The 121,896-nt window shown below is 34.1% G+C and overlaps 7 protein-coding genes and 2 long non-coding RNA genes across 14 annotated transcripts; 6 read left to right on the top strand and 3 right to left on the bottom strand.

Annotated features, from left to right (window-relative positions):
- Window positions 1–286: 286 nt before the first annotated feature.
- LOC126832477 (carbonic anhydrase 7) lies at window positions 287–46,716 on the bottom strand. Of its 2 annotated transcripts, none has more exons than XM_050563279.1 (9): window positions 46,627–46,716; window positions 5,648–5,935; window positions 5,317–5,340; window positions 4,748–4,909; window positions 3,669–3,817; window positions 3,252–3,344; window positions 2,519–2,588; window positions 1,683–1,834; window positions 287–985 (listed from the first exon to the last, which is right to left on the bottom strand). In XM_050563279.1, the coding sequence occupies exons 2-9, from the start codon at window positions 5,901–5,903 to the stop codon at window positions 845–847; spliced, it is 1,047 nt and encodes a 348-aa protein (XP_050419236.1). In that variant the 5' UTR covers window positions 5,904–5,935; window positions 46,627–46,716; the 3' UTR covers window positions 287–844. The 2 variants fall into 2 exon arrangements, with proteins under 2 accessions (XP_050419236.1, XP_050419235.1); XM_050563278.1 differs by lacking the exon at window positions 46,627–46,716 and adding an exon at window positions 14,861–14,951.
- On the top strand, window positions 12,287–38,392 carry LOC126832471 (integral membrane protein GPR155). Its single transcript, XM_050563260.2, has 10 exons — window positions 12,287–12,435; window positions 25,687–26,204; window positions 28,761–29,039; window positions 29,516–29,630; window positions 30,578–30,743; window positions 32,360–32,515; window positions 33,320–33,403; window positions 35,599–35,807; window positions 37,028–37,121; window positions 37,900–38,392. The coding sequence occupies exons 2-10, from the start codon at window positions 25,808–25,810 to the stop codon at window positions 37,975–37,977; spliced, it is 1,578 nt and encodes a 525-aa protein (XP_050419217.1). The 5' UTR covers window positions 12,287–12,435; window positions 25,687–25,807; the 3' UTR covers window positions 37,978–38,392.
- Window positions 39,281–55,372, top strand: LOC126832475 (integral membrane protein GPR155). The gene is made up of 6 exons (XM_050563274.2): window positions 39,281–42,289; window positions 42,745–43,064; window positions 43,644–43,739; window positions 44,451–44,515; window positions 51,127–51,267; window positions 51,679–55,372. Exons 1-6 carry the CDS (start codon window positions 42,058–42,060, stop codon window positions 51,896–51,898), a joined length of 1,074 nt encoding a protein of 357 aa, XP_050419231.1. The 5' UTR covers window positions 39,281–42,057; the 3' UTR covers window positions 51,899–55,372.
- Window positions 55,373–56,313: 941 nt separating this feature from the next.
- Window positions 56,314–64,270, top strand: LOC126832483 (uncharacterized). Of its 3 annotated transcripts, none has more exons than XR_007684729.2 (5): window positions 56,314–56,975; window positions 60,096–60,161; window positions 62,588–62,687; window positions 63,308–63,475; window positions 64,063–64,270. It is a non-coding gene; the product is annotated as an uncharacterized LOC126832483 (long non-coding RNA). The 3 variants fall into 3 exon arrangements; XR_007684726.2 differs by lacking the exon at window positions 56,314–56,975 and adding an exon at window positions 58,381–58,517; XR_007684727.1 differs by lacking the exon at window positions 56,314–56,975 and adding an exon at window positions 59,681–59,934.
- Window positions 64,271–66,436: 2,166 nt separating this feature from the next.
- LOC126832485 (uncharacterized) lies at window positions 66,437–69,160 on the top strand. Its single transcript, XR_007684732.2, has 4 exons — window positions 66,437–66,576; window positions 66,834–66,989; window positions 67,591–67,843; window positions 68,739–69,160. It is a non-coding gene; the product is annotated as an uncharacterized LOC126832485 (long non-coding RNA).
- A 3,878-nt stretch (window positions 69,161–73,038) lies between these two features.
- Window positions 73,039–92,380, bottom strand: LOC126832470 (GATOR complex protein MIOS-A). The gene is made up of 28 exons (XM_050563259.2): window positions 92,326–92,380; window positions 91,418–91,608; window positions 90,883–90,950; window positions 90,161–90,240; window positions 89,888–89,934; window positions 89,064–89,125; window positions 88,357–88,507; window positions 87,804–87,905; window positions 86,899–86,993; window positions 86,551–86,592; window positions 86,290–86,345; window positions 85,558–85,631; window positions 85,021–85,065; window positions 84,385–84,506; window positions 83,875–84,009; window positions 83,184–83,259; window positions 82,566–82,746; window positions 81,907–81,978; window positions 81,407–81,507; window positions 80,045–80,211; window positions 79,295–79,360; window positions 77,890–77,962; window positions 76,650–76,794; window positions 76,282–76,323; window positions 75,919–76,090; window positions 75,717–75,810; window positions 75,015–75,111; window positions 73,039–74,555 (listed from the first exon to the last, which is right to left on the bottom strand). The coding sequence occupies exons 2-28, from the start codon at window positions 91,548–91,550 to the stop codon at window positions 74,489–74,491; spliced, it is 2,565 nt and encodes an 854-aa protein (XP_050419216.1). The 5' UTR covers window positions 91,551–91,608; window positions 92,326–92,380; the 3' UTR covers window positions 73,039–74,488.
- Window positions 92,381–92,620: 240 nt separating this feature from the next.
- Window positions 92,621–102,131, top strand: LOC126832476 (coiled-coil domain-containing protein 89). The gene is made up of 7 exons (XM_050563275.2): window positions 92,621–92,768; window positions 93,528–94,000; window positions 94,580–94,710; window positions 95,565–95,701; window positions 96,971–97,053; window positions 98,002–98,095; window positions 99,335–102,131. The coding sequence occupies exons 1-7, from the start codon at window positions 92,709–92,711 to the stop codon at window positions 99,419–99,421; spliced, it is 1,065 nt and encodes a 354-aa protein (XP_050419232.1). The 5' UTR covers window positions 92,621–92,708; the 3' UTR covers window positions 99,422–102,131.
- Window positions 102,132–102,260: 129 nt separating this feature from the next.
- LOC126832478 (cobalamin trafficking protein CblD) lies at window positions 102,261–111,196 on the bottom strand. Of its 2 annotated transcripts, none has more exons than XM_050563280.2 (8): window positions 111,143–111,196; window positions 109,902–109,949; window positions 109,328–109,454; window positions 106,874–107,088; window positions 105,178–105,274; window positions 104,696–104,832; window positions 104,151–104,237; window positions 102,261–103,386 (listed from the first exon to the last, which is right to left on the bottom strand). In XM_050563280.2, exons 2-8 carry the CDS (start codon window positions 109,911–109,913, stop codon window positions 103,156–103,158), a joined length of 906 nt encoding a protein of 301 aa, XP_050419237.1. In that variant the 5' UTR covers window positions 109,914–109,949; window positions 111,143–111,196; the 3' UTR covers window positions 102,261–103,155. The 2 variants fall into 2 exon arrangements, with proteins under 2 accessions (XP_050419237.1, XP_050419239.1); XM_050563282.2 differs by lacking the exon at window positions 111,143–111,196 and adding an exon at window positions 111,025–111,099.
- Window positions 111,197–111,455: 259 nt separating this feature from the next.
- Window positions 111,456–113,009, top strand: LOC126832479 (mitochondrial protein C2orf69 homolog). 2 transcript variants are annotated; one of them, XM_050563283.2, is made up of 2 exons: window positions 111,456–111,625; window positions 112,224–113,009. In XM_050563283.2, the coding sequence occupies exons 1-2, from the start codon at window positions 111,479–111,481 to the stop codon at window positions 112,923–112,925; spliced, it is 849 nt and encodes a 282-aa protein (XP_050419240.1). In that variant the 5' UTR covers window positions 111,456–111,478; the 3' UTR covers window positions 112,926–113,009. The 2 variants fall into 2 exon arrangements, with proteins under 2 accessions (XP_050419240.1, XP_050419241.1); XM_050563284.2 differs by lacking the exon at window positions 111,456–111,625 and adding an exon at window positions 111,679–112,012.
- Window positions 113,010–121,896: the final 8,887 nt, after the last annotated feature.

Raw genomic sequence — 121,896 nt, 5'->3', positions numbered from 1 at the left:
CGTAAAATGCGGGAAAAGGGGGGAACAAAAATTAAGGGGAAAATTTGTCTGTTTGTAACTCACACTAGAAATAATCACTAGTCCTCGTCCGTTTATTCATGCTGGAGTTATATCCCTTTACCTTTATATTAAACATCGTCGACAACTAACAGTCAAAACGTAACGATTATTACAAAGGATAATTGGCAATGTATATTGTGGAAAAATAAATGACCCTAGATATAGATTTCATCTTTTTATTCCTTAATTGTAAAATTAGGAGCATGACTTTTGAAACATTTGCATGTTTTGGGGGGGGGGGGGCTCTATGATGCATTAGATCATAATGGGTATTGGGTGTTTTATGTTGAGAAAGTTATGCATACCCGAAAGATGGTCAGAATAAAATGCATAGTTTCAAAAATGGCAGTCAGGTTCTTTTGGTGGTCGTTTCGATATGGAGGAAAGTTGATTTTAAACGCGTCAGGTCGAATTTGTCTAAAATACATCCACTTTGATGGCGCGACAAAATTTGATTTAAGTATTTTTACTTGTCTCAGTCATGTGGCCAGTTTTACAATAAAAATCCTACAGATGAATAACTGGACCGTTATTAGGTAACTCAGCCATCCAGATTGCGTGATCCGAGATACTATTTTTTTTTCTTCTGATTCGCGCTGCTAGCTCTTGCCAATGCTCATTTCCATGTTCCGATATTGGCATATTTCCCACAATGAGTTCGACTCGTTACATGGACACCGGGGTATCAATATTTTTTTTATTCAAATTAGCTGCGAGTTAAACGTTTATCTGAGCTTTGAGCTAACATAGTTAAAAACTTGGATCAAGAAGTTAAGTACTAGAGTTAATATTCAGGTTTAACTGCTGTGTTTGATGTGATTCTCCGGCCATATAAACTTTGAACTGGGCGGTAATTGTCCACCAATAATAAATCTCTGCCACTCCAATCTTTTTCAGAAGAAACTACTTTTCGAAATTTTTCCATCTGAAAAAAGTGTATAAATAAATGCAATCTAAAATTGAACATTAAGCCTTATCTCTTGCCCCCAAAAAAGTCAATTACAATTTTTAAATTTGCTTTAAAAATTAGTCTGCTCTAGATCTGAAAAAATATAGAAAACGGGTCTATATATATATATATATGTTAGGAGAATCGTGCCCGAACGCATACCCTGTCTGCGATAAAACTAGTGTGGAAGTCAGTCAGATATCGTTTACAATCCCGCTCAACATCTTATCATTGGAACGTGCTTTCAATATTATTCTAGTTGTGGAATGAGCGATTACAGTGAAGGCAACATTTGCAACCATATTTCGGAGGGGGGGGGGGGTCATAAAATATTGATGGTTGAATCCAGGTTATAGACTGTCCTTATGAAAATATATTCTAGCTAATTGTAGTACAGTAGATTGGTACAATATGCAGGGATGGCGTTGATGTTCGAATTTAGGCGAACTACTATGATAATAAAGCTATGTCAGGCTTTTATCTGACTTCTCTAGATGTCAGTTTGAGGTCTTTCAAAGGTTGTGATGGGAGAAAATACGAAATGAGATAGAACAAGCGAACCAAATTAATTATCCTCCTACCCAAATGTTATTTGTATTGTGCTAATCTTGGAGCAGGTAAAGTAACTGAATTTTCAAAGTATAAAACAAAGTCATAAAGTAATAATACGTACCTGTTTTTCGGAAATGTAAATTCTGTCTGTTGAAACTGTCCATATAACCGTCTCAGAACATGGTGGTGTTGTTAAACTACCATGGTAACGATAGTAATTATCAAAACTTGGTAACAAACTAGCCAAAGATTTTAGGGTAAAGTTTGCTTTATCTGTAGAATTTAAATAAAACAACATAAGAACATCCGTCACAAATTAATTGATTAGGTTTCAAATTTTGGCTTAATAGTCTTCTTGATATATTTTTTTTTTTTGGGGGGGGGGGGGATTCTCGGGGAAACGATGAACTATGTAATTACCTAGAAACCTGATCAGGGATTCGTGGCTATCAAACGCTAAATTAAAATAACAGATACATCGAGCATGATATTTCTGATCGCTCTCTAGCCATTGCTGCACTTGGAGCCGAAACTTGGGTTTTTGACGGAGTGTCTCTATTTTTATCGTTTAAGTTCCATTCTTGGAAGTCGTAGTTTTAAACATCCAGTTAAAAACAAATGAAGTGAAAACAATCAGAACATCATTACATTTTTCAATCGACTGAAATTTAATTCAATCGTCTAAGTTAAGTCCGTAGACTATTGCATTTTAAAACTTTGCGATTGGTATGAACACCCCGGCCAGTGATTCAAAATATCATTTCTGAATCGGAATGTTCTTTAATTGATGCCAGTGGGAATAAAGGTTGTTATGAAAGATTAATATAATTCCAGTGAAAACCGGAACATTGCCAGAACAAATTATACGTACCGCTAACAGACAAAACGAAGCAACAATCAATATGCACATTACAATACACTAAATTTCAGAGCAAAAGAGGAAAAAAAGTTATTTACCTTTCGGATATCTTATATCTTCAATTTTATCAAGTAATTCAGAATAATTTCCATTATCTTGTGAGGATATCTGAATAAAGTATAAAATTAAGTCAAAGTTTTGTCAAAATTAAACCAGGTTTTTGCCAATACACTGTATATTGGTCAAGTAGTATCAAAGATACAATGATACAGTACACGTTATTGTGTGTGAAATATTGACACTCCTTCCAGTGGCTCAGTGAGTAAGACGCTAACCTAGCGGACCCGGGTTCAATTTATGGGATTATGGTGTGGTTTTTCCTTGTCTGTTGTAAAGGTCGGGGCTAGTCAAGAAACAACACCTAGTCAATAGGATGGGACGAAAACCCGAGGCCTCATATACACCTTGGCATCTATGTAAAAGAACCCTTGCCGTAGCGCCTCTATTCGGGCAAAATTTCCCCAATACAAACTGCATGACTATGCTCGTCTTCATTAGGGGACATGAAGCAGAAAAGTAGGACGTTAATAGGAGTTCCATTTCATTTCCTTGATAGTGCATGCGTATTAATAAGCTTGTGCTGCCAAGTATATGCATTTCTAAATTTTGGCAAATGAAATAGATTGGCTTAGCGGCATCTTACTTGTTTAACTCATGTGCAATGTTCTTTATCGGTGGGAATGGGAAGAAAACCACAGAACCTGGTGAGAATTTGCGAGGTCCGATGTTAGATTTTACTCTTTGTCGCGTACGATCATACAATAAACTAACCTCAAAGAAAGTGCCAAGAACAGCAACACCCCCTGGATGTAAAATAGCACTTGACAAACGTCCATACATTTGTTTGTAGAGAACCACATGCATCTGAAACAACAATAAAAAATATTATTAGCTATTTTTGTCAAATTCAATAGACTAATTAACAAATCTAAATTTAGCCAAATATAAATAGCTATAGTAAGTGCGGGGGGTGGGGGCGCCTTTACACAAGAAAAACATACGGACAGGACATAATATACACAGACACCTCAAGCAACAAACGTATATATCAGATCCAGTGAATGGATCCGAGGTCTAGCATTCGAACACCTCCACCCCATCCCACCCCACCCCGCACGCTTTAACTTAGAATCAGATCCCTTTTCACAACCAATATAGAATTGAACCTCTGTTTATATTTCACAATACCTCCATGGGAAATGCCCGGCCGTTGAGTGTATGTTCTGATCCTCTAGTGTCGTTACTTCCCCAGTGGAAGTGAAACTGTACAGCTTGATATGGTGCGTCGAGTCCGCCATTTTGTATCGTCATGGTATCATGCCGTATATTTACATAAACTGAAAAACAAATCTCAGTTCAAGAAAAGAATCCATACGCATTTACCTCTAAGATCTATTTGAACGTATAAATATTGGTTTCTTAATAATACAGTCGATAATTCACCAATATGTTTCGTGAGAGGTATTTATGAATTATGAGAACCCTTTAAATAAAACATTGCATCGTTTATAGAAACCGGAACTATATGTAGTTAAATGATACTAAATTTTGACTGAATTCTATTCCAGTCTAGTCCATTATAGTAAAAAGTCTACACCACATTGAATTTTATGGACTATTATCTGTTGGGGGTGGTGGGTGGTATTGTAACGACCGCTGTGGTGTTGAAATGAAATGAAATGAAATGAAATGGAGTTTAACGTCCTACTGTTCTGCTCCTAACCTGGGCTAATGAAGACGGGCATACGCCATACAGTGTGCTATGAGGGAAATTTTGCCCGGACAGCGGCACTACGGCCTACTCTTATATCGAATTTCAACTGCCAAGGGATCTTTTACGTGCACGCCAATGTGTACACGGGACCTCGGTTTTTCGTCCCATCCGAACGACTAGACAGCTTTTCTTGTCAGCCCCTCCGTTCTGCACCACTGACAAGGGAGAACCACGCCGGAAAATCTGGATGAACTTTCTCGGCCAATGCAGGGATCGAACACCCGACCTCCAGGCTAGCGAGCTAGCCTGTGGTGTTGACGTTATAACAAGACCAAGTAAAGACTAATCTTTAAGTGACATTTAGCGATTGGGGAACACATTAACTACATTGGATACATTATTTAAACACGGGAACAACATTATGCTTGATAACGATAAGAGGATAATTGTCAAATCTTCGTGCTTTTAGAATAAAACCAGTGATTGTTCTCTCATCAAAATAGTGTTCTGTTTAAATTAAATACTAATCGACATTGACTATAAAATACTTAACCAGAATGTCCGTTATTTTTTAATTCTACTTTTGCCTCTTTGTCGAAGCCAATCATCTGAATACCTCCTGTCCCCGTCGGTATAACCGCACTGCTTTGTATATTAATCGGTGATTGGTAGAAACCTCCACATGCAGCCGTATGAGTCGGCCATGAATAAGGCCCTGCAATAAAAAAAATGATATATAGACGCACTGCCTTGTTCTATTGGAGCAATATAATTGACATGGCGGCCAGAAAATCGTAACTTATTAGGTGTAGATACATTTGTTTGTGGATTAAAGATCGCCGCAGCCCGTAACGTTGCTGTTCGATAGAATGTAAGTTGTCATATTCATTTCAGTACGTCTAAACATCGACTAATGCAATATTAAGACACGAGAATTTTTAATTTAAAAGTTTTAACTCTTTAAACAAAATGAAGTTATATTTTCGAGAAGGTGACGTGGGTTTTAGAGCCAGTGCCAAGTACCATATATTAAACAGTAGTAACAAGACAGATACAGAAAATGAATTATAAAAAAATCGAGTAATAGTAACTAGATATTTACTTTCATAGCTAAATACTTACCATCATGTCCGTGATATCCCCAACCTAAAATAAACCAAGCACGCTATTATCATTCCATACTTAAATCGTTGTAATAATCAATGAATCAATAATCAATAGTCAATAAATAGATGCATGTACATGTTCCGCTTATGTGTGATTCATGCATCATTTGATCAAGCGAGGATCCATGAATAATACTTTACGATATTTAGGGGATCTCCCGATTTCCACTTAATAGTATGTCCAAAGAAAATAATAACTTAACGTCACTGGAGCAATAATATTGGTATTAACGTTTATACGACCGATGAGCAGACAGAGGTACTCATCGAACAAATGTCCTACTTACTTTCGTGACTCTTGCTTTCTCCATGTTCAGGACCTATATTATTATTGTTATTAATTATGCCCTGTCCAAGTTGACTGTTTACATTATCCATGAATGGTGGAGACAGTGTCGCTCTGGCAAACGTGTTCAGAATCAGGAAGACCACACTCAGTTCCATCTGCAGAGTATCCACGATGTCGTACTGTGTCATTTTTTGAAGTTCCTCCGCAGAAGGGATTGTCCTTAAACTGTTTAGATGATTAAGCTCCATGACCATGGTTTAGTTTTTACCACGTGGTCCACTATTGCCTGAAAGAAATTAGGTACTTGTTTCTTTTTGTTCTTTTGTATAAGCCCAGTGCTTCGCACTTTGATTATACCATTTATATAACACGTTTCATCTCTGGATCATGTAGCTGCTTCTTTTATGTCCATGCTTATCATGTCAGTGCAAAGTTTTTGTCATGGAAATGCAAAGGAGTTATATATATAAAAGATAAATATATGTTGAAATGAAATACTTGAATGATTTCCTTAACCACAAGATGTGCGTGTGCGTGCTTCAGATGAGATAAATTAATAAACGACGTAATCCTGAATGCAAAGCTTATATTAATTGTACGCCCCCATGTATGTAATTTATTGAGTCAACCCTATTTTATTGCAATTCCCCAGGGTGGTTTTGGACCAGGAATATGTCCCTGGGCGCTACTACTCATCTTGTTGTTATTGGGTGTTGCACTCATCGAAACACACCTACGGCTCCGCCAACTCACGTTCAATCATCGCGAAACTTGGCATCCTTGTATCTTGAACAATTGCGTATCGATTGACTGGCTTTGATTTTTGATATGATGTCACAATTGCAAGAGGCGGTGATGGCGTCATGCTGGCGTTATGTTTCATATTGTACTGTCGTATTTGTTTCACGAGCGTATCTTGATGGTTTCAACTTCAAGCTTGAGCTTTGAAAACTCATGAACTCTTGAAAACAGGGTGATTAACGGCAATTTTAAAATCCTGGCCACAATTTATTGAGTTGCCGATACATAACACTGTTCGAACTCTTAAAACGCTTGAATGCGCTACGAATATATCAGTGGCCATTTACCAAGGATAAAAGTTAACAGTACATACGCCTACCAGCAGCTTTGTATGTTACTCTTCCCCAGACGCTAGATATTACTTTAATATTGAATATCATCATTTTGATTAGATCTTATATTGCAGAGCGGCTAAGCAAAAAAAATCGTTCACTTCTTGCGTAAAGGATTGGGTTTTTTTTCTAAATGGGCCTCAAAATGTGGTCACCATCTTGACTTCCAAAGTTGTCGCCAAAATAACCTATTTGTGTTCAATTTCCAATTTCAGACACTATGTCATTGGATTTTCCGATGGTCCCCAAGTTTTAGATATTCATTTGTATTTCAAGAACCACAAATGCCAGAAAGGATCGTAAAGGATCGTTTTTTTCTAAATGGACCTCAAAATGTGGCCACCATCTTAAATTCCAAAATGGTCGCCAAAATAACCTATTTGTGTTCAATTTTCCATTTCAGACATTATGGCAATGGATTTCCTGATGGCCCCCACGTTTTAGATATGCATTTGTATTTCAAGAACCACAAATGCCAGAAACAGAATTCTAACGCTTACTGCGCCTAGTGAGTATATCCGACTGTTAAAATTCACTTACAACAGCCGCCATATTGGATTTCAAGATAGCCAACGGCCTTTATACATTCATTTTTATTTTAAAAGCTGTAAATGGTTGAAACAAAATTATGCCTACTACACTGTCAAAATTCTCTTACTGTAGTCGACATTTTGGAATTCATGGTGACCGACACTTCGTTTCCGATACTATATCGAGATTTAGATTAACCAACTCTTCATTATTTCATTTATGAATGTAATTGGACTAAAGATATTTGGATACACTTAATACGTTGATTTCACAGATAACCACGTCGTGCACTGCCCATGTTTGCACACATACTCATATACCAGCCAGGTACCCTCAGAAAGTCCAAACGTTCATGAATCATCCTTAGTGTATCATACTACTCCTGTACAAAGATTCAAACGTAGCTAAAATCGTTGAGATATACTGATGTGCTTGTTTTTAGCTACGAGTGGGTGCCTTTAGTTCCAAGTGGCAAACTCATTTTCTTTATTAATGCATGTAACATCTTAAAAATAAGATAATTTTATACTATTATGACTAATTAAACTTACAGAGGCCAATGTAGTGGCACAACTATCGCCTAACTCTAAATGTTCGCGTTTAAATTAATGAAGGGGATCACGTGGCTAAGTGGTAAGACGCTGGCTCGCTAGCCTGGAGGTCGGGTGTTCGGTCCCTGCATTGACCGAGAAAGTTCATCCGATTTTCCGGCGTGCCCCCCCCCCTTGTCAGTGATGCAGGACGGAGGGCCTGACAAGGACAGCTGTCTAGTCGTTCGGATGGGACGAAAAACCGAGGTCCCGTGTACACATTGGCGTGCACGTAAAAGATCCCTTGACAGTTGGAATTCGATATAAGAGTAGGCCGTAGTGCCGCTGTCAGGGCAAAATTTCCTTCATAGCACACTGTTTGGCGTATGCCCGTCTTCATTAGCCCAGTTCGGAGCAGAACAGTAGGACGTTAAACCCCATTTCATTTCATTTCATTTAAATTAATGAAGCGGGTTTTTTATCCGACATACACCGTCATACATCTCCCGTTTAAAAATGGCATTCCTAGTCTTAACGCTTCGATTTTAAATGCAATGATTTATACCCGTTTTAGGTAGGATTATATGCTTAATTGTAGTTGGATATGGCAGAAATATTATAAATAACAATAATCAATTGTCGTGTTGATGAAAAATATTGTATCTTATATCGAAACACGAAGGGGTGAGAGATGAGGTTTGTTATCAAGCTTCACTCAAGAATGAAACGATTCTAATGGAAATCACTCCTTTGCCGATCTACTATTATTTGTTTAGAGATGAGGTTTGTTATCAAGCTTCACTCAAGAATGAAACGATTCTAATGGAAATCACTCCTTTGCCGATCTACTATTATTTGTTTACTTTGGAAAATAATAAATGGTCATTGGCCCCCAGACTTCCCAGCTTTAGTTTCTTCTGTCAATAGTTCCTTCTAAGAAATCAAGAAACTATACCGATTCCTTTTTGTAGACCAAGTCTTAAAAAAAAAACATTTTTTTTCCTAAAACTCTTTCTGAATATAGTAAACTATTAACTGATAAACAAAAAAATGCCAATTCATATCTCAATTTCAAAAAATCTATTACAATTAAATTTCCAACACCATATTATAGAAACACTGGCATACGTAAACTAACCTTCATAATCGACTCTGCCATTTATCAAGTAGCCTTAATAATGACCTATTTCAATCAAACATTATTGGCACTCCTCGATGTTCTTGTAAAACGTCAGTAGAAAATATATACCATTACTTTTTTAGATGCCACTTCAATACCGTTCAAAGTGATGTGCTAATGTCCGGCGTGACAAGGAGTAGGGCCGCCTGTCCAACCTCGTGTGTTTTCTCCGGGTTCTCTGGTTCCCTCCCACTGCTAAAGACCTAAAGGCGCAAGCGATTTATTGAAATAAAATAGAACCATATGTTAGTCTCGAAATAACCTAGTTTTTCTTAGTCTCGAAATTACCTAGTTTGTGTCGAGTGGACTTTACTCTCTCTCTCTCTCTCTCTCTCTCTGGGATAATGTTCATAAATTCTATAAATTGTCCTCATCCATTTGTAAATTATTTGCAATAGAATATGGTTAAACCAGATCTACTAATATATACATAAGACAAGAAATGGAATGAAATGGAGATTAACGTCCTACTGTTCTGCTCCGACTGTGCTATGAGGGATCTTTTATGTGCACGCCTATGTATTCACGGAACCTCGGTTTTTCGTCCCACCCGAACGACTAGACAGCTGTCCTTGTCAGGCCCCCCATCCTGCACTATACATAAGACACTCTTAATTACATGTATTATCACATTTTGTCAACTAGATACTTTATTTTAATATTTTCTGACTTCAGATTATATGTTTTTTGTTTATAGAATATACAGTTGAAAGTATTATGCTGTGTCAAATTAGGGAAACGATGTCTTGGAATTTAAGCTGCTAGTTGGAATTTGAATTATTAGTGTACTGCTTACAGGGCCGGTTGTAGAAAATGTGGGGTTCAATTTGGGAGGTCAAAAGTTACTGGATATGAATACATTGAAGGATATGAATAACTTTAACTAGGCCTATATTAATTCATATTTAAGATCAATTATGTTTTCCTTCACACAATTAGTAATTGATTAATACAATTTTATAGTTCAAAATTTCGTTTTACTTGTCTTTACTACACTAGCGTGGGTCATCGAAAGTATTTAAAAAAAACGAAACGAAATATAGATCTGTATTTTAATCATTGCTTAATACATGAATGTCGCCACACCTGGCAGCCCTGTTGCCAGATTGCATGGAAATCTTTAAATTTGGTGAGCTTCGGAGCCCCTTCCAAGTGCGGGTCCTAATTGGGAGAAATTGGTCCAATGTGCCAAAAGCCGGCCATGACTGGTGATATCTCAAATAATTTAAATTTAAATAGACACATTCTTTCTCACAAAATACTATTATGTAAAAGTGGAAGATCTTGACCAAGGGTGATGGAAAATTTGACTTCTAAGGATACAATTACTATTACCAGCTTCTACCTTGCGTAGCCATGCAAACAATAACGTGGCTAGTGCGGGTCAAGGATGGCTGTGTGTCCCAATGGTACGTGTGCGGGAGGATTCGTTTTTATATTTACTGTCATTAAAATCCCTGTCGGAACAGTAGAAGGACGCAAGACCCCGGGCACAATTTCATTTTTCCATATGTATCGTGTTATGTTTGTCATGGGCGTAGGGTTGGGGGGGGGGGGGGTGTCTAGAGCATTTCTTGACTGAACAAACTCTGGCTACGTCACAGAATCAGGAAATGGAAACGACTTAATGTCAATACAGCTTTTTCTATATCATCTAAATTCATCTTGACATCATCATTGAAAATGGAAATGTTAAAATATCTATATCTGAATTAAATCCGATGATATGGAATGATAAAATAAAGAAAGAAAGACGTGCTGGTATTTAAGGTCAAACAAGAACGCGAACCTAAAGAACCATCTACAAAAATACTATAATTTGTGTATTATGTGTGATTGTATTATTCTTCGTTTCTGTTTACAAGTACAATTTTACTTTTCTGAAATAGTTTTCCGCTGTAGATTAAAATCTATAGATTTTATCTTAAAAGATATAAAATCGCTGACGGAACACACTTACCACATCATGCATTATATGTTTCTTTTAGGTATTTTCAGTCTTAAATTTGGTGGGTTTTAGGTCTCAGTATAATGTTCACTATTCCTAATATGGCGGATTAAGTAAGAAGGATTCTGTTCATCAACTTGATAATCATCCAAGAAAGAGATATTTTTCATAAATTTTGGATTCGTCTAGGAACCTGAATTTGATATTTGACAGAGAAAATGTAAGAAGAGATATTGAGATTTGGTCACATTAGTAAACCGAGAAAGCAATTGTGTTGGGACCTCTATCGTTGTCCAAGACTTTTCCAGTAGGTGGACATCTCAGTATGATTATGGAGCTTAGGTGTGACTATCTTTGGGTGAGAAGTACAAACATTTTTTGATTTTACGCCACTGTTATCAATAGTCATGGTCATATTTCCAGCCGATTTAACCCGTTAATCACCGACTAGGGTGAGGATGTACTGGACAAGGATACAACATTGAGATCATTTTGAATATTCGATAATCAATACGTGACAGTACATGCTGAAATCAAAGTCTACGACTTTTAGAAACAGACCCAGTTTAAACGAATAATTTTCCACAAGTACCCAAACATCATTTAGAGTATTTAGAAACTAATATGAAATGAAATTGGGTTTAACACCTAAACATAATATATCGACTATTTGGTGAATAACAATATACGAAAACCCCTTCCCGCCTAGCCCTCTTTTGATTCAAACGCATATCAATGAATGAACAATTCCCCCATTTCGTTATGTCCGATCAGTAGGCTTAGTAACTTTGTTGTTGAAATGTTACATTCTAGATTCGGACGAAAATATAAGCAAGTATTCGGAAGCTTCCTCTTGAAATAGGGCAGCTGGAGAGATTGTCGTCAAAGTTTGATTTTATTTATTATTAATTTTTTGTCGTACTCAAGTTGTACCAAATCTAAATAGATTTTATCATATTGTTATATTTTTCTCTTTATTTCCGGGTCAGTTTAACATCTTAACCAATCCTACAAGATGGACAGTTTTTAATAAACTCATTTAAAAATATATTAATGAAACACAACGTCGGAGTTTTCCGTACATTTCACTATTTATACATCTCCACCATTTATCATCAAAAAACATTCTATACTTGAACGAAATCGGTCACTTTTCCGCAATTCGTGATATTCTTATAGTTTCTTCTTAGTTGTCATTTCTTTCGACCTGTTGAACATGTTGTACACTCTTATTGGTCCGTGGCTTTTTATCAGTGACATTCATGTGATCTAGTACTTGTACACGTGCACTGGGCCATATATTAACCAACCAGACCAAGTTTGCTTTCTTAAGTGGTTTGAACATTGCATGTAGTGTTAGCTTTCTAAAGCACCTTATTTTGGAGTTGAGAAAGCCATATAGACGTGTAATCACCTATTAAGATGTATTGGTCCTATTGTCTTGGATTGTATTACGTTAAATAGGTAAGGATATTAGTCTTACTTTTAACTATAGCTCCCAATGTAGGTTTTATGAATTTGTGAATCCAGCTATTTGGATCCAGCTATTTCCATTCATTTTGACGTATCTCAGTCATTTCAATACATGCTGACAGCGAGATGAATTATTAGGGGTTGAGTGGGAAGGGGATTAATGCCTACTTTGGTCATTTTGAAAGTGTGTGTGTGTGTGTGTGTAGTTAAGGTCCACACGTTTTTTTTATACGCGTATTATGTCGTCACCCTGTCGGCCAGTCCTCGTCGTTCCGCCAACAATCGTGTGAACACGATAGATGCTACAGTATTTGACGGATTCTTTTCAAATTTGGTGTGAAGCATCATGAGAGGGCAAACCCTATGTTTCGCGACTTATGCCCCTTTTTCAACGTATTCTTTTCAAATTTGGCGTGGTTATGAGAGGACTAATCCTACCGATTGTTCTGCGACTTTCCGTTCGGGAGTTATCTCCCCTTTACTTTGCCGAAAACATTGTGAACGCAACAAAGGCTGCTGTTTTGGGCGGATTCTTTTTCAAATTTGGTGTAAAGCATTGGGTGATGAGCGGACCAACCTTATCAATATTCAGTGTTTACGAGATTCCCTTAGAGAGTAATACTCCCTTTGTCGAAAACATTGTTAACGCGATAGAGGCTGTAGTTTTCGGCAGATTTTTTCGGATTTGGTTGTACACATTGGGGTCTTGAGAGGATAAACCCTATCGATATTCGATGTTCTGTGACTTTCCATTCCAGTGTTATCCTCAATTGCCAAAAACCTTGTGAACCGGATAGATGTTTTACTTTTTAATGATTTCTTTTAAATTTGGGGGGGGGGGGAACATTGGGGTGACGAGAGACTTAATCCTATCGATATTAAGCAATCTGCGACTTTCTGTTCCGAGGTCATCACATTTTTTCAGCATCCAAGTTTTCCTCTCGGATAAGCTGCAGATGAGACAAAGCTTTCGTGTGGACGTATTCCACGCTTTGCGTGATTTTCTTTCTTATGTCTATAGTTACGTCTGCAATGCAGGGTGATTTTGTCCGAACAGCGTTGCCCCCCCCCCCCCCCTCTTAGTTGATTTTGCATGCACTACCAATTTCTATCCGAAACACTAAACACACTTTCGCAGAATACGTTATATAATATCTGACCATCTTCATTATTTCCCCCTTTTGGGGCTGGCAACGCCCCTTATACTTTTCAAAGTTTTATAAATACAAACACTATAGGAAATAACATCATAATATTACTATTACATTGTGCAGGAAATGATGCGAATAGCTTAGAGTGATACGAGTTTGCATCTGCACGCACATTGTATACTAAATTCACTTATTCGTGTTTTATCTTTTAACTTTATCAAGCTCGTAATTTACATAAGGTAAGATGAATATATTAAATGTAGTAAAATTTCAACAATAATGATGATGCTTTTGCAAAACATCTTCAGGGTGCCCTTGCGAGATCACTAAGCCTATAATAAATGACAGCATAAACTGGATTGTAAAAGGATGAAATGAAATGGGGTTTAACGTCCTACTGTTCTGTTCCCACTGGGCTAATTAAGACGGGCATACGCCATACAGTGTGCAATGGGGATAATTTAGCCCGGGCAGTGGCACTATGGCCTACTCTTGTATCAAATTCCAACTTCCAAGGGATCTTTTACGTGCACGCCAATGTATACATAGGGCCTCGGTTTTTCGTCCTATCCGAACGACTAGACAGCTGTCCTTGTCAGGCCCCCCGTCCTGCATCACTGACAAGGCTAGCTACCTTCAGGCTAGCGAGCCAGCGTCTTACCCACTCAGCCACGAAAAAGGCTGAACAATATCCTAGGACTTCAAACTACTTTTACGTATAGGTCCGTCTTTAATTAAATTCAAGCAAAGAACATAGTTTCACAGACGCCAACAATTAAATCTAAAGTACATTCACGTTTGTATCTGATAATATGGTGGAAAGAGAAATATAAATAACGTCCAAAATAATAGGGTGAAGATCAACATATTTCATAATTTCCTCTAGCCTTTTTTGCATACACTACACGTTTTGACTTCCTCAATAATTCGGTCTTTGTTTGCTGATTTTAACTTGATATTGACTGCGGTGGGAGTCCCCAGTAGACGGAAAATGTGGTATGTCACAGCCGTCAAAGATATGATATGTTCATAAAATAATCTCTTCTCAGAAATAATCTCTTCTGGTCTTCTACTGTTTCGATTCTAAAGTGAGACCTGGGCTCAATTGTGACAATCTTATATCCCGAGAACAAAATACTTCTAAGTAAAAAAAAAGTCCCACCACTAGACTTCTAAACAAACTGGACATCATTTTTGTGGGTTTGCTGTTTGAAAGCCTTTGGGCTATTTTTAAGTAAAAAAATAAAAACAATTTCATTACTTACGTGGATTCCTTGTTAAAATGTTTTAGAATCGTGTCTTGCTCTGGGACAGTTTAGGGATAAATGTTTATGGTTTAGTCGGTATTAAGATACCCTGCCCGGAACATACGTGAAAAAATATAAGAACAATTAAAAGCCATAAAAGTCTGTGGTCTATATATTTATTTATGGCTACATATTGTATAAGGGTTTTGAAATGCTAGCAAATAATTGTTTTCAAGCTGTTTTTATTGTACAGGATCGTGTTTAATTTGCAAAAAGACACTCCGTTAAGGTTCATTTCGTTATATATATTTTTTTTTACATCATTATGTAGTTTTAATTTTAATAATGTCTATGAATGGGACCAGTGAGACAGAAATTGGATTTAGCGTCCACTCAATATGCGCAATAGGTCATTTTGACAATAAATAGCCTAAATAGTCTAGATCTTCTGGCGCCATTGATACGAAAATAAACGAAGTCTAGATTTTTCGGTTAAACTTATAACGAAGACATGACGGATAATGTCTAATCCGCTTAATATGTCAGCCATCCGATGTCCGAGTAGGTTGATTGTGGGCCTGTCAAGTGAATAAATGTCCAAAATGTGTTCGAAAAAAAGATTTAGCTCGTACGAAGCTACAGTTGCAGTTGTTATGTATATGATTCATTTAATGATTGTACAGGGGTGTTCCCGGAATGCCGATAGACTTTGATATGATATTTTGCCGCTTATCCAGAGGTAATCTGAGAACAATAGTTTTATAAACTATACGTGAAGTTCATTTCTGTACCACATATAGCTTTTATTAAATAACATTAAATAATTTACACACAATATATGCGTTAGCTATATAGGATACAATACAATAATTTTCACATTATAACATTCTACAGCTCAACTAAATAGGGTATAATTTGTTCCATACCGATTAATACTTAAAGTCCCATTTAATAACTGTGGGTTTTTTGGGGGGTTTTTGTGTTCTTTTTTTTTCCAAATGGTCAATTTTTTAATCTAGCTGTCGTCGATATTTCTTTACTTGAGGCATTTTAGTACCATCGAATAATATCTGGGAGGTGGTGATTTCGACAAAGGGTTGTTCTCTAATGGCAAAACTTTGTTACAACCCAATAATTGATCTATCCATCTATTCTTTTAGGCTTAGAACTTTTCGGCCAGTCCTCGTATGGGAGCACAATCATTTTTGACTTAAATTTAGCATACCAGTCACATCTCAAGTTGTGCTAATATTGCACCAATAGATCTTCGCGTGATTATTATGTTAGTTGACCCTAAATAAACTTGATTGCTTTTGTATTATAGCCACCCCGGAAAATATTTCTTTATGCGTCCATTTTAACAATAGCGTCGCGTATTTGAACGAAGTAAAAAAAAAGTATATCCTTTAGTTCATTTGCGATGATAAAGACAATGGTGAAAAAAAAATTAAAGATAGAAAAACTAAACATGACAAAGCATAACATATTTAAATAATAAACTTTTATAGACTATGTGAAATAAATTAACTGTCAATAAGGGCCATGACAGTTCTTGTGGTAACACACGTCTTCCTGGAAGGGTATTACAGCAAGCTCCGTCGCAATACAGCCTGTACTACGCGTACTGGCCAATGTCGGGCGGTTACTAATTGATTAAGGCACCGATTTATCCATCAACGACAATCGGTTTCTGAAATAAAACAGTATAAATGAATTGATATTCCTATATAAATAAGAGGTGGTATGAGATATATCACAGAGCGGGTAGATATACTTTGTTATGTATACAGCATGAATTTTGATTTTAGATGCCATAGCTACTGGTTTAAGGTAAATCGAAGAGTGAGGTGGTCGAGTGTTCGTTACGGGTACGATTTAAATCATAAGACTTAGTGGTTTCGATTCCAACCTTGCACCTGGCAAGGAGTAGAGCTGACTTCCTAACCTTATCTGGTCCTCTTGTTTCCTGGCACTGCGTTCTGAAATGACGTAGTTTCTCTCTAGGAACGGTAACCTTTGGAGAGTAGTCAGAATCAATTTTGTTATTTTTTTATTTTTTTTAAATTTTCAATAAGGGGTATATACAGGGAGAACTATTGTCGTCAATATTATTCGATTATGAAACAGTGACATGAATCAGTGGAACACAGATTTAATCTGTTGGATAACTAAATTTAATTACTCTCTTTTTTACGAATTTTTGAAAATTATAAGAGTTAGGAATAAAGTAAACACATACTAGAGAATTAACCTTATTCAATGTGATTTTACTATTCGCTCCGTTAACATTTTGTAAAAATTCGGATGTGACGCAGGCTATCATGTGTTGAAAAGATAAAAAAATTAGTAAAAGTCATAGCCTCTTTTTTATCAAACATCTCACAAGACAGGTCAAGTCACTCGTGCTGGAAAGAAATAATTTGCTTTTTGCTTTGGAATATCTGGCATGGTATGGGCAACACATATGCTATTAACTGGACAAATTATTTTGCGTTAATTTATATAGGTTTCCAAAAGGTTATTAATTCATGATGTCGGGACGACATTTCCGCTTTCCGGATTTTTACTCAGCTTACTAATTTGACCCATTGTTTGAGTTCGTGACCTCGTCAATGATATGTACATCATCACGTGGGTGGTGTGACGATTACTAATATGAACGTTGGTAAACAGTGAACATGTTTGTTCATTGTGTCAGTCTTATATAGGCCATTAACAATTACACAAAAAAATCAGGACTTCAAACGTGCTTGAGGCAAATTAAAAACAATGCGAATTTACTATTGTCTTCAACATTTCAAAAAGAAAACTAAAAATGGAAACGTGATTTCATTTCTTACGATAATTTACCTATTGTCTCACAAATGATCCTACGCCCTAACTGGCTACAGCATGTTAATTACATTTTACTGTTATTTAATTAATTCGCCCTCATCGACAGAAGATTGTAAGTACATAATTATAAAATTAAATATATATAATTACTGTATTGCATATAACTATTTTGCTTATTTCAAAACTATTCCGACCTTTTCAGAGAATAATAGTATGGTTTATGAAATATATCTACAATCCAAAATAGCGCAACTTAACCAAATTACATATCTTACGGCTGCCCCAAAATTATTTGATTGGGATCAAATTGAAATGTTTTTGAGAGCGATAAAATAATATTATTTGTCTGTTGTTAATCAATTCCACCCATGATATGCATTCACTGAATGTATATTATATCTATCTTATTTTATAATAGGCATTGTTTACAACATGCATTATCTGAATGTTTATTGGTGTATATTACATGTATATACATGGGTGAAATAGGAAAGCCAACCAACTGTGTGAATATTTGTGACTTCCGTGTTTTGTATCATAGAATTGTTATAATATTATCTAATATTTGAAGCCGTTCCATCATTCAGGATAATGCATTATCTGAATACATAGTGTCATGAACAGTTTAGGGCACTAAAACGATTATTTTAAACTATTACGAAACCTGTCACAATGTGAAATATTTCACCGTGTCTTAAAGTATAATATTGGTGTCAGCCATTATCATATATGCCATAGAACTGGTTAAACACATTCCAAATATAATTTTAACTCAGAGATCATTACTACCATCGATGCGTAACGAAGATTTGAAGAAACGGAAGTGGCGCAATAAATGGAAAACAAGAGTTATCCTTCTATATAACTAACTGAAGTAATGAGCGATAATAGATACGCGGTCGAATTTTTCTTCACTGATAATTCCTTCAATAACGAAATGTTATATGTGACTGTGAGAGGATATCTGACAATTCATAAAAAAGAACTGACTGTCTCAAGATAAGAGAAAATGAAAATAATAGAAAAAGGTCCGTGCATTACCATGTTTTTATTAAGTATAGACTAAGGGAATGTACAGGGCTTCGTTTTCTCTTATCTAGTGACATTCAATTATTTTTTTCAGATGATTATATTTCATATTGTGGCAGTTTTCGTAATAGTTTTAGTGTCCTAATAATCGTTTTAGTGTCCTAAACTGTTCATGACACTATGTATTCAGATAATGCATTATCCTGAATGTAAATAAAAGGCTTCAAATATTAGATAATATTATAACAATTCTATGATACGAAACACGGAAACCATAAATGAGGACAGAGTAGTTTACCCCAGAAAAAAAACTGCCAACTTCCATTTTCAAAAACATATAATGTATAGATAAAATGAAATAAATTGTTTGAAACTGCTAAATATCAAGAAAAAGTAACACATCAATCTTTAGGCTCAGGTACTAAACGAAATCTCTGTAAAACTATGATCCTTGGTGTACACCCTCGACCCGAGCTCTCATTATTATTTGAATTTCTTGTCTCCAAATTTATTCAGTACAGGTCAACATCACAAATTTCGCCCGAAAGTGAACAACTAGTGCGACGATTTGGATTTGTAAAAGTATATCATTAAACTCTCCATCATATTCAGGGAAATACCTCCATCAGCTATTTATGGAATATATATTCGGAAAGCGTTTACTATAATGTTATGTTTTGTTTTGTTTTCTTATTTGTACGTGTGTGGGTAAGGGGGGTGGGGTCGTCTTGAAATATGTAACTTTACAAGAAACATAAACAAAATTATTTGTCAAATTTTTCTTTTTGCACAGACTTTACGGGTCAGCCTTCGGAAGTTCCAGGCTTGGCGTAACGCATCCTACATTTATTTTGGATGATTTTAATTTCATAATTTGAGTGGGGAAGAAGGCTTTGCCCGGACACAGGCGTTTCCTCCTATACACTCTTCTTACCCCCCCCCCCCCCACACACACACACACACATCCACCAGTAATCATTATAACCGCCTATTTTATCCTGTAGATCGAAATTTCGACAAATGCTAGCGAATTATTCAACAGCAAGGTTTGAGCATTAGTTAAATAAAAGAAAATTAGATGCATTAATTATAATTCATATATTTATATATTCATAAAGGTATACATACATGTAAGTTATAATCAGAAGATCGTCCACTCACTTCCAATCAGGTACAGAATTTAAAATAGATCATTACTGGAAATGTATATATATAAACTTATTTGATTCACGTGTAATTTTTAATTATTTAAATTTGATATTGTGTACAGGAATAATAGTTTACGTGGTCTTTTTATATTTTAATTGTCGTCCCAATATTGGAATTATTTTTTTCTTTTCTTTTTTTTCTTTTCCGCATTTAATATATAATTCCTCTTTATTTGGATTGCATTTGAAGTTTTTAAAACGTGCTATTGGCATGCTTCATATGGATGACCACACAATGTATGTATATAGATGTATGCTAAATATCTACATTATCATCAAGGAGATAATTTAAAAAGACAGATCAGATATTTTCAGATAAGAATAATACGAGTCACTATAATATAAATATGTGATTTAATAGTGTAGCTAAACAAGAAGATGACGACAATAATTTAATCATGACGTTGATTGAAAATGTTTAGCAGTTGGTCTAATATCACTGTAGGGAACTCATAAACAACGGAAGACGATGGATGGAATGTTTACGTCCAATACATTTATGGGCAGGTTGATTTAATTAAGAAATGAAATAGGGTAAAACGTCCTACTGTTCTGCTCCAACTGGGTTAATGAAGACGGGCATACGCCTACTCGTATATCGAATTCTATCTGCCAAGGGATCTTTTACGTGCACGCCAATATATGCATGGGACCTCGGGTTTTTGTTCCATCCGAACGACTAGACAGCTAACCTTGCCAGTCTCTCCGTGGTGCGGGCCAGTTTCTTACCCAAATAGTCACCGTGGCTGCCGATTTAATTTAGACTATTTACATGAAAGTTCTTGTTATAGAAATGTCAATAAAACCACGGGGTTAAAATTCGCTATCGTGAGAAGAGTGGGTGGGTCATCCAATTTTAAAACAGGAGGTCTAGCTGTTTGATGTTTGGTATTGTCAATGCGGATAAAATAAAACAAAACATTGGGGAGAAGAATCCGCTTGCTTTAGGGGTGCAGCTAACCGAAGTTCTCATAGTAAAAACTATATAGCTGGATCGATAAAGGGTGAGGGGAGGGGGGTGAGGGGAGGGGGAGGTTGCACGGGCACTTAAAGGAATTAAAATCAAGCAGTAGTAAGAAGTTTTAATACCTCAGGTGCCTGTGGGTTGGGACAGGTTATCTATATGGCTTAAGCGATGATTGTCATAGTAAGTACAGGAGGACCGCACTACATTAAACAAAATTAGCATGACAAACCTGCGGACAAGACACACCAACTACGCAGTCATTGCAAGCAATACACATCATCAGATCAAACGAGTGGGTGAAAGCGTTGGGAGGGGGGGGGGCAGCCCGAAGCGCCAACTGTAAATAATAATTCAAAACTGAACACCTTTATCAATGCTGTTGAATATTACAGAATTTGCAGAAAATTCTAGCACAATGCATTATGTATACTTTTTAAGAAAAAAATCGTCCGTGCCTACAAATCATTAAATAAACGGGTATATGCTTTATTTTTAGTAATTATAAATACACTAATGAATGGAAAGGAAACAATAGTTTTTTTCTAAAAGCCAACCCGTGAGAAGTTGAATAGGCTAAGCTATTGTTATTTGATGTTAATGAAAAACAGCTCATTATGGTTGCTATGATTAAAACATTCTCGGTCATTGTGCTTCAGTATTTTTAGGGTATAAAATCTGATATTAAAATACTTGAGGGCTGGGACTAGTTATTTTAATCTCACAATTTTCATTTAAGGCACGTTTTAGTAACAATTAAGTGCAGAAAATACATAATATCCTTTTTATAAAATAACTGTATTTTTGTCATAGTCTACACGTGGATGTTCGTAATAATGCATGAACAAGGAACTAAATCCCCATATTATTTTGTAGTTCTACATACATGTAATTATTGTGTACGTATAACAGACACAATAACAAATATTTCAATTTTGCTTTTGAATAAATTTCATTTGCACGAGACCTTGACACATAAGTTTGTCTTTAGTTAATTGCTTATCTTAACAACCAAATTGTAAACAACTCTGATTTGTCATAATAAAAAAGTTTCTAAAACATATTTTCATAGATTGTTAAAATTTTTCTTTTCGGCACCAATTAACTTTACGCTATTGTTTTGCAATCTGTGAGCCTGTGAGCAATTCGCTTTTATATGAATGTGTAATCACACTAATTTCAAACGTTGATTTGGGTTTCATATTAAATAATATTATATATGTTGGCCTTGTTTATGGAAGTAGGATAATTAATAATTCGGATAAAAGACTAACAAGGATACAGGTAGTATTATTACAGATTTAACACACCGGGAATTTGTTTTAAAAAAAAAGAAAATCATAAAAAAAAGCAACTGGAGACCAATTAAAATATGGTTACATAATATACATATGAGAAAAAGGCTGTAAATTAAATAGGCAATATAAGGTAAAGGTAATCATATACTGACTCGTGTACGACACTGCTCGACGGATGCATGGAAAAAGAAATTTTTCTTTTTTTAAATTCTGTCCACTTATATAATAACAAAACCACGACGCTATATTAATCACTGACCTTTGTGTAAATTGGTAATGTAATCATGGTATTTAATTGGTCAGAGTTTGCCCTATTTAGATTTTTGATATATCTAGATAACAGTGTGGTCAGTCAATAGTTTAAGTATATAGGGCGCATTACGTATGGTATAGACCCCTTCTAATTCCCTTGAGAATAGAAATAAATGTTCCCTCAGTCGGAAATACAGTTTTAGGTAAGTGTCGTATTATTTTTATAAATATATATTACTTCGCATATCTCCATATTATGTGATGCTGAAAAACGATCACATCATGAGATTGACCTGTTAATAGATTTATATTAATAGGTCTATTATGAGAATCATGGTCACGGGACGTGGTAAAATTATAAACAGAACGGCCGTGGGTGCTTCGGTTCAGTAGCGTTCATACAGTGACACCATTTCTTTTAAAACATTAAATCTTGGAAGAAGTGTAAAAAACATGTTGTGTTTAGTATGTATTCTGGCATAAGTGTTAATTTGGACAGGTATGTAAACAACGCGAATTTTTGACAGTTATATAAACAAAGCGAAACTAGTAAGCACGACGAGTGATTGGTTGACTTTTCCAGTGACCTTGACTTTTGTGTTCAGCATGGTGGAGATTATGATGAACATCAGAAATTGTGGAACGGAGAAAACCTTTAGAATATTTACCGTTCACGTTGAAAATGGTGAGCTATGATTTACCTAATCTGGTAATAGATGTTTCAAATTTTCGATTGCCGGTATTTTGATCAAGATCCATATTATACTGTGGTTAAAATTATCGAAAATATGTTGATCGAATTTTCAGGCTGTAGTTGTAGCCTATATTCAATATTGTATTTCATGAAATCATGCATTGTATAATGTTAAGGCGTTTTCAATGGCAATGGTATCAAACAAAGTATGGGTTTTACTTATTTTGATCAGAGGTATTATTGACTTCTATTGTACTAATTGGATCAATAATAAAAAGCTCAACACCCAAAATACATCGTGTTATCAGGCCATGACCGCATATTTTACGAACCCTGGAGGACACCTAGACGACCATGTATGATGTAGGCCTACCCAATGCCGAATGCGATCATCATAAGTCTGATAAGACCTATTGTTGATTTACTGATAATGATTAAATCTGCCTAAACTTGCCAATTCACCCTGAAACGTGTGTAATGGGAGGGGGAATTTTGCACGGACAACATCAATGTTCTACCTACTTTTCTTGGGTCTTTTTTTGCACTGCCCCTTATAGGCTATTCGGTAACAATTTACAAGTTTAAACAAGGCTACAGGGCCAAGTACACCCAATATTTTTCTTGTCTTTAAAGATACATTATAGGAGATTCGATAACGAATTGGCAGTTCTCAATATAATAGTTAAAAACTAGATAATGTAAAGGCAATTTGCTGAAAATTTCAGTCAAATTGATCCAACCGAGAAATAAACAATCAAAAGTTCCGCATAGCCTCGGTCATCATTACTAAAGTCGGTACAACAAAAATCATAGTATTGATTTTCCATTTAATCGTTAATCGAGAAGGAAAGTTACGCAGCAAATAGGATCTTAATCCAACAATTATCGCAGGCAAGCGTTGACATCGAGTGTTGATTATGGTCTGGATATGTTAATTAATGTCTAATTAATAGTTTATATAACATTTCATGCCTAAAGAAAGACCTACAATAGGCAGATTTAGCTCTTGCATAACGTACATGTATGTTTAAATCTTTGAGATTTTATACCAATCTATTCACACTGCGACAATTACTGATAAGGATGACATCGATGCGACTTAATGAGTCACAAAATATTAACTTTTTTCCTCCGACAAATTAAATTCTAAAAAAATTTTTTTATGTATTAGAAAAATAAATAAAGACGTTTGACGTATTTGTAGGTAAAAATTATTTCCTATTTAGTGTAAATGGGTATTAAAATGAGTAAAAGACTCCATTCCGCCCGAACTAGTAATGTCTTATGTAAACAATGCATGCACTATTGAGCCAATGATTGACGTCGCGTGATGCGACGTCACGTGTTGAAGGTAGTCATCTTTTACAGATTGCAATCTATTCTGATGAATTGTATAGGCTAATAATTCTTTGAGGCTGGCAAATCAATTTCAGTACAGTAACAGTGACAGCTTGAAAGTTAGTTTGATAACAATTTGCTGAAAATGATACCGTATCAAAAGAAGGGATGAATAAGCTTATTTTAAAATGTGACAAGATAATATTATCTCGTACATGTACATGTAGGCTATACAATTTCACATTGTTATAGAATTTTCTTAATGCACTACAAATTTCATACCATTTCTGTGAAACCTAGCTCCAAGCAGGGCTCCAAGTCTTCTATTATTGTACCGGTAAGGAAAAATGTACCAGTAGGGCCTACCTGATCATGACTAGCTGTACTTTTAAGTACAGGTGGTCAGGTACTGGTAAATTAAGATAATTAGTATTACCAGGTAAATTGGACACTCATTATCAAAATTAATCAATCAGCTTTAAACTGGACACAAGTACAAATTAGATGATTTTGGGTGGTTTTAAATGATTTGTACGAATTTTTAAACAAGGATTTGGTATGTCGAATGTGAAAGAAATTAGTGCTAAATACACAAGATTAAATAATACATTGGGTACAGTATATATTTTGATATGTCCAATGTTCGAAATAGCCTAATAATAAATGCCTGGTTGTAATGTTGAAAAAGATGCAATTTGTCGTGACATCAATCACTTCCAAATATTCGTGTTATAAATGACTTATGGCATGTGATCAAGCAACATTAAATTTCTATACTGTTTAATATACAGTATAAAATTGTTTGGTGCTAAATTACAAGGGGTATTTGCTGCAATACTGGCTAGTAAGAGTAAGCCTCAACATTAGAGAGTAATTTGTTCGTGTACAAGGTTGTTTTCATGACCATGCTGTGTAGTTACATGACATGTATGTTAGGCCTTTCCAGAGGGTAATGTGTTTTGATGTACATGCTGTGATAGACCTTTTAAAAGTGTCTTATTTACTGATATATTACTGAAAATGTCAAATGAAATGTTTTTGTGGGTGGTTGCTTCATATAAATCTTGAACGATTTTAATGATAGCTTGTTTCAAATATGTTAAAAGTTAGGGATAGTTGAGTTTACATTATAACAGTTTTTAGCGAATTCACTTTTCTTAGCCAGCTATCTTATTTGAAGAATTACTGAAAAAGTAAATATTAATTATTCAAATTTTCTTTTCCAGCATAGACAAATAGATCGAAAGAAATATTGAAAATTAGCAGACTTGAAATCTGAAGATAGATGTAAATAAACGGCAGAAAATCAACATAAAGAAACAAGACCAAAACAAATAAACAAACAAGATGTTGATGCCAAACCATTCAAGTAACAGTTCCAGCGTTACACCAAATGTCAACTTTGATAATCTTTATCCAGCCATTCTGCAATGTTTTGTTATTATATTATTTGGCTATGTGGCTGGACGAACAGGGATAATATCCATTACTCAAGGAAAGGGAATTGGAACCTTTGTCTCAAAATTCTGTTTACCAGCGCTGCTATTCCAGAGCATGTGCGAACTTAAGTTTTCTCAAGTGAACTGGATATTTCTGGGCAGTATTTTGATTGCTAAAACTGGTGTGTTCTTTGCGGTCTTCTGTGCCACCATTGTCGTCAAGCGACCTTTGAACCTTGGTTGTGCCGGGCTGTATGCAATATTCTGTACACAAAGCAATGATTTTGCTCTGGGTTACCCTATTTGTAAGTATTATAAATTTGCACTCTTTGGGTATTTCGCATTGTCACCCATCTGTATCCATCTCTAGGTGCCAAAGAATAGCAATTTGGCTCCTTTAAGCCACATCAAGTAGCTATGAAGTCTTTCAAAGTTCAAGTGCATAATTAGGGTCCCAGTTATGTACGCCTACATTTGAATGGTGAGCGCTGCCAGATTTTGGAGAACTGTCAATTGTCTTTGAAAATAACAATATAAACTTAAAGGAATAAGCATGATAATTTTCAAACAGAATTTCATTTGAGCTTTAATACTATCAATAGTATTTTGAAAAGTAGGATATTTTTTTTCATTTGTAAGATATAAAATAGTTTTAAAAAAGATTAAGTTTAACTATTTTCAATGAATCTGATTTAGTTTGGACAATCTCCTCACAGTATTTCGTTTGATAGACCTAATGTCATTCAACACTGCTGTAAGGAAAGCAAATTTCCGATCCAAATTATGACTGGTCAAAAGTCTGATTAACAAACAGTACCTAATTGCATAACAATATCATTCCGGTTTAATCCGAGCTCCAGATATAACGTTCCGTCATGACTCACAAAATTTATTACGCCCAATTAACCATCGCATAGCAGAAAAACTAATCGCGTGACAAACGAGGCTATCCAAACAGCTACAATGTAAATAATACTGCTTGGAGCCGAACAATACTTTGGCCGTTTTTAATACCTTAAATCACTGTCCAAAGTTTTAGGGAAGATCCCAGATTAAACGAAGGGCTGTCATTTTGCTGTACTTAGGAGAGATTTGACACACCTCCCCCAAAAGCTCAAGTATCAGAAGTCAATCCAGCAATGGCCAAACTTAAAGCAATGCTACTTGTATTATAGAATTATATAAGTATTTATTGATCTGCACGTCAATTAACTATTGGTTGTTGATTACAGGATAAAGTAAACATTAATTAAATAATTCTACATATAATCAATATATTTTACATGTATTATTATATGTGTATATATGAGTTAATAATTTAGTAGGTTGAAGTATATTAATACTGTTTTAATATTTATTTATTTGACAAGACATTGATTATTTTATGATGGAGGCAGATGTTCACTGAAAGACGTTATCTCCATTTATATATAATAAATGTTTGGTTATCAATAAGTAATGGTTGGATAAACATTCTGTATGTACATGTATGTAGTAGTATACTGTATATAACCTTATAGTTTGAACTTCAAAAAAATAAATAACTATTAAAATAAATATCAATTTTATTAATATTAGGTTAGGTAATTTATGAGTTTGAAGAGACATTTGTTTTGTGATATTCAAATTAATAATAAGCTTTATGAATACACATAGGTCTGTAAAAGCTAAATAAATATCAAATTAGGTAATACAAATAGATTACTTTTTTGTGAAGATGAAATTAATTACAACAATGTGATTTTATATAATTAATACCAGCATGATATTGTGCAGGCATCTGGATCAAACGTCTAGGTTTACATACAATAAGGGTATTAACTTTAGGTGTACCAGAGATATATTTTTATAAACTACACTAGATGAACCAGTATAGAGTAATATACACTAATTGACCAGAATAATTAATATTGTGATATTATGTAATATCGCAGGCCTGGCTTACACTGTGTTACTTCACCAAGGCTGATGTTTGATTCCAACTACTATCCACATTAATACACCCACATTTGACATGACCTATCTTGCATGCATATGTTGTTTTATAATTATATGACAGCAATATAGATAGACATCTAGAAATATGACTAGCATGACACATTTGTAAAACTAGTAGGCAACAGCTAATCTGTGACTGGCATTTAGTGATTGAGCACAATAACAAAGAGAGAGAGAGAGAAATGGGGTTTAACGTCCACTCGACACAAACTAGGTCATTTCGGGACTAACATATGGTTTTTAATTTTATTTCAATAATTCGCTTGCGCATAGGGGTCTTTAGCAGTAGGAGGAAACCGGAGGACCCAGAGAAAGCCCACGAGGTTGGACAGGCGACCCTACTCCTTGTCACGTACAACCTGGGATTCGAAACCGTGCCAGTCGACTCAATGACAGACTTTGTGATACAGCGCGCGCACGCTAACCATTCAGCTATCCACCCACCCACCCCCCCACACACACAATAACAAAACACAATACATGTATTTGTTAATATGATTCATGTCATATAATAGAGTAGAATATAATGTCTTGTGTCACTGAACAGTTTCAGTTTCAGGCACTGTTTATTTGATTATGCCAAATAGGTTAATACATAGCGTACATGTATGATTTGGTTAAAACTAATACCAGATGTACATGGAAATTTGAAATAAATTCACTTTAAATGCAGTCTTACATGCACAACATTAATATCATTGAAATTTCACTGAAATTTGTCAGTGTCTGGTGTCACATACGTGGCAGGGTACCACTTTTGATTATTTAATTGCTCATAGTGGATAAATTCCATCATTGGACTTTGTATTTTCACAACAGGTTAGAAATAAATACATACAAATTGTAATTATTATTTATTTCAGTACAAGCTCTGTATAATGACAGCCATCCTGAATACCTACAGTATATCTATCTTATAGCACCTATATCACTTGTGTTCTTAAATCCTATAGGATTCGTCTTTATGGAACTACACAAGAATAAACAACATCATAAACATTCCACAGGAGTGGTCTTTCTACATGTGTTCAAAGGAATTGTATCAAACCCTATTGTGTTTATGACAGCTATCGGTATTGCTGGAAATTTTATTTTTAAACAAACGGTTCCAAATGTTATTGGTGATATTTTAAAAGTTTTAGGTGAGACATTTGTTAAGTTTTTCATTTTTATTTGGTTTGAAAAAAAATGCTATTTTAGCTCAATCAACCATTCAGACTCTGGAAGCTGAGCATTTATTATTAACAGATTTTTGCTGCTTGCATCATCTGGGCTGTGTTTCCTTTACCGATTTACTAGAGCTTATAAAGTCTCTCATTGAAGGACATGCAAACTCCAGTGAAACTATATGTGGCTTGAAGAAATTTGGTTACTCGGCTCAAATGGCATAATATGCATAATTTTCGAAAGACGAGAGTCCTCAAATTTAATAAAATAAACCTTCCAGGTAAATTGATATTTGATAATTGACACAGTTGGCAAATACAATTTTTGGAGTTTAACATCTTCAAAACAGCATTACATTATGTTGTTTGATTAATTGGGTGTTTTTGTGGAGAAATAGTCCATAGAATATATTATTTGATAAAATGTTTATACATGAATTATCTCTTTCTAGGTAATGCCTTCAGTGCCACCGCTTTATTTTATTTGGGTTTAAATTTAGTGGGCAAGTTGAAAGGCCAACTTGGTATAGGTCTGGTTGTTCCTATTCTACTTATAGCCTCTAAATCGTAAGTACTCATCATATCCTTCATAGGAAACCATTTAATTGTTTCATACTTTAGGTCACACCTTTTTGAATGTTTGGTCTTTCAGAAAACTTTTTTTTTTCTTACACTTTTTCTCTTCTCAAATCTTTTAGTTCCATATTTTTTTTAATTTAACAAAACAAGTTGTTTATTGGACTCAAAGTCAAATTGTTATTTATTTAGCTAGTTACTCTAGTAACGAAAATATGAGAGTCCTAGTAACTGGCTAGGACTCTCATATTTTCGTTACTAAAGTAACTATTATTTAGCAAGACCCCAGAATAACTATAAAATAATTTAGTTTGGCCTTAGACTTTGTCGTCCTGTGTTGTACAATCATGAGATAATGACATGACTACAGAAAACTATAGCATACATGTACATATAGTCATTTTGTATTTTGACTTTTGACACAAAAATCATAATAAGCTTTTAGATCCATCAGAGTTTAATTCAAGCTACATGTACATGAATTGAAATACACTGCACATATGGATTACATTTTGGGCATGTACATTTAAAGTTGATCATTTGGATTATCAAGACAATAACTTAGTCCAAAATTCCTTAGAAATTATTCTTTTGTAACAGACTGAAATTTTAAGAGAGAAAAAAATGAGGTTACAATATCAATAGCAAATACTGGTAATGGGAACTTTTGATGGCTATAACTTACATTAAGATGTTTTAATAACATTGTTGGACCAATTTTTGATATGGATTGATTGAAACCCGATATTTGCCTTTAGCCTGGAATATTGTGTATGTGAATTCTTGCAAAAATGTACCTTGCAGGAGTTTTTATGGCACCAGGTATATTCAAATCTTATTATTCCTTTTATTGCAGAATATTACTGCCGCAAAGATGTACCTTGCAGGAGTTTTTATGGCACCAGGTTAATTCAAATCTATTATTCTTTTTATTTCAGAATATTACTGCCGTTATTTACTTGGGAAGTTATAGGCTGGTTAGAAACAGGTCAATCATTCAATCAAAGTGAATCTTTGGGAATGTATGGATTTTTATATGGTACTTTCCCTTCTGCACCTTCTGTATTTTTATATGCCAGTCAATATGGCATTGCTCAGGACACAGTAAGTATCAGAGTATACATGTACATACAAAAGAACAACCAGAATTTGATACATATGTAACTTTCATCAGGTGTTCCATAACTAGAAGCATTCTCTACACCATGCATGAAACTTGTCACTAACAATTATATTTTTAAGGCTTTATAAAATTAATTTGCTAAATACAGATTTTCGACAAATATAGAGACAACCAAAGAAATGATTTGAAATAAATTAAGTGTAGAACATATTATATTCTTTAGTAATTATTCAATATCAAATATACTACAGATAATGCTTGGTTTCTTTAAACATATCTTATGATTACCGTACTTTATTTAATGGAAAAATACAATTTTCAAATGCAAACATTTGTCACGATTAATGTCTAGATCCCACCCTATAAAACAACAATTATATAACAATTTTATAGAAAAAATAAAAATATCTTCAAGAAAGAAATAAAGAAAATACATTGTTTTGCAATTTATGAATTAGTCATGATAAACTTCATTTATACAGATAAGTCATGTAAGACTGACAGAACAAATAATGCATGATGAGTACAGTCCACAATGTCCTATTAAATGTGCCAAGTTGTGAACTCAGAATCCCAAGTCTCTACAGAGAAGACCTATCAAAATATCTTTTGTTTCCATGTAAATGTACGTTTCAGTTCCAAAACAATAAATATGAGTAGGAGCTACATTGTATATTTACGTTACAGAAAAGTTGTAATTAATATCTTAATGTATTCAGTTTTACATGTAGGCTTTTTAATCTCATGATATGTCTGGTTCATTTTGATGTTGTTGAAAACAAATATACAAAACAAACTATGATTCATAATTTGCAAATTGTTTAGGTTGATTTTACCTACAGAATCACACTGTGCAGTTAAATGTAGACCTAACCTTGAAAAAATTAAAGAGTTATTTCCTCAACTTTTTTTTATAGGAACAAGAAATGTTATTAGACCCCCCACTTTGATAATAATTAAAAATTTGAATATGGATTTTTATCGGTACACATTAAAGAGATATTGAATTATACTTAATTCAAGTACATGTACAACCACTCCAAAGGATCGGTACACTTTAAACAGATATTCAATCGTATTTGATTAAAGTACATGTATAACAAATCTGAAATGATCTGTATTTGCTAGATGACATGTTTTCACTCTAGTTATAACGATATCCTCATAAAAATAATTAGACTAACATTTTATTCTTGAAGTTACACAGTTGTCCACATTTTTTAATAAAAAAAACCCATGTTAGTTGCAAAATTGTAAGTTAAACCGTGGTCCGCTGTATTAGGACAATAACATGTTAGTCTCAAAATAAGTTACTTTGTAACCACATGTTAAGAAAACAAATATTACCATGTTAGTCTCAATTTGCTAAGTTACACTGTGGTCTTCCATATAAAAGGAAATAACATGTTACTCTCAAAGTTAGTAGTCCAGATTAGTTACACTGTGGTTACACTGTAGTAAATAACATACTATTCTCCAAATGACAAGTTACTTTGTGTTGTAAACATTAAGATAAAATTACCATCTAATCTTGGTCTCAAAATGGTAAGTTATACTGTGGGGTTACATTGTCTGGCAACCTATCTTTATATTTCAGATTGCTACAAGTATGGTTGCAGGAACGTTTATATCAGCTCCACTGATGTTTGTTTCTGCTAAAATGATGACAGTAGTTGTATCAAGTGAATTAGATTATAAATCTCTGTTATTAGATACATCATTTGATACTAGTATACTGGGTATTATCTGTTGTGTAAGTATAATCTCTATTAACATATACATCGATTGATACTAATTGGGTATTATATGTTTTGTGAACTCAGGGGCCCCGGGGATTACATGCATCATTTGATAGTGGTATGCTGGGGATTACATACATCATTTGATAGTGGTATACTGGGGATTACATACATCATTTGATAGTAGTATGCTGGGGATTACATACATAATTTGATAGTAGTATGCTGGGGATTACATACATAATTTGATAGTGGTATATGGGGGATTACATACATTATTTGATAGTAGTAGTTATACTGTGTATTAAATACATCATTTGATAGTGGTATACTGGAGATTACATTCATCATTTGATAGTAGTATACTGTGTATTAAATACATTATTTGATTGTATTATACTGGGTACTGAGTCTGATTTCCACTTAGATACTAGAGATAGTGGTATACTGGGGATTACATTTTTTATATCATTTGATAGTGTTATAGTGGGAATTACATACATTATTTGATAGTGTGGTATTCTGGAGATTACATACATCATTTGATAGGGGTATACTTGGGATTACATACACCATTTCATAGTGGTATACTGGGGATTACATTTGATAGTAGAATACTGTGTATTTTATCTACATCATTTGATAGTAGAATACTGTGTATTAGATACAGTATTTGATGGTAGTATACTGAATACCGAGTCTGATTTCTACCTAGATTGTCTGGTGTCCATTCTGGTTTCCTCCCACTGCTAAAGACTCCAGTTTGCGCAGGAATTTCTTATTAGATATTGCTATATTTTGGTGTGTATATTTTGTAGTTGTGGGTATTAGGTGTACTGGTAGCAAGTGGTAGATGGAAAGGTATACCACATCGATTTTTATTATGTCTGGTTATTTCACAGGTTAGTTTTTATAAATTTTAAATAACAGTTAATTTATATTAAACATTTATTATATTTATATCAGTTTCCTTATTATAACTACAAGGTAAATAACCTTCCTTTTTATTATTACATGAATAAATTAGTCTTTACAGCGTGATATTTTTAATTGAATGTGTTGTTAACTTTTTATATAAATTTTTCAATAATGTAAAGTATTATTTTTATTCATTTCTTTAATCAGGTGTATTAATTATTGTTTATTTATATCCATGTTAAATATAACCTATCAATTTTAAATGCATTGTATATAGTTGTGATTGACATTAAACCTCATCTCTCTCTCTCTCTCTCTCTCTCTCTCTCTCTCTGAATATATAGATTTAACTCAATGACCATTGAATACCACTCAGGTTATTCAATCGTTCAAGAAAGTGTATCCCTGCGCAAGTATTCCAAGAGGGATAGCGAGTGAAATGTGACAAGGATACACTCGAGTGTATTCGATGGTCATGGAGTTCTGTTTTTATTCTATAACTTCATGTAAATCTCAAAATACACTATACTATCCAGATCATCAAAAAAAAAATCACCAATAAAGTTAGAATTCATTATAGGTTCCACCCTTTTTTTCTTTCTTTTTTACAAAAATTGTGGTTGCTAGTGGTGACCTCATTACAGTTTGATGTAATTGTGAAAGTGATGTCATTCTGGAGTGCTGGACAATAGTAGTACATGTCCAAGCCATTGAATACAACCATAGGTTATTCAATGGCTGTATTCAATGATATTTGCTTGTATTTGCATGTAATTATAGAATAAATGATATTATTGCTATTGCTATATAGTGAGAGCATAAATGAGGCATGAAAATTTGAAATTATCCTGATTTGCTGCAGTGACTTCAGAAATTTATCATAAAATTATTTCATTCAGCTGTTGAATTAATATTAACCAGGAGACCACAAATCAGAAATTATAATTGGACATTAGCAAATGGCTTTATTGATATAATTAGTAAAGATAATATAATAAAATAAAATCAGCAGTATATTTATTTCTTTATTAGTAGTAGTACAATAAATCCTACCGTACATGAAATAACACCCTAGCCGTATGCCACCATTTTGGTTTAGCCAAAGTAAGATGGTGTACATTTTGATAGTTTGACTAAAGTAAAATGTAAGAATAAATATTGTAGATAAGGTGGTCATACATGCAATGTGTTCATGGCTCATAATAGTTGAATATATACTAGATATAGACTGCTAAGAGGTTATGAGAGGTCTATATCAGACATACAATTGAAGGGAGAATTAAGGCTGACCTTAAAAATATCTTTGTTTCGCCAAACCCGACCCACAATCGAGGAGAAGGGTCGGTAGGTCGGGTTTTTGACAGCTTGATAATTTTCTGGGGGGGAAACATTCGTCTTTTTTTATTGTCAAACAAATCAATGAGTATGACATCGGGATTTTTCGTGATGCACGACTCCGAGACTCGCACACGATTTGCCACGAACTCTAAGTGTGAAACCCCTTCAACACGTTTTTAACGATCGTGCGGGTTGTGCCTTCATTTTTCTCGAAAACGGATATTGAAAATATCTTCGTCATGTTTAAAACGACGCCCCACAGACATAGAGGCAGAATCATTTCGTGGGAATAGACGTGCTTTCGTCTTGATCAACCAGTTTCAATAATGAATCAAACTATAGCCATAGTAAAGGGAAATAACTCTCGTGATATATTTCAGGTTGACACACAAAATAAAATAAAAAGATCGCGGAAAAGTGCAATAAAATAATTTAAGTCGGGGGTGGTTTTAGTTAGTCGGTCGCGTTAGGCGAAACAAAGATATTTTTAAGGTCAGCCTAATAGCACAAAACTATTGCCTTCAATATGGATTGTGTTGTTAACAAAATATGTAGGTGCATATTACTTTTGGATATTTTAAACAGAACAATCAGATCATCTTCACAAATTGCTTAAAGAACATCTTTACTGGGGTGTGTCTTTATTACAGGGTTTATGTCACATATTTGCTTGACAGCTAAGAGTTAACTGATTCTGTAATAGGACAGCATACTAAACAATCTGAGCCTACATGTAGCAGTAATAAATTGTTTTATTGTGTATTTATTATTTTTCTTGCATGAGATATTGAATTATGCATGGAGGTAATATCACACCATGGTTTTCTATTTTATGTTACAGCTAGCAGCCTGTCTAGGAATGGTTATATACAGCAAATCTAGCTCACAAATGCTCTGGCAAAATTATGTTCAGTTTATTGTTCTGCTGTTTGGGGTATTTGGATCAAGATGTTGGACATCTATGATAGCTGTAGCACTGTGTATGCTCCACACCAGAAGTTTATGTTACGTTCTTAAAAATCAAGTATGGATGTTTTTTTATGGTTTTGGGTAAGTGTATTAAACAGATTCAAACATACAACATGGTTTCAGTCTGTATCATTTCATCCATATTATTTTTATATGGCCACATATAGTATTACATTACAACATTGACTAAGTTAGTGAATGGGAGTAAGTTGATGACTCGCTAACATTAAGGTCCTGTGTTTGATCCCAGTATTGGCAGCCAATAGTTTGTCAGGATTTTAAAGTTGTCAGTGGTGTAAGATGAAGGGTCTGGCAAGAGACAATGTATAGTCATTCAGATGGGATAAAAACCTCGATCCTGTGTACGATTGGTATAGGGGGGTTGGATGGCTGAATGGTTAGCGTGCGCGCGCTGTATCATAAAGTCTGTCATTAAGTCGACTGGCGTGGTTTCGAATCCCCGGTTGTACGTGGCAAGGAGTAGGGTCGCCTGTCCAACCTCGTGGGTTTTCTCCGGGTCCTCCGGTTTCCTCCCACTGCTAAAGACCCCTACGCGCAAGCGAATTATGTAAATAAAATTAAACCATATGTTAGTCCCGAAATGACCTAGTTTGTGTCGAGTGGACATTAAACCCCATTTCTCTCTCTCTCTTTCACACAATTGGTGTATATGCAAAAAAAAACTATGCCTGTCTTCATTAGTCCATTTTCTGCTTAGGTTAAAGGAGCTAAATCGCTAATATTTGGGACCTAGAAATTGACCCAAATGGGTCGAAACGCATATAATAATGTAATCTGATTGTATATAAACTGATTTACATTCAATTGTTTCCTTTTTGACTCTAATTTCAAATCAGTTATGTCCAGCGAAAAACAGCATGTGTCTCAACCCTATAGCAATTTTTAGCATCTGGTTATTCCAGTCTATTAAGCAGGCTCTCCAGTTGAATAATAACATGTCTAGCCTAGTTCTTTCTGGTCACTTGTTGCAAATGACACTAAAACGCACTAGGGTACACAATTCGTGTACCAATGGTAAAATGTTTATTTTGCTTTAATATTGGATATCAGAAGCCTGCCTTTTCCTGGTAAGATCAAAACATCAATGTTGATTTGAATTGACAAATAATTCGTATTTTCAACGTGTAAGACTTTGGATGATATTGACTTAGAGACTTAGCTACTTTAAGTACAGTGATAAGTGGTAATCAAAATTAAGATTGATATTGCTAAAAATGCCAAAACTTTTTACCTTATGAGAAAACAGAAATATAAAATATATGAACAATTATATACTTCAGGTTACCAGTGTTTTTAACAGGTTTCTTGTTTTTGATTGGTCGAAACAATCTGAGTACTGAGATAGATCCTTCATTTCACTATGGTTACCATCAGGTAAACAACTCTTCACATTCTTCAACTTTATAAACTTCACTCTAATAATAGCATATCATGTCTGAGAAAATTTGGTTATGATTAGTCAAAAAGAAAACAATCTGCAGTACTACTCTGTCTTACATTAAATATAAACACTAGCCATGTTTAGAATTTTTTATTTGTCGTTCCCCATCATTCGTAGAAATGGGTTTGTCAGTTGGCCTGTCCTTCCATCCGTCAGTCACTCATTTTTGGAATACAAAAACTCTGCTTCCAATTGATGTAAAATTGTTCAAATTTGGTGTAGATGTTCATAGAGTGAATGTCTTGACTGAAATGAGTTACTAGTTTATTGTGCTTAGGCTAAAAAGATGTCCGCCTATCTGTCAGATCTTTAAAATGCTGTAACTCTGAATCAAAATGTTCCCATTTGGTGAATGTTTGGAAAGAGAGCAACGATGAGTATTTTCTGCTTACAGCTAAGCAGGGATACACAGTTTGATTTGGCGATACTTTGAAATGCGATAATTTGGAATCAAATTGAATGATAGTGGTGAAACTTAGTGTATAGTTTCATTATATCTATACCTTGAATAAATATGATTAGGAGCATTTTCTACTCAGACTAGGCAGAGCACCAGAGTGATACACAATTTAATTTGTTGATACTTTGGAACACGATAATTTGTATCCAAATTGAATAAAGTGGTGAAACTCTGTATATAGTTTCATTACATTTTAGATTGATTGACAAACATTATTGTATCATAATTATTATGCAAAGATTTTTTTACAGAAATGGAAATATGTAGGTGATATTATCACATGCTATAAGTTTATTAGAGGCATTTGGTTTATGTCTGCGGATGATTGACGCACATCTAAATTTGAATGTAGCACATTTATTTTTATTTCACCCCTGTTCTCTATCTATTATTAAATTGATTCTTGCTTTAAAGGTCAAGTTTTGATACATTTTCTCCAGCTTTCTTTATAGAGTGAGGCTTCACTAGAAAGTGAGACATGTAAATTATCGGTAGAAAATTGAATATTTGTGAAAAAAAAATTTTTCGAACCAAAATCAGATTTTCATATAGGGCTGGCATTTGTTTGTGATGTTTCAAAAATTCTAGAACAATCTCTACCTGCAATTCTCTAGACATGCCTGGTGTTATTAGAACATCAAAACATGATGTACATAACAAATAATATATATTAATTTTTCAGTTGCTTTTTTTCTTCTTTAGTTATATTGATTTAAAGATCAGCTTTTATACTGTAACTGCAGAATATCTTTCTCAATATCAATATGTGTTCCTGATATTTTTATTTTAGACCTATGACGATATAATGTTTTTTATAACGGTATGTTTAGAGTGTTCAACCCATGTTTTGAAAGCTTCACATATTATGTTATGTGCTAGAATGTGTGCTGATATATTATACATGATAATGGCTTCTTTTTTAAAGAGAAGACAAGCCAATGCACATTTTTGATATTTTATTCCATATCTAGTAATTTGAAGTCCTTAGAGCAAATTGTTGCACATTGCAATTAATAAATTAACTTTGTTGTATGATGTCATAACAAGAACTGTCAGTGACTGTAAGTAAACCAACCGGCTACTGTTTGTAAACATGTGGCTGTAGGTGATTTTGCAGTACGAAAGTCAGTGGATTGAAGACTATTAAGAGCATGAACTGCTTTTTGTTTATTTCTTTCTGTGATATCTCTATTGTGGAAGCGGACGTTAAAAGATCAGTATGTTTATTTAAAGTTATGGACAGTTCCTCTCATCATGTTACATATACAGCATGATAATTTGTTAATTAAAGATGAAACATTTTTCTCTTTGGGTTAGGCATAATTAAATCTTTTTTTTTGATATAACAGAACACAGTTCTATGGAGAATACACACAACATTTCATCAACAAGATTTCAATAGTTGTTATCAAACATACGTAATTAAAAATGAGCATGCTTGATAAAAATTAGTGAAATCTTGTTGAAACGTTGTGAGTATGTAATAATAATAAAGTGATTGTTAGCCATATAACTGTATTGTTTAATTGCTAAATGCCATTCAAAGATTAACATTTTAATATACTAGATAATGAATAGAATATATAAATGGTTGTGGTTCTCCTTTAGATTATATAATGCTACAATGTATTATACTTTTTAGACCCTAGTTATTTAGCCCAGCTTAATACATATTCTACATTTACATAGGGTTCTCTTCAATGTATTGCTCTTTCATTTTGAAATCAGATAAGACCATCAGTGGCCTGGGTTATTTCAGGTTTTTCGGGTTAATACAGCCTATTATTAACTAGAAGCATTAAAGGGTAGTCTGAACAACTTAAGCCATTAATGTTCTTTTAACATTCAAATTATGCAGCAATACTAATATATATAAAAGTGTACATACATCTTGGTAATACATCTTGAATTCAACAAATCTTACTTACAACAAACTGCTGATTGTCATTTGCATTTATTGGACAATATCTAAATTGATGATTTAACATTTGATTAAGAAAACAAATACCAGAATGTCAATTATAGATGACCTCCCAGTTTAGATTCAATCAGATTTTAAAAAGGCCCATCAAAAGATTTTACTCAAACTTTTATAGGTGGGGTTGGTTTATTTATATTTCCTGATTAGGATGATAAACGATTTATGGACTGATATATTCTTTTCAAAGGATTTTAGTTTGCAAATAATTCAAAATCCCTAAAAAAAAAGTGATCCGAAGCTTTCAGTTAAAGATCTATAGATCCCAATGTATTTTATGCGATGATATCTGTAGTCATATTGACTGGTAGTCAATTTTAACCTGCTAACAAATTTACCTGTCAGTCTATTTACATGCAATCAGATAGTATTTGAACAAATTTAACCATAAAACACAATAAATTTTGTTAAATTTGTAGATTTATAATTCTTAAAAAAAATATTCCTTGCTAATTCAGAAATACAAAATACACTCAAAATTAAGTACGGTAGCAGAAATTAAAGCCCTTGTCAAATCGTCAAAGTTTTGGGTGAAATATACTGAGTAGAGAATAAATCGGCTATCAAATTAAAGTATAGCCAAGATGATGTACAACTATTTCAAATTCCCTACTATATAATAGTATGGCTTATTGCTAATACTTTAATATCCATGCATGTGTATGCAAGGAATACTCTCATAAATATAATTGGCAGTTGGCAATACTATTATCATTATTAGGCTGAAGGCTTAAATATTACTTACAGTATAATCCAAGTATTAGCTACTACTAATGGTTATGGTGATATAACAATATGTACATCGCTTTGTTTGAGTTTAATTACTGTTCTGTCCAATCAAGTTTAATTACTATTGTGTTATGCCCATATGAGTTTAATTACCAATATGTGCAAATGAGTTTTTAACTACTGTTATGTCCATAAAAGTTTTATTATGGCCTACATGTGCCTTGGTCTTTTACCATTCATAAGCAAAGTAATTGCTTGGTGCAGGCAATTAAAAGGGTCTAATTGTTCAGATAGTCTGTAAAACTGAGGACCCTTGTATACCAGTGACAGCATGTTAAAGATCCCCTGACAGTTAGAATTTGAAATAATAGACTATATGACATCTTCATTGGTTTGTTTGTGCAGAAAATGAAGATATTGAACCCCTTATTATTTCATAGGGGACATTTGGGTAGTCGTGTTTTAGATCCTAAGGTCTGCCATTGAGTCAAGTGGCATGGTTTCAATCAAGCTTGTACCTGCCATTGAGTAGATTTGCCTGTCTAACCCTGTGGGTTTTCTTCAGGTCCTCATTAGTTTTTAGGCACAATATTGACATTAATATAAATCTATGCATGAAGTATATTAACCATTGGTGATATGGATAACTTGTGGTATATCAGAATAGACTATCAAATTAGTAGAGAATATTTTGTATCAATTAAATACTACTAAATTATCTTTCTTTCATAATGAACTTAATGAGGACTATGGTTCTTTCATTAAAAACATATTTAGATTTCAATAATTTGGTTCTTATAATTTCTTTAAAAAAACTAACTAATTGATTTAATTTGGTTTCATCCATAAAATTTCATTTTGTTTAATAACATATTAAAAAGAATTTAATTAACTGCATGAAAAATGATGCTGTATGGTTCAGTAGAGTAGTCAACTAGTCATCCTCTTTAGACTCAACTTGAAGTTGAATCAGATTGGATTGAGTATGATGATCAGAAGTTGTCTTCTTGTATTTGTATTTACAAGTTCAATAAATGGAGAGAGACAGATCACTATAACTTGGGTATTGTTTAGTTGTGGTGTTTTAGCAGAGTTCTTGTATTTAATGTCTAGTTCCAAACCATTGTTAGTTGTTATAATTACTAAACACTCCTAGTGAAAGTAAACAGTTGTAAACCCAACAATCATTATCTAATCTAGACGGACCATTTTAAACTACACAACATTAAAAACCCAATATATTTTTTATGATTCTCTAGGATTTTGAACAATTTGCTAACAATGGTTTGAAACCAAACATTAAGGGGGTACTCGATTAAACGTTCCAGAATTGAATTCTCTCAATCCCAAAAATAATTACAATCGAGTAAGAAGGGGGATTTCGGGCTACAACGCATGCGTTGACTGAATAAGTAAATATCTCTACCAACCATGCAGCCGAAACATACCCTCCGGGACTGTCTGAACTGTGACAGGACTGAATTCTGCGTTACTCGATTGCAATTCTGTCAATTCAGGATGTCTGGACAATAAATCGAGCATTTCCTTAATACTGTAACTCTTGCTAAAACAGCACAAATACACAATATTAAAAAGGGAGATAACTCCTAATTTAATGAGTTTCTCCATTGTTAGTTATATGATATTCTAAAAAGAATTGATTCTTAACTGAACTATTTTTCAGACTCTCTTATCAGCCATTATGCTGTTTATCAACATAGTTATTGTGATCGTTGCCTTGACGATAAAACAACGTAATGATCAACTGGTTGGTGACTACGCAGCTCTCAGTCTATCATACGAAAAAAGTGATGAGATTGGTGATGAAAGTGAGAAAAAAGGGGCTAGTAATAAAGATGCAGATATTATTAATGAAGAACAACGTAGATCTCCTAATCAAAGATCCTATAATTCTTGTAACACCATTCCCAAGGGTTAGTATATAATAGTTATTATACCATCACATTCCATAACAGTGTTATTGCAATTAGTATATGGACTTTACAACTGTATCATCTCAAAGAAAGAGAGAAATGGGGTTTAACATCCACAAGCTATGTCATTTTGGAATTAACATGGAACAATAATTTCTTACACTTTCATCGTCTTTAGCTGTGGGAAGGAACTGGAGGACCAGCAGAAATTCCATGAGGTTGGACAGACGACCCTACACCTTGGGATTGAAGCCACCCCACTTGGCTCAAGAACAGACACTTTATGGTCTAAAGCACATGCATTAGCCCACTCGACCTCTACTATACCTCCATCCCCTTAATATCTTCGGGTGTAAATAATAAACATCAATCACATTGAAAATATATAGTAAATATTTTCATATTGCAAATTTCGCATTATATGTATTTTTCTTGTTTTACTTATATTTTCATAGTACCAAGTATTGAGGATATCTTACCGTTTCCTAAAAGTAACAGCACCAGTTCTATCACCGATGTTACATCTGATGAAAGTAACGATGAACATCCATTGTTTGATACACTCAACGAGAGAACTTGTCTAATACAGAAATGTGGACCAACACAACGAAGACAGTGTATAACTAATTTACGAAAATATATGGTGGCGTCGGCATCGGTAAATGACGATCCACAGGCAGAACCTTCATCGTCACCGAATGAAGCTCTGTTAAAAGAATACCAATCGTCACACCATTTTGTTTTAGTTTTATTATTATTGTTATCTATGTTAGTGGTAAGTAAAGTTAATCATTGTAGTTGTCAATCATTATGGATAGCTTCACCCAAGAATTGATCTCAGCTAGCATAATGCGATGGATAGGAAAAGGACAAAAATCGATTAAATGATGAGGACTTTACATTTTCATGCGAAAATTAACATTATCTATAGGAGTGGAAACCAGAATTGCAACAGAAATTGTTGATTAGGTGAACTCCTCAATGAGAAGTGATATCAAATATTCTAGAATAAGCACACCCTACATTGTACACAATACCCATGCCAATAATTGACTCTATACTTTAGACTTGAATTTTAGAGAGAACACACTCAAATATCTTTCCATCAATTTATTGTTATTTAAACACAAATAAGACAATGGGATTTTAGTCACTCATTTACCTCATCTAGTTTTTAACTACTACAGTGAGAACTGCCAGCTCTTTCTAATCTTCCATAATATATCTTTAATATCCTCCCTCATATAATTATGGATTAAATGTGTTTCTTGGAATTGTATTCATATAAGTGAAATTTTAATCAATCTTTAATAATATAATGGATATATTTGTTGTTTTATTTATTATTTTTCAGGGTTTATTTCTATGCGTATGGAAGTTGTTTAATACCCATCCAACTGGTATTTACATAGAGATAGAATTTTTAGATGGTGTCTTTAACTACGGACAGGTAATTATTTCATGTTTTGTTGTCAAAATACGAAAATAATAAAAAAATATCCATTTAGTTTTAGTCCAATAGGCCGTAAATACTGATGATTTTTGACACTGTTTATTTCTGACTTTCCCTTTTTGGTTATGACAACAGAATAGTTGTATCGATGAAAATTACCTTGTCAGTGGTTGTTTACAGGGTGACCCTCTATTAAAAAGCTTGAATAAATTTCCTTTTTGAGAGAAAAGCCAGTGGTACAGGATTGGAGGCCTGGCAAGGAATAGCATCTAGTTGGACGAAAATCTGAGGTCCTATATACACCTTGGCGTGGACATATATGAACCCTTGATAGTATGAATTTGACGAAAGTTAGTGGAAAGACTGTCTCATGGCATATTTCTGTCTTTAGTAGCCCAGTAGGTGCAGAAAAGTAGGACGTTAAAATCCACAATTTCATTTCACTTTGAGGGATGCATTTTGTTGATTATGAAATGTGCATAGGTTTTCTTCTGCTTGCACATTTTGCTGTGGAATTTGCATGGAAACCCAGGATTTTACGAGAACATGGCTGCTAATTTATTGTATAGTCTGGTATGCATATTTTTTGTAACATATGTTCACACTACTGATTTGTTCTATTGTATGGAAAGCTGACAAGAAAAGTCGTAATATTTTAATTTATTTTGATAATTGTTTTTATTAAATTTCAATAATTCTTTTTTGTAGGGTTTTATAACATTTGCTGTGTTTGGTTTTGATACCAGATTAATATTTTCAAAAGTTGTCAGAAGGTATTTATTGTTCTACTTTCATTTTTATATGCCGCTATATAATGTAGACATATAATGGCGTCCCTATCGTCCGTCACTCCTTCCTTTGTACTCAATTCTCTGTGAACACTCTAAAGGTCTGAGTTCTTGTAGGGAGCCACCTACTGAGTAATGTGCTTGCTCACTACAAGGAGGTCTTCAGATTGATTGCTGTGTTTGATGAAAATATTATTCAAGATTTACCAGCGTGGTTTACCCATGTCAGTGTCTAATCATTTGAGGCCCTGTGTAAAGGATGGCGTACAGGTCAAATGCTTTGATAGCCAATTTCAGAGTTATCTCCCCATTTATTTTCAAATTTAAGAAATCTTGTGAATAGATATAGGACAGAGTTCATAAGAGAAGTTTTTAAGACTTGGTGGCATTGTTCATTAGAATATAAGGAAGGACACTTATTAAATTTTCTATTTACTTTGGATTGTATAAATCCATTTCAGAATTATCTTTCCGTTTGTATTTTGAGAACGTGATTTCGACAAATTTGGTGAAATGGGTAATTTAGGCCTAAGCAGGGAAACCTATCGAAATTCAGAGTTTATCCATCAGGATTCAGTTATGAAATCTTATGAATGCAAAACAGTTATCTATAACTAATAATAGTTAGTTAATTATTTTAAAACTTGCTATATAGGATTTTCTAACAATGATTTTAGAGCTACACTAACAAGTCTGCTAGTAGGGCATATTAGGCAGTCTGTCTAGAACAAGCGCCTGTCTATTTTACTTATATATCTATTTCTACACCACACTATATCTAATTGTCCTTGCACACATCTCACCAAAATTTAACACAATATCTTAGATATGTTAAAGGATAAGTCTAGTCTATGTAGATTTTTTATATTTTGTCCATTATCTTGTACTCACATGATTCCACAATGAATCTGCCATGACTGGCCCTCTCCTTTAACTACAGTGTAATCTTAAATGTATATCTTTATTCTGTATTCTTGAGTTATCATTCCAAATAAGCACCTGAGTACATCCACTGCACCATGAGATTTTTAAACTAAAATCACGGTTATTTCTGCTTGCAACGGAAAAATGTTTGGACTTTATAATGTCGAAGAGAAGTCAAGGTAAATTAAGATCAAGAAAATATTATTTTTAGTGGTGCCATAAAACAGTGAGGGTGCACTCATCAGACTATGTGTGCTTATTTGAATGTTTTAAATCAGTTTGCAAAAGCCATTATCCATATAGAATGTATAGTATAATGCCACACCATTCAACATTTTGATATAGAATAGGATATGAAGAAACTAAATACATTTTATGAATAACTTTTAAGATGAATTACAGTGTTTTAAGTTAAGGGAAATTGAGCATTGTTTTATAAACAATATTATACTTATCCAGGGAATTAAATATTTGTGTTTTAATATTTTCTCTCTCTTGCACCTCTATTATTACTATTAATACAGTCCTTCAATAATTCTTGGATTATTTAACCAACTACACATTATCCTGTTGATTTCTATTTTCACTCACAAAAAATACTTACTAACAATTAATACAAAAATCTATATAATTTTAAAAACAAATACATGTATATATGTATATCATTAATAATATATTTCATAATGTCATAGCATCACTAAAAAGATCCATGCATCACTGTACTGTATGGTAATATTAATAGTTAAGTAATATGATTATAAAGTTTAGAAACATTGTGTCAACAAATACATTAAAGATAATCATTTAGACTCTAAAGTATTAGCAAGATTTAAGATAAACAAACTCTGAATAAGTTATATACTAATATTAGCTAAAGGATCAGTTAAGTACTAATTTTAAGTAAACATGACACAAGATGAACATACTATTGACACTTTTCCCCTTATAATATTTTCCTATCCAACCTCATATCTATATCTATTAATCATTTACATAGGCTAAACCTGCTTCCAACTCCCATCCAGAAAATATCAAATAGAATATTGTTTTAAATTAAAGAATTATGTAATTCATACTATTATGATTATTATTTGTTTAAAACATAGTTAATATTAAGAAACACCATTATTCGTCAAGTTTATGTTAAATATGTAAGTAAAATATTGACTCACCAAAGACAGAATTGTAGAAGTATAATCCACACAGAGCTCAAGTCGTATAATGACTTAAGGCTTAACACGTCTCAGGTATTTGTTCTTTTAAGCCGTTTGACTTGAGCTAAACTGTGTCCTTGTTTTATACAAATTAATGGCAATGTCGTGGAATTTTACCCTTTCAGATACGTATCCAAATATAAGTGGATTAATGTACAGTATGTTAGGTAAAGAACAAATACAAATTGTAAAATCATATTTATACATTATTTATGTCGTAATTGAATTTTTCTCCCGTTTAATGTTTGTATGCAAGCTTAATAATGTTTCATTTGTGTTCGACGTAATAAAATGTCCCAAAATCACTTTCAGTTATTTCTGGAAAGCTGATTTAAAAATTTTATTTTTAAAAGATAGTTTTAAAAACTTATATCATTATAAATGATATATTATTATATTCTTATTGTGCATTTCTTTTATAAAGTAACGATGCGCGACTTACATTTTTCGGAAAATATCAAATTTCTCACTGCTTAATCCACGCAGATTGATTGTTTAATATTTTATTAGAAAAATCAAAATACCAATGCTAGATAATCTCTGGGCTTGGATTCAGTCAGGTTTATCAATTTGGTCGGAGGAAATAAGAATAGGGAGCAGCACAGAATGATGTAATTTTCAACTTGTCACATCTATGTTAATACTGAACAGAATTGAACCATTTTTGGACAGATATTCCTTTTATAGATCAAACTTTCACAATATTATTGCTTGCAAGAGATTATAAAATCATGCATAGCATAGTTAAATGATCAGATTTTTGTATTATAATTTCATACTTGAACTTTTGTACTTTTACCCCACATTAGAATTTGTTAATTAGCTTTGTAGCATAGACAAAGCTTTTATATTGTTTAAGAGACAATAATATCAGTTAAATTATTAGATCATTACCAAGTTATTCAAATTATTTAATCTATGTTAGGTCCATTTCAAGCCCTGTTGTATGGAAGAGTTCAGAAGCAGGGCGATGGATACAAACAAATTTCCAAATTAATATTAAACGGGGGTTGTGTGGCCCCATCCTCCTTGCAAAAATGCTTTTGAGGAGTTGAATACCAACAAAACAGTATTACCTGCCTCCCTCCTCCACATCAATATGCCGTCCATTTGAAATTGAAAAACTATTTGGCTTGTTCAAGTCATTTATAGTTGTTTTGATCCAAAGCTAATTAGAAAATTTTTTTTGTGATGTCTTCATGTTGTTCTTATGTAGTTCCATTTGTTTGGTTTTTTTTCTGTATTGCACATGTGTTGTTTTGTTGTACATTGCTTGTTTACACTGATTAACCTTTGACCTTTATGAATGTGACCTTCAGTGATTTTAAAATCTTGACTTCACACCAAGGTCAAGAATTAAATTCTAACACAAAGACATTGTAAAAGCTTACACTAAGATGGATTAACTTTCTTACCTTCCTATTGTCTGTATTTTGTAAGATATTTGTACATTAGGTCTTTCCTAACCAGATATACACATCCCACTCATATTTATATGTTATTTACTAAACGTGGATATACGTGAATCAGAATCACATAATAATTATACTACACAGTATCCACTAAGTGACCCAGCTATGTACAAGTTGCTGAGCCTGTAATAAGGCTCCGATCTTGACACTTATTAGGTCATTTTGTGACTAACATACGCTAAATTTCTTTATTTTAATAATTCACATGCGTATGCGGTTCTTTTGAGGTGGGACAAAAACCTGAAGGATCCCATGAAAATCCATGACAGAACTAGGATTCAAAGCACACAATTTAGACCATCCAATCTCCATCTTAACTGATAAACACATAATGACTACAACTTTAATCAAATCAGCTCACCAGACAGATTTGCATGATTTGACCATTTATATATGGATGCTATGTTTATAAATCAAATATTTAATATTCATGATTCAATAAATTGATGGTAGTCCCTACCTTAAATAAGTTTATTCATTTTTAAAACAGACATTTACAGCTTTATTCACACTGTTATTCTACGTGAGATATACATATACATATATAATTTTTTTTGGTCTTCTTTTGTTATACATTTTATTTTATGAAAAGGTTTTAATGTCGCTGATCGTCATTTTCGGTTTCCGGACAATATCAAAATTTGTATGGCTGTGTCCATGTTAAAATGTACTCAGATTGTTTATAGAACATTTAATTTAGAAAACAAAAGATATCAACAGTAGACAATCTCCTGATGTGGATTCAATCGAATTAAAAAGTGGCCCATCAAACGATTTTAACAAAGGCTTTGGCTTGCTTTACCATATTCTGATGTTGATAAATTTTCAGTTCATCATGTATGAGTAACGTTTGAAATATTGTAGTTTGAAAGGGGGATTAGAAATCCTTTAAATGACGATCAGTAACTTTAATAATTGGTTAACAATATGACTGAGTGTTATTTTGAGAATAACAAATTGGTATTTTTTCTATGGTTTTATTTTATGATAAGTTTAATATGGTTGTTCTGTCTTCTATTCTTTTTGAACCGTTTTAATATACTTGATGATATAAACTTGTTCTTTGCCATCCCACACATCATTCGTGAAGTTACATCTGGTTACAAGACAAAGGACCAGAAATACAAAATAAACAAGGAGACATTGATCACATTATTTTATTATTAAAAAATTGGTGTTTTTACCTTGAGATACATGTGGCTTTGATTTCTTTTTTAAGGATTAAGGCTTTTGCAAAAATGTTATAAAGGTGAAATAGGGCTATAGAAAATGATTTTTCTTCTTTTTGGTCTGTTAGCATTTCAAACTGGTTGATTTGAGTTACTTTTCTTAAATGTTTTTTTCTGGTAGTGGTAATATGGTTCTTGGTCTTTGACAATCTCTCTCTCTCTCTCTCTCTCTCTCTCTCTTTGGTCTTTATTTCTTGCCTCTGATTGGGAAAATCTGCGGGAATTTGTTTATGAATAACCTGATTTCTGGTTTGAGTTTTCCTATTTTAATATTTTAATTAGTTTGTTAATTATTTTTGATAAATCATTATGTGAACTATATAATTTCCATAACCGAATATTATTGGGTGTTTTTTTTCCGACCCAGCAAAACTTGATGGTGTAGATTAGCAAGTGTCAAGTACAATTTATTTGTAGGAAATGATCAAGTAATTTGAGTTTCATGGTAGCCATAATTCTTAGTATTGAATATTTTATTTGTACTATTGTCAGTAGTCCCTGTATAAGTATAGTGGTTTACATGTTATATATTGAAACTTACAGATCATCTATCCTATGTAAAGGATATCTCACTAATATTTACATCAATTATACTCGGTGAGAACATCAGCATTTAAAATTTTCATTTTATTGTCACCAACAAGTTATTAATAATTCAATTATGAAATGAAATTAAATGAAATGGGGTTTAACGTCCTACTGTTCTGCTCCTATACTGGGCTAATGAAGACGGGCATACGCCGTACAGTGTGCTATGAGGGAAATTTTGCCCGGGCAGCGGCACTATCACCTACTCTTATATCGAATTCCAACTGCCAGGGGATCTTTTACGTGCATTCAAATATATACACAGGACCTTGGTTTTTCGTCTCATCCGAAGGACTAGACAGCTGTCCTTGTCAGGTCCGCCGTCCTGCATCACTGACAAGGGGGAACCATGCCGGAAAATCTGGATGAACTTTCTCGGCCAATGCAGGGATCAAACACCTGACCTCCAGGCTAGCGAGCCAGCGTCTTACCCACTTAGCCACGTGATCCCCAATAATTCAATTAAAGTCGCTGGTCATTTTCTGGATAATATGTAATTTTCCACACCTTGTAGTCAAATTGATTATTGTACTTTTAATTAAAGAAAAGATTCAGTTGGATTAAAAGAGGCCAATCGGTGGTACTGGATGCGAAATGTTGACATATTTTCAATTTATCATATCTTTGTAAATACTGAACAACCATTTTTTGACCGATATTCACAATATTGTAGATTTCATGGGATTAAAAATCCCTCAAATGATGATCAGTGGCTTTAATGAACATTTATAAAGATATATTACTTTATGGGTTTAATTTGGTTATTTATTGCATTTCACATCTCAAATGAAAGGGGAAATAAAATGGTAGGCAGATAGAACACACTATAAAAATAAAATACTGTAAGAGAACATCTTAGCCTGTCAATCAATAGATGAAGTATTGTTTATTTTTGTACTTGTATGCATTTATTTATTTTTAAAATATTCATTTGTAACCTTTATAAATCAATTATTAAATGAGTTTCACGAACTATCTCAATTAATAGTATATATTAATCCCTGTTATTCTTTTAGTTCGTACTACTACTCTATTTTATCCATCTTTTTAATTTTACTATAAGGTATTTCATCTTATTAATATACTAAAAACTTTATATGAAATGTTGTTTGATCTTGATTTTAAGTGAAATTAAATTTGTAAATAATTTGCAATCTGTTTTATTATAGAATACGTCGTTGGTTGTATGGTGTGGAAATGGTACAACTACCCGACATGTCCGACCTAGATGATGAAACTGTACAAATCTGTAAACAATTTACAGAATATCATCAAGAAAACTGTGCCAAGATGATTGTTAAAGATTTAAGGTAAATTAATATAGGTTTTTTTTTCATTTTGATATGTTTTGTATCCCTGGGGAATGTAGTAAAATTGCTATCTATAATCAAGTCTTATATCCTAGCAATGTTCAGATTGTTTTGTGACATACTAAGCAATAGTTCCTGAAGTAAAGAATCATGGGAGATAATGTAGTATTCTGGCTAGGTCAATACACTTGAGAATTTTGTATTCACAACATATCAAAATGCAATTTGATGTTGTGATTGTAATGATGTATTTAAACTCATTCGCAAATAAAATTATTGCTAATTTGGATCAATTGCCACCAAAAGATTGACATAAATAAGAAATGAACTTCACTTTTGTAAAAACAACATATTGATATATTTTCTAACATAACATCATTTCTTCATGTTTTATGATTTTTTTTATTCTAGGTATCGATTACGAATGTATAAAGATGTGTTCACTGGAAAAGCTTTATGTGATTGGTTGATAAATGTTGGACTTGCAAAAGATAGACTAGAAGCTATTGAATATGGCCGCCATTTGACTATGGGGCGTACCTTAGCTCATGTGACTGGTGAACATTTCTTCCATGATCTTCCTTACTTTTACAGATTTCTTTCAAATGAACCAAAATATTCTTCTTGTTAAAATTGTGTAAATCAAAAATAATATGTACACATCAAAGTAATCCTAATGATGTGGCCAATAGGTTAATGACATGAAATTTGATTTATACCAAAGATTCTGTTGTTTTGGATGATCTAGTCAATATTTTGTAGAACCTACAGGAGGCTACAGTGCCTTTCCAATGAATTATATATTTACAGCTTAATCCATGACATATTGTATAAAAAGTATTAAAAACCAATTGATATTGTATATAATTGTGTCTAGATTTCTTCGTGAACACTTATGTTATAATATAATTTGAGAATAGCCTACCTACATTGTCGGATAGTTAGAAATAGGCTCTTATTTCCCTCTTATTGACCTGCTGGTGAAATTACCTGTCCATTTATATTACATACATAAAATAAGGTATTTCAAAGAATTTTACCTTAAAACACATTAAATACACTTAAATTTAAAATTATTATGTGAGTTTAATACTGCAAATAATTTAACCTTATAACCCAATAAATATACTTATATTTAAAGATGTTTATTTAGGGTTTAATACTACGAAGAATTTACCAATAAATACCTGTATGAATACCAGGGTGCAAACTGTTAAAGTATTAAAAATGTATTAAGAAATGTATTATAAGTATGAATGCCTTATGGTGTATAATGTATATACATGTAGACCAGTATTTAAATTTATGTCATGATTGTCATCTTTAATAAATCAAATATCAAAAGTTTTTAATGTTGAACATAAATCTTCATAAGAAAATATAGTTAATTCTGTACAAAATCTTCATACTTGAGCACAAATTAGTTGATCTAAACTTAGTCATAGTGGATGTCTGTTTCTGGGTTATCTGGATTTGTAAACTATAAATTAGCTTATATTGGATAATTTGATTATTGAAAATAATATATTTTCCATGGAATTGTGTTGTCTTATATTGTATGTACAGGAGTTAATCTGGATTACAGGTAAAAAAAAAAAAAGGATAGTACCTCTTTTCTTTTATACTTTACTCTTGATTAATTCATGGACATGTTAATGAGGGAGTCATGGTGACTCATTGAGTAAATAAGGTGCTGGATATATTTTATCTCAGTGTTAGTCAAGAAACCAGTTTCTAGTCATTGGGTTGGCACTAAAAACAAAGGTTCCATGTGCATGTAAAAAAACCTTTACAGTTGGAATTTGATAAATATTAGGATGTTAAACCCAATTTGGTTTTTATTTCACGAGTTAGTGCAATATAAGAATGGAATCCAGATCATTCAGAAATGTATTTATATTTGTAAACTGTAGAAAAGATAGTTTATTTTATATTGTTGTTATATTTACAGATTTTGTTGAAATTTATTACCATTATTTAAATATTGTTTTATATATATTTCTATAAATAATTTTTGTGAATAATTGTTGTTAAAGTATCGTGTCTTGTCTCTTTGTGTACATGTAGATATAGTAAGAAGTATTGTAGGATTATTTTAATGAGAGATCCTCCTACTAGTTATCAACAAAAGAGTTATTTTGTCAAAATCATCCAAAGTGTTGCAGAAAGTAATCGACAAGGAAAAATGTTACAGATATGCATAGTAAACATATTTAAATTATTTCATAAAAGACTATGGATAATTAAAATGTTGACAAAGTGATGTAATACTGACAGGGATGAACTATAGCATATCACCATTGAGCATGATAATATACCTTTACAAACAAGAACCAAGCTACGAATTAAACTTTATGACATGAAGACATATAAGATAGATTTATACACAGTACTTATTATATTCAAAAATGGTTATGTATGGTTAAATATTAATGGAGATATTTCAAAAAATATAGACTGCTTGCTTGCACTTTAAAATGTATGCCACTGCCATATTGAATCAATTATTATTGGGTATATATATATATATATATGAATATCTATTATATATCTTTCCTTGTTGTTTACTTTTTGCAATACGTTTGATGCCTTTGACAAAAAAATATTCCTGTCAGTGATTAGTAGGACATGGGAAATTGTGTGAGATTGAATCTTTGATTCTTTCAATGGGCTAAGCCGATTGATTTCTTAAGAAATTTATGTTACATGTAGTTGAGTTTGGTTTTTTTTAGTACAAAAGCCAGAAAACTTGAAAACATTAAAATATGTAAAAGTAGAACTTGATAGATGTTTTTTTTTATAAATCTAGATATTGTATACATGTATTGGATGTTTTTGTCCCCACAATGTCCATTATTTTGGCTTAAAAATGAGATCCATTCCATCTTGTCTTGTCCTGGTATTTTATGCATACCAGGAGTCTGGTCCATATCATATTTTAATACTAGTTATTTATTGTCCCAGGCCTTTCGGGGAAAATTGGAACCCAATAATTCTGCGTCTAATTGCAGTAGAATGTTAAAACTTGTAAATATTGGTTAGGTAAGTGTCCTGACTGAGTTCTATGATGAGCATTTTCTGCTTAGGCTAAGCAGAGATAAGCAATTTGATTTGTCAATGCTTTGGGATACAACTTAGATTGCAATTGAGTGAAAGTGGAGGGAACATCAGCCTTACTGTTGGCTTATTTATTATTTGATTTGCTTGTCTTGTATGATTAATTTTTGTCCTTATGTTTTGATGCATTTAAACTGAATTTGATAATGGATAAAAAAGTATGTATCTATATATATTCTATCTCTCCAAATTTCTTATATATTATGTAAGTACATGAGTTTAATGTCTAAAACATTTACTATCATTTCAAAATTATTTCAGCCAGCTAGTCAGTTTGTTGTGTATTTAGTGCATTTACTACATTAAGTTATTATTGAAATTTGATGATTTTGTTTCTTTTCATTATGATGAAACAACCAATAAATTTATATAATCCACAAAGATAATTATTATGTATGTACAATGATTGTCAGATTAATTTTCTGGGTAACCAGTTGTATAATACATTATTATTTTAAAATAGACAGCTATGTGCACATTGTTTTTTAATAAGAAATGTAAAGAAATTGTAAAAAAAATCCAATTAATATAGGCATGTGCAGTAATATAAATATGCGTAGGCCTTGCTAATTTTATTAATATTATCCAAATGATTTCAATATGGCACATGAAGGTGTAAGTGGATTCGGTGTTGAAGTTTTCTGTGGTGATTCAGTCACCATTAACAACTGACTTCAACACCAGTATCAAATTCAGTAATATTCTATTCAATCAGAAAAACAAAACAATCTGAGAAAGCTTGCCCTTGGCAAGTATTGTTTATCATAGGGAAGGTTTTGCTTATTTAGATGACAATCATTATTGACTATACGCGACTAATTGCCATGGGCATATATTTCATTGCCTGGTAACCAATCGTTCAAGTTACAAGTGAATTAGTTTTTTTATGTGAGTTTAATTGAGTACTGAATGAGGAGGAATTGTGATATATACATAAGTATAAAACGTACATTCTGTAAATGATTTTGATTAATAAAATTAAATTGAATTTAGTGTTTGTTATGAAAGCTGACATGTATTTGAAAGGAAAACCTGGATGTTGCCTTAATTTGATAAGGAAGGGGGAACCCTTTAAGAAATATGATGTCTGTAGTGTTCACGAGCTTGAAAATATAATCATTAAAAACTGTAGCCTCTGTCTGTTCGCGTAGTCTTTGGCAAAAGGGGGGGGGGGGTAACTACGGAACGAGAATCGCGAAACAATGAACATCAATAGGATTCCCCAACTCTTTGCCACCAAATGTGAAGACAATCTTGTAGTCTCTGTCTGTTCGCGTGGTCGTTGGCAAAAGGGGGGGGGGGGGATAACTACGGAACGAGAATCGCGAAACAATGAACATCAGTAGGATTCCCCAACTCTTTGCCACCAAATGTGAAGAAAAATCTTTCAAAAACAGTAGCACCTAACAGGATTTTCAGGGGGCTACACTCTGAAACGGAAAGTTTGAAAACGCTGAATATCGATAGGGTTCGTCCTTTCTTGACCACAATACGTGATTGTCACGTTCACAAGGTGTTTGGCAAAGAGGGGTTACTCCTAAACGGAATGTCACTGAACTCTGCTAGATGCATTTTTATCGACCACTGATCAATCAAAGTGATTTGTATTCAATCAGATTTTCATCTTTAACGTCCATCTACAAATGTAATTCAAATTGATTACCCTAATGAATTTATCGACACCCGATTTTCGAAGCGATTACCACATTTGCCAAATCATCATCTCTACTCTAGGTGCGATTTGATCGGGTCGTCAAGTGTTTTTTGGGTTGTTTTGTTTTTTTTTCAACTATATCCAGCCACAGGAATTTGTTTACAGTTAATCGGCGCATTTAACGAATTCGTCACGTTTTTTGAAATCGACTATACCGTTCTGTAGATAATATATCATAATTACGCCCTCGGAGTCCCAGAAAACGGAGGCTATGACCTTGCCACTGGAAGACGTTCTTTGGAAGTTTTTAGGCGTTGGTGACGTTTTGTGCTTCCACTACATACTTTGATCTTTTGTCTCTGGATCAAACTGATGTACCCAGTTTCACCCTGAGTAACAATACCGAAGAAAGTAAACGGATATATCCAGGGAGACCCCTCGAGAAACTGTTAACAAACCATGTTGTGGGGAATGCTCACTAGTCCGCCGATATCTATTATTGCCATTGTTACGATTGATGGTTTCATGTAAATGCAACGAACTCTGACAATAACGCACCCACCCTGACAATGAAATGTAAATGAAATGAAATGAAACGGGGTTTAACGTCCTATAGGTTATGCCCCGAACTGGGCTAATGAAGACGGACATGAGGGAAATTTTGCCCGGACAGCGGCACTACTGCCTACTCTTATATCGAATTCCAACTGTCAAGGGATCATTTACGTACACGGGACCTCTGTTTTTCGTCCCATCCGAACGACTAGGTAGCTGTTCTTGTCAGGCCACAATGAAATGTAACGCACTCACACTGGCAATGGAATGTAAAGCACCAAGCCCGACCGACAATGAAATGTAATACACCAACCCTGACAATGGTATGTTCGCAACGCACCCACACTGACGGCATGTACGCAACGCACCCACACTGACAATGGTATGTAACCATTTTTCCAAGAACTGATTTCCAAGAGTACGCCGATAGTGCCGCTATCCGGGCAAAGTTTCCCCTCATAGTTCACTGTAGAGCGCATGACCGTCTTCATTAGCCCACTCGGAGCAGAACAGTAGGACATTAAACCCCATTTCATTTTATTTCATTTTTCCTACTTTTCTGCGCCAATCGGACTGTTGAAGATAGGCATACGCTATGCAGAGCGATATGGCGGAAATTTTCTGGTGACAATGGCATTTCCGCATCGAATTCCAACTGTGAAGCGTTCTTTTATGTGCACACTAATGTGTATACAGGGGCTTGTGTTTTTGTCCCATCTACAAAACTAGACACTGTTCTTTGCAAAAACCACGGTGCAAATTCCTGGAGAACTTACTTGACCAACACCAGGATTAGTGTACATATTGAAATTGTATATTGAGAGGAAGATGTCGGACAACCCGACGTTACGACATTTTATACGTGATATTACGACATTTTTAATGTCGTGATGTCGGGTAAAAATGTCGTATTGTCGAGTTAAAACGACGTATAGTCGGGTCGTCTTGGTGTCGTCGGGTTAAAATGTCGTGATGTCGGGTTGTCGCCTTCTGAAGGGCGACACCACGACATAATACCCGCTGGTGGTGGTGATGGGGGGGGGGGGTTGTTTTCCATATTTATAGTGTTTTTATAGCGGCGGACTAGTGCATCCGCGAAATAGCGAACCCGCGATCTAGTGCACCCGCGGGCCAGTGAACCAGCGGACCAGTGTACCCACGGACTAGTGAACTCCTCTCACTGTTTTGCTCTTCCGTCACCATTCTGGGCACCCAACGGACAGACACCCTTTTCATGTGCAAATATTTATGGATTATTCTAATGATGTTTAACTAATATCATGTGCAGTAGCTAACTGTCTGTAGCAGATAATCGCCTGTCCTGTATTATTGTGTCGCGAATAGCATCAACTTCATCTTGGATGGTCACTGCCGCTTTCAGTACTGTCTTTTGTCCCTTGTAAATTCAGCATACCACTGTTTGACTGTAGGCCAACTATATACGAACCGGATTTGTCACTAACTATTTGTGTCATGTCATCATGTAATTGCTTTGGCGAAACTTTTTTTCAAATAAAGATACTAATTTTCAGAGCAAATGAGAGGGTAGTGCCGTTTGACAGTGTCAATAATGACAGACACCTGTCGCATGTTCCATGCACCCTTACAATACGTTAATAGTCTAATGTAAACTTTAAATGGCCATATTTAAGTTAGAATTGATCAATCTGAGTAATATTTTGAACTCTATATTCAATCTTTATTCTGGCATGTTAGCGCTTTATGGATTTTATTATATAGATGTTTAGTGGGTACGTGAAAGGTTTATAAATGATTGATTGAAGCCCATGGACTGTCATATTCCTTTCTATTTAAAAATGACAAAGATAGATTTGTGTCGTACAATATATATAGAAACAATAGTTGTCATTAACCTTGTTCGTGTCCTCAGTCTCAAGTCAATATGGCAGACAACAGAATTTTGGTGAGTTTTAGTGTTGGTTTTCTAAAAAGCTAAATATTTTATCGAAACTATTAGGCTGGTATTGAAATAAAAGGGCTATAATGTATCTGTTTATATAAAGGGTGGGTGTATCGCTCTTCATATGGTTTCTTTGACAAGGGTCGGGAGGTGGGGAGGTAAATTGGTTATATATTTACTGTATAGAGTACTCATCTGGGAAGTTATATCTGTTCGTATATATGTATTTATCTATCTAGGGTTCGCGCTAGTCAAGCGGCAAGGGAAATGAACTCTTAACTACAACGCCCCAGGTTCTAATCTTGTGAGCTTCGAAATGAAACGAAATGAAATCGTTTTAACGTCCTACTGTTCTCTTTCTACTGTGCTATGCTGCGAACGGGCATGCGCCATACAATGTGTTATATGATGGAGAATATGCTTGGACGAGCGGTGCTACGGCCTACTCTTATATCGAAATTTTAACAGCCAAGGGGTCTTTTACGTGCACGCAGATGTGTACACAGGACCTCCATTTTTCTTCCAATCCGAACGACTGTATGTTGTCTCTTGCCATGCTCTCTGTCCTGCACCACTGACAAAGGGGAACCACGCCGAAAACTGATGAAATTTCTCGGCCAATGCACGGAGCGAACACCGGCACGGGGCCTCCAGGCTAGCAAGTCAACGTCTTACTTACTCACTGAGCCACCGTGGCTCCCTCGTGAGCCCCTAAGAACGTCTTTCGAGGACGGTTTCAAACGCCTGTGAGGTTGACAAGTAAAATATTGCCTAATAGTTCGGTAGTGGGACGAAAAACGAGGTCCACAGTGTAGACTTTGGCGGGCATGTAAAAGACACTTAATGATTAACACTAGCTTGTCCTTGGTAAATTATATTATGCTACGCTATGGATGGTGCCTCTCCTCTTGTGAAAAAAAGTGATATATACCTTTCATCAAATTGAACGATCATTTAGGTACATAGAACTTATGACCTCTGCTAGTTTTGATAATATATGATATTGACGTTTCACCTCTGTATAAACTTCTGTTATGGCACGGACTTATTAAACATCTAATTAATTCAATATGTCCTTTACAACCTACACATGATCTGTGAATAACACTCGGCGAACTTCATGACTTCAAAAGAAATACGCAGTGCAGTTACAGATACCAATAATATGATGATTCACTCTTGTCCATTTTCCCTAATTATCGTACGCTATATAATGAGGAGTTCACTGACAGTTAAACAGGGCGACTAGAGAGACGGTTGGAGAGGAGAGACCGGCATATGGACTCACCCGAGTTCTGCCGCTGCCTTGGCAGAGGGGCAGAATGGTGGACTCAATATAGTTATATGTGTTCCGATGTAGTTTAGTTCCAGTATAGTCTAGTTTCTGTAGTTTTGTATGTAGATGTGTTATATACCTGATGTAAATAAATCCTATATTTACGAAACTGATCTCCGTTATACAAAGATAGTGTTACACTCTATTTGATAATTAAAAAACGGTCTTTCCACAGTGCTTGAATCCATTGTCTATCTTAGATATAATATGCCAACGAAAGTCATAATATATTATGTTTATTTCAGATAACGGTTGTCTGTTTGACATTGATTGGTGTTGTGTATTCACAGTTTAGTCAGGATCCATGTCTTGTAAGTATATTTAATGATAATTAATGGTCTTGGTCAGATATATTAGGTAATCTGATTAAAATACAGATCTATATTTTGTGTTGTTTTTTATACGAAACGAAATAGGATCTGTGTTTTAGTCAGAATCATATTAGGTCATTTCAAATTTTGCGTTGAGGAGAGTTGAGTTGTGTCAAGTTGATTTGACGATCATTGAGTTTTGAGTTAGATGTGTGTCAGTGCTGGGCTATATTTAACCTATACATGTATGATCTAAAATTGAGTTATCCAGTTGTGCGTGTAAAAATGTATTTGAAAAGATTTATTTAACGTCCGCTTTCACAAGCGTGATTAAGATGTAGTAGGATGTTAAACTCCATTTCATTTCATTTTTACACTTAAATAAAAAATTGGCATTAAACTCGCACATACGCATATAAGCAAACACACGACAAGCTTTCTGCAGTCTAGGTCATGTTTTGACGATTAAACCTATGGAAGCCTATAATAACTACCATTCATAATTTCTACCTTTCGCCTCTTCGGAACGCGAAAGTCGAAAAGTAGAAGTTACGACAAAATGTGAGGCGACAAAACGCTATACAAGCCAAAATCAACTCGAAAATAGTAAATTAAGAAGTAACACACCGCGATAATAGCGCCCCTCGTTTTTTTCCTAATTTTAGACTTGCATTTTGGCTGGTATACCGTCTTGTCGACTTTCGACTTAGTCATATTTTTGTATTTATTGATGTCAGCAAGAAGGCGCCAACACGTATACCACGCCAAAATGCAATTCGAAAAGTAGAAAATAAGAAATAAACACACGCGCTATTAGCGACCTATCATTTTGGCTTGCTGTCGTATTGGCGACTTTTCGAGTTTCGCCTCGCTATAAGCGACCTATCATTTTGGCTTGCTGTCGTACTGTCGACTTTTCGACTTTCGCCTCGGAAGTTGTTGTAGTCTCAATTTTCCAGGTTGCATTTGAATACGTGCAATCAGGGCTCACACTGTCTTACATTTTTTTTCCGTCAAAATGGATAATAATTTTTATATAAAAAAATTGTTCATATTTTTTTCCCGCCAACAGGAATATTTTATCTGCCAAAAATGTTTCATAAAAAAACCCTTAGGCTACAACAATTTAATTTATTATGTGGGCCTATTATAAAACAAATTTCCTGTACCGGTATATACAATATACAACAACTTACAAAATCCGTCTTACATGGGGGCTGAGTGGTCTAGTGGTTTAACACGTGCGCGTGAAATCACAAGGTATGTCATTGATTCAAGTTGTGTGGTTTCGATTCCCCGCTCAAACATGACAAGGGAGTAGGGTCGTTTGTCCAACCTTGTGGGTTTTCTCCGGGCACCCCAGTTTCTACCCACTGCTAAAGACCGTTACGTGCAAACGAATTATTGAAATGATATAGTTTGCGTCGACTTTATCATACAGGCTATTTTGTTAACGCGAATTGCATGTATTCAAATGCGACCTGGCAAATTGAGACTACAATCACTTCCGAGGCGAAAATCGAAAAGTCGCCAATACGACAGCAAGCCAAAATGATAGGTCGCTAATAGCGCGTGTGTTTATTTCCTAATTTGGTATACGTGTTGGCGCCTTCTTACTGACATCAATAAATACAAAAATATGACTAAGTCGAAAGTCGACAAGACGGTATACAAGCCAAAATGCAAGTCGAAAAGTAGAAATTAGGAAAATACGAGGGGCGCTATTATCGCTGTGTATTATTTCTTAATTTCCTATTTTCGAGTTGATTTTGGCTTGTATAGCGTGCTGTCGCCTCACATTTTGTCGTAACTTTTCGACTTTCGCCTTCTAAAGGGGCGAAAAGTAGAAATTATGAATGGTAGTTATAGGCTTCCAACCAGACCGAATTTGAGTTAAGCACATGTAGCCATGGTGGTTCTTGGTGACTCAAAACCAATTATATAAGTCGACAACAGCTGAACTCATTCAAAATTTGAACTGTGTATTTAGAAGTATAGAGTAACACCTCTAGGTTTGGCCGTATGGAGCATACTAGAGTCGATTTGTAGCATTATTGTCCGAGCAACTAGCTGAACAATAATATGGTTAATGAAGATTTAGATACGGAGCTGCCCGTTCTTGCTGATAGTTCAAAAATAGATAATGCAAAATTAATATATTGAAAATTTCATTCACATTATTTTATTCTAAGCGCAGTTATTACTGTTTGGAGTTTAGACATTGTATACATTTGAAGCCAAACTAAAGACCTGCAATAGGCATGTTTAGCTCTAACAAAAAGCATTTCTAAGATGGGAGAAAATACGTCTATTGCCCTCTCTTCACCTAACCCGTGGCGCTGGTTTCGGAATATAAGTCCTAAAGTGCACTGCCGTCATGTAAACTAACTATTTTATTTAATTACAATGATTTGTATTATTAACAGCGGAAACAGTGTCCACTTGGTACGGGATGTCGAATTGTTGCCAAAATATGCAAGGGCGAAAACGCAGCGGACTGTAATCCTGAACCAGAATGTGTCCGAGGTAATCTTGTAATTATACAAACACCAACAACATCTCCACAGTTCCAGACTATTCCAGCTATACTCAAGAAATCTGCAGGCCTACTGTTCTGCACTAGCCGGGCTAATAATACCGCATACGCCACTCAGTGTGCTATATGAGGGAAATTTGTCCTTGACAGTGGCGCTATGACATACTCTTATTTCAAATTCCAACCTTGGTCGTTCGTTCCATCTGAACAACCAGACACTATTTCGTACCTGGCACTTCACCCTCCACCACTGACAAGGTGAAATCACACTGAACAATTCCGAGGTACGTTCTCGGCCGACACCCGAATCGAACATGAGACCTCCAGGTCAGTGAGCCAGCCAACGTGGCTCCCAACAGAATCGTTTTACCATTCCATTTACCACGCAGCAAATATTTATTTTAAATTCTAGTAAGCCCTTTCAGCTCCGTTGGGCCTTATTTGCTATTTTTCTTACCTTGTAAGTAAATACTACATACGTTACCATGACAGTTTTACCGATTGGCTTTAATGTAGATATACAAGTATAATAGCTGAAGAAACAAACCCACAAAGAGTCACATCGCACTACTGTTTAAAACTTAGACAATGTCTGATTTTAATTTTTCAGCACCGTATGCCATCAGTAATTTCAACCCTTGTGCTGTTGGTCAACCACTGTTGAGTTCTATTGGTCAGCCATTGTATTGTACAATTGACCAATGTCCTAAATCTTCCTATTGTATGCGGTCGTATGGTCCTGCTGGTGTTTGCTGTTTCGACTTTAAAGGATATTATGGTAAATTTCACGTATATTATTTAATGTATAATCCCAGTGTTTTATCAGTCCTATAGTTATCTATACGTGTACTTGTTTTCAGTAGGTATTTGACTACATGCATAATTTTTGGATGTTTTTGATGTGACAAGTACAATCGATATACTGTTTGAATGGCATTTAGTAATTGAACACATTGAAATAAACACATCAGTTCTATGGATAACGAACTGTTGTATTTATTTTAAGTACAATCGAATCAAATTGAATGTGGAAATACATGTGATTATATACCAAAACATAAAATATTGACGGACGATGATCATCCAGAATGACCATTAACATAGAGTTTCATTCAAATTGAAAGCCTAAAGTGAAGATATATATTTGTATTTTCATACAAATAATATTGATTATTCTCATATATTAAAAATTACTTATTGCCGTACCTAGTTTTTGCCAATTTCGTTCCCCCAAATCCGTCCCTTCTTTAGGGGTCCTCGAGCCTACTTGACTCCTCTACTCCTTCCCAATGCATCCTTGATCATCTTTCATATATGTATAATAATATATAATACAACAAACATATCTCGCTCTCTCTTTTACAGTTGGTAATAAACTGGGTTTCTGTCCATTTCCAAGAATATTTGGTCAGTGTAAGAATGATTGTACTCAAGACCAGGATTGCTCATTTATGCAGAAATGTTGTGCTTCACCATGTGGTTATTCGTGTCGCATGTCCTTTGCTGGATGAGTTATCTTCTCTTCGTCAATAACAAAAGGCATATCAATATCATAATAAAGTAATTTAACATATATTTTTTGTCTTTCTTTCTAAAGTGTTAGATTTGTAATTGGTAGACAGTTGAGATTTCTATCTAATTTATTGTTATTTTTCCTATTAAATCCGAAAGCAGATAGTCCCAGAATTTGATTATTAAATTGCGACCGTCAATTTTGGATAGTAAGGAGTGTCAAAGGCTATTTTAGATGTTGTTTTACATTTATGGTCTGGGGGGTGGATGGCCAAATGGTTAGCGCGTGCGCGCTGTATCATAAGGCCTGTCATTGAGTCAACTGGTGTGGTTTCGATTCCCCGGTTGTACATGACTAGGAGTAGTGTCGCTTGTCCAACCTCGATGGTTTTCTCCGGGTCCTCCGGTTACCCTCCCCCAACTGCTAAAGACCCCTACGCGCAAGCGAATTATTGAAATAAATTGAACCATATGTTAGCCCCGAAATGACCTAATTTATGTCGAGTAGACGTTAAACCCCATTTCTCTCTCCCCTTTTTATAGTCTTTGCGAGTGACATTGCCTCTTTACACTGAGCTCTTTGATATTATACCATACAACCACAGCCCACAGCTAATTTAATGTTCTATCAAATGTGAGGATAATTTTGCGTATTGTCTTTTTTCTTTGCCCAACCCAGGCGTTTCTTTTAAGTACCACGGGCGTTGACTATGACAAACGGAAATCAAGTTTGAAAATCTTCAGAGAGTATCGTTCCTAATCTTGGTTTAATCTCAACCTAAAATATGAATCTCAGTGTTCATTATTTGCAGTACAAGTGTGAATCTTTGGGGTGTGTTTAACTCAAGTCTGTTACATGATATACGTAGAAAACAATCACATATTATCACACAATGATAAAAGTATGACGTTGCATAGAGTATTAAACTGAAATAAAAAAAAAGTGTCCTAGGTCTTGTAAGTCAATCTTAGAGTGGTTTTCTGCCTTATAAATTCCAACGCCGACATTTCGGTATTAACAACAGTCGAATAAGACGTTATTTTACAGAACTTCCTCAGTAATTAAAAGAGCTCTAAACCTCTAACTCAATATTTGTCATAATATTTGAAATTAAAAACACGAATTAGAATTCAATATTGGTCAATTTCAATCAATATTGATCTTGAAGTGAAAATATAGGGTCCTGATATCCACTATGTAAGACACAATTTACATTTTATAATCAGTACACGAGTCGTGTATTTTATGGTTTCCGGGGCCATTTGTAATGAAGCAAGAAAAACATATCCTACAAGAAAAGTAATGGCTGGTGTTTATTGTTACATTAAAGCAGTGCCAGTGGGAGGTTGGGTGTCCGAATGGTCTAAGGTGTGCGCTTTAGTTGATAAGGTCTTCCATCGAGTCATATGGCGTGATTTCAATTCCCCGCTTGAACGTGGCAATGAGTAGGATCGCCCTGTGGGTTTCCCTCCGAGGAAGCGAATTATTGAAATAAAATTGAACCATCCCGAAATGACCGACTTTATGTCCAGTGGACGTTAAACCCCATTTCTCTCACTATCACATTATAGCAGTCTATCAGATCATTTACGGAACACCCAATACTACCCCAAAAGACTATCGTGTCTTTTTAATGTTAACTGGACTTATTTCAGTATAATGAACATCTATGAATATATGTCATAACACATGCACGACGCAAAATAAAAAATAAAAACACAAAAAATAACGCGTTTAATCAAATAATACGAACAAATAAATCTAAATAATATGAACAAATAAACGAACAAATAAATCTAACTAATACGAACAAATTAAACGAAAACAGTATGTTCATTATCAATAGCTTTCAAAAACATGTTTATGAGTGCAACACACAGGTATTAAAAATATAGGTTATACAGGTGTACCTTGTGGAACGGGAAAAAATGTCAACCGCATTGATAATTTTATTGTCAAATGTATACCCATAAACATACGTCATACCTCCAATCAAAATCTGTCTTTTTCATGATTGGCTAAAACAACACTTTGGTATATTTATGATCATAATAAAAACATAATACAAAATCACTAAGCATAACGACATAAAACAAAATAGCGACACCTGACTATTTCTTTCGCCATGGATTGGTGAATCTAGAGAACGTCGGGGTTCAATGATTCTGGGGCAAACATATAACGGATATCCGTATTCATCCTACTTAAGATTAATCTCTGGGTGATTTGTGTATATAAATGAACTAAATTTGATACAACATTAATATCGAAAATTCGAAGACTTCAAGATGATGAAGATGATGTTTTATCTTACCGTTGTACTTTGCCTTAGTGCTGTGTCTAGTGTACCAACTCGTGAAACGAGCGTATGTTATTTATTTTTTATTTATTTATTTTAATAAAAATCATTTATATCCCAATTATTTTGGTGTTTTTATAGTTACGGTTTGGATATACCTTTTAAAATAGATATTGTGATTACTAACTAGATTAAATTTTCAGCCGTAAAGTTATCGTGGAAAGCTATTGCACTTTTATGCATGTCAACTTCTAATTATATTCTTCTCGTATATAAATGTGTTTTAACAATATTTAACAATTTTATGTTTTGTTTTTTTTACAGAGAGTTATAAAATGGACCCGTGAAATTGAAAATCGTCAAAAAATTGACGAACATGCGGAAATTTTCTCAGGTGAACAGATTCTAATGATGTCAAAAGATAAAGCTTTAAATGCACATAAAATTCAGAGATCAGAGAGCTGGCATGATTATAAAACAGTAAGTTGCATTCTTAATAGCCTCATACATTATTATTTATATCACTTAAATATAATAGTCGTAGCCTTAGATGGCCTAAAATGTTGCAAAGCGTTGGGTTCAAAAATAAATATCAAGACTTAGATTGAAATCCTAAATTTATTTATGCAAACAATAAAAGTATACAAAAATGCAGCAAAATGTTTCTAAGCTGTATATAAACCATATAAGTGACATCGTGTGTTCTAGAAAGTGCAACTGGACTAATGAAGACGGGCATACGCCATACAGTGTGCTATGAGGGAAATTTTGCCCGGATAGCGGCACTATCTCCTACTCTTATATCGAATTCCAACTGCCAAGGGATCTTTTACGTGCATTCCAATGTATACACGGGAACTCGATATTTCGTCTCATCCGAAGGACTAGACAGCTGTACTTGTCTGGCCCACCGTTCTGCACCGCACTGACAAGGGGAAACCACGTCGACATTTCGACGAAGTATAAATCAGAGTAAACTATACATTATAGTGGACCTTTAGTTTGATATGTAAACTGTATCCGTGTAGATTGGGGTTAGGTCACAGCCTGATCATGTGTTATCCCATTTATTTCATTCCAGAAAGAGTTAGCAATCAAAATTATCAACCACGCTGCAGGAAGTAAAACAGTGTGTTTTCTTACCAACGTAAAAAAATCGTATAGAGATACAGTGGCTGATTTAAATGAACGGGAGGGAAAAACAATATCTGCTGTAGGCGAGAGAAATTTGGTTATGGAATCCGGCAAACAAGCTGCGCCAAATTCGGAATATATCAAGACCTTCTGTAAAGACTCCTCAATCTATCAAGTACGGGAAAGTACACTGGGATCAGGTTAGTTACTATTTAAGTTCGATCGGGAGAGAGAGAGAGAGAGAGGGGGAGAGAGAGAGGGGGGAAGGGGGGGGGGGCGACCACTCACCACGCACTATGTCATTTCGGCACTAATATACAATTTTATTTCAATAATTTGCCTGAGTACGCGTCTCACCATTGATGTTTGAATTTAGAAATTAGCTATTTAGGAATAAAGGTTAAATTAAGACATTGCTGGTTTAGCCTGGTTTATTTTTGATTTAATTACGTTTTGGACTGGAAAATATGTTATCAGTTTTCAGAGGTTATCAGTTTCCTTAGGTTTTTGATGTTCCTGGCTTTGCAGTACCATCTGTCCGACATTATTCAAAATTCCAATTTCCGAAATACAGAACCAGTATGCTATGAAAATATATATGAACGGAAAAACCTTCACAATCGATGGCAGTCAGATAGGCGTACGAACCCGGTGAAGTTTAGGGAGGGGGCGTGGGGTGGGGGTGAGCAGAAATTAAATGCCTCAAAAAGTGCCGGTTGCCAGTAATCTCCAAAAGCGCAAAGAGTACCCCCACTAGGGCAGCAGCAATCGCGTTTTCCTGTTATTCCAGGAAAGTAACCCACAAAACGGTATTATTTTGTCTTCCCGACTTTACACTTCTGCACTGATAAATCTGATTTTCCGAAAGTTAGGGTGGGGAGCAGTTTGTACCCCTATTGGTAATCACACCAACCATGTTCATCAACGATCTGTCTATTACTTGTACATCATGTAAAACAAACAAGGGTTGGAGTTAGTTTTAGTTTAGATGGCAGATTGTGAAATGGTTTTACCAGTTTACACGCAGGTTTTAATATAATGTAGATGCTGATCGTAAATATTAATTCGCTTTTTTTTTGTTTGATTTTATTTCAGATGTACCACAAACGCCAGAAGCAAAAGCACCATTTATAATTAGAACTTACTGTTTTTATGGAGGCGTCAATATATTTACACCTTATGATTTATATAAGTTGATTTTTACCATATTTCCTATTTTCTAGAGGTAAAGTAAACATGAATGACGAATCATGAATTAAGTATGTTAATATTGTATTTATTTGTTTGTGTATTTGTGTTCCTTTTTTTTAAATGAGGAACGCCCATTGTTATGTTAAATTCACAATTTGTAAAAATGTATTCTAGCATAATTAAACTTGTCGACATAGTCTAGAAAAGCGTAGAAGTCTTAAGTTATGTAGAATTTGTGATAAAGCCATGGCATCTGTTATACTTAACACAGATGAAATGAAATAAGATTTGACGTCCTACTGTACCACTCCGATTGGGGTAATGAAGACGGACATACGCCATACAGGGTGCTGAAGGGGGGGGGGGATTTTGCCCGGACATCGGCGTTACGGCCTACTCTTAAATCGAATTCCAATTACCAAGGGATCTTTTACGCCAGTGTGTACACGAGACCTTGGGGTTTCGTCCCATCGGAACGACTATACGCTGTCCCTTGCCAGGCTCTCTGTCCTGCACCCTGACAAGGGGGAACCTTGTCGGAAAATCTCGATAATTTTTTTTTGCCAACTCCGGGAGCTAACACGGGACCTCCTGGTTAGCTAAGATTAGAAAAATTATAATATATCCGCCTTTTGAGTAGCCTAACCTACCCAGGCAATTAGTACATTATAATAGAATATATATGACAAATCAAAGTCTTTTCTGATATTGGACTAACTTAAGACCAAGTGGTGATTACAAGCACGATTTGTGATCTCCGACAACATACAGGGAGTTTAGAGAGGTTGGTTAATGAGCAATAATTCAATGCAAAATAAATGCTGGCTCAGAATAAATTGCAATACAGTTTCTCCACTGATTGACTCTGGGCTTTGATTGGGTCCATTTGAATATACTATGTTTCATTGTTTGAACGTTGTTGCTGCTAAATATATCCGTTTAAGAACTTTTTTTGGTGACAAAATCGCCCGATAGCCACATTGGGGCGGGGAGCCTAATGTATGTATAATTTTGTATGGAGCACTGCGCGGATAATCGCATGTGACAAGACAACTCTCATCTGAGAAGGGGACTGTTTCCAAAACAAGACAACTTTCACCCAGGTAAGGAGTTATTAAAACATGATAACCCTCGCCTAGAAGAAGGTACTCTCACATGAGAAGGGAGTTGTTATAAACATGATAACCTTCACCCAAGAAGGGTTTTGTTATAATCAGGATAACCCTCACACGAAAAGGGAGTTGTTATAAACATGACAACCTTTACCAGAGAAGGGAGTTGTTATAATCATGTGTTCCGCGAGATCTTCCTAAGTGTGCCGCGAGATTTTGAACGGCACCTTTATAAAATATGAAAAGAAACCAACACGTGATCCCAATTGAGTATTCACTCAATTCACTGGTATTTACTGATAAGTTCATAGCTGTGTTTTTCTTTATTTATAGTTTGTCAGTCTATGTGTCTATGACTAGTCTATGTCTACGGTTGTATTCCATCTGCATTGCCATGTTTTTATTTTCCAAATTTAAATATTTTTCATATACATTAGCCAGGTGTGAGAACCACTGCATTTGATCTACATGTTGACCAATCTCATTTTTCATGGTAATAAACATATTTTGTTGACCAAATTAGGTAATAAAACCCGTCGGACGCAAGGTATGGGGCATGTCCATTCCATATTTGGAATTTTGTACTGTAATCAGTCTATAACGTAAACACTGACGGGGTATTTTCTTGTCAAGCTTCATGTTTAAATAATTATTGTTCTGTTCTGTGTTACTCCTGGCTCTTAACAGCAACAAAAAGGATAAAAAATCCTTTACCCTTTTGATTCTTTTTGTTACTGTTATTTAATCTATGTAAATGGTTTCACTATGAATTTCATATATATTGACCACAAGTTTACTATATGTCATTGTGCTTGATAACTATAAGAGTATACTTGTCGAAACGTCGTGCTTTTAGAATAAAACTAGGGATTGTATCCCATAAAAACTGTGTTCTATTGATATTGTTTAATTGCTTAGACATAAAACGTATATAAACACTATTGCTGTTCCTGTTATATATTTGATTTGGATATCTTGAGTAAATCCATAAGGTGAAATCCAGTGAAGTTCTAAAAGTACAAACCACTAGACGATCAGGCTAAAAACAAAAGATGTGTAGCCGGGTAGTGCTACTAACCCTCACCTGAGAAGCTAGCTGTTATAAAAATGATAACGGGGATTGTTATAAACATGATAACCCTCATCTGCGAAGCTAGCTGTTAAAACAAAATAACCCTTACCTGAGAATGGAGTTGTTATAATCATGATAACCCATACCTGAGAATCATGACAAACTTGTTCTTTAAAGAATAGTTTGGATGCTGGGGCATTTCCTGAGAATGATCAATACACAGAACTTGTGTAATAATTTATCTATACATTTTCTAGATCTCAGGGTAGGAGTTTATTATTATCATTATATTATTTAGCATTCATGGAAATGTCCATATCATTGCACAACTAGAGCATCGCTAACGCTGCAATATACGTCCACATTCCTGCTTTTATTGATATGGTAGTTTTTAAAATGAAGAGAATGAAATATGAAATAGCTGCAATGACTGTAATATGACAAGAGGCAAAGAAGACTAGGCGTTGGGTTTGTTTTGCCAAATTTAGAGACTAAATATTAACAAAAAAGTGGACGTGACACCGCCTCAGGAGGTCGGGGCATGCACCAAAATAAATAGTTGCTGTATTTACGGTATAAATATGCAAAGTTCCAATATGATCCATTCAGAAATGCAGCCTGTAGATAATAAATACAAAAATTGGGCATGGCTCTGCCCCTGGGGGTTGGAATTGAAACAATATAAATAGGTACCACCCTGTTATTGAAATGATTGATATGCTGAATTTGAACAAAATCTGTTAATTATAGCAACCTGTAGAGCATTCACAGACAAAAAAGTGCACTGAGGGTCAGGACATAAATAGTTGCTATAGTTAAAGGAATAAATGCGCGAAGTTCCAAGCTGATTCATTCTGAATTCCAGCCCATAGACAAAAAAATCAAAAATTGGCATGGCTCTGCCCCTGGGGGTTGGACATGGATTAATATAGGTACAACCCTATCCAAATCGATTAATAATTGCAGCCTATATATAATTTACATACAAAATATTAACAAAAAGTGAGTGTGGCGCCGCCCAAGGGTGGGGGTGGGACAGGGAGTCATGCACCAAAATCAATAGTTGCTGTCCTTAGGGTATAAGGAATAAGTATACCAAGTTCCAAGATAATCCATTCAGAATTGTGTCCTTCAGGCGCTAAACACATAAATTGGGTGTGGCTCTGCTCCTGCGGGTCGGGACATGCACCAAAATCAATAGTTGCCACCCTTAGAATATAAGGAATACATAACCCAAGTTCCAAGCTGATCCATTCAGAATTGTGGCCTGTATATGATAAACACAAAATTTGGGAGTGCCAAGTTCCAAGACGATCCATTAAGAATTGTGGCCTGTAGGCAATACACAGACACACAAACAAAACATGGGTGTGGCTATGTAGCTGGAGTCAGGCATTCAACAAAAAACAATAGGGATCATCCTTATGGTATAAGGAATGGGTATGTAAAGTTTCAAAAGAATCTGTAGGCGAAACACAGACACACACAAAAGTTGGGCATGGCCTTCTTCCAGTGGGTCGGGGCATGCACCAAAAATGATAGAGGTCATCCTTATGGCATAAGGAATGAGTATGAAAAGTTTTCAAGACAATCGATTAAGAATTGCGGCCTGTAGGCGACATACAGACACACAAAAAGAAAATGGGCGTGACTGCCCCTGGGGTTTGGGCATCCACCACAAACAATAGTGATGTTCCTTAGGGCATAGGGCATAAGAAATAAGTATGCAAAGTTTCAAGATTGAGAAATGCAGCCTGTAGCCAACAAACAAACAAATACAAGAAAAGGGTGTGGCTCTGCCCCTGGGGGTGGGGCATGCGCCAAAAACAATAGGGGTCATTCTTAGGGTATGAGGAATAAGTATGTAAAGTTTCAAGATGAACAGTTAAGAATTGTGGCCTGTAGGCGAACCACAGACACACACACACACACACACACACACACAGACAGAGGCGACGGAAATATACGTCACATTATGAATTATGAATGTGGAGTAATGTGGACGTATAAAAAAAATAAATGAAACTTCAACAAATTTATTTCAGGCCATTCATTATATTTAGCATGTTTCACATCCAATTTTACATATAAAATAACTGATTAATAATCAGTATATAACAATTAATATAAGCTATCCATTTTAACAAAATAATAATTATAATACATCTATCTACACCCTAAATACAGCCAAGTTCTAAAGTGAGGATTTCCAAAACTCTAACCCTGTAGAGTGTTTGCAAGGAATTATTGAAGGGGGCAGGGGGGAGTTAGACAGCGAGAGAAAAACTCTATCCTGTAGATTATTTACAATTGTGGAGAGAGGGGTTTGGGAGGTGGAGGATAGAGATATAAAGACAGGACAGAGAGAGGTCATTTTATGAATAATAATTTGCTTGCTCGTAGGGATAGCAGCAGAGGAATACAGAGGAACTGGAGAAAGATCTGATGATAACGCTGCCATTGCGTAAATCTGCCGATTGAAATCACGCCACTGGACTCAAATGAGAGCTTATGATTTAAATTACCCCACTCGACCCTGCCACCCCTTTGTGTAAAGGATGCCATTAACCAAGGCTGTATAAAAATGGAAGCTTGATTTAGATATACATATATTATTATATACACACTAATAATTAGTAATATAATTATTTATATACATAATTGTATATTAACAAAAATGTTTACATATACATGTCTTAACAAAATATATCCCAGTATATAACCACACACTCAAATTCATTATCTTGTACAATCTATTCACAGATTTTAACATTTCGCAAGAAAGGTATAAAAACAAACAGTAACACTTTTTCATTTACATGCCGTGTAGAGATATATGTACATGCACTAAGTTTGATCAAAATGTCTGTACCACCATCTCATTAGTTTACAAACTCTATACTCTTTTAATAATATCAAGAATCCTCATCACACCCAAATTATCCAAATTTTAAATTTTCTTCAAATTTGACCATGCGTACCTATCAGAGCATACTCTTCTAAATTATTCCAGTCAGTCAATTTTTGATATACTGCAATTTTGTTTATGATGAATTAGCATGATATTTTTTTCTGAAGAATGTAACAATTTTTTAGTCTATTCCCAATTTTTTATTTAATTTTATATAGATTTGAAAGTGTTTTTACATGTAGAAACTGATTTAACTGTATCTATTGTATTTTAAGGTTAAATTTCTAATTTTATGGCATTTAATTTGAAGGACGTCAAATTCTCCAGTCATACAACAGGGCCGGCAGAAGCAATTCTTGATTGGGGGCGTCCATTCTAGGTCCTTATAGGCAAGGGTCCAGGGGCCGCAATAACCTGGAGAAAAGAGTATGTGCGGGCCGTTACAATTTATTGCCAGTCAGTCTAAGCAGGTAAATATGACTGTAAAGAAAGCCCTGTTGTCTGCTTTTTTTAAAAATATTAATATGACTAGTTGTTAGACTAGTTATATGTTTGGAAGTCAGTCATTTTTGGAATCTATCATACATTTACAGGAACAAGCTGTCACTGGACACTCTGAATGTTCTCTGCAACAAATATAAGATATTAAATGTACAGTTTAATTTAACATAAGATTATAAACATATCTCACACCAAAAGATCAGCTTATACCCCTAAACAATTAAATCCCTTTGAATTGTATTTTCAAATGGATTAAAGACCCAGTGAGCTAGATCGTTCACATAATATCTCAAAAGTCTAAAATACGAATTACTTTAAGAGTATAGCATGCCCGAAAATAAAAAACCCCATTAAAACTGATTGATTTGAATTATATAGAATCAGTTTTCTAATAAAAGTTCTTTTGAGTCTGTATGATGTTAAAATCTAGGCCTAGATGGGGCTTTAGCAAATGGGGTTTAAAATAGGTCATTTCGGGACTAACATGATAAATTTTATTTCAATAATTGGCTTGCATGTAGGGATCTTTTGCAGTGGGAAGAAATTGGAGGATCCAGAGAAAACACAGCTCAGTATATTCTTACCTGAACCAAGTTGATATGTGAGCAGCGTGACCACCATGACGACATGATTGACACCATGTAAACCAATCAGATATAGGTGTTAATTTACTTTGTAATCCTAAAAAAAATAATAGGCATGGAAAAACATTTTACACAAATGAATAAGTAACCTTATCTTTAAAAAAAAAAAAAAAAGCACAAGCGGATTTAACCAATAAATTAGGTTCAAAATCCAACGAACAAATTCAAAATCTGTAGACATTATTGCTTTGTTAAACTCTTGCTAATTTTGGCTACATAGATGCATGTTTAAATTTCAGTGCATAAGACAGGATATGCTTAGTCTTTCCAGAACACCTGATATCACTCTTGTTACTGTGTATCTCCTGAAACAATGTTGTCTTTGTATTAATGTATTAATATTCAGGCTAATTTCGATGATACTTTTTGTGAATTGTATTCTTTTATGTCCTTGTAACCGACTTCGTCATCCACTTGAATATTTTGAATTTCAGGTGTTGTTCTGTTTTTTTTTTTGGTTGGGCGGTTACTTAGTTCTTCTCTGACTTATTAGAAAATTATCACAAACGTAAAGATGCATCAAGTATTAAAACAAGTAGCCTATGTGTGGCTTTTGTTGACATGATTTCATACTTCGAAAGCTGTTGTTCAATCCCTACATTTCGATCATGCTACGTAAATCAATCAAAGTTAGCTGTATACCTCTGTGTTGCAGATTTCCCATTCCTGATGCTGTTCCTAAATTATTTAAACACACTGAACATCTTGGTAAAGACTTCCGACAATTTGGACAAGTCTGAAATACAACAAATTTAAATATAATGTGTAAGACTTGTATATATATTTATCTAAGGGTTATGTTATTAAAAGTTTATGGTACATATCTTAGCTTTATGGTACATACCTTAGGTTTATGAATAGCATGACTGCTTACTCCAGGTGGTAAACGTGATCGGGGCATCTGCATAGCAGATGTATTGTTGATTGACTTGCCGCAAAAATTACAACGTACATGTACTTGAGGTGCTGGTCTGACAGATAAATCAAATTTATTTCTAATTATATCAAATTTCGCTCTGAAAATAGAATGGCATAAACTGCTGAATTTTATGTCAACTTTTAATTAGTACAGTAGCAACTGTTCCATTTTAAAATGGACATGAATCCAATAGAAATATAAAAATTATGTGGCTATAGAAAAAAAGGATGAGCAATTGCTTATACATATAAAATGACGAAACAATAACAAAACACACATAAATATTACCTGATATTGTAAAATTTCCATTGGTCTAACAAGGCTCTATATCTAGAATACAAAAGAAAATAAATCAAACAAAATCTTTTTACAGTTATCTCATTCACAATTTTTATCATCTCCATGTGTGTATGATCATAATCAGTCATTTCAACAAATTAAATTCAGATAATATGGCGTTCTAACAGTCATTTAGACTGAATTACTTAAATTTAAGTTCATATACTCGTACACAATATTCAGTCATTAGTAATTTAATTAAAACAAAAGACCGTGTAGAGTGATATTATCTATACAGAACTGTCTAGAGAATATGAATGCCACCATCCCTTTATTAAGTGGTAAAGTAAAACAAAATGGCTAAAAAAAATACTTACCCATCAATCCACATAGATACTTTAGATAACTCTGATTTATCTAATGTATTAGGACAACAATAAATAGATATCAAAGCAGCTGTCTGTACATCATCTGAACAATCTACATACCTCCCTAATAAATCTACTCCCTCACTTGTAAAACCTATAATGACAAGAAACATAGACATATACCCCAACAAGCTGCAAAGAGATTCAAGTCAAATCGAAAATCACTGTAAACAAATCTGAAATCACTGTGATTGTTAACAGATCTAAAATGATTGTTAACAGATCTAAAATGATTGTTAAAAAATCTAAATCATTGCTAACAAATTTGAAATCATTGTTAACAAATGTGAAACTATTGTTAACAAATGTGAAACTAGTGTTAACAAATGTGAAACTAGTGTTAACAAATGTGAAACTTTGTTAATAAAACAAAAATCATTGATAAGAAAATCTAAAATCATTGTTAAGAAAATCTAAAATCTAGCTCAGAGCCAATCCAATATAAACTCTGTACATTGAAATTCAATAGAGTTTTTGCTAATGCCCTATTGAATAATCTCACCTAGGTTTTAAAATTCTATAGGGAACTTTTTCCTGTATCGCCTTCAAAAGATTTCATGAATTTGAAAATAAAAGGGGTGTGGAGGGTTTGTAGTAACATCGAATTATTCTTTATGTCAAAAGGGTTACTTCTTATGCCTCTATGAATTTTTCCTGTATTGTGTCCACATGCTTTAATTTAAGAGTCCAAATGGGAATGGCAAGATAATTCAATAGCGTTTATTGGGAGTTAAATATGACTTATGATATAGAGATATCCCTTTTGTCCAAATAAGCATTCCCTGTGAATTTGAAAAAAAAACCCAGTCCAACAAGAACTCTGACCTTCATAGTGTATAGTATTCACAAGAAATTCTGGACAGATGATGGGCAAAGGGCAGATACACATCAGCCAGATCTCATTTTATCTATCAACTAATCAAAAGATATACGGTACACAAATCTCTGAGTGACAGTAGATGCTACTTTGTTCAAGCCAAGAAAATTTCCACATGAGCAATCAACACTTATAATGAAGGTTATGTAACATGTGGTCAATGCATGAAAGGGGAATTTTGCCTCGTGCCCTTTATACATATTCTTTTTCAATTTCATCTAAGTGACACAGGTTTCCACTGTTTTATTACACTCTGGGTCTAAATCTATGCGACTAATCCAAGGACATCAAGTGTATACAATAATAACATACCTGTTAACAGTAAACCATTCAAATCACCAATTACTTTCAGTTTATTGGACAGATCTTCAAAATATTTCTGCACCTGACAAAAGATGTAATATATTGTAATATAATGACCTAATGTAATAGTGCATTAATTGGGAACCTGAACCCAACAACGACATGCTGTGGAGTGGATTATATTATTACTACATGTCAAGATATTTTTACTTTTTTCAGATAAAAAAACCTATTGAATTGATGGAAATACTGTAAAAGTCCCTTTAACTGACCAAACTTTGAGGAGCAATATCAGTTCCAATTCTAAAGTCAATCTTATTTTAGCCATAGCTCCAGTAATTTGCTGTAAGATCAATACTGCATGCAGCAGAACATTGTTTGGATTTTTTATATTTGGGTGGGATGCTTTAAAGATACTTTATGTATGATTTATTTAAAGAGCTGCCATTCTTGCTAAAATAGTTCAAAAATAGATAATGTGAAATGAAAATATTGAAAATTTCATTCAAATTACTTCATTCTGAGCTAAGTTATCACTGTGTGTAGTTTTGACAAGATGTGTGCATAGTGGTAACAAGGGCACTGGTATATTCGAGACTTAGCCTCGCTTTCCCATTTTTAAATTAAATTTATTTTTAAATGGCGAACCATTCTAATCTAGTTAAAATATTGAGTATCCGATGACATCGAGAGTTGATTATGGTTTGGATAAGTTAATTAATGTCTAATTAATAGTTTATATAACATTTCAGGCCTAAAGAAAGACCTGCAATAGGCAGATTTAGCTCTTGCATAATGTATGTTTAGATAAAAGGGTTCATGTAATAAATTGTGGGTGTAGTGTCAGTTGGTGTAAAATGTTTTCTTGTCCAACTGCCTTCCAGGCCATTTAGATAACGGATGATCAAATCCCGACCCCTAAACCTGGATTTTTTAGGTTCACAGTCTAGAAGGCAAAGGGGAGCGGGATACAAATCTTATATTACACACTTTAATACTGGTACACCATTACTTCAAATAGTGTTTATTATGTGATCTTTCTATATAAAACAGCTTCTAGAAAGAGCAAGTATATCCTGCCTTGTACATGGTCCCACTGAAGCTGATTAATAGAGAGTAATTTAATCGTGATCTGTAACTATAAGGTCTCTGGTTCAATCCCAACCTGTTTTATCTTTGTAAGTGCTGCAGGATGGAGGTACTAGTCATATGAATGGACCGGAAAAAAGACAGATTCTGTATACACTGGAATTCAAATAATCGAAACCCTTGGCAGTAGGCAGTTACAGCACTGTCAAGGCAAAAATACCCTCAAATTCTACTGCATGACACATGCCAGTCTTCATTAGCCATGTTGCTGTAGAAAAGTAGATGGTTAAACACCATTTCATTCCGTATACCATTACGTACATACCTTATCATCAGTAAGATATGTACAAGCAAATGCTACTCTATCTTTAACTTCTATTTCTTCATCATTCTAAAAATAATCAATTATATAGTTTTTACCAAACACAAGTATTAAACAGATATTATAACTCCGACAAGTAGATAATAATTATAACTTATTTTGAAAAATATCACATCCAGAATAGCCATAGACTCACTTAATTATGGAGAAATTGTATCTCAGCAACGGCTTGGCAGACACAATCTATTTTGATTATACCCAAACTAACTGCAGCCTAAAGTCGAATGCCATTAAATGAAAATTCACTTTTTACCAACCAGTGAAGACCTGCAAACCACTAATTCCACTGTAATACATTTATTCAACCATCCAAAAGATTGAATGATTGTATTGAAGTATTGAACAATACAGGAAATAAACTAGTTTAAAGCAAACTGCCTTATATTAAGCTCCCCTGTGTATTCGATTTTATTTACTTTCATTTTATTGTTTGGCGAGACAGTTCCTCAGGATTTTCCAACCTGGTTTCCCCTTGTTAGGGCCAGACAAGGAAAACTTTTTAGTCATTCGAATGATATAAAAAACTTGTAACTCAAAACCCTTTACAGTTGGAATTTTATTAAAATTAAATGGAAAAACAGGTGTCCAGTCTAACTTTCAATTATGTATGGAGTATAGCCAATTTCATTAGCCTGGCTGGTACAGAAAAGTAGGACGTTAAACCCCATTTGCTTTCATTTGATCATAACTCACCAATATGTCAGTAAAGTCATTGTTATCATCCACTAAGAAAGCAAAGATAGCACGTAAATAGGGATGTTTTAAATCATGTCTTAATTCATTACAAGTTTTCTTCCATAAAGCACTTCTATCTGTTACTCCAGCTATCGCTATGGCAACAGTTTTTAAAGTAGCACTACCTATAAAAAATAGAAAATATTACAACTTTAAAAATACATTCCCCTGACATCAGACAATAATGCAATATCTAATTTTTCACAGTTCAATTTACCCTAAAATGTAATCATTATTTAACATTTAATTAAAGATACGTTAGTTAAGAGCTAAATCTGCCTATTGCAAGTCTTTCTTTAGGCTTCAGATGTTGTAGAAATTATTAATTAGTCCTGTATTTACATGGCAAGCTCAAAATCAACTCTCTAGACCCTTGGATGGCCTGGATACAGCTTGGATATAAACAGTCATCCATTTAATAATTAAAACAATAAATGACTGACCAAGCTAACGTTTACCATTAGGAATAGCAGTCCAAAATTGATTCAATTCCATTCAGTATTTTCAAAGATATGAGGAATCGAAATTTCATCTATCTATGATGCTCGAGGGTAACAAGACGCTGCCATCTTTTATTGGTGGTGGAGAAACCTGTTGGGCCTAATTTAAATCCGATTGAGTTCATGCCAGGAGATTATCTAGTGATGGTATTTTGATTTCTTAATTAACTGTTAAATAATCAATCTGAGAACATTGTTAGCGAGTATTAAGCTGTGAGAAATTTAATATTATAGCAAAAATGGAAATGGTGCATCAATACTTTAAACCAAAATCGTCATGAAGTCAAGTGGTCAGGCTAAATAATGGCTAAAGTGAAATATTTTGTATGCCTATTTCAATCGACTACTGCTGGATAATTATAAGTGATAGACTCTTGACACCAATAAATAAGTTGAAGGGGATAAGTTGATCTATAATATATAAATCATTCTAAATCATTTTCATCAGAAATATCGTCTTCAGAATCGGTGTCATTGATATAATCCCGAGTCGGGAATCATTCATAAGCATTTCAACCACCATGAGAGTCTTTAACCTTCCTGACATCGCTAAATTACGTTTTTTGTCATAAAATGTTGAACAAAGACATGTTTCTCTCAATGCCCTTGACAAGACAAATTCCTGTCTGATATGCAAGCGTGGCCATATCAATTAAATACGAAACTAAATACTCAAATGCGGCTTATAAAAAATGTTCTTGCTGTGGTCGACTTTAGTCGACCGTGACCACTTTAGCTGTATAACGTTGTGGTGATTATAGTCAACAATGAACGGTTAAGGTTTAAGAAAGTTTTTTATATTATAAAGTCAATAACCCACCATCTTCTTGTGATATACTCAGAAAATCTAAGGCTTTCTTTATCCGTCTACTAAACAGAGCAATGGCAGCAGCTTTAGCACAATTACCACTTCTAAAAGAACTGAAAAAAACAACAAAATACATTGAAAAGGACACAATTCTTTGGAGGGGGGGGGAGATACACCATACAGTGTGATATGAGAGAAATATTACCCAGATCGCGGCACTACTACCTACAAAATATTTAGAAATACTAACTGTCAAGGGATCTATTACGTGCATGCCACTGTGTACATGGGACCTCAGTGTTTCATCCCATATTCACAACTAGATGCTGTTCCTGCCAGTTCCTCCATTCTGCACAACTGACAAGAAGAAACCACTCTGAAAAATCTCGGAGAATTTTCTTGGCCAACACCAGAATCAAGACCCCCGGACCCCCTGGTTAGCGAGTCAGTGTCCTACACACTGAGCTACCGCCATAATTGTGAGACTGTCAGAGAAACAGTAAAAATCTTACTATTCCATATAATTTGTACGAGCTTTAAGGTTGTCATTTCTTCCCCAACCACACAGTTCTAAAGCCTGGGACCTGAAAAATAAATGGTCAGATTGTGATAGCTGGTAGTTTTGGCATTTGTTAAATCAAAGCTAATTATTCCAGAAATTGTTAGAAACCAATTGTTAGAAACCAATAATTACATTACATCAATAAGAAGCTGCAGGCATGTAGGATTGTTTGAAATGAAATGGGGACTTAAAGTTGCTTTACTCCAGAAACCAGGCTAATGAAGACATGAATAAGCCATGTAGCATGCTGTGACTCAATGCGGGAAACATTACTGGGACAGCAGCACTAAAACCTAATCTTTGTTAAATTTCAACTCTCAGGGCATCTTGAAAGTACTGCATGCATATGGTATCTAAACTATATTTTATTATTTTTACTCTTTGGAATTACTAGGCACTTTTCCTTGCCAGATCCTCCTTCCTGCACCACTGACAAAGGTAATACAGACTGGAAAATCCTGTGGGTATTTCATGGGACCACCAGAATCATACCCTGCAGCTCATGGTTAATAAGACAGCCACCATCGGTCTCTTCCAAAATTGAGGGATGATCAAAATGAAAATTAAGATAAGCCTGTCTTCGACTTGCCACAAGTCCTTCTACTTTACCTTTCTTCACTATCATATACTCGGACTGTTAACGTTTGTTCATCTGTATCTTCCCAGCCACATATTTCACAATTACTTCGTAACGGATAATCTGTATTATCAGTCATCTTTAATAATCCTTTAACTCCCTGAAATTCACTTACATTGTTTCTATTCTCAAGACTATTTTTAAGTCGTACAGCTGGGATTAAGTTAAAGAATTCTATTGTTTTTCCTTTGTGTTTGCGTTTTGTTAGGGGTGTCATTAAAAGTCTTATTGATGATTTGGGTAGGAAAGAGTGCTTATCTGGATGGTTTTAATGTCTCGCATTTCCATCCATGAACATCAAGGCCAAGATGGTATCTTCATGTACATTACATTGTTTGCTGTATTCATCTAAATTACTTTCTAAAGAACAACTTTTCAACTATTATTTTAAAATTAAAATAGGCTTGTTAGCATTAGGTCTTCTAGAAAGGGTAAATACGCCCTGCCTCATATAATAATAATAATAATAATAATAATAATCGTTTTGTATGGCGCTGAACATTCAGTCAGTCTGACTGCTCATGAGTTGATATGGGTTAATAAGTTGCATGCAGTTATTAAGAATAAATGTTGTTTAAATAAAAAGATACAGTTTATCCATTCCCATACACCTCGTAGTTCTGGTTCATCAGACACAGTTCGAGCATTCTCTAACACATTTTCGGTCTGAAAATATATAAATCAGCATTTAGTACCATGGTTAAATACAAAGTTGACATATTGTGAGCTGTCATTGTCACAAATATAGCATGAAGACACATGTGATTTGTGACTTTTTTATCCTTTATCACACAAGTGTTTCTAGTGTGATTAATTGAGGCAACTTCAGTGGCGAAAACAGAAAATGTTCTTCATAAAACTCAGTCAAGATAAACATCTAAACCAAGTTGAAAAATTCTACCCCAATTAGAGTTACTGTATGTGTTCAAAATGTTAAAAGTTAAATATGTCAGAGCTGGGTTTATGGGTAAAGAAATTCAAACATTACATGATTTAAAGTATTATATTGTATGAATCATAGAAATGTAATTAATTACAATAAAATTACCCCATGTAATGGACAATTACATTCCAATTACTTTTTCATTACATTTCATTGCAAATATCAGTCTACATGACGGGTCTCAAACTTTAGCATCAAAGAAGTATAAACAAAATATACAATTAGTTTCTAAGAACCTTAACAATCAAGATAAAATAACTTTTTAATTTTATTGTTTTTTAGACATGAAAGTTTAGAATATGTCTATCCAGCAAACTTCTCTTTAAATCAATACTTACAAATTCACCATAGGCTTTCTTGATTCTTCGTCTCATCTTAAATGATATATCGTCTAAATACTCTTCATTAGTAATATTATATTCTACAACTTTTTGACCACTGGCTAATGTTAGTTTAAATAATGCTGACCATTGCTGAAAAAATAGTAACTTTAAATCACAAATCATGAAAAAGGCCATTTATGTTGGGTAATATATTTTGATGGGCCTCATTTTAATCCAATTGAGTCGAAGCAGTGAGATTATTTATCGTTGAAATTTTGGTTTTGGTTCCATGAATACATGTTAAAAATTTAATTTTTTTTCATTTTAGTAAGGATTAAGTAGTCAAAAATTAAATATTGTCTGAATACTGCATGATCGGGATTGATGACTTTAAGACAAATTGTAACCCAGTCTGTCTGGTCCTGGTTCATCTGTCATATATTTTATATCAATCATCAGATTTATTGCACAATCATATCAATTAAGATTTTCTGTTTAATTATACTAAAATTATTTATTATTTACCATAGTCATCTTGTCAAATACTGTTATTTCATTTATAGTATCTGGTGACACAAACGTCAGTAAACGATTTTCTTTTGTTGGATGCCAAGCAAATGATGAAACATATTGTCTCTGCATTTTAGCTGGAAAAATAGATATTACAGATACATCAAATGATTTCAGTTATATTAAAGAAAATGAAAAGATTATATCTGTACAAAGATTATTGTGTTGCTCTAATTATGTGTAGTAATACTTTTCTTCTCCTTGTAAAAACCTTATAACCAATCTTAATTATTATTGAATGCAATATAGTATATTTTTATTTCTAGGGCTATGAGGAGGATAATTTTTTTGTGGACAGTGGTGTTTCTGTCTACTCTTCTTCAACTTTCAAGTGCCAAAATATCTTTTACTACCAATTTTTACACAGGGCCTTGGTTTTCTGTCCCCTTCGAAGGACTAGACACACTTTCAAAGTTAACATAGCCCCACAAGCTCTGATAAAATGAGAACTGATTCTCTGCATATGTCTATATTCAATGTCCTGGGAATTTGTTGAACTATTTCTGAAATGCTTTTAATATTGAGAGGTTTACTTCTTCCACAAAAGTTTGGGGGTCCATCTCTTAAACTCAAAAAAGAATTATATCTTACATTCTATATTTCTTTCTCTAATAACCGGTTCTATATCATCAGACCCTGAAAAAATAACATCATACAGTATTTTAATCTGTTCATTAAAAGTATAAATATTCAATATTCCAAAATGAAGGGAATGAAATGGGGTTTGACATCCTACTTTTCTGCACCAAATGGGCTAATGAAGACAGGCATATGTCATGCAGCTTTAAGGGACAGCAGTGCTACAGCCTACTCTTATTTGAATTCTAACTATCAAGGTGTCTTTTATGTGCATGCACATGTGTACACCGGACCTCAGTTTTTTGTCCCATCTGAACTACTATATGTTGTCCCTTGCCAGGCCCTCTGCTCTGCTCCATAGCGGAAAATCAAAATGAACTTTCTCAGTCAACAGTGGGATCAACCTCAGGACCTCAAGGCTAGTGATTCAATATCTTACTCACTGAGCCACCGCAACTCCCCAATATTCCAGAATAAAGAGCAAACAAAGAGAGAAAGAGAGAAATGGAGTTTAATGTGTAGATAATATTGTAGAATGAGTGTACTTACCTAATACGGAATGTTCTATATCATACATACTAACAACTGGACTGTCTTTACATAATACTGATAACATACCATTTCTATAATAGTTACAGAAAAAATATATAATGTTTATTTAAAGAACAGTTTTTATATACTGTATAATTACACATAATCTGGATTACCTTTTATAGATTTTATCATACGGCTGAACTTTTACCAAATTTATTACGACCTATTCTTATTTTGAATTCAAACTGTCAAGGGTTCTTTTACATGTATGCTAGTTTGTACACAAGACCTCAGTTTTACATCCCATCTGAATGATTAGACACTTTTCTTGCTAGGTCCTCTATACTTCACCACTGACATGGGGTAACCACACCATAAAATACAGAGGAACTTTCTCGGAAGCGAACCAAGACCTTCTGGATAGCGAGCCAACATATTAATTATATGTAAAATGGGAGATGTTAATTGTAGGCTGGTTGGGGAGATTCGTGAATTTCCAGAGTCCACATTGGCCACTTTATATAAATTAGTATATTGGGGAATTCTAATCCTAACCCTTTTAGAAGACTGAATTTGGATCCAATTTACCTATTACCACTCTTAATAGGTAAGGGATAGTATTCCCCAAAACAGTCATTTATATAAAGCAGCCTTTGTGGGCTCCGGGAATTCCAGAACCTCCCCAACTGGTCTACAAGTATATAGCACCTCCCAACATTTTATGTTAAGTCACCTCTTAATACATACCTGGCAGGACACCAGTTTATTTTTAGAACATGTTTATTCTGTTGTAATGTTACAATCTGACTATAGTTAAGGAAATGATTGTTAATTTTATAATTTGATATCACTAGCTTCAAATTTGAATCTGCTTTCTCACTTTTATATTATATTTTCAACTAATAGTCAAGAAATGAAATAATATAATTTATTATTATACAGTCTTTAAAAGTTTATGACTATAACTAGCAACATGTCTTTACATATTATATTTATTTTAAAGGATACAGGTTTATCAAAGTTTCTGAGATCCCATACAGAAATAAATGCCTAAAAATAAAAATAGATACATTTAAGCCAGTCTGTTTCATGTCTCAATTTTTACTGAAAATTATTATTGATATTAAATACCTGCAGAATTAGATAATCTAATCAACAGTTTTCCGATTACAGGTAGGTTCAGTTTATTAATTACAGGTAGATTCAGTTTATTAATTACAGGTATATTCAGTTTACTGATTACATGTAGTTTTAGATAGCCTAATCAACAGTTTACTAATTACACATGGAATTAGATAGTGTAATCAAAAGCAAATACAAACAACATATATATACAATATAAAACAAAATACTCACATCTCCAAATGAAGCTATTCTATCTTCAAACTTTGGATCAATACAAACACCATGTACACTTTTATGTGATGTTAATTTTACAGGTTTAGATCCATCTAAAATATATATGATACATATAACTATCTTTTGTTGTGAACTTAAAATTCTTCGATTTAAATATGGATGAAGATAATTGATGCGTTAATATAAATTTGAATTCTAATTTACAACATTTTATTGTATTTTCTGAATATTCTTTAGATAAATTACCAATTTGTGTTTCAATACAAAAGAACAACAAAAATTTGTTAGCCATGAACTCCTTAAAAATATGGGCTACATGTGTTGTAGAAAAAGACAACACACCCATCACAGCCACTTATAGTTTAAAAAGGTTGAATATCTTGTACCTGGATTCCAGAAGCTGACATTACTGGATTTAACATAATATATGCATCTATTTGGTTAAATTTATAATTTTTTGTATTAAACTGACACTAAATGTATTAACAAGTTATACTCCGTTAATTTTAGAACAACCCCATGGTTTTCAGCTGAGAAATAAGAATCTGAAGGCTGTACATTCAAATTGGGTGTTTATTCACCCTAGGGACGATATCAAAATTTTGGCTCCATTAATGGTTTGGGAATGTTCCTGTCAAGTTTCAACCAGCTCGGGTTGCAAAAGGCTGAAAAATAAGACTTTAAATGAACTGTCCACAAGAGAAGAGAGAAGAATAGAATTCAAGTGGTGACTAGACACTGTTGGGACCCCAATACATTAATTAAAATAACCCTTGTCGTCTATCAAATGCAACCTAGCTGTATTACCATATATTGTTTCTCTTTAAATATCGTTTACTTTTTTCACATAGAAACTTGTGATTTGAGGTAATGAATCGATAGCACACCTCTTTAATTCTTACCTCTTAAATCGTAAATACGCAGTTGTCTATTATTCATGCCCGTTATAAATGTTTTAGGACTTGAATAAAACCAGGAAAAGGAAGAACTGGACTCAGAATAACCTATAATAATAAAATAAACTTCACATACATTTCTTATCAGAGTAAGACAACGTTATGCAGGATTTGGTGCAGAAGGGAGGTAAGGCTGTTTCTTTGATAATAACTATGATATTTAAAAATCCGCCATGAATTTACTAATTTGGCACAAAACAACATTTTCCTGTGATGTCAATCTGTTATCTGTATCTCTAACTAAATGGTGCGTGGTTGTTGATTAAAATGGATGAAATGATAAACAGGCAAATCAGCGCGAGTAGTGCTATAAAATACATGTGTATACAAAATAAGCTTGGAGCTGGAAGATAGTAATGGAAGGAATCACAACTGTGAAAGACGGACAGTCTATCAAAGTAGATAATAAAAGTTACTATTTAATATGTGAAATCTATTACCGGTAATATAATTCAGGTATAGGATAATCCTAACCATGTGTAATATAAATTATGTCTACCTATTTCTTGATATGGTTTGTTAATAATGGATGATTCACTGTAACTTAGTCGTGATGATGATGCCCACATACTCTCTGACATAACACTGCTATTAATATCCCATATAGCTATACAAGAATCATTTCTATGTTTTTCTAAACCTTCAGCCAACTGTAAATAAATCACATTGTGTTCAAATATTTTAGCAAGAGTTAAAATAGAAATCTGATATGCTCCTAAAGCTGCAACATGTATATTGTTTTTATCAACAATCTATATTATACATGCAACAAAATTCTAATATTATAATATAACATATGATAAAATATGTACCGGTACATCTTGTCATTTTAATATTCTGGTTCTCAGATATCACAGTTTCACTCAAAAAGAGCAGCACAGCTTGTTTTTAATTAAAAAACAAAAACATTCTCATTGATCATGTTCATACACCTCTCTCCAGCATCATAATTTTTGGAAGGATTGTCAAAAGTATACTTTTCTTGTTTGGCTTTATTGACAAATTTTGATCCAATTTGTAGCTTATTTCCAAGAGGCAATTTTTTATGCTGATGGGACTGTTAAATCTGTAGTTTACAATATTATTAAACTCAATAAATCACTCGCTTCTACTTCAAAATAAGAATAAAAGTTACCAATGGTTGTACTAATAAAAAAAAACAAGATGGATTTGTAGACCACCAACCACTCATGATGACAAACTTACCAAATGTGTATCTTTAGGGTTCCAAGAAACATAATTACACGATGTTCTTGCATGCTTGGCAGCTGTAAAAATATAACATGCTTAAAATGTAGGTCTATTCATAGTGCTCACACAAACATACAAAGTTGTTCAATGCTATTATACTTTCCATTATTCGGTGGAAATTTAAAATAATGGAATTAGATCTGTTTACTAATATTTACTAACAAATAGATAAAAGAAAGTATTACGATTTGAAAGATTGACAGTATCTAGATAAATGAAAAGGCATCAAACACAATCCAACAAATATCTATCATTTCAAACTGACTCGAATGTATAAATAGCATTTGAATAAATGTATAAATAGCATTTGAATAAGGATTTAGAATCAGCATTCAAATTATGACCACTTACATTACAAGCTTGCAAACTCTATTTTCAAGTTAGCTAATGTTGAAAAGTTTTCATCAGTGTTGAATTTTTTTTTTATATTTTTCAAGGGAAAATTCATGAATAATTTGTTTGTTATAGTTAAAATTTAATGATCATAATTGTTCGTATTTTTTAATCATATAACTTCAATTGATATCATTAGTTTACTAAATTTGACGATTTCTAGAATATTGAAACAAAAGAGGGGAATAATAAAAATGAAGGAGGAATTTTTCAAAATTTTATTATTTCATTCTTGCATTATTTGGATTTAGATTGATGGTTTGATAAAAATATCATAAGTAAAAGGCCAACTTGATTCTGTAAAACAAATCAAGATAATTTCTCTTTCTGTGCTAGTATAATATGTATACCAATAAACTTTTTGATCAACAGATTACATCACTTACCAAATTCTTTTCCTACAAACTCACTGGATGATGTTGTATTCCCAATACTGAAAGAAAAACCATATTTAAATATTATTTTACAACAGAAAATTAATATCAAAGTGAAAGAAAATACAGCACACTGAATTAATATTGTTGCAGATGCTATACATGTCATCTTTGTCTTATAAAAAGTCAAGAATGGATCAATTATCTTAAACTAAGCATGCAATCAAATTACATAAAATCAGATTTTTTAAAAACCTGTTCTATATCACACAAGGAAAGTTTTACCTAGTTAAGACCACATGACCATTAGCTTGACCAACCGCTAATAAATTCTTCTTATCTGTTTTTGGATACCATGATACACACTGAAAACAGATATCAGAGGTGTATTTCCTTGAAAATCAGGATCCTAAATGCTAATAGCTCATTTACATTAAGCAATGCGGAAAAGATTAGTGGCCACATCAGCACTGATTTTACTATTCAAATAATCTAAGACAATACCAGTATTTGAAGGCTCATCTATACATAACTGTAACAAAGAAATGAACTAACAGGGACAGTTACAAAGGGAGGGAAGTGGAGAGCGGGTTATTGTTGTTTCAGAGAAGATCACCCTTCAGACTCATCATTTCTATTATGTCTTTCTTGGAAATCGTTCATTGTTTTGTTTTTCAGTTTCAGTGAAGCCGGTATCATTACAGGCCGGGGACTGTACAACACAGTTGACGCTTATGGCTGGTCCCCCGGATCTTTTAACTTGATTTGTTATATATTTGTTGTTTTCTTCCTGTAATGTTGGTGTGATTAATTTTTCCCACAGGTTTGTCTTATCGGTTTTGTTTGCATGTAGTGCGGTCCTCCAGCACTTACTATTTTAAGCCACATGAATTTGTCAAGGAAAGGTCTTAAATTCTTACTCTAGTTGTCCACCTTTCCATTTTAAAATTCATCTATTACTTTTTAACAATTTTCCCAGTTTACTTTTAAGTAGAATATAATTATACCTTTATAAGAGCTACATCTGTATTAGAAGCTACATGAACAGCATAAGTACTATCAGATATCTGTCGCACTATAATAAACAAAATTTACTATATTAATAACCTACAAGTATTTAATTTATTAACAGACAGCTCATATTTCCACTTTTTATTGAACCTCTTAAATCTTTCGCCAATCAATAAGAATTCACAGAATTGTGGAAAATTCCTTATTTGAGCAATGATGGTGATTTTTTTCAAAATTGGAATCAATTCATCAGAGGGATTGATAATATATTTACTGACTATGCAATAGGCACTACAATGAAAAAGAACTTTTCACTGCCTCTGAATACACCATTTAAAAGCACCTACAAATTGGAGCAACCTGATCTCTGTATCATTCAACCACTGATAAATATATGTTTCTCTTCATTAATGTATGTTTAATATTATTCTGGCCAATAAACTATGTACACTTTACACCCCCAGCCTGCTTCACAACTGCAGACAGCAAACTGAAGATCTTTGTAATGGAACCACATTAAATACATCTCACCTTTATTGTGTTGTTCTAAATGACATTGTGCTATATCATCTTCAACTCGATACAGGGTTATCTCTGAACCATATGTTATAAATTCTGTTGGATCCACAGGTGACCATAATATCTCAGACTTTCCACTAGCCATGATTGATATTATACAACTTCAAACCATTAATAAAGTACTGTAACAAACATCATGAAATCTGAAAAGAAAATTCCATAAATCACTTAATTAAACGCATGAGAAAATACCGTAGGCCTACAACATATGAAATTGTACAAGATATATTGTCAAAACACAACTTCTTTAGCAATTTATTTAATAACACGGTCAGAAAGTTGTCTTTGTGTGACACTATATGCAATTTAAGGCAAGTCAGTAGTGTAATGGAAATGGCATTCATTCACACAGCTGATCTGACTAAAAGTAGGCCTACACATTGTATCACTTGTCTGTCATGCAAGCCAAAAATCCATGCACCATCTTTGTACATGCCCTGGAGTAGGACTAACTAATGTCACCACATAATTAACAACATGTGGGTCAAAGTTTTATTTGCCTGGGATCTCACAGTATCCTCCCACTTTTATAATATATTAACTGTAAGCATAAAACATGAATTGATAATCTCGAATAAATGACTTCTTTAATTAGTTGAAATTAATGTGTTCGATTGACGGGACGACCTTTTCTTAGATTTTCTACTCTAACTCTAGTGAATATTTAATTTGTCCATTTTCTAACTATAATGATCACTAAATTCTGTTTTGTTTGTTTTTTTTCTTTCTGTGACACCCATGGCAAATTGTCGCAAATGTTAGGTGAATATTATATAATTATCAGCAGAAAAGAGTTAGTGAGGCAGTAGCATTGCTGTTATCCTAGAATTTGGGTAAAGATTGCAGAAAAATATATTCACCTCAAAATGTAAACAAAAAACTACGACGAGGAGGCGGATTTTGCAGTTATCTTTCCTTTGACTTTGCAAATTCTGGCTCGGATATCAAACGAAACAGTTCTAATTCATAAATAAAATTTCGATTTCTAGTTTATGATATCGACAATCCAGAAATGTTTTCCTATATATACTGTATTATAAATACTGTCTAAATGTTCAAGATGTAAATTATCTATTATTTAGATTTATTTCCTACGATTTTATAATCAGACACAAAAGTTTGATGTAGCACATCCGGTTCCGGTTCTGGATTGTTTTCATTCGCAACCATCAGAAGGAATATTTTAATTTAGAAATGAAAATTAAAATATTCTAATTTTCTCAGCCATTTGCCAATCTTCAGCATGGAATCCACCCCAAGACAGAGGAAAGAGCTTAACAAGATTGTAACCGATAGTAACCAGGTAATTCAAAAATGCCCCAAAAAAGCAAACCAAATCTCTCGAAATTTTTTTTAAAAAACCCATAAAAAAACAGACGATTTAGTAGTTCAGCTCTGAAGAAAGGTCTCATTTCACTCGCCCTGTACATTCAGAAACTCTTCTATTGTATCCTTGTCGAAACTGAGATCCGCCCCAGTCAATCTTATTGGACAACTTTTTGCTACTAAATCGCATGTCAGTGTCCCCTTGAACGCCTGTACAATATAAATAAACACCTTAGTGAGAATATAAGACCTTGCTTACTTCGCTAGAACCAGTATGAGCGACACAACATGCTGTTAAAAAATACGTCTCCGTCTTCTAACCGACTTGGCAGACTTCATTGAAAGGGTAACGTCCAAATTTATAATGAACTCGGCCATGTAAGATGAAACGAAATTTAGGTAAAGCCTGGGAGAAAAAAATTGAAATCTTTGAAAAGATGAGAATCTTCAGTCATTTATTGATTTGCCTAGCCAAATTATAGTAATTTACAATCAAATTCTTTCATCAAATCCAATTTTTTCCCCCCAGGCTTACCTAGATAGACAATCGCTTTATTATATATTACAATAGATTTAGTCCTACTTTTATAAAAGTGAACTTGTGTAGACTCATGATTCACTCGCTATTATTGAAAGGCCAAATGAGACGTCAGTAAAAATTTCATTTTTTTGCATGACACTTTTTATTTTGTTATTCAGATTAAACAAATTATTTATGTTTTATTTTTCTTAACAGGATGTCAACGATATGCAGTCAAACTTGGCCAAATTACGAGCATTATCAGAAGATGATAAAACTGAGGCAGCAATGCTACGTTCTAGAATTGATGAACAAGGTCAGCTTATCATGGTTTTAAAGCAACGAACAGATGAATCTGTAGTGAAAGCTATGACATTGGATAAAATAAACACTAAACTAACAGATGAACGAGATCGTACTAAGGACATGTTGAATCAAGAAATTAGAAAGTTTAATATTTTGGATAACAGGTTTCATGACTTGGCTTCCAATCACGAGGAAATGATCAAAATCAAGGATGAATACAAAAGAGTTAATGTTGAGCTGCGGAATGAAAATGCAAAATTAAGAGAAGAAAATTCACGTCTTTTTTCTGGTGCCATTTTAGAAAAGGATCAAATAATAGGAGAGTTAGACACAAAGATAAGACAGTTACAAGAACAGTCCAAGTTAATGGAACAAAGAATTAGGTATGATTCCTGATGGTCTGTAATATCTGACCTTTCAGCCTCTAATAATATCTGGGGGGTTGGATGGCCGAATGGTTAGCACGTGCGTGCTGTATCATAAGGCCTGTCATTGAGTCAACTGGCATGGTTTCGAATCCCCGGTTGTACGTGACAAGGAGTAGGGTCGCCTGTCCAACCTCGTGGGTTTTCTCCGGGTCCTCCGGTTTCCTCCCACTGCTTAAGACCCCTATGCGCAAGCGAATTATTGAAATAAAATTAAACCAAAAGTTAGTCCCGAAATGACCTAGTTTGTGTCAAGTGGACGTTAAACCCCATTTCTTCTCTCTCTCTCTCTCTCTCTAATAATATCTGTTACAAAAGTTAGTTAAATCAGTGAGGAGAGGTCAAGTAGGACTAGATTCTAAAATGTGAATCTGTCAAATGAAGTGTGGTGAAAAATGTTAACACTGAATAAAGTACTTCACAAATATTAACTTCGGTAGACTAATAGGTTATCAATATCTTGCGCATCAAGAAAATGTTGGGGAATTGTTTATGGAAACTTATTAAAATAAAGCTTGTTATTTTTTTAAATTTTAGACAACAGCAGTCTGACTTTAGAAATAGAGAAGAGCAGTCTAAGAAAGAATTACAAACTTTACAAGACAAGTATAGAACCGATCTTAAATCACTTCAACAAAAATTACAAGATTCAGAAGAAAGGTTAAAAGGTAAGATACAATGTCATGTATATCACTAATATTACACGTAGTCTTAAAGGAGCAAAATCTCTAATTCAGTATTTTCCATAATATTCAAAATTAAAAACACAAATTAGAATTCAATATTGGTCAATTTCAATATATGTGGAATGTGGAAGTTATTAGCAAAGGCTGATTCACAAACGACAAAACAATAATTTTAAAAAAATGTGTAGAATGGACTAAGCAGGCGTAAACGACTGCTGTTCCATTTGGACTGTTTAAGTATTTTACAGAACATAATTGATTAGAAATTACAAAAATTGAATTCTTTCAAAAATTGAAAATAAATCACTTTACATACATTCATATTACATTAAATTATGATTAATATGTGCTTTTAGAACCATTTTTGTCTATTTCAAGGTTAAAAAAATAGAGCCATACACCCTTTAACAACCTCAAATTCCTTAGCTATAAGTTTATAATTACTTAGTTGCTGATGCATGAATTAGATCAACATTTCTTTCCCAATTGCACAAATTTTACATTCTTTCAATGATACTGGGGTGATTTCGATTTTTGCGGTAGTCAGACAGCGCAATTGGATAGAACATGTAACTAGAATGTCCTGGTTTTGAATCCTGACATTGGATTAGAAGAATCTTAGGGATATTACAAGGCAGTTTCCCACTTGTAACATATAGAAGCTGCAGGCCAGTAAGGAAAGGTTTGCCTAATTATTCGGATTGAACATCATGATGTATAGTGGAATGAATGTAAACGAAGCATGAAAATTAAAATTTGTGTCGTGAAATAATAAACTATATTTAAAAATTTGCTGTCAATTTGGTTTAATGATATGCTCTTACAATTTTCTCCAGGGTTAAATTATAAACTTCAAATGCAGATTGATGGTCGAGAGTCTCAGGCAACAGAATCTTCAACTAAATTAAATCAGATTACTAAACAAAGGGACGAGTTATTAGATTTAGCAATGCAGCGTGGTAAACTGATTCAGGTATTTCATTTATTTGATTTTCGATTCTGTTTTCACATGAATATGCTTTTCACCGATTTGTTTTCATAGAAGGAATTAGTCCACAATTTTTTAAATTGATTTTATGTATAATGTATGTTTCTTTAACACACAACCAAGGCCACACAGTTTGATTACTTTTACACTAAGCTTAGCTTCTTTTCTTTTTTTTTTAGAAATAAACATGGAATGTTCTTTGGTGATTTGAAAAAGTCTTTTTGACTGAAACAATATACTCTGCTAAATCTTTAAGCAGTGCACACCAATGATTATTTCTCACCTGTGACAGAGCCACAGAGGCTCATTTAGTATGACTTTGGCTCATCAATCCTGAGGGACTGGCAATAACAAATTGTCAATATATAGTCATTCAGAAGGTTACAAAAAAAAAAATAATGCCACTCGCAGGGCACAATTTCCCTCATAGCAAACTGCCAGGCATAATATTCCCATCTGGTGCAGAAAAGCCCATTTCATTTATTTTTATTTCTTGCTTGTGACAATATGTTAGACAAAACACTCAGTGTACACCAAACTGATTTTTCATCACACGTATATATCGGGGGTCACAGTGGCTAAGTGGGTAAGACGCTGGCTCACTAGTCTGGGCGTTGGGTGTTTAATCCCTGCATTGGCCGAGAAAGTTCATCCAGATTTTCTGGCGTGGTTCTCCCTTGTCAGTGATGTAGGACGGATGGTCTGACAAAGACAGCTGTCTAGTCATTCGGATGGGATGAAAACAAGGTCCCGTGTACGCATTTGCGTGCACGTAAAAGATCCCTTGACAATTGGGATTTGATGTAAGAGTAGACTGTAGTGCCGGTGTCCAAGCAAACTTTCCCTCATAGCACACTGTATGCCCGTCTTCCTTAGCCCAGTTCGGAGTGGAACAGCAGGACGTTAAACCTCATTTCATTTCATCACACTTCTCAAATGTTTCATCAGCGTCGATAGGCTGTAAACAAGAATACCCGATAGCCTTCATGGTTATATAGTGGCCTCTGTTGGGGCTAAAAGTGGGCATATCCATCAAGGATAATCTGACAAGCTGTATATAGGCAAAAGACAGATGTTATAATCATTGTTGCATGCCGATCTTCACCATTCACACTCAGGCACATAATTATTTGGAAACCAATTTTTGAAAGTCCCATATTTCTACTCACATTTTTATAATTTTATCACATCCCACATTGTTTCTACATGTATTGTATTTATCACTGTTTTGGCATGCCATTTTATTATGCACAGAAAGAACAAACCGAAAATAAACTTCTACAAAAGAAAATAGAGGAAATGGACAAATCTGTTAAAGCTATGGAAGAAAAGTTTGAGTATGTACAAAATATATGTTAATTGATTTATGTACATAATATATGTTTATTGATTTCTGTACAAAATATATGTTAATTGATTTATGTACAAAATATATTTTAACTGATTTCTGTACAAAATATATGTTAATTGATTTAAAAATGCATTATGTAGGAGCTAAATCTGCCTAATGCAGATCTTTCATTTGACCTTAAGTGTTATATAAATCATTAATTAGACATTTATTCACATACCAAGCCCATAATCAACTCTCTAGATAATCAGATGCTCTTGATTTTCAATGAATTTAAACACAATTGGCAGTTAATAATTTAATAAAAAAATGGATAATCAAGACTTTGTTTATTATTGTAACAAGGTTAGCAATGACAATCGAGACTACTCTATTCTTCAAATGGCCATAACTATGCTGAGAAGAGAATGAAATAATTTGACTGAAATTTTCAACATATTCCCTTTTCACTATCTTTTGTTTAACTTTTATAGTGAAAACTGTCAGCTCTTTATTTAAACCTTACATAATGCGTCTTTAAGTTGTATGATTGTATATATTTTATATTATTTATTGATAATCACACTGGACCATTCACTATGTAGGGCCTAATCATGCATGGACTTTTCATATTAACAATGTAATCACACTAGACAAAGGTCATAGACTCTATGACAGTTAGACTAGGCAAAAAGGCATTGACTCTTTTATCCTGAAATGACACTGTGCAACAGAGCATTGATTTTGTAATCACACTGGGAAAACGGGCATTGGCTCTTTGACAAATTAAGAAACACTGGCATTGACTCTGTGATCACACTGGGAAACACTGGCACCTGTGATCAGGTGCATAACAGAGTATTGACTCTGTAATCCCCCTGAGCAGAAGGGTGTCTAATCTAATCACACTTAATTAACACTCAGTATAACTGGACATGTAATCTTTTGCTTTCAGGAGACAAGCCTGTGCTGTTAATGCTAATTTACAAGTAAAGCGATTAAAAGAAGATTTAAATTCAGCTGACAATCGTTACACAGAAATGACAAAGGTAACTAAAAGACTTATAAGGTAGAATTCAAGACTTAGAAGTAGTCTGGAATTGCTATTACGAGCGTAGGCCTATTTATTTGAATTCATCAAATTTATACCAACAACACTGTTAATCTGATACCATTGACTTCTGAACCTAGGCCATTTACTAATGAAGTTTTTGTCATTATTCTCTACCAATGTTTAGTATATAGAGAAAGTGGTTAAAAATTATACAGTAGTCATTAATTAGCAGGTGTTTAACTATCTAGAAAAGTTGTTACTACTTGTGTAGAAGCGTGACTAATTATAATACCCATGATGATTGAATACACAAACCTGGGCCCTGTTTCTCGAAATCGTAACTAAAGATAAAATCCAATTTTAGTAGATTCTTCAATTTTGATTGGCTAAGCACTATAATCAATCTAATAGTATCCAATCAAAGTACTAAAATTTAGATTTTATCTTAGTTAAAATTTCGTAAAACAGGCCCCCGGCTCATAGTGGTTCATCATTCAATAGTCAGTTTGTACACCTTAGTGACATAACACCTACTTAATTAATGACTACAGCCTGATTACTAACAATTTTTACTGACTAATAAACATTATATAACATATATTTTCATTTATAACGTTTTTTTGTTCATTAGTCAATGATATAAACTTTACAATTGAGGGAATTATCTACAGTTTGGATCAATCAAAGAGTAACATGTTTTTTCTAGGGTTATAGTTGTTGGGGGTTTGGTCAAGTTTGGTGTCTTGTGATGCATGTAAGGCACACCATAGCCTGCTATATGTGTAAATACGCAATACTACTTATTCCCAATTACATTAGGTAGACTGGATAATGTATCTTAAGAGGACACAGGGGTTGTTTTGCGATTAATCTGGCACAAAAAAGTTCTCTGATGGTCGTAACCATGTGATTACAAATCAAACCCTCGTGTCCTATTTTTGTGAATCACTATTCTTGCCATAAAACAGACCTATATAATTAATGTAACACAAGTCGGGAGAGGGGTTTATATAGTCTTTGCCTGTTCCCCAACCCCCTCAGTTTTTTAATAATAGTTTATAAAAAATACCCCACAAAATTTCTGTCACATATGACTGTTACAGAGAAATGAACTTTTACAAGGTTTAAGACTCCGGTTATGAAATGTAAGTCCCTGATCTATCGTCTAGGTCAAAATTATGTTTTGTGGCCTATTTATAAAAAAGTGATTCATTTTGGGTTTGTGTTTTCATAGGAATTTGATGCATTCAAGAAGCATTCCAATAATTTGCTACAAAAAGAACGAGAATTGAATCAGAAGTTACGCCATCTGGTGGGATGAAATGTGTGAACAGTTGGGAGTACATATACAACTAGCCTTATCATACAATTATTTTTACATCATCATTATATATATGTGCACATAAAGTGTAATGAGACAATAATATTAACGTTGATGTAACTAAGTTTATTTAACTGTATTCTTAGTGTGATTAAGGCAATCTTTCTGGAGGTAGAAACTTAGTTTGCAGATATTGGGTTACATTTTCAATGTCCAGAGACTTAAAATTGCTCACTAAACAACATGTAGTAATTTCTGATTTTCTTGTCAAAGGTAGCCGCTGCAGCCCCTACCCCATCACTATAAACTCATTGAACAAATTAATATCATATTACTAATAGTAAGTTATGGATAACCCACAACAAATGTTAATCAAATAGAAATCCAAGGGTTATCATTCCAGTCATGTTTACCAGTCTGGACTGATTGACAGTGAAACTGAACAGCATGAGAAATCAATGTACATGCCATGGTATTAGAGTTTCAAAGTACTTAGCTTTAACACACAAAAGATCCAGTGAAATGTATAGTTTGTATGTGTACAAAATGAGGATGATGCTAAAAATTTGTCATATTCTTAGAAAACAAATATCTTGCTATAAATAACACATAAAATTAATATTATGTGGTCATGTAGCATGTGCACAGTATATGTTATGTACTGTGTATATAAATTATCAGTGCTAGTTGATGTCACTCATTTTAATGTAGATATGTTTTCATTTCAATTTTCTATGGTTTCATTTCGATTTTATATGTTTCAACTTTTTCCATGGAAATAAATCCCTTGATTTCACATATTACATCATATACATCTAATTTTAATTGTTTTAAAATAAATTGAATTCTATCACAATTTCAAAAAATAGATCAAGGCATTTTGAAGTACATGTAGATTAAGAGCAAACATATTTATTACAAACAGTTAATTGAAGTGACATTAATGCTTTGGTGGCCTTCATTGATTGATGAAAAAAAAAATGTTGATTTGACATGATTTCAGAATAACAACTACATGGAGAGTGTTCAAATAAGATTGCTTACATTTTTAAAGTGAAATATGTTAACTGTCAAACTAGGAGTCATACACATTTAATTATTTACTGGTATTCGGGGGTGGTTAACAATATATGCTTATATAGATAGTTTATTCTAACTAAGTAGTAGGTCAGTGCTTGAATTTTGAATTATAAAGTGAACCCATGGTTATGTCGATAAACATGTATTATACAAAAATAATTACTAGTAGTAAGTAAAGCCTTTACCAATTTCTATAGATTCACATATACATTGATTTGTAACAAATTTTATTTACGGTTTTAAATATATTGCTCGCCTGTGCATATTAGTACCTATCTTAAATTCCTTGGATTGTGAATAATAATGTATTTTTCTAACTGTAACACTGTGATTAGAAATATTAGATGTGTATATCATGTGTGGTTAAATGATCGAGAGCAAGACATTAAGTAATATATTGATACTGCACATGGCCATTGGTCTGAGTGTTGTTTCAATATATTACGCAATTGTCTTGATTACACAATGTCTTGCTCGAGACAATTAAACAACTATAAATACAATACTATACTGCTTGTGCATTGCAATGAAATTAAGACGCGTGTCCAATATTTCATCTTGTATAAATAATGTATGATTGGCAAGTTGCCAGTACCATTATTTGAAATAATGGTAGCCAACTTCAATGGATGATGTCACATCTGTATTTTAAGTATGTTTAAATTAACAAAACCTGTATGTTTTTTTTTTGAGAAATAAATTGATAAGATCTGTATGTATTTACAAATATTAAATTTAAAAGACCCATGTATATTATTAAATTTAAAAGACCCATGTATAGTATTAAATATATAATACCTGTATGTATTGACAAGTATTATATTTTTAAGACCTGTATGAACTGACAAGTATTAAGTTTAAAAGACATGTATGTATTGACAAGTATTAAGTTTATAAGACCCGTATGTGTTTACAAGTATTAAATTTTAAGACCTGTATGCCAAAATATTAAGTAGCATTAATCATTGTTGGGATGCAAATCTAATCAGCATTATTTAAGATGAATGTGATATTTATTATATTGTTACCATTAACCAATATTGTTTATTATTCCTTTTATTTTTATGATTAAATTTATACATGATTTTCCTAGATGTTTTTGTAAACTATTTTTAACCACAAGCAATAACATCACAAATACTTGAAGAATCTTTTTAAAAAAAAAAAAAAACTTATCAAGGATCTCATGGATACAAATAATAAAGTTACATTAAAATTAGGTCTGTTTGAGTGTGGTGCTTGGTCACAAATGAGGGGTGGGGGTGAGTTGGTGATATTGCTGTTAGCTGAGAAAGTTCTTGGGATTTCAAAGCCTGGTTCAGATGGGATGTAAAACCATGGTCTACTACTCTTGTGCTCATTGTTCATTCCTTGCAAAAGAAACCTTGAATTTTGGAAAAGAGTAGACAGATGTCTGGGAAATATTTCCCTCAGTACACTGGATAGTTGTGCAGAAATGTAGGATATTAAAGCTTCTTTTCAATTGTATTCACAGGCCTTTCAGCATGGAATGTGGGTATGCAAAACTCCTCTCAATGTCAATGATCCATTGGAGTACACAAGATTTTTCAAATTCATCAACACCAATGACTTATGGATGCAATTATGTTGTGATGAAGCTTTTACATTGCCAGATTGAATTGTATCTCTCCAACAAGATTTACATTCAACCATCATTGCATTTCAATAAACATGTATTATATTTCCTGGGAAAATGTAAGAGCAATTTTTAATAGAAATAAGAAGTCAATTACATATATGTATGTACAGAAGTTTATTATTTAAAGATAAAACAGATGGTCTGTTTAATTAAAATATATTAATAACTAATATATTCATATATATATAAACAACAATCAACAATTTCATATATTACTTCTATACCGGTAGATATTACATTCGTCTCCTTAAACCAGTTCTCTTATAAAACACTTCAAAATTCAAACAACTTGCCATGAAATAACTATTGAGACTTGCACCAATATTTGATATACTTCGCTAAATTCCCTTAAACCTTGTTACTAAAAGTAACTAATCCATAACTGACAGGGTGTTACACTTTAAATGTTCAGTCCAATCAGCAAACTTCCACAATACAACTGTATAAAACTATGAATATGATTGGACTACTTGATTTGATGTAAATATTTCACTGTTTTTAAGCAATGCATTATAAATTTCACAATTTAAATGGCTTGGACTACAATGATTCAAGTGTTATATAACATAGTTTCCATGGTCCTTGGAATTCGAAAAAATTACTGTTCAAGGATTGAACTTTTTTTTTGAAACATCAATCAATAGCCATGAATTTCTAAATTTGACATATCTTTAACAGTTTATGGTTCTAAGTAAGTAAATTCTGAATGAAAAACACAATATGGTGGTTATTTAACACCAGAGTATCATTCTTCATAATACAAAGCTTAAAAATAATGACACTAAGAAGTAGTTTGTGTTTGAAATTGTGTAGTTTCTGTCATGAAATTCATTGATGAATATTCAGGAACCATGCATGAACAATTACAAACTAAACAAAAAATTCCCTTATGTTTAACAACTCCAGCTAAGTGCAATATTACATTCTCCTTGAGCCATATTTTGAAATATATAAAATTTAGAATTTACACTGGTATTTTTAACACAATTTTTATTTACTTTTTGGCTTCACCTGTTTCTATAGGTACATAATTGTTTTTTTTCATAGTCTGTATCACAGGGTGGCTAAGCGGGGCATTCGTAAATAGACAACCAATATAAGAATGTGTTCCCCACACATGATGACGAATAACTTTACAGCATCCTAGATCATCAATTTCAAATCCAAACTGACGATATCTTTCATCTGTTTCAAAAAAGCTAGCATTTGTATGAGGTCCCATATACTGAAATAGAACATAGATTGTTTTTATGATTGAAAATACAAGACATCATTCATGTAAATACAAAAGATCATACCTCAAGGTATTTCTAAGTACACCAGAAACAATTTTGCTTACGCTTTCCGTTACCATGATTTACAGTTGCTCAATATATTGTATATTTAGATATATCAACGTCAAGAAATTGTATATAATGATAAGATATGATAAAATGACACAACATAGCTATTTTTGTATTCTTAATAACGATTACGCACAGTTTACCATTTTTATCCAACACTACAACTCTTATAGGAAGCAGTTGTATTGTATCTTTCTATAGATTCAAAATATTGTGCCACAGTATTTCCACTTTCAACTAGTTCTTTTAGAATATTAATATATCTGCACAGGATCTCAATTTTTCATGAACTTTGTTTCATCCAAATGATTAGGCAGACTTTCTTAGCAGGTGTTGCCCCTGACAATTTGGAATCCAGCCTTTTTTAAATTTTTGTTCTTACAAGTTCCCAGTCCCAGAAAAAAGGAAACTGCATATTTTTTTTTACTTTAGATATATAATATTATGCCTATAAATCAAGCTACTGTTGTTTATTTTATTTTCAGTCACAAAACATTTGAAATAAAAAAAAGATCAAACTGTGCTTTATATTCTGAATCTTTTTTTTTTCTTTTCTGGAATTGCTGAAATACATTATAGCTGGACAGGATACATTATAGCTTGACAGGATATGTGTGTATATTTATCAGGAAGAATAAACACTTACTGGTTTACCAGAAGAAGGATCTATAAAATCAGCCCAATAACCTGCCTGTTGTAAAAACGTACATATTTCACACGCTCCTTCCATAAACTACAACAAAATTAATGTAAAAAATTCAGAGCTTGCCATAGTTTTTAAATTGTTCAAGTATTGCCTAGGTTGTTTAAAGTCCCAATACTAGGCAACAATCTTAACCATGTAGAGACCTATATATGTCCACTCTAAAAACTCTCTTGAACAGCACTATGTTGTATTGAATTTAAGTCAAAACATAACTAGTAAACAAGGAGATAACTGTGAGACTTATACTTGAAAAATTCATATTTTTATAAGATTCTCACTCCTAACAAAAGATAGATGTGACAATAATAACAAGGCATTTTTCTTTTCTTATTAGTTTTATCTACCAATTGGATGACCATGCTAACACAATTCCAAAACTGTAAAATATAGTAATCACATTAAATCAAAATTTCTATTTTTCCCAACCAGTGAAGACTGCTAGAGAAAAATGTTCATCTTTTAAGTTTTGTTAAGATAAAACTTACAGTTTCTAATAAAGCTTCTCTTTCTTCCTCTACATCTGGTGACCAACCACTCATATCATTTTCTGTTTTTTGACTTAAAGTTATAACAGTTAATGGGTCATTTAGTATATCCCTGTCTGGAAATAATTCTTGAAAATCTGTTAAAAAAAAAACCCCAACAAGATAGATATATAAATGTACATTAACAAATGCTTGTAGTACATTTATCCAATGTTGACATTGCTTCTATCACATACATGTAATATCACATACATATTAAAAATTGTCAGGTTTAGTGTAAATTACAGAATGCTATCTCTATAAAATACTGAATATGAAAAAAGCACTGCAATGCAATTTTATTTTGGTTTAATGAGATTGCTTGTACTTTAGGTTTTAATGAGATTAATTGAGACATACCTTTACAAGGTGTTTTAGGTTTTAATGAGATTACTTGTGACATACATGTCGCTTTATAAATTGTTTTAGGTTTTGTGACATACCTTTACAAAGAGTTTTAGGACAAACTTGTGCTACACATTCTAACAGGTCTGCTGGAGTAGGTACGACAGTCTCAGGTAGAAAACCATCATCATTTATCTATCAAAAAAATTCACCATATTGTAGTATGTACATATTAGCTTATGTCTATAGCCCCAATCCCTCTATTGCAATATTCAAATATGCCCAGGAACCGCGGGTGCTCAATAACCAAGGGGGCAAGATATCAAGAGTTCGATACCAGTCTGGGCTGAGAAAGTTCCTCAAAATTTTTCAAAGTGGTTCCCCCCAGTCAGTGGTGCAGGATGGAGGGTTGATTGTTCAGGCATAATTGCTGTCATAGTATTCTGCATGGTGTATGCCCGTCTTCATTAAGAGGTTTGGTGCAGAAAAGCAGGACTTTAAACTCAATTCCATTTCAAACATGTCTCATTGAGTACAAGTACCTTAATATCTATGAACCAAACCTAGGATCAATACATGGCAAATGTTATTCACTACATCACCATTAATCAAAACAATTACTCATCATTTACCAATGAAATTAATTGCCATAACCTGTTACTTTGTCATTCTGGACTGAATGGCAACGAAATTGACTGCCTGGAGTTCCTACCTGGCAGCACAATTTACATGCAATGTATTTAGAATTTCAAAGAATTTAACATTAACACCCCATAAATACACTTAAAGTAATGTAATGAGGTCTATTTTAGGCCAACTGGCTTAATACATTACTAAATCTTACAGATGGGTTCCCGCGTACAAACTGGGTGATTTAATGGTATATATGGACTAAAAACATATTCAAACTAATTAATTTGTCATAATTATGCTTCAAATCCTTCTCAAACATTGTAATTGCGAAGGAATGCCCTGCTATTAAATTTCGATCAAACCAGGTCATGTTTACGTCATGTCTTGGAAATCAGAGGAGAATTCATTGCATACATAAGACGATGTTGTCTTTAATCGCTTACTATTTATTACAAAAAAACGAATCCTAATTTAATTCTCGGATTATCCACTACCTGTGTCTTTTTCCGTCATTTTTATCTCAGAAAGTGTTGTACGTCTAACTCTTCATAAAGTTTATCAACTTGTACATCAAGCGCTCAATGTTCGCGTGTGACCTTTGACATCACGCGTGCAGAAATTCTTAATCGTCGGGCTGTTGATTAGGGGAACCGCTACATTTTTGTCCTGTATACGCTCCATGAGTGTTTTTCGGTGAATCCAGTATTTTTCTAGTAATTGGATATCTCTACTTTCCATATATACCAAAATTGCTATACTTTTATTGGAAATAACCACCCGATAAATACTTTTCTGGGAACCCATCTTTAACAGGATATAACCATCGAATCAAATATTATTGAAGATAGTAATTTGTATTTCAATAGGGAACGACCAATACTTTTATGTTTCAATAGAGCACAATTCAAAACATATTCTTAAATACTCTGTATCAAGAAAGCTCCAGATTGAAAGAAAATATTAATAATAATGCACTTTTAACACGCTAAACTCCATACACTAATCATATACTCATAGTGCTACAAAATGTCTAATGATTTTATGGTTTATGTGCTATGACAGTTTTTATGTATCATAATACATGACTTCACTTTAGGCATACACAAGTTGTGTGTAATACATAATAAAGTTTCAAGTGAAAGCTTTGCCTACAATACTTACAACATCAGCATGTGCTAACAACTGTTGGGATATATCTTGATGATGATCAGCTATTGTTGATGGTACCAGTACAGCCTGTGGTATTGGTAGCTCAATCTCTTCTAAAGTTGCTGTATTTAAACCTGAAGAAAGTCCTATTGATCCTGGTAATGGAAATCTACTATCTCTCGGACCAAGCGGTCCAAGATTTTTATCTGGCCATACTGTTTTCCTCCCTAGAAAATATCAAACTTATACATCTGCAGATCCTTTCTGCATCAGCTTCATAGCAGACATGCATGCAACTTCTTATGATTCTAAACGTATGCTGGTATTACAGAACAAGAAGAACTCAGCAGGAATTATTAGTAAGCAAAGTTTAAGAGATTAATTAGAAAACCATATCATACCAGCGGTTGAAAGGCAAGATACGTACACATTTTGCAAGAGATGGATAGAGTACAATCAGGGTATATAATCCAGGAAGTCATGGTCCGATATGTGCAAATAACGAAAAGGAATCGAAATCTCTGGAATATACACATATATTTTAAGTTTCATTAAAATCGGATAAGAATTCTAACCTCTAGAGGATCCACAAACTTGGTATTACATACTTTTACAGATAGTTTCGATCTGATTTTCACAAAATTCGAACTCAAAAGTCATTAGAGAGAGAGAAAAATGGGGTTTAACGTCCACTCGACACAAACTAGGTAATTTTGGGACTAACATATGGTTCAATTTTATTTTCATAATTCGCTTGCAAGCAAGTAGGGGTCTTTAGCAGTGGGAGGAAACCGTAGGACCAGGAGAAAACCCACGAGGTTGGACAGGCGACCCTACTCCTTGTCACATACAACCCGGGAATAGAAACCACACCAGTTGACTCAATGACAGACTTTATGATATAGCGCACACGTGCTAACCATTCAGCCATCCAACGCCCCCCCCCCACCAAAAAAGTCATTAGATTGTAACATTTTTTAAAATCGAATAATCGGCCTTAATCCAGGAAGTTATGATGCGATATGCGTGAATATTGAAAAGAACCAAGTTCTTTGGGATATAAACATAAATTTTAAGTTTCATCAAAATCAGACAAAAATTGTGACCTCTAGTGGGTCCACAAGCTTGGTATTACATACTCTTACACTATTTGCGTTCAAGAAGCTGCCATTTTGTTGAGCAGTTTCAGTTCAATTTTTACAAAATTCAATGTCAATCATCATCAGGAGATATATTTAAAGGATTTTTAAAATCGGATGAAAGTTGTAACCTATAGAGAGGGACCACAAACTAAAATCGCAATTTTTTCGTACAACCAGGGGCCATAATCCAGGTACTTACAGTCCGATATGGACATAAACACATGTTTTAAGTTTCATAAAAATCAGATCAAATTTGTGACCACTAGAAGGTCCACAGCATTGATATTACATACTTGAACACTATTTAAATGTATAGAGTGGACATTTGGTCTGGCAGTTTTTATCCGATGTTCAGGAAATTTGAACTCAATCATCATTATCGTATAACAGAGATATATGTATGAATATTTTTTTTTTTTAAATCTGATAAAAATTGTGACAAATTAGGGGGCCACAAGCTAAAAACAGGATTTTTTGTACAATCAGAGGCCATAATCCAGGAAGTTACGGTCGGATATGCGCAAATATCGAAAGGAACCAACATCTTTGGGTTATAAACATACATTTCAAGTTTCATCTAAATAGGATAAAAATTGTGACCTCTAGAGTGTCCACAAGCTAAAAACATGATTTTTCGTACATAAAGTTTGGATTCGATACATTCCAATATTGAAAGGAACCGACACCTTTTGGAGATAAACCTATATTTCAAGTATCGTCAAAATCGGATAAGAATTGTGACCTGTAGAGTGTCCACAAACAAATTGTGAACGGACACGCGGACGGGAGTGATGACAATATATACATCCACATGAAAAAATGGGCTTATATAAAAAAAAATGTACCCTCTTTGTCCTTTGAAATTACTATTAGAATCTAAACAATAAACTAATGAAAATTAAACCACAGGAAAAAAAAACCCCAAAAAACTATCATCTATTGCCTTTGAATTTTTGGAACTTTAACTGACTTAAAATGGCCACTGACTTAATGTCTCAGTAGAATTTTCTTGATACCCTGTAAACCAACAATGACCTACAGAATCTTATTTGGTCAGGTGCAACTCACCTTCTCCCCACCCCAAAAATATAATAAAGATGCTGACCACCGTTTTCATTTGTCGGACAATATCTAAATTCCTAAAACTCAAACGATAAATATAATTTCCAAATTTTGTAAACTTTAACTTTAACCCCCATCCCATCCTACTTTTTCAGAAATCTTGTATAAGTTTAATGCAGTCAACCAATAGAAATTTGACCATCCTATTATCATTTTTACCCAAAGTCTTCAGATGTATTAAATGGTTATGTCAAATTTATACCTGTTCTTCGTACTCTATAGTACTCTGACAATTTCTGCTCATTGTATGAGGAGAATGCTCGGAAATGTTTGACAGCAACACGGAAATTAGGCAAATAGGCAATCACCCTGCCCTTGCTGCTAAGAATCTGTAAAAAAAAAAGAGAAAGGCCAAGTTTTATAAGTTCATTAAAAAAAGATAAAGACACAATATTCCAAAATAAAAAATAAGTATGAAAGTTATGATCTTAAGCTTCCATTACTCTCTGATATGATGTCATCATTTTCTGTCTTCGAACACAACGCTAGCTAATGAAGAATAAATTGTTTCTCCATAGACATATCCATCGAGATCTAGATGGTACATGTGTCTAACCTACATTGTAGCTTGTATAATTCAATTGTCTAGATTACTACCTAATGTACATGTTTCAGCCCTTATTTCTGATGCATCGAGACTCAAAAATGGTATGATGATTAAAAAAAAAAAACAACAGGGCCTTGTCTTGTTACCCAAAGTTTATGAATTATAAATTTTTTATAGATCTTTAATTAAATATTTCATTGTCTAGTATTTTCAACTTATCAGTACATACCCTCCCAGCCATTCACCAGTAATTTTGGTTTTCACTTCACAAGAAAATCTGAAAAAAAAATTTTATAGTTTAATTTTCTAAACTATGCAGGAATATATAAAGATACATTTTCTTCAATGTTAATATCGTGTAGCAATGACAACAAACATTGATTTACTGTAACCATATTGTATTGAAAACAACTTTCCACAAATGTGTATGCATATGTACATGTAGCTGTAGCATGTCAGCAGAAGTATAATGGTTGGAAAGATAAATGGGAAGCCACAGTGGCTAAGTAGGTGAGAAGCTGGCTCGCTGGCCTGGTGTTCGCTTCCCATATAGCAGGTCGTAGTGCCACTGTCCGGGCAAAATTTTGCTCATAGCACACTGTAAAATGTATGACGTATTCCTCCTCTTTATTAGCCCAGTCAGAGCAGAACAGTAGGACTTTAAACCCCATTTCATTTCAATTAATTGGAAAGATAGATGATTCAAATATCATATGTATGCAGAAAGGTGGCATTACTTCAAGCCATACCGGTTAATGGTACTTATATTATTTCTGAACTGGTCACACTCTTGTATGTTAATAAATTCTGCATTTAGGTCTTAGTTATACTCATGATCAGGATAACTAAAATTTCCATTAACGGTACTGGAACGGTAATAAGCTTAATTTTAATATCTGGAGACAAGGTGAAATATCGGTAGACTTCCTCACCAATTTGGAACTATCACAAATCTGTTGAAGTCATCAAAAATGATGTTGGAGAATTCATACACAATGATTTTGGAGAAGTTGTCCACAATGACTTGTGAAACAAGGACCAACAAAGTGTGATGATGTGGACCACATGAATGAATTCTCTGACATTGTATTACATCACACCAACTTTGCGACACAATTTCTGTCATTAACGATACAAATGACGTGTTAAGAGCAATCAGATATAAAAAGCCAGTAACAGAAACCGATATATCTATCTGAAGATACAAACAAAGTGGAGATGAGATATTTATGTATGACTGAGGAAATCAACCGAGAATCGAGAGTTGTAAGAAAAATTCAGTCTTCCACAGCTTCCATTCCAATGTTGACTTACCATTCAACTACTGGTCTTGGTACCTGTACAATACTTACCAAATATAATCAAAACATACGTAAATAATGCTCTTGTTTTGAAAAGTTCGAGAGAAACTAACGAAAACGTCTTTAATCGCAGAATAAAATCAAAAATATGTAAATAATAATACGCTACCTTGAAATTTGCGACCTTGACCGACAATAATGGTAACAGGAAGTTTAGCTCGCGGTTTTCCAGACACAAAACCGCATTAGTGCTTGAGAGAAAGAAGCCAAAAAATGAAAAGTAGGTGTTCATAAATCCTTCTAAAACGATTGCAATAATTTCAATCAAGTAGTAAACTATATTATGTTTAGATGCACGTATGCTATGGTAGGTATAACAACAAATGATTTTTGTATCCAATTGCCGTAATAGGTGCATAGTTCGAAACAGTTCATAACCGCGAAATCTAGATGAGTGTCTGGATGTTCGAAGCTACAAAGATAACTCTTACAGACTGAACAAAAAATGTCGACTGCTAGTACAAAAACCTTCTCAACATGTCTCCGACTTTTGTCAGTTGTTGGTCACCTTGGGAAAAAAAACGATGTTATTCTTTGTGGTGACCCTAAAAAAGCCGATCAGCATGTTATTTATTTTGGCGGAGATGTACAGGTCTTGTAGATCAGCTTAAATATGAAAATGAGGGGGGTGGGGGAGAGGGCATTGATATATTTTTTTGAATTATTAAGGCGAACAATTTTAAGTAAATTCTTAACTTAAGTCCGAGAGTGCTTTGCGAACTCTGGACCTGGTTTTTTTTTTGCTGTAATTTCTGATCAGTTATGTTCTGGGAAATAAAATATGCCAGAAGTCTTAATCAAATGGCAATCTCTAGTCTAGCATCCGGTTATTCCAGTCTACACCGGGTTATTCCAGTCTACACCGATATTATTTATTTGACATGACTTGTGGAATATGTCTAGCCTCGTCCTTCGGGTCCCTTGTTACAAATGGCGCTGAAACACATTATGGTACACGATTCGTGTAGGCCTACCAATGGTAAAATGTTTATTTTGTCTTAAATATTGCCTATAATATCAACCCCATCTTTTCCCTGTAAGATCACAACATCAATGTTGATTTTAAATGACAAATAATTTGTGCTTTTAATGTCGAAGATTTTGCATGATATGGAGTTAGAGACTTACATGTAGCTACTTTAAAATATTTCTAATGCAATTTTTTCTAAAATATTTATTTTCTATTTCAGGATTACAAGGAAAATATGGAGAGCCATAGGGACAATAAACGCTACCTTATGTGGAACCTTGAAGACACTGCAAGTTTAATATCAAAGAAGTTTCCTAGTTCTGCCATTTTTGTAATTAGACCATCAAGAATGCACCTGAAAACATTTAGTGTATACCAAAACTTTGTAACATCAAATGATTTTGGTTGCCCAACTCATTCATCTGATGAAGAGGCTTTAGAACATTTATGTGAATTGTATAAAAATGCAGTCTCAGCCTCTATATCTAATAATAGCTGTGAATTAAATGCCGGAGAATCCAAGCCATTAGTTTTGATGGGTTTCAGTAAAGGTTGCATAGTTTTAAATCAAATTTTGTATGAACTGGAAAAAATTAACAATGGTGATATCCAGGATTTAAAAGAATTTGTGAAAAGTGTAAAAGATTTTTATTGGCTTGATGGGGGCCATAGTGGGGGAAAAAACACTTGGGTGACTGATAGTTCAGCTTTACAAGCTCTTGCTCAGTTAGATACGAAAATCCATGTTCATGTGACTCCTTATCAGATCAAAGATGAAATGAGGTCGTGGATTGGCAAGGAAGAAAAACAATTTATCAAAACCCTGAAAAAATATGGGGCAAATGTCACAAGGAATTTTCACTTTGAATCTGAAGAAAGATGCATAGAAAATCACTTTAAAGTTTTGGAAGCTTTTGAATAATAAATTTTGTAATGCTCTCTTATATATTTATATACCTTATCAGCCATAATGAAATATTTACATTTTGTTATAATAAAAATAAAACCACACACAAATATATTTTAATTATTAAAATTATTTTTATAGTTTCAGAAACCCCCAACAAATTGTGGCCTGTCGGTTTACAGCTCACAGAGAATTTAGTATTATCCTGGGAAGTGTACATGTTAAAACTGGGAGGGAGCCACGGTGGCTGAATGTGTAAGACGCTGGCTCGCTAGCCGACGGTTGTGGGTTCGCTCCCGGTTGGTTTACAGCTCACAGAGAATTTAGTATTATCCTGGGAAGTATACATGTTAAAACTGTGAGGGAGCCACGGTGGCTAAGTGGGTAAGACGGTGGCTAAGTGGGTAAGACGCTGGCTCGCTAGTCTGGAGGTTGCGGGTTCACTCCCAGTGTTGGCTGAGAAAGTTCATCGAGATTTTCCAGAGTGGTTTCCCCTTGTCAGTGGTGCAGGCTGGAGGGCCTAACAAGGATAGCTGTCTAGTCGTTCGGATGATATGAAAAACCGAGGTCCCGTACATGCAGTACACATTGAAGTGCACGTAAAAGATCCCTTGGTAGTTGGATATGAAAAACCGAGGTCCCGTACATGTAGTACACATTGAAGTGCACGTAAAAGATCCCTTGGTAGTTGGAAATAGAAAAAATAAGAGTAGGCCAAAGTGCTACTGTCCAGACAAAATTAGCCATGGTGGCTCCCTTAATGAATTAAGTGAATAGAAGACATGTCTTTAAATGGCATTTAAAATATACGACTTCTTTATCAGCACATGACATTTCTTCGCTATGTTGTGTATTTTCAGGTAGTTGTAATTTTTACAGCAGAATAAAAAAAATACACGGGGAATAACGGATTCCCGATCACCAAGACGCATTATCCCTATTTTTTGGCGTTGGCCATTCGCCGTTTTCGGAGGATCACAGACACCGTTCATCTCATTTCACTAAAACTGTGAGGTTCAATTCACTTGATCTATTACTGCAAGTATTGAATTATCGCTTACCCTTACTTGTCTTGGTTATAAACAATGTCTACGGGTTTCAAACAGCAGAATACGTGCCTTTTAGCAAGATTTAGCCGCGCTTTCCCTAATGCAAAAGTAATGGGGCTGTTTTCATATAGGCGTTTCCGCTAGCAAGAAAACGCACGTGAAAATTATATAAGAAAGCTTGCTCAATAGCAGATTGAACGTAAACAATGTACACAGAAATCCTCTCGCCGTCATTTACGTGGGATTCCCCAAACTTTTCAGTACCGGACACATGGAAATACAAATAATCGTGCGCGGAATCAGCGTTTTCCCGCTGATAAAAAAAGCTTTCTTGGAAAGCGAGCCTTAGATTTGAATTTTCAAACTACGCCAAGCCGTTATGGGCGGATCTACTATTTAACTAATGAAGCTTAAGGACAGCTTTAATCACATAATTGGAAGCGACTTTTGTTCACATTTTTTAGACCCCTCTATAGTGACGGGGCCATAAACTACATGATATATCGGGAACCTAATTTAGGACTGAGTATATCGCTAATGTACTATAAAACATTATACTGACAGTGGTATTTACGTGTTTTATTTCATCATTCTATGATTCATAATGCAGGTATATTACATTTCCCCACGTGAGATAAACCAAAACGGCTATTTTAACCAAAACCGGAGATGTGATTAAGTTTTTAACATATTTGTGTTGATCTGCTTGTCATGCAGAAATCCCATTGAAGAATATAAAAAAAAGCGTTGGCGCCAGACCACGTTGCTGTTTGCCAAGGGTCCCCATCACAGTTCAAGTTGCAGGACTCCTAAATTGTTGGTCTGTCACTAGTGGTATTATTAGCCGTAATTAATCATGTGTTTTGTTAAAGTCGTATTCCTGTAACAATATACCACCATTGCCCTGATCATTTATTTCACAGAAATGCGTGCCGATAACTAGGCGTGGAATCGAATCTAGATATGCGATTGTTGACTTGAACTCTGCTTTATCGACTTTGGTTTAACATCGTTCACAATTGCTGTTTAACAGTGCCGGACTGGTGGGCCAAAGGCCCACCTGTCAGGTCATTGACCAAGGCCTACACAATAAGTACCAAGGCGCGAGCGTCCGAGGGGGATCTGGGTGGTTTCTCCCCACATGAAAATTTTGAAAATTGACAACCGCAAACCCATTTTCCAAGCATTTCAGACCAAAGCAGAAGAAGGCAAATTTTTGATTTCCTGATACAATTAGATAACAGAATGACCTAAGAGCACTGTAATTAGATGAATTTGAGAATTCTAGTATACTTCTTTTTTTGTGTTGTCAGTCATTTTTGTTCCTATCTTTTCTTTATCCTGTCCTGTGTCTTGTCCTCTCCTTCCTTCTTTCTTTTCTCCCCCCCCTCTCCTTTCTTTCTCTTTTCTTTTTTCTTTCTCTTTTTTCTTTTTTCGATTTGTTCAGAAATTATTGGAATAGTAACAAGATTGACCCTGTCCACTGTTCTGTGTCTTTTTACTGTATCATTTCTAATAGTAATAGTTGGATTTAAAACATTAATCTTTTTAACCCACTGCTTTCCACTCCTCAAGTAGGGTGTTGCACATGACTAGTGCACCGTAATTATAAATGTCCGTATCAATTTTGATAAAAACACCGCATGATAAAATTTACTGATAATATTTGCAGATAAACGAAAGTTGTTTCACTACATTAGGCTGGGTGTGTTTAATCAGTCCTAATAGTATAAAATTAACTTATTTTTAATATGTTACTTGCATTAATAAAGAAATTAAGTTCGCCAGGTGAAACCAAAGGCACCCAATCGTAGCTAAAAAAAACCCCAAACACATCACAGTATATCTGAACGTTTTTAGCTAAATTCCAAAATGACCTAGCCAGTGTGGAGTGGGCGTAAAGGGACCAAAGCTAACTTGTTTTATCCTTTCCACTAGATCATCAAGTATTCCTCGGTTGCCAATATTCCTCTAAATTATTAGTGTTTGTTTATCGACTATTTTAAAGTGTTTGATAGTTTGTTTGATAACAAGAAGGAAATCTAATCTATCATTTATATGTAAGACGTCAAGAGTAGCCTCCGCGTGTCTGTTTCGCCCACGTTTTAACGTGATTTAGTGTCAGTTTTGTATCTAATAGAATTTTGAGTGGGTATTCGATTAATAATTGGATCAGTCTAGAATCAAATTTAAGCACGTCTATCAGAATTTGACGTAAACAAAAAGCAAAACTGTATTTTACAGATTTATTTAAATTATTAAAGTCTTACTTCTTTTTTGACACTCTTAGCCAGGTCGGTGTAGAAAGGTAGGATGTTAAACTTCATTTTGATAGCGTAAAACACGGCAGAATCTAAGGTGTTGATTGCTTACCTGTCTGTGTTTTCGTACTTGGCTGTATATGTAAATAATCTTTTGGGAGTAAGAATTTGCGGAAGAGTAGGAAAGACACACCGCTGTTCGTCCCAAATCCGCCCCTCCCTACCTTGAATGTACACTTAATCATGGAAATACAATTACTGTACTTAAATATTCTAAAAAAACCACACGTATAAGTGCCGTACTAAACGTTAAAGGGACTGTCCCGATTTGAACAGAGTCTCAAAAATAAAAGTCTGAGTACGTATGAAATCTAAGCGCCAAAATATAGAGGAGAAGTGTATTTACCTTGTCTCAAAATTTCAGCTCAAAATATTGAGTCATTTCGGCGCGAACGTAAAAACTGCTTACCCGGACACGTAATCCTTTTAAGATTTCGGATCAATTTTTTCGTTGGATGACCTGATAATCGATTCCCATTCCGTCAGAGGTCTATACAATGAATGACCCATGTGCTGTACTTGATAACGAAAGGTAAATTTCACCTCCACATTATTTTTATAAAATAAAAGTCTGGTTTTATCCAGACACCGCATAATACAGCTTGGGACACCGGTCTCCATATCCAGATGAAGACTGGCGGGTTTAAGTTGTTTGAATTTGAAAATTTATCTCATATGTTGAGAGTTGCTCGGCCCTAAGGTAGGGGATTTTAAGGGATTTTAACACAAAATTAAGCAGATTTATTCTCCAAAATATTATCGGGATTAGCCCTTTAAACCGTTTATGTCCAGCCAAGTAACTTCCAATCTTCATTATCAACTGTTTATTCTCAGACGAACATCTGCATTATTAATATTTCGATTTAAAACGTTTTGCCCGGACTTAAGATAACAATGTATTTGTTCAATTTATACCCCTTACATGTATAACTTTGCTAAGCCATAATTACGTGGGGTTTTTTTTTCGCCTACTAAATATTTGATATAATTGCCAAAATTGCACAAATCTCTACCCTGTTCGAAGATAACGAACTGATGGAATAGTAACCCACAGAGCAAGACTAGTAGTGTAATATAAATGAAAATTAATACTAACACAAGACAGAGTGTGTGCAAATTTAAAACCGAATAATATAATGGGGTTGTTTCCCCTTAATAGAGTATTTGTCCATTACATTTTTTTCAGATTTATGTTAATACATAAAATGAAATGGTGTTTCACGTCCGACTTTTCTGCGCCGATTAGGCTAATGAAGACAAATTTTGCCCGGACAGCGGCGCTAACAGCCTACTCATATTTCGAATTTCATCTGTAAAAGGTTCTTTTACGTGCAAGTCAATATTTACACGAACCCTCGATTTGCCGTCCCATCCGAACGACTATACACGTTGTCCCATACCAAACCCTCGGCCCTACACTGACAAGAAGAAACCACACCCTACGTTAATATATAGTGTATCTAGAAAGAATGAACTCATTTTAGCTTTAGTTGTACGAATTGCCAAATCTACTAAAATGTGTATACATGCGGTATAACATAACAGTACATGTATTTTATTACATGGTGATACTCGTTTTATTATGTAAATGTAAAATTGAGAGAGAGAGAAATGGGGTTTAACGTCCACTCGACACAAACTAGGTCATTTCGGGACTAACACATGGTCCAACTTGATTTCAATAATTCGCTTGCGCGTAGTGGTCTTTTAGCAGTTGGAGGAAACCGGAGGACCCGGAAAAAACCCACGAGGTTGGACAGGCGACCCTACTCCTTGTCACGTACAACCGGGGAATCGAAACCCCGCCAGTTGACATGTAAAATTGTCTTGCTCTATAATATGTCTTTATGTGGTAGTTGTGCGCTATAGAAAGGTATATAATAATAATAATAATAATAATAATAATAATAAATATAGATATATATATCATATATTGTAACATAATTTAAGTGGATTCGGGGCCCGTATAGTAAGTAGTGCGGCAAATGCCCCACTGCTGAAAAAACAAAAAAAAAAACAAAAAAAACCACAAGTACGACCGTACCGTGGACCAGGATCTGACTATGACGTAAATCGATGCGCAAATGTTCAAGGAACAGGCATGCCAAGTTCCATGTCGATCGTACATAAAAAAACCGGGGCCTTTGCCTATTTCGAAGCCCTTCGCCCCCAAGAAGAACAAAAGCAAAAACAAGATTAGTAGCTCTTGGATGACAAGATGTAAAGAAGCAGTGGGCCAATACCGATGGTGTTGTCAAGTAAAAATCTTGCGCTTTTGGTTCTATTTGATAAGCGAATATAGCATAATATGTAAGTAATATATATTCAGATTTCTGCAGTATTTATCACTTGTAGCTTTTCTTTACCTCCGGTGTTGTTTTGTGGACGGGCCATTTACTTTGAAGTCTTACTCCGAGTATTCTCTAGACTCCTCCCCGGTTAATATGCGACTCGGGTATCCGCCAGATCCACTCCAATGTCGAAATTCATACACTTTTTTGCGCACCGTTACCTGTACTGACTGTTTAATGGACCCTGTAAATATCAGTAGCCGTCCCTATCTATGTTTTTGCAAGAAATGTTTAGTTATCATGAGTTGTATCCTAAGGCGCTATATGTGACGCCGGTTATTTTCTTCTTGAGGCAAAACAAACGTGGACGAAGTCAACACAATATTTGAATCATTACGAAACTACGAGAGTAATTTCCACTGAAGGATAAATGTTCATTTATATGATTGAATGGCCCAAGAACTAAGATCTTAAATCCACCAAACATGTTCCTATCGCGTCATCTATTATTACTACCCATCAAAGACAACGGAAATAGACAAAACAATCTCAATTTAAATGTTTGAGCAAATTCTGAGAAGTCCTGGCCTTAGTCAACACTTGTTAGCTTTCGGTACGTCATTAAAGAGTTGGAAAGGGCCAAGCAATATTAAATTCCTGACCAATACCTCAAAAGACACGTAAACGGCGGGGGCGTATAGGATGGCGGACATGTTGAGATTCTACTGGCGGAACCCACTTCCATAGTGTATATACGTAATTATCATCGACATTACTTCAATTAATGGAGTTGAGTATCCAACGAAGACATATTATCTGAAGAGGATAAACATTTTGAGTAAACTGAATCGATATTGTAAACATTGCTTTGGATTGTAATACGATTTGTGGAAATTTTTACCGACAACTCTTGGAAATAAACCGTGCTTCACTCTGAACAAAAACGGTTTTCTTCACGAAACTCATCAGCCACACATTTTCTTGCGATATATCAACTTGAATATGATATATTATTAATAAATATTATTGCTTATTTTCCGTATAAAAATCTCTACATTTTTTTTTTATAAAAAGAAAGGAAATGAGGAATCTCAGTTATCAATTAAACAGATTCAATTTGATAGATAGAACAAACATTTTATAGCAACAGAAAAATACTTGAAATTAATCCCCGTTTTATCATTGCCCACTTTTAGCATAAATACAAAATTTCCAAGACGAATTTTTAGGCGTGTCAAGCAAAAATTTAAGGAAACCCAGCAGCGTTCACGACAAAGAGAAGTTATACCGAACAAATGCAATGGAGGGCATACTAAAAACATATAATGTTGATGGCGTGAGTTTTAGTGCTTTTTTACAGGTATGCTATCAGGAGAACAAGAAGGAGACGACGAACCCCAACCGACCAGTATTTTAATAAGCAATGGGGGGTTGGATGGCTGAATGGTTAGCGTGCGCGCGCTGTATCATAAAGTCTGTCATTGAGTCGACTGGCGTGGTTTCGAATCCCCGGTTGCACGTGACAAGGAGTAGGGTCACCTGTCCAGCCTCGTGGGTTTTCTCCGGGTTCTCCGGTTTCCTCCCACTGCTAAAAACCCCTATGCACAAGCGAATTATTGAAATAAAAAATTAAACCATATGTTAGTTCCCGAAATGACATAGTTTGTGTCGAGTGGACGTTAAAACCCATTTCTCTCTCTCTCTCTCTCTCTCTCTCTCTCTCTCTCTCTTTAATATGCAAAGGCAGAGAGATAGAGAAAAATCGGGTTTAACATCCACTCGACAAAACTAGTTTACTTCGGGACTAACAAATGGTTCAATTTCATTTCAATAAATCGCTTTCGTTCAGGGATTACTAGCAGTGAGAAGAAACCCACGAGGTCAGATAGGCGATACTACTCTTTGACACTACAAGTGGTGAATCGAAACCACGCCACTTGACTCAATGACAGACCTTATGATCTAAAGCGCACGCCAATTCTAGAGACCAGCGCGCGTAATGAATGAACCACAATTGTCTCATCGCATTTGCAAGACATCTCTTTAACCCACTAACCTTATTTGTTGATACTTTTAGACGTTTTGTATGTATTAAGGTAATAGGTAATAATTGATATTAAATGGGCTGTAACGCCTTGCTTTTCTGCACCGACTGGACTAATGAAAACGGGGGTAATAAAGATCTATATGCATATGTTTATAGGACAACTGTGTACATGGCATGACTAGTACTATAAACTATGGCTGCAGAATTAATAGGATCATAATATAGTATGTATGTGACGGAGCAATATTTGAATATAAAAACTACCTGCCCTATAAAACAAACACAATGTGGATAGGAATATATCCTAAATACTTGAGCATCTATTACAGAATATTTCCAAGTTAACAAAGCCTCAATCAAGAGCTGGAGCACTAACAATTTCAGCAGCAAGTCAGATGAATATAAGAAAACTGTTTGTATTCACTTTGCTGGTTCTCTAGAGTATTACATGTATATGTAGGCTACACTTCCGAAACTGTTCTGGTATTATTAAACCACGCAAATATAAAATAACTGCATGCAATACAGTTTAAGAAAGACTCTCTAAAAACTAGGACGCCAAATATTCATTAATCATGAATTTTTAAAACAAAAAGAAACAATACAAAACTGCGGAAATGCACTGCTGTTTTTATTAGAGGTAACCGGAAAACAGGCCAATTGATTGCCTACACATGATCATAAACAGTTCTTATGGGCGGCTTATCTTACGGCCCCATTTCACTCGCAAAGAGATACACTGTCAAAAATGAAAATGGAAGTTTTTGATTTTTGTCTTAATAATAAGTAATTGCTCCACCAATCCTCAGACATTCAGCAATTCGTCGTGGCATGCTCCTAATCAACCGTCCTATCACGATTTAGGGCAATCTGAACCACTCCTCTTGCAGTGCCACGGCCAATTCTTGCAGTGTTGTCGGTTGACGTTGACGTCGACAAACACGTCTCCCGATCAAATTAAACGTAACAGACTAAAGCAAAGATACGCGAAACAGTAAATCTTATGCAATAACCGATATGAAGGCAAACATGGATAGATAAACTAGCACGCGGCAGTTTTCATCAACCCCTCCTTGAAGGGACAAATTTGACAATGAACCACTCCCACGTGTATGGCGCTATTGCGTGTGGTATGTGCAGCTCAGTGGTTCTGTTGGGGCGATAAGTTCTTCATCTGTGAACATACTCTCAAAGCATGTCAAGTGTCCATGACTATTTATCATATCACAACCTGCATAAGTATTTGCATTTCAACATCCCCTACTTTTTTGAAGTTTG

This window comes from Patella vulgata, chromosome 9, assembly GCF_932274485.2.
Source record: "Patella vulgata chromosome 9, xgPatVulg1.2, whole genome shotgun sequence".
Classification (NCBI taxonomy): domain Eukaryota; kingdom Metazoa; phylum Mollusca; class Gastropoda; family Patellidae; genus Patella; species Patella vulgata.
Note: the sequence above shows the minus strand (reverse complement) of the source record. Positions and strands in the feature narration are given on the sequence as shown.

Excerpts from the sequence above, each read along its gene's own strand:
- LOC126832475 (XM_050563274.2), top strand. The coding sequence starts at position 42,058 with ATGCTGTTTATCAACATAGTTATTGTGATCGTTGCCTTGACGATAAAA. Across the intron at positions 43,065-43,643 it reads TATTGTTATCTATGTTAGTG|GGTTTATTTCTATGCGTATG; the intron begins GTAAGTAAAGTT and ends ATTATTTTTCAG. Across the intron at positions 44,516-51,126 it reads TTTTCAAAAGTTGTCAGAAG|AATACGTCGTTGGTTGTATG; the intron begins GTATTTATTGTT and ends GTTTTATTATAG.
- LOC126832470 (XM_050563259.2), bottom strand. The coding sequence starts at position 91,550 with ATGGCTAGTGGAAAGTCTGAGATATTATGGTCACCTGTGGATCCAACA. Across the intron at positions 90,241-90,882 it reads CAGATGTAGCTCTTATAAAG|TGTGTATCATGGTATCCAAA; the intron begins GTATAATTATAT and ends ATCTGTTTTCAG. Across the intron at positions 81,508-81,906 it reads CGTACAAATTATATGGAATA|TTCTTTTAGAAGTGGTAATT; the intron begins GTAAGATTTTTA and ends TGTTTTTTTCAG.
- LOC126832478 (XM_050563280.2), bottom strand. Across the intron at positions 107,089-109,327 it reads CTATAGAGTACGAAGAACAG|GGAGGAAAACAGTATGGCCA; the intron begins GTATAAATTTGA and ends GATATTTTCTAG. Across the intron at positions 103,387-104,150 it reads ATCCTTCTTCTGGTAAACCA|TATATGGGACCTCATACAAA; the intron begins GTAAGTGTTTAT and ends GTTCTATTTCAG.
- LOC126832477 (XM_050563279.1), bottom strand. The coding sequence starts at position 5,903 with ATGGTCATGGAGCTTAATCATCTAAACAGTTTAAGGACAATCCCTTCT. Across the intron at positions 5,341-5,647 it reads AGAAAGCAAGAGTCACGAAA|GTTGGGGATATCACGGACAT; the intron begins GTAAGTAGGACA and ends GGTTTATTTTAG. Across the intron at positions 4,910-5,316 it reads GGGATATCACGGACATGATG|GGCCTTATTCATGGCCGACT; the intron begins GTAAGTATTTAG and ends TTTTTATTGCAG.
- LOC126832479 (XM_050563283.2), top strand. The coding sequence starts at position 111,479 with ATGTCGACTGCTAGTACAAAAACCTTCTCAACATGTCTCCGACTTTTG. Across the intron at positions 111,626-112,223 it reads ATTTTGGCGGAGATGTACAG|GATTACAAGGAAAATATGGA; the intron begins GTCTTGTAGATC and ends TTTCTATTTCAG.
- LOC126832476 (XM_050563275.2), top strand. The coding sequence starts at position 92,709 with ATGGAATCCACCCCAAGACAGAGGAAAGAGCTTAACAAGATTGTAACC. Across the intron at positions 92,769-93,527 it reads TTGTAACCGATAGTAACCAG|GATGTCAACGATATGCAGTC; the intron begins GTAATTCAAAAA and ends TTTTCTTAACAG. Across the intron at positions 95,702-96,970 it reads AGCGTGGTAAACTGATTCAG|AAAGAACAAACCGAAAATAA; the intron begins GTATTTCATTTA and ends TATTATGCACAG.
- LOC126832471 (XM_050563260.2), top strand. The coding sequence starts at position 25,808 with ATGTTGATGCCAAACCATTCAAGTAACAGTTCCAGCGTTACACCAAAT. Across the intron at positions 29,040-29,515 it reads TGATATTTTAAAAGTTTTAG|GTAATGCCTTCAGTGCCACC; the intron begins GTGAGACATTTG and ends ATCTCTTTCTAG. Across the intron at positions 37,122-37,899 it reads TTCACTATGGTTACCATCAG|AAATGGAAATATGTAGGTGA; the intron begins GTAAACAACTCT and ends ATTTTTTTACAG.